At 42.4% G+C, this 144,179-nt stretch overlaps 4 protein-coding genes and 1 long non-coding RNA gene across 14 annotated transcripts; 1 reads left to right on the top strand and 4 right to left on the bottom strand.

The window, feature by feature from the left end:
- Window positions 1-43,316: 43,316 nt before the first annotated feature.
- On the bottom strand, window positions 43,317-65,153 carry LOC136106051 (transmembrane protein 182-like). 2 transcript variants are annotated; one of them, XM_071813461.1, is made up of 6 exons: window positions 65,052-65,153; window positions 64,199-64,898; window positions 61,538-61,655; window positions 60,184-60,282; window positions 57,229-57,366; window positions 43,317-49,693 (listed from the first exon to the last, which is right to left on the bottom strand). In XM_071813461.1, exons 2-6 carry the CDS (start codon window positions 64,349-64,351, stop codon window positions 49,464-49,466), a joined length of 738 nt encoding a protein of 245 aa, XP_071669562.1. In that variant the 5' UTR covers window positions 64,352-64,898; window positions 65,052-65,153; the 3' UTR covers window positions 43,317-49,463. The 2 variants fall into 2 exon arrangements, with proteins under 2 accessions (XP_071669562.1, XP_065702147.1); XM_065846075.2 differs by having other exon boundaries at window positions 64,199-65,152.
- Window positions 65,154-70,675: 5,522 nt separating this feature from the next.
- LOC136106083 (sodium/hydrogen exchanger 2-like) lies at window positions 70,676-97,859 on the bottom strand. Its single transcript, XM_065846130.2, is given in 14 exon segments — window positions 70,676-72,044; window positions 73,474-73,540; window positions 77,896-78,030; window positions 79,357-79,471; window positions 80,121-80,285; window positions 81,416-81,486; window positions 83,356-83,445; window positions 88,334-88,530; window positions 89,851-90,068; window positions 93,654-93,904; window positions 94,482-94,945; window positions 96,405-96,641; window positions 96,644-96,710; window positions 97,599-97,859. Coding segments are annotated over 14 exon segments (2,475 nt in total). The 3' UTR covers window positions 70,676-71,907.
- A 6,192-nt stretch (window positions 97,860-104,051) lies between these two features.
- LOC136106516 (TLR adapter interacting with SLC15A4 on the lysosome-like) lies at window positions 104,052-109,463 on the bottom strand. Of its 8 annotated transcripts, none has more exons than XM_071813457.1 (5): window positions 109,332-109,463; window positions 107,960-108,720; window positions 107,735-107,861; window positions 107,341-107,438; window positions 104,052-105,746 (listed from the first exon to the last, which is right to left on the bottom strand). In XM_071813457.1, exon 5 carries the CDS (start codon window positions 105,697-105,699, stop codon window positions 104,776-104,778), a length of 924 nt encoding a protein of 307 aa, XP_071669558.1. In that variant the 5' UTR covers window positions 105,700-105,746; window positions 107,341-107,438; window positions 107,735-107,861; window positions 107,960-108,720; window positions 109,332-109,463; the 3' UTR covers window positions 104,052-104,775. The 8 variants fall into 8 exon arrangements, with proteins under 8 accessions (XP_071669558.1, XP_071669561.1, XP_071669559.1 ...); XM_071813460.1 differs by having other exon boundaries at window positions 107,960-108,113; window positions 109,332-109,419; XM_071813458.1 differs by having other exon boundaries at window positions 107,960-108,115; window positions 108,539-109,365.
- Window positions 109,464-109,763: 300 nt separating this feature from the next.
- Window positions 109,764-125,722, top strand: LOC139828838 (uncharacterized). Of its 2 annotated transcripts, XR_011740846.1 has the most exons (3): window positions 109,764-109,989; window positions 115,411-124,616; window positions 124,974-125,722. It is a non-coding gene; the product is annotated as an uncharacterized lncRNA (long non-coding RNA). The 2 variants fall into 2 exon arrangements; XR_011740845.1 differs by having other exon boundaries at window positions 115,411-125,722.
- SH3BGRL (SH3 domain binding glutamate rich protein like) lies at window positions 112,277-143,685 on the bottom strand. The gene is made up of 4 exons (XM_065846861.2): window positions 143,494-143,685; window positions 121,265-121,450; window positions 117,887-117,967; window positions 112,277-115,099 (listed from the first exon to the last, which is right to left on the bottom strand). The coding sequence occupies exons 1-4, from the start codon at window positions 143,536-143,538 to the stop codon at window positions 115,067-115,069; spliced, it is 345 nt and encodes a 114-aa protein (XP_065702933.1). The 5' UTR covers window positions 143,539-143,685; the 3' UTR covers window positions 112,277-115,066.
- Window positions 143,686-144,179: the final 494 nt, after the last annotated feature.

Here is a 144,179-nt window from a genome sequence, read left to right as displayed (position 1 = left end):
TCTGTGCATGAGACATTTTTTTTTTAATCAAGCCATTTGAGTTATGACCCCTGCAATATTAGATAAATTTTTCAGAAATAACAAACATGCTGCTTTTTTCTGGGCTACCACTGTAAGGGCATTTGCTTGTTTGTGTGTTTTGGGGGGATTCTTTTGTTTTGTATTGTTTTCATTTTTTGGTTTTTTGTTTTTTAATAATCTGGTGATTTGATATTAAGAATAATGATTTGAAAGCCAAAAACCATTATCTGACTGTTACCAAAGACAAAAACTAGGGTGAGAGCAACAAGCCTTCCTCCATAATCGTGTTTTCTCCATTTCAAACTGATCAGTAGGAAGTGGATTTAGAAGTGCCTTAAATTATTTCACATCATTTACTGGTAATCTAGCCAACATGTACTGCATGTACCCTAAGTGCTGATTTTTTTTAAAAAAAGCACAAGAGGAAGAGCAAAAGAACTTTTATTCTAAGTCATTCTGTAATTTACACATTTTTGTATCAACCCACTTACTAGTGCCATACATAAGTGTTTCCTCTGAACAGATTTAATTTTTAATTTTCCTGAATCAGTGTTAACCAGGAAAAAGGTAATTGTTGTCAAGAGTATTCAAACTGTCAGAATATCATTCAATCTAAAAGCTGTTAGAATCTGTGCAAAAGTAATTACTGAAACTCTATTCAACTGTAATAATAACCTGCCACTGATGACAGCAATTACTGGGGAAAGTGTAATAGAAATCAAAGGCGCATTTTTCTCTGACAAGTACATTTCTAACTAAGGTTTACATTGGTTGAATAGTGTTGACAATGATGATGTGCTGTATCACTCTTAATCACGGTTGGCATGATGTTACAGTTTGAACTGCTCACTGTTAGAGGGGGACTAATTGTGTGTTTCATTTGACACTGTCCATGCTTTCTGTACATAGGAATATATTTTATAGATGAGCAGAGTTTAAGTGTTGTGCCTCATTGCCTGACTCGCATCCTTTTTAAGTGTAGGTTATAAGTACTCTTGCATTTAACATGAAGGCTTCAATTACAATCAGGATGAACCAGTCAGGTCAACTTCTTGTATGTACAAAACAGAGAGATGGGAAGGAGCATGGTGGCAAAAGTCAGCCTACCTTCTGCTTCCTGGCTAATGAAGGTCATGCAGAGCCCTGCTTCTGGATTTACCTCTCTAGGAGGAATAACAGTCTGATCAAATAGACTTGAGAAGATGGTTCTTCAGTGCTTCGAGTTAATAAGAAGTCACTGAAGCAAGGAGTCTGCCGTTATTGTTGTTATTCAGATCTAAGTGTTGGTGCTTCCCTTCAACTTGAATAAAAACAAAGACCTATGTTGGCACACACAAGGTGTCAGTGGGAAAAACTGTCCTGGCTTTGGTGAACTTGTGTTAGGGGAAGATTTGGTTGTTGGTATTATTCAGAGAGGAAGAAAAGACATCCTTCTTAACACCATTTGTTCTTGATGAATTTTGCCCGCTTTTTCATCAACAGCTGAGAAGTTTCTTTAGAATTTTCCCCTTTTGTGAGAAGTCCTTAGATTATTCTGAAACCGAGCTGTTCCTATCTACAAATCTCTCTTTCAGCATCCCTCGTGCGTGCTTTGCACAACAACCCCTGTTTCTGGGAACAAGCTTGAGAGAACTGTCCTTTGGGAGCAATAGTGAGGCAGGTGTCCAAAGTGTGTGCTGGTCCTGTTCACTCATTCTCAAAATAATTCCCAAAACACAGTAAAGCATCACAAAGAAAGCTAATTTTACCTTTTTTTTTTTTGTCTTTTCTGCCTCCAGGTCCATCAGAGTAACTTTAAGGACTGAATATGTGCAGGAGACGATGTGCAGGTTGGGAGCAAAGATAATGAGAGGAGTTTCAGAACATGTCAATAGTCAAGTTTTCGTGTGAGAAATTAGGTCCATTGATTTTTATAGAGTGGAAGAAATGAAGATAACTGGGTGACATTGTGCAGTTAATCGCATTTCTCTTGTGAGGGCTGTTTTGTCCTTCATGTATTTCCACAGACCATAAGCCCACATTCTCTACAAAGGTTGAAAGTCATTATTATTTCATGGCAGAGCAAGCTATCTCCACCAACAAGACTCAGTAGGAAAATGCAGTGTGGAATTCAGGTGGATAGGAGGAAGACACAGAAGTAAACAGCCTTTCTGAGGTGACCAAATACATCTGCTAAAGTTAATGTGGGACTCTTTTACTCTTCCAGGAGACTTTCTGAAATCGTTTTTGGGTGGCACCACATCACGACTAAATCATTGACCATCCCTGCAGTACAATTTCCCCAAGACATTTCTGAGCTTTTACAAATGACTTGCACACACTTTAATGCGTGAATAGTTCGAGTAGATTCCTAGGATGATCTTGTGGCCTTAAACACATGCCTAATCATTCATTAAATCAGGGCCTTGCTTGGCTCCAGATAGGAGGCTGCCAGGAGGAGATCATTGTATCATTCTACTTATTGCACTAATTGTCTGTTTATGTTTTCTGACAGCCAACACTACCCAATAATTTTTATAAACAGAGGCTCTTTCACAAAATCTACTAAATAAAAAGTCACAGCTCTTGAAAACCAAAATGATTTTAAAGGAAACTTGATATTTCCCCTCTGATTTTCCTCTTACTGTTTAACAGTTGCATCAGATTGGGTCCCTGGTGTTCTGTTAACATGTGGCTCTCTTTTATTATAACATAACAATAATGCAATTCAACTGCAAACGTGTTAAAACACTCTCAGATTTTGTGCACACCTTATTAATTATACTAACTGCAAAATGATGGGGTCTTTGACAATCGTTTCTATAAACTCTTTGGGTTTCTAAAATGATGGACTACCTGAATGGAGGTAGTGCTTTTCTGGTTTATTGAGGGGTTGCAGGCAGGCGTTTGTGTAACTACATGATATGTATATTTATGTACACCGCGCCGATGAGCAGTCACACTTCATTCCTTAGTTGAAATAAAAGACATGAGAGTGACTGAAAACCAAAACACACCAGGACCTCCTCCCTGATCAGTTTTCTCTACCCAAGAATAATATGAGCTACACCTGAACTACTTGAGGAAACGGCTTGTGTAAATTCAGCTCAGCATCGCTCTTTGCTAATCACAGATGCTGGACTCTGCTCTGTGCAGTATTTCTACACAGCTCTTTTCATAGGATGAGAACACTTGGGTCAGAGCTCTACATCCGTGACAGTCGCTCCACGGGTGGCAGTGCTGGTGTCACCATCAGTCATCTTTTCTACAAAGTAATAGGAGAAAATACAGAGCCTGAAAACCTTAATCCTTACAGAGTTCATGTAAACTCTGAGTTTGTGTCCTTGTGCAGTGTGCACTTCCATGTCCAGGCGGAGCGATGATCTGTGTGACTTGCAGGTGAAAATGTGTGTACTATATATATAGTGCATTATAGAAAAGGGTTGCAATGTCTCACGCTATACCCGTGTAAATTTTTGGGGGAATTTAGAGACATTATTACTATTGATGGTTTTTGCCTTTTTGCCTTTTTGCAATGCTACGCTTGCTGACATCATGTGAGAAATCCCCTGTCAGATCCATGGAAGCACATGGAGAGAATATGAGGAAATCATAGATTGTAAATGCTGACTGAGCAGCTGTATTACAAATCTTAAAATGCAGGAAACAAAAACATTACCTTAAATATACTTGTGACACCTGCTCAGTAACACTCTGTTTGTTACTGAAAAATAACCCTCTGGCCCCAAACACCTCTTGGGCCATGCACAGGTTCTGCATCCACAGATTGATCTTCAACCTGGTGTAAATGAACTTGCAAGGAAGAGCCAGGAATTCATCCAGGAGGTCGCAACAGGATTTCTCCTCAAGGACTTAACCTGGAATTTTTATTTGAAGATTCATAATTATGTTTCAAGGAGTCTATTCAATTTTGCTGGGGTCACATAAAGAGTCCTAGGCAGTGATGCTGGATCTGAAGGATTCAGTCTCCTGAGCCATATATACTATGTCCCCTGGATCTTGTGCAATTTCTGTCACAATAATTTAATGAGGAAGTACTATTGAAAATCATATATTAAGTGCTTCTGGGCCCATGTTGTAGTGAATACTTACAGTTTAAGTACACAAATGATTGCCTTGTGTGAAATAGGAATGGAACAGGGTGTGTGTGTGTCAGAGGCAATACCCGCTTGGGGCAGTTGGTGCCATCATTCCCACCAGCGTTTGTCTCTGTGCTGGCTGATCCAGGACCATGTGCTCGTGCTCCTCATTCTTCTCTGGTTTAAACTGTTTGAATTAGCAGCTCCAGCTAACCCAGCTGATTTATTTCTTTTTTCCTTTTTTTGCCTGAAGAGAATTAAAGTGTTCATTCGAACTGCTCTGCCAACAAATCCATTCAAAACCTCCAGCAAGCAGCCTTTAATGAGCAGCTGGGGGAGTCAGCTCTTCCCAGCACAGGCTGCTCCTGAAGAGGCTATCTGTGCATACCCTTCAGACATTTTAAGAGAACTGAACATTTTTATATCTTTAAATCATATTAAAAGTGACTTCAGGTGTTGCACTGCTTTAAGTCATTTGATTCCTTAAGACTGCGTGGTGCCCACATCTGCCATTAGCTCAGCCTTTTAATGATCAAGGCTGGACTGTTCAAATGAGCTTAAGCAAGTTAGTACTCAAATCCCTTGGGGAGCCAGCAGGACAGATTTGAGCACATCAGTCCTGCTTCTTAATTAGATCCCAAAATCTCAAAGTAAAAATCAACTGATGTTTTAAACAATTCTTGTATAATTGCTATCTTGCTTATTTTTTTCCTAAGGATTTTCCACCTTGATTTAGAAAATCACATCAGTTGTGCACTTAACATTAAACATGTAAATAACCTCATCTCTCTACAGCAATAATTTAAGCAGCTGCTAAATCATATGAACACCTTTGGAAGTTAGGTGAATTCTTAACTGTTTTCCTCGATAGGTGTCTAACATTTAATGGGTATTTATGTGCTTTGCTCCACCAGGGCCTTAAAGATAGAATTTAAGTAGATGTGTGTCTTCTCCTAATGACTATAATAAAAGATCGGTGAGGGAAGGTGGTGGGAAAGTGTGCCGGATCCAGTGGTGGTTCTGAAGGGTGCAGGAACGGGTTAGAAAATTTTCGGTCTCTCTTACTTCCATTTTCCAAGCATATAAAAAAAAGGAATCTCACTCTTTTCTTCAGGTGAGTGAATACAAGGACTGCTTTCAAAACAGTTGCATGTAAATTTTCAATTTCTTTCCGTGCGTTTGGTCAGTTGAATTAAAAGGATCTATCTGGCAGGCAGATGTGCTCTGGGAGACTTCTCTGTGCTTTCTCAGAGGGAAGAATGTTTTAAAATGAAAATAAACTTGCTAAGGGCCACAAGATGCATGGTGCTTTCTTAGCCATTGTTCTATTATATGACCCATCCTTCTGCCTTAATAAATGCACAGTAACAAGTATCCACGTTTTAGCAATTGCAAACCTGTGCTGTTTGTCTTGTGTTTTCTCCAGCGGACAGCATGCCATTATTGTCACACTCTCTGGTTGTATTTAATGCAAGGAGGATACGAGTCCTTTAAAAAAAAAAAAAGTCACTTCAGTGGTACTCTATGCATTTTTATTCCTGAATATTAAGTTCCAATTTTTATAGCCTTAGCACAATCTGCGGCTTCATAAAACATCATAAATTGGAGCTTAGCTTTACAGGCAAGCAAGATGATTTGATAAGCATGGGATTGCCCCTACTACATCAAATAACGTTCCCTCTCTTAGTATCCAGAAGCACTGAGTTATGGCACCAGTTCAGTAGCCAGCCAAGAGATATAAGAAGCCGTATGCAATTAACTTTTTGCAGCCTGTCTTTTTTTTCCAAGGGGAAAGAAAAAAAAAAAAAGAAGAGAAAAGTTCTTTCAACCAGGTATTTTCTTGCAATTTTACCTCATAGCAGAGCCAGCTAAGTGCAACCTCTTGTCAGCATAATCATTATCTATAATTTACATGCAAGAAGCAACAGAAACTTTTAGGATGAAATGAATGTAAAACCAGAAACCTCTGCCAGTTCCATCCTCCAGCCTCGCAAGTACAGTAGCTATGTCAGTGACTGTATTAAGAGCTATTAAAATGGCTTTGATGTATTGCTGGGGTTTGGTATGATTTTCTAGGTTTTATTATTCCTCTGACTATCATTTGCTATTTTTAAATGGAATCTACTATTATGGGATATGAGCAGCCTGTCCTTCAGAGGAGGCTCTGCACCAATAGCCCTTCTGCTCATCTTCAGCGGCGTGTACGGGGGGACACTACCGATCCCCTGGCAGTTTGGTGTCCTAGCCACCATTTATACTATTTATCATCAAAGTAGATTCTGATATTCAAGGTTGTGTGCCGGCACAGGAGCTGCATACGTAATGGCTCTGCAGCCTGAGAGCTGTGTGTGTTTAACTCAGTGTCGATCTCCATCGGTGCCCACAAACCATCGCTGGTCCCTTCAGCTCAGCCCCTTTTAGTAAAAACAGGCAGCTGAGTTCATCTCCCCAAATCCTTTTTTTTTTCTTTTGCTCTAGTCTTATTTTCTTTAAACGAACCATCTTTCTCCATCCATGGTCAGGTAGCGCTCACTCAGCCACAGCTGCTGTGTGGTGTTTTGACGATGTTTTTCCACAGGGTTTTAAGGTGAATCCAACACTTGTGTGATATGTCATGGTGAGAAACACAATGAAATTATTGAGGAAATAATAGTATTTGAGGAATACTAAAATGTGTTATTCCCTTTTTAACAGAGCTACCTAAAACTATTGGTTTTACTACCCACATATTTTGATAATAAAAAATTCAAAGCTTTACTGTACTTCCCCCAAATCAGGTTTACTTCCAGCATGACTGAACTCATAAACTCACGGTTAGAACTATGGGACTTGGATCCTCCAAATTAACAAATTCCTCTTCAGGTCTAAGAAAATGCTCTGTTCGTCTGCACTCGCATCTTGGGAGTTGGCTTTGCTTGGTGAGAAAAACAAACTCGAACTGATTTGCCTTGTTGGGTGTTTGGCTGCTTTTCTTTTCCCCATCATAACAAACCCCTTCCCATGCGTGCTGATTTTCATATCTTTGTTTACAAATATTCTTGTGTTACAACTCTTTGACCAAAATTAATGATAGCAGGTTGTTCCATCCTTGCCTGTCACTCTAATCAATCACCCATTAAGCTTCCTGGGTCAAATCTGGAATGACAAGGCTCTAGTAGCAATGTTAAGGTACTTCACCTGGCCCCAAGCCGCTCCGTTGCAGCTACATCAGTATTCATTTTATTATTCATTTGGACTTGTTATTCTTCTTTTCACCACTGATAAGATACCACAAAAAGACTTTTGGCCAAGCTGCTGGTTTTCCTTGCAGAGCAGTTATCCAGCGTATTGCTGGTGGTGCCTTTAGGGGGAAATACATAAGTTGGAAATCAAGCTCCCAAAAAAACAAACAGTACTTCTGATTAGTATCTCATATTGTTATCCTTCCTGCTTCATTTGTTTTCCAGATGGGCAGAATAAAGGTCAACAACCCTAGGGCAATGATCTGATTTGAAAGAAATGTCATTTCTGAAAGGGAAATTTGCAAAAATAGCCATAACCAAGAAATGAGAAACATTTTTAAGAAAATGGCAGTTCAGACTAATCTTCCATGTATTTTATCTTCATGAATTGGTGATATTTTATTGTCCACGCAAATATGCTGATAATCAAGTCCTGTTTTTTCATGGGATTTTACAGGCATTTTTCTTTATTCAAATTTTGGTATTGCTATCATCATGAAAAAGAAGATAAAGGGGGCCATCATGCAATTAGTTAAAAGAGAGGCACATTGTGGGCTACTATAGCCATAGTTTCCCTGGAGGGAGAAGTCAGAGCTGCCACATCCTCAGGCTGGCTGGAAACTGCTCGTCCCACCATCCATCCCCTCCTGTTCCCACACCTTCCTCCTCAAGTGCTTGCTCTGGTACATCATGGGATGTGCTACACTGTGGGCTTCTCCTGTATCCTCTATAGCTGCTCGGAGATCAGGCCAGCACTGCCCAGGGCTTCTCTAGGAGGTTATCAGGTACCACACGCACACTGCATCCCACACACTGCATCCCAAAGGCGATGACGAGGGATCACAGCAGAGCAGTGACACGGAGCATCCCTCCACCATGGCTCACCCACTCACAGTGGAGATGACAGAGCCGACGCTGGGCTCCACTGTGTGTCTCTTCCTAAAATCTGGGTCATATCTCCCTCTAGGGGCTTGCAGGGAGGATGAAACCCACATTCCCGGGGCAGAGGAGGCTTTAAACACTCTGCAAGTCTCCTTTGGTAGTGAGCTTGTGTCAGAGAAAAAAGGTGTTTGAGGTTGCAGAGGCTGGATTGTAACGTGGAGTGTGTACCCGTGGAAAAGACAGGTTAAAAGATTTATGTTAATAAAGTTTTCTGGCAGAAATGAGATTTCTGCCTCATATCTGGGCTATGAGGAGGCTGAACTGTAGGATGCTGTATGGATGAAGGTCCAAGTGGTCTCATCCTTGCTCTGCGCTGTGCCACTGGCACAGGCAGCAGTGGCACTGCCCGTGTCCCCTGGGCAGGGCAGGGGTACATGCTGGCTGTGTCCTACACCCCAGACCCATGGTGGGTGTCCTTTACCCTCCTCTGCAGCATCCTTAGATATTTTGGAGGTGGATGCTGCTGTCTGCTGGGGAGAGATGCTCTTCCAGAGGGTGCTGTGGGTGCAGTCACAGGGTAAGGACAGGGGAGGGGATGGGGACAGAGATGTGTTTCCCTCAGAGCAGAGAGTGAAGAAGAAAACCACATGGAACATTAGGCTTTTATTTCAATGTGTGGCTGACATGGAAAACCAGAAGCACCTAATTGTCATGATACAGTATTTAAACAGAATTCATCAAGCTTAATTTTGAATTTGCAGTTTGATTTGACACTTTCATGGACTTTCTGGATAGTTAGTATTCTCTGTTTTTACAGTAACAAGAGCAGTGGGAATTTTCCTCTGTTTAGCGGCCAGGCAGCCACGATAACTGTTCTGTGCTGCCATTGACCTGGTATTGATCTGAACCTCTGGGAAGAAAAGAGGTCTAATAAATAAATATAAATCAATAAATTCAATCAAAATACAAAGGACGGTCTTCCTAGAGGCACGAGTGGGAATTGCAGAAATTGAAAGGCAGCCCATGCAATTTGAATGACTCTGCTGGTCTTGTGTGAGAAACCAAGTCCAACTCTCAAAGACCTTGCTTTAATTAAGGGACACAGAGATTCATTTCACCAACTTTAATCATCTAAAATTTAGACCAAGGCTTCCTCAACAGTCAGCTGAGAGTTGGAATGGGTCATCTTCTGGAGGAGTGTGTTCATTACCTGTGGTACACAATCATCTGGGCACTAGGTGCCTAGTTTTTAGATGGCCAAAGTCTGGTGCAGTTTATCTCACCCTTCTTGACAATTGCCTTATGGGCCTTTACAGCCTCCCTGGGGCATAGCAGAGAACCCTGTTTACCACAGCAGTTATTTACATTGAGATGATTTCCCATTGCCTGAAATTCATCTTTTTTTAGATTATGGTGGTTTGGTCAGCAAAACTAAGTATCTCTATAAAGATGTAGTGGCAGTCTTGCTGATAAATAACCTTTAAAAGTCTTGAAAAAATCAAAAACAATTTTGGAACAATTATTTCTTCATCAACTGCAGCGTAAATCAGGAATAGCTCCTGAACACCCAGTTTGCCTACCAAAGACTGCACACAGCTCATCTAATGTTTATGAGCCTTTGGGTCTTTCAGAATAACTCCAGGGATGCTGTGAAACCAGGATATGTCAGATAGATAAAACCCCTATGTAATAGTTACTACTTGCTTGTTTATATTAACTCTAATTGAAGAATATAGTTACTCTCAAAATGAAGCTGGAGGATTTTGCTGATTTGGGGGCCTGAGGATATTATGTATGTATCTGTGCTGCAAAATGAAGGACTTTGTTGCAATATGAGCTCTTGCAAGCTAATGGCAAAGACAGACACCGGACTGTAAAAGGCTTGTATTTGGGCTAGAATAAGGAAAAAATTACCCCACAATTACCAGGAACTCAATCCTTATTTGATGTTTTTTTCTGAATATACATTATGGCTATAAAAGCAATTTTCATTTGCTGTGAGCCCTGCAAGATGCTCTGGTTTTGCCCTGAAGCACCATGTTTAGGTAATCACTCCCAGGAGAGCAGAGACCTGCAGACAGTGGGGCCGGAGATGTGACACAGGTGCTGGGGCAATCGTCCTCATTCCATCCCAGACGCCACCTTCAGCAGATCCATGCTGGGGAAGCAAAGTGTAGATGCAGGAGATGTTTTCCCTGGCTGCTTGTATCATCTGCCTGTCCCAGGGAGAAGAGCTGAAGGTGAGCTTGACTCTTAATTTTTCCTTTCTTTCATGCTGAATCTCCTGAATGTGGATGTTTAGGCTGAGGTCCCATCTCCAGGGTGGTGACACCAGCCATGGCTGTGAGGTCTCACATTGGGGTCTCCCATGGCTCCTGACTGGACCCTGCCTATTGACAGGGAAGTACTAGGATGAATTTTCTTCTCCTTATATATCAGCTAAAGAACGTGTTCGAAGGAGATGAAGATATCTAATGGCACAGAATGGTGGGCAGGTGGTCTGTACAGAGGGAAAGCTCATCAAGCAGAGCATGGAGAGATAAATGTGTCTCGAGCCCAGCCCTGGGAAGCAGTGAGCAGCAAGCGGGAATAATGCTGAGAAAAGCCTGTGTGTGTCCTCCAGCACCGAGAGGAAGTAGCCAGAGGTTCACGTGATCAGATTTGGGGATGTGTAAGTAAGAGGTAATAAATATAGGCTAGAGAGAATGATGCTGATATTGCGTTAGGAATGGAAACTGATTTAATTTATTTTTTTTTTAATTTTTAGTTACAGAAATTCAGGGCCAGTTCTAACAAAAGGCTTAATATCTAAACTGGGCTGTCCTGCTCAGTGGTGACATTTCCATTCAGACCAGGCAAGGACACCACCAGGGCTCAGCAGGCCGAGGGGACCCTCCTGGTGCCCCAGACCTGCTGGGGCCACAATAAACTTCTGATTTTCAGTGGGAACAGAGTGACTTGAAGTAGGTGGCCTGACTCCACGTGTCTCTGATGGTGTTTTGTGGCTGCTGTGGGTGCTGTCTCAGATTTTTCTGCTGATTATGCTGGAGCAATATAGTAAGGAATTTATGCATAATGGACATAAATCTCACTATACGAGCCACCTGAGAGGTAAGAAAAATGGTCTCTGTCAAGGATCTACATACAGAAATACATTAAACAATAGCTCTCTGCAGAGCAGGAGCTTTGGTTTCAAATGTAAGTTTGGGGGGATAATGAAGAATAAAATTAGTGCTTTGGCAATGCATTAATCCTTTTGGGGGGTTTTCACTGGCAGATTTTTATAGCTTTAAAGGATAAATGGTGATGATAATAAATTTTTCTAAATTTTAAGGCAATTTTCCAAAGCAAGATGTAGAAAGCTTTTCCTGAGCCATTGTGGAGCTGGGAGAGGTGTTCAGCTGGGACTTCAGGCCACCGGTACACTTTCCAATTAGCAAAACATACATTAAAAGTGGCTGCCTACCAGGACAGGAGGGCTTCTGATGGCTGTGATGAATGGCTGTGACCCCGCGCTATCGCTCACGGTTCTGCACAGGGTCTTAACAGGCTGTTTGGGAATTGTCCACAGAAGCTTCATCAAGCCCTGGTTATCCATCTGCAGGGAGATGCCTTTTAGCGTGGGATTGCGTCTGGTAATGACACCAGTCTTGTCTTTGAGCAGGACAGGTGCAATGTATTTATTTTTATTTTAGTGACTGAGAGCTGCTAAATGGTGTTGATAAAGGGAGTTTAAAAACAAAATCACAAAATGAAAGCGCACTCATTCCTTTCAATGTGTTAGTTATTACAAAGAGAAGTGTGATGTTATTAAACTGTGTACGAGTCTCTTCCCATCACATTTCTGTGGCTCTGGCTTTGTTATACATATTCTCATAAATTATTTTGTTGCTATAGCAATACTTTTCTGTGGACCTAATCCTTTCTCATTTACAGTGAAGCTCTTTACTTTGCTCTCAATACAATGGGGCCTTTACTTTGGAAAATTACCTTTCAAATTACATCCTTAGGTTGCTTTCCGCTGCTAATCTGGATTAGGGAATTCTTAATTTGGGTTAAAATGCATTTGGAAATTCTTAGTTAAAATAGGTGCCTAAAGATCAGACCTGTGAAACTATAATATTTATTGTATATATCTATAGATATGTATGTATTTGTGTCTGTATCTTTGCAATCAGCACAGATCTTCTCATCTTACTAGGTCCCCTGTCTAGAGAGGTAAGCGGTGGGGAAAAGAGACACATACGATAAGAAGATCTGTATGCTCCACATTTACAGATTTCTGAATTGCATTCTCACTGTGACCCTTCTCAGCATTTAAGCAATACCTCTCTGTCAAAAACAATGTTCCCCAGCCATGTGGAAGCAGAAGGGAGGATAGTGGGATGGCACGGGGCAGAGGCGGTGAGCGTCATTTTTCTGCTTTTTTCCCCTCTTTTTGGCATCAGGTTTTTTTTCTTGTGTGTGTACATTTTTTACAGTGCTCATAGACAAAGTATCTGCTGTCCCTCACGCTGGGTCTTTCTCAGCAATTGCTGTTTGGTTCATGGAGCAGTGACAGAGGTGAAAATATTTTAATGCCAAAATAGATACTTATGACCATACACATGTATGAAAGGTTCAAGGCAAAAGGATTAACTCATTTGTTTTTTATTAAGTAATACTTATTAAATAATATTCTCCTATATTGTATTTGGGTTATATTATTTTTTTAACGGACAAATTTAGGAATGAGTCCATCTTCTGGATGATCTTTCCTTAATACCCTAAAGGAGTAATTATAACACCAGCTATGTTGCTGTTGTGAAAGGCTGATAAATATAACTCAAGTTGTTGAGCTGCAGAAAGCTGGCAAAAACAAGCTGCATTCTGATACTATTACTTCCAATAAAAGCATTTAGAAGTCCAGCACTGAATTCATTGCAGAGGTCTGAAATTCAGCCAAAGGGTCTCAGGTTAGTGGCAAGGGGTGTCCGTCAATCACAACAGCCTCGTTAGGCTCACACAGGTGGGCACGCAGTTGAATTTAGCCAATTTATTCACAGTTGATCCTATAGGCAAAACTATTCAGATGCATCAACACTTTCAACTATTCCCATTTGGGTAAAAGCTTCCAGCTCCTCCAGCCTTCCTTACTGACGGATGCAGGTGTCTTGGCTTTTGCTGTGCTGCTTTAACACCCTCCTGTACTTCATCCTATATGAATAAGGTCCCTCCTACAGTGAAATGACACACTGATGTCTCCCTCTTTAATGCTCACGGCAACAGTGGGGTAGGATGGAAGAGGTGGGCACAGTACAGATGAGTGAGAGCCATAGGCATAAGGAAGAATAATTAATTTCTTAGTTTACAAAAGAGAAAACACAGGGTGAGTCCATAAGTCACAGGTTTTTTTTCCCCCAAAGTCTGTTGTTTCTAACTCCCTCTGACTTTACAGAAAAATACCAGAATGTACAGGTAGAGGAAAAGGCTCCCATAGTGGCTGCTGAGACCACCTCTGGAGCCACCAGGGCTTTCTCTGAAGACTTTAAATTTCCTTGGCTTCAAAACTCTGTTATTTTAGCTCATACGATGTTCCCACTATGTATACAGATTACAGTTTTAACACACTATCTTAAGTAAGATTGAAGAGAGTTATCATTGATATCTATTGTAATAATTTCCTCTAAGAGCTGCATGACTGATGTACTGTATCAGTTTCTAGATATTTGCCCTTTTCCTTTTACTCCCCACAAATTATGTCTGCTTTTACTTCCTAAAATTCTAAAATGTAGATTTTTTTTTTGTATAATATTTAAGTATTATTTTCACTTGAAAACAATACCAAAGTCAAGGCAGGTATGTTAATATTCCAGATAAATTATTTTATTTGCATCCATTTCTCTCAGTTACCTGGCTTTCTCTTCTCAATGCTATATATACTCGCTGAGTGGGGGAGCTGCAGAGACCGAATTGCTTCTGAGGGTTGGAGAACTGAAGGGAGAAGGAGTCTGTGCCACATGTGCCAGATCTTGCACCTGAAATATCATAATGACCCAAAGCCCTTTGTGAGGTGATGCAAACAGGTTAAGCAAATAAAGAAGTGTCCTGAGTTTGTACCTAAAGTCCTTTTGTTAAATTTCTGCTCAGTGTTTTCTCAGGCTCCCATGATGCCTGACCTCATATCCACCTCTATGGAGTATCTTTAATAATACCTTAGTAAACTTAGTGTTATGAATTGTCTTTCTAGAATAAGATTTTTAAATGTACATTTTTGGTAGATTTTTTTTAGCAGTCCTTTTTTTTTCTTACTGAGTGCTACATATTTTGAATTCTCATTTTTGATGACAAATTTCTTTTTATCATGGCAATATAACCAAACTAAGATAAGAATTGTTTTTTGTTGTTTATTTCCCAATGCAACAAATCAATTTTACATCATGAGTACGGGAAAAAGTAAGTGAAGCTAGAAGAAATATAGATAACTATATATATTTGTTAGGCAAAAAAAAAATAGAGATATTATATCTCATAGCTTTTCAATCATAGATTCTCAAGGTTTGTATTTAATGTCTGGGATTTAGCATAATTAGTTTCATACCAGAGCTTATAATCAAATTTATTATTGTTAGAATGCAAGTGACAAATTGGTCTGGATAAATAATCATCCAGCTATGCCATTGCTGAGAGAACAGCCCCAATTTGGGCTTTGGGACATTGGGAATCTTCCTGCACCCAGACTTGTTAGATGGAGGCGCTGGTACCCAGCAGCCATCCCCACTGCTGCCTTTCACATCTCCAGCTGCACCAGGTGCAGGAAATCTCAGACCATGCCGGACGTCTTGCCAGAAACCAGGGGAAAACCACCCAGCCTAGCTGAAGTCATAGCAGAATGTCTTATCTTGATCTGATCTTCTGTTATCTTTGAGCAACAAATACATATGTATGTTGCACTATTTGCTGTCTACCAACAAAATATGGGCCAGCTTTGAAATGCAAATAAGCTTCCTCATCTACCAAAATGTGCTATTTTGTTGTTCAGAGGGTTTTGTTATCACTGAGATACGGTGCTTTTCTTTGGGACTTCCAATGAAAAACAACCTCTGCTTTTCATTTGTTCTCCGTCTTCTGAAGTTTCAGTTTTCTTCCAGGTACCCTTTACTGGTCTCTGTTTATCATGCAGTCGGTACATCTTTTTGCAGAGCAGTCCCAGTCGTATACTGCATCTGCTCCCTGAAGTCTCAGATGACAAAATGCTCTCAAACGGTAACAATTTTCAGGTGGTGGAGCAATGTGTTCTGCACATGGTCTAAATTGGGGCTTTTCACACAGCCATCACATCTGCTTAGGAAGAAAACTCCTTTCCAGAGCAGAAACACAACATCGTCCTTTCTAGTGCCATCTGGTAAGAATAAACTCTGCAACAGAGTCAATGCATTGTCCCTATACATACAGACAGAAGTTCCCACCTTATTGCACCTGAAAACATGTCTCCTGCAATGCCCATCAAGTAGATTTCCAACATGTGCAGACAAGCTAGTAAGTGTTATTTTGATCCCACAGTAATTTGAGCAAAGAGTAAGGAGATTTGTCAAAGAGGGAAGACGATCTTGCTAACAATATGAGTATTGGAAAAGGGGGAAAATATACCCAGTAGAGCAGATGAAGATGGATTATGAAAATACTAGACTTGAATCTGCATGCACAGCTTTCCAGCCTCATGGCTCAGAGGTATGAGAAAAAACGGGCTCCTCCCACAAATCTCTTTTTACTGCCAAAATAAAATTATTTCTCAGTGTTACCACATCAAAAATAGTAGTGTCATATTCCTACGCCCAAATGCTTAACATTGCCATCCCAAGTTTTTGGCTACGCTCTTTTAAACATAGACAGCCTTCTCAAAAAAACTAGTTTTTATAGCCCTATTTTCTTACCATCCTTCATCCTGGGTGACATTCTTGCCTGAAATTTCTAAGGAATGTCAAAACTTAATTGTATTTATGTTAGACAGTCCTAATCTTCAATCTGGAAGAGTCAGCTATGATGCTGGATGCAGGAGCCCATCCAGACGGATCTGCAGGACAGGACACCTGCAAAATGCCAACAAGAAATGGGTCCTGTCTTGGCTGGGGATGTGCACCCAAAGCGGGGTGTGCAGGAGCAAACGGGGTGATGTCGCACCACAGTACTGCACCGCAGTTTAGACTAGAAATGAAAAGTGCTTGGCAGTTAGAGCTAGACAAGGAATTAAACAATGTAGATTTATGAATCCCAGTTGTTCAAATGGAATTCCAGCTCAGATAATATCTCTTTTCCCATGAGGTAAGATTTTTATGCTAAAACTCCTCTTTTGGAAGTATCTGGAATATTTTTCTATTACTTAGTTGTTCATGCTGAGCTATTGATTTCTTTTTCCTCTAATCAGCAGTTATTGCTCTCTCTTAATGTAGTTTTATAGCTGTTTAATGAATGCTGTTCCTAAATGAAAGAAAAAAAATCCAGAGGATTCAAGGAGCTAGAAAAACCCTTGGAATATGATTTGTGGTGTATTTCAGGTAGGAGGGGGCAAGCACTGCTGTCTCTTTATCTTTGATAAGCCTATGCAGCAACACAGATGAGACCATTTAGTCAATTAGAAATCATTCTGAAGCAAAAACCAACTTCCAGATGTTTCTCTAATTTTGCAGGACACTGAACTGTGAATAGTCGTTAAACTTCATCCATTTTGCTTCCTGAGTTTTCAGAGAGAGAAAGAGATAAAAGAAGCGGGGCGGGGAGGGGGTGGGGGGGAGGCAGGGTTGGTCGTACCACTGGTAAGTGATATTGTGTAAGGGGAAACTCTGGAGTAAATATGTTTATTGTGGGTATGGCCAAAGAGAAAAGAGGCAAAGTGCAAGAGGAAAGTCTCTGAGTACAATCCTTGCACTGAAGAGTGAGATTAATCATGTGTTTTGCAGAAGGTCGGTGTTGGTAAAGTCAGGTGTTGGAAACTTTCCTGCAGAGAGAGATTGTTTAATAGTTATCACTTTCCATGTAGCTGGCTCTGATTGAGACTGGGAGATTGAGATCTGTCAGCAAAAAGGTTTTTGCCTTTAAAATTAATTTTTACTTGCTGAATAACAAGCTCCAGGTCTGCAATACTTCCTAACTCTGAGGATCTAGCACATTTTCTCCATTCTCCTGTTTCTAGGACTATAAATTAAATCCTCCATAAAATGTTTATAAAGAACTTGAAGCTTCAACTTTAGAAAGCATGTACTTACTAAAACTGTTCTTATTAGATGTTTAATGCAATATTGACATGCAGTAATTAGTTTTTCCATGATAGCCGTCACTTCTTTTCTGCCAATTAGTGCTGCAGTATTCACTTCTGTCTGTCATTGAAATAAACAGAGAAGATACCACTAGGTTTTTTTTTTTTATTTTTTTTTACATATTTCTTTTTCATCCATTTAATACTGGAAAACGTATTGAGCTGTGTAAATTTGCCAGTCATCCCAATACATAGCCTGCAACACCCCCTTTTTTGGGGGAAGAACAAAAATTAGCTCTGATCTACCCAGACAGTGCTGCCTGTAAATTAGCACGTGCTCAGTTATCAGCTGTTAGCACTGCTTTAATTTCTCATGACTGTTCAATGGAAAAACAAGCGGATTTTTAACATCTCTAATTTGTATTTAACAATTAAGAACCAATAAGATCTGTTACAACTCTGTTTGGAAAAGACCGAATACAACCTTCTTCTATATTTTCCCCGTAAATGGCGTCATTTTACGTTAATATAGTCTCTGGGTTTTGTTGAAGCAGCTCCTGTGGTTTTTTGTTGGTTCTTTGGATTAGACTGGCTGTTATGAATTTGACAAGTGTTATCAAATCTCCCCTGCAGCGGACTGACTGTCAAGGATATGATGGTCAAATGTTTCACATATTGCAATCAAACCATTTGTGTTTGGTTTGAAGAATTCCAAAAGAAAGCTGTCAGCTGAGAAATGAAGTCGAAGTAGCCTGAAGCTTTTGGAGCATGTTGATCCAATTATGATGATCCACTCATATCCTTCAGCTTTTTTTCAAAATCAATTTTCATTTTAGCTCAGGGGACAGGTTGGTGGTGGGTTTTTTTTGGTAATGCAGAGAAACATCTGTAAGGGTATTTCAGATGTGTTGTTTCAGGAAATTTCTTTTTTGTGCAAGAGAGCATTGAACTCTACATATATTTTACAAGTGTCTTTTGTCTCCAGTACACACACATACATTTACATTATATGTTGTCTGCCTGTAAGTATAAGTATGCACATGCAAGCATTACGTGTTAATCTGAATCTGAATTTTAAATTACATGTGTTCAACCAGGTTGCTTCAACCTGAAGGGAAAAAATACTGCAAAACTCTGAAGAGTTGTATGTCCAGAACGTAGGTATGGATGTAAAGAAATGTAAACCATGAGTGTCGTGGACCAGATTCCCAGCTGGCATTTAACAGCAAAGATCTTTGTCACAAGCAGGGCAAAGTCCTGGAGATACACCAGTGCATGTGACATGTTGACAGAACGAGTCAGTGGTCAGCTATCTCCTTTAGCTGAAAAATAACATTTGAAAACATTTAATATTTGTTTTTCTGCTGCCAAGATGTTGTTGCTGGTGTGTTTTGATCTCTTTGTACCTAGTGCAGACAGAGAGTGATGCCATGATGTGACTGATGTGATGATGGGTATCAAAGCCATGCTCACCCACCTTACCTGCCTGCCACAAGATCCAGCCATGGGTATGCAATATTTATGAGCTCATCCAAGATTGCTGTGCCGTTCTTGTCCTAGATAACATGTAGGCATGCTGTTTTCAGGTTATAAGGCAAGTCTTTAATAAATGTAGTTAAATAAGGAGATAATCCAAGCCTTTGGCCACGGTAATAAGAACTAGGTCTGCGCACTGTCTTTTGGGATGATAGGCACTGTCTTTTGGGATGATAGGCATTGTCTTTGGGATGATAGACTGTCCAGTGTCCAACAGAAAAACACAAAATACCAGCTGCTGGGAGGGAGAGCAAGATGCAAAGCAGGAGCTCCATCCCTTTGCTCAGCTTTCCTGTTAGATCCAGTTCTGCTGATGGTTCCCTACCGCCATATCTAAACCTCTTCACCCGCGACCTGGTTCTCTTCTCAGGCAGGAGCTTTATAAATGCTTCAAACCAGCAATTATTTCGCAAATAATCTATACACCAAACAAGCTGCAAGTCTGATGACCTTTCAGAGATCCATAAATGCTGTTCAGAAACCACCTGTATAAAATCTTGATCATTTAACATAACAGTAAGAAATATATAAGTCCTCCAAATCTCCAAGAAGTGAAATTTAATCTTTCCTTCATGATTCATCTTTGAGCTTTATTTAATGATGATTCTGCTATGAGAATACACTACTGTGAGATAAGGAGAGGGAGCCTATCTATAGTAGCAAGAAATATTTCCAACTTAAACATACATGTTCCTGGAGAGAAAGCCTAGGGCAGTTTCAGTGAAGAATAGACAGGACCTAAGGTTGTTTATCAGGAACAGGTACTCAACCACCATGAATGTTTCTGGTCAGCAAAAGCCATTAAACAATCCCTGATACAACTGCTTCAGAGGAAGATAGTAGATGTTGCAGTTTTTATCTCTTGGTTGATTCCTTGAGCGATCTCACTGCAGTGGCAGAAAGTGTTTCATATAGTTTATCACTGATGCCATGGGGCATCCTTCTCATTCACTCATGAATACACATTGGGCTTGGGATCTGTTATATTGGCTATTCTTGCTTGTGATTTACTGAAGAACACAGAAAGCTATTCAGTATTGTTAGGTTTATTAAGGATTTTAAGATCTTAAATTAGATGTTTATGGAGAAGTTAATCTTCTTGATTTTTATGCCAACATACCCAGAGCTGAAGGGCAAATATAACTGCTCTTTCAGCAGTATATTTAGTTAAATAAAGGTATTAATATCAATTGGATTGCTTGTATTTTCTGTGGTATAATGCAAGCCAAGGCATAGTTGATGGTACCTAAATATCTTTGCACCTTGCAATACTGTGTTAAGAATTATTTTGACAAATGCTGGCTTCCAGCGGAAACCAGATTTATTTTCATTTGGTTCCGAAGTCCTGGCATTTCTCAAGGAAATGAGAAGTTTATTTGATAAACCCCAAATACCCAGAAATGGACTCCAAATGCTGACTTTAACAGAATGATGCTGATTCGCACCAGTTGAAACTTTCAGCCCTTTCTCTCCTATTTCATACATAAAATTTGCAGCAAGGCAGCACCGAATTCCCATATGATTTTACTAGGAACTGGATCAGCCCCATGAAAGCAGCTTTCTGGAAAGGAACAGTCCAACAGATACTGGATACCTTGCCAAGTATTTTTATTAACTGATGATAGAGAACTATGCTAAGATCAGAGCTCACCTTTCAAACCTTTTGGCCTACGTGTACTTTATCTTGGACTGAGAGTAGATCCATCAAACCTTGGAGTTAAAAAAATGAATCAGCTATTTTTTGGAGTCTTTTCACTGTACAGTAGCACTGCTGTTCAAAAGAATTATTCAAAAATCATTTAAGGTTTTATTTAACTGTAAATATTTATTTTTCATCAAAGGAACTAAGTCCCAGAGGTGAACTAGGCATCCAGCTGGTGGGTTTTCAACAATGTATTAATTTTTGTACACTGTTTTCCAAGCTGTGCAGTCAGCAAGAGTTGGTAGCTTTTGAAGATGAGTTCTCCCGCAAAGGCCAGAAATAAGGACAAGTTTCACATAGATAAATACAATGAGCCATATTCTGCCCTGTAAAGGATTTATCCTGATCTTCTTTTGCCCCAAACCAGAGGTTTGATTTCATTCTAAGGCAAAGCAAATCATTCTGTAGGTTCCTGAATATTTCATTACAAAATCTTTCTCTAATTTAGGTAAATTTTCAAAATGCTTTATGTTTACCATATGATAGAAATGGAAGCTAGAGTTTGATGCTCCTCCAGGAAACACTAAACCTCTGTGTTCGCAAGCGTGATAACAGCACTGCCTAGATGTTTCAAACAAGCATGGACCTAAATAAACACAGTGAAAAGAAAAAAACCTGTCCAATCTCTCTAGACACTAAATTGTCCAAGGAGTAAAGCATGCAAAATTAACACAACTCATTATATTGAAATAAGGCAAATGCCAATCAAAGTCTCCAACAGCTGATATGAAGTGTCCCAGAAACACAGGATTTGGACCAAAACCTATGTCAGCAGTTAATGGCTCATTTGCAAAATGGTGTGCTTAGTTATTTTTCAGTATTACAGTGCATGGGTTCTTTAGCTGTGGCCTGGAACAGGTCTGTGTTAGTGCTGCGTGAAAGCAAACTTCAATATGGGTAGAAATGCAGGGGTGCAATTAGCATAGTACAAGAAGATAATGAGGAAAATATTAATTGCTGCACATCATAAATCTCACCTGTGTCATATTTTTTTTCCTGTAGACACTCCAAGAAAGGAAAATATCACAGAATCACAGAATGTTAGGGATTGGAAGGAACCTCAAAAGAATATTTTAAAGAAGAACCCAGTCACTTTTCCAATCTCTGTAGGGTTCTTTGGATGAATGCACAAAATTGTGCTTTTTCAAAACTATTGACTCCCAACATTGAACTGATTGAGGTGGGAAAAATACAGAGTTTGATTGGGCCAGTTCCACAGCAACCTGCTGTGAGCAGAAGACTGGCCTGGGTGGCTTCTGGAGGTCCATAGACTTCCTTCAGGACTGAAAATGCTAATGGTTTGCTGTATGGATGAACAGAGAAGACCACATATTAGCTGTATCATGCAGGAAAAAAAAATAAATAAAATCTGAGACTTAAGCATAGCCTGGAGTCTTACGTACAGAAAAATTTGCAAGTGAATATAAAGTCAGTATTACATAAATACAAGCTGAAGGATCACAAGGCAGATAGCACGGCTGTGTTTTCCACAATGGTTAGGTACCGTATTTCTGATCAGGCTTGGAACAAAAAATTAATAATTCCATTTAAAGAATATTGAACCAGAATAGGTGGCTCAAGATCTCCGCAAGGACTAGAAAGACAAGGAGAGAAGCAAGAGGAGCAGAAGGGTGGTGTGAGGTTCAGGCAAACCCACCCTGATCCACGCTGGATGAAGCTCAGCCCTGAGGCACGTGCTTTGTGCCATGGCAAAGAGTATCTGAGCAAACATTTTGGGGCTATTTCATCCGTGTTATCTTCTTAAAGGGAGGAGGAAAATCCCTAGTGCTGTCAGTATCCTTGACCCTTCATGCATTCTGCTCTGAGCATAAACCCCTTATCAAATTCATGCATAAATATTGTACAACTTTTAGAGTTGTGTTTTAGCTTCTTAAATTTCAAACCTGAGTAAATGGAATAATTTTATTTATTTATTTATTTCACTCTGCGCTGCTGCTGCTCAGGGGCAAATACATAAAGATGATGCATTTCAAAATCGAAGCTTTTGACTCAAAGTTTAGCAGAGTCATTAGTCATGTCACACATGCCAAGTCTGGTGGAATTTGGCATAGCTGTTTAAATTTTAACAAGGGGTAAATTAAATGAACCTTTACCTAAGATATACTGCTGAGGACAGAATGCCTACGGTTACGATACAGATGCTAATTTATCAAGAACTGTAGAGTATTCGGCTTCATATTAAAATACCAGTGTCAGGCAGGATCAATCCCTACAAATCTGCCAAGAAAGATACAATTCGGATCAAACAATAACATTTTTACTCAGGCTGCACAGGCATAGTTTGGTTCTGATGTGTTTTCCTGGGTGAATTATAAAAGCAGGATTTGGAGATTCTTCCGTCTCGAGAATTAAACGCTCAGAACTGTTGGCTGTCAACTTGAAAAATGTTAAATCTGCATCTCACCACAATTGTCTTAAGTTTCTTGGAATTGAGCCTACCTATTAGCAGGGGGTAAATAAGACAAAAATTGACTACAATGTGTATTATAGGGCAAAGCATTGAAGGATGAGTTTTAGACGTGAATGGCTAATGGATTTCTTAAAACTGCAGTATTTGATTTGACGCTTGCCATGTTTTTGAAGCAGGTTGCCCTCAGTTGCTCCCTAAAAAATAAAAAAAAAAAATATTTTATTCCTTTTGAAGTACCGCAAAAATGTGGTCTAGTGTTTATTAAAAATATGTCTGAAATGTGCAGTGTTTAAATTTGAGGTCAGCTGGATTTGGTTTGGCTGTTGGTGTAGATCACCACGGTAAATCAAAAATTGCTCAGTGAAATAAATGTTAAATATCTGTTATTGCCAAGTGCATTCGCATTGTTTCCAAATTCCTCCTTTTGTTTTCATAATATACTGTGCCCCTATGGGCACTGTGTTGTACTGTCAGACTTGCACTTGTTCTGCCTTTTCAGAAAAATGTTCTTTATTTTCTTTATTATTTCTGCTGACTTATGTGTTTAGACAGTAGAAACACTGCTCCACATGATGAACTAGGCTTTCTATCCCACATGATCTTTTCTAAGGTTGAAAAGTCCCAAGAAATAAATTTAATTTTACCACAGAGACAATGAGTGAATAGCACAGTTAAAATAAGGCAAACTTGTTAAAAATCCTAATTCAGCAGGTTCATGTGGTTGTATGTGATGAGCACAGATACAAACACCTTGGCCCAAGCCCCAGGCAGCATGAACAAAGCTAAATACATATTAAAGCTCGACTCAGTGAGGTACTGCAGCCTGGGGTTATTTAAACATGTGTTGTCCTATTAAAGTCAGTAGGTATATTTACACCCATGCACAGTTCTGTGTGTACTAAAGCACTTTGCCAAGCTGAGGGCTGGCAAGCCAAGCAAAGTCTTTATTCCCTCCTCTTTATTACACTGCTGAAGCAAATGAGTGATTTTTCTGCCTCTCTCTGGACTGCCTTTCTTAGGTAAATATTTTCAATTTTTTTAAAGGATTTTTTTAGGTTCTCCCTGAACTTCTCTCCAAAGCCAATGGAGGCTTTGAGTAGAACCTGGCTGCATTTACACCAACTTCAATTCTTTCTCAGTGTCAACACCAAGTTTCACTTTGGAGCTTGAGATAGGTTTCTGTCCAGAACTCAGATAAATCTGCAGATTGTAATAATGAATTTGGGCATAAAAATTCTAAAAAACAATGTGCACATAAAGCCTTTAAAAATTATTATATTCATTCACCCCTTGCCCTGTCCTGCCTTTAGTAAACTGTTGTTATGTCCCCGTAATGACATTTTATACCTGGAAGTTTGCTGGTTTTTTTCTATTTATACAAACAACTCTTAATTTCCTCAAACAGAAAAGAAGAATCTTTTTTTAACATTGTTTTTCCATGATTACAGGTATGCATTATGGAATTTGAAAGGAAACGACTTCCATATATCTTTGGTAAATAGAGACCATTCAGGGGTCATGATGTGCGATAGAGAAGTTTCCAATTTTTCAAGGCATGACTTTAGTAAGAAGCACAAGCCTGAGCCTGAACATAAGCATTTGGGTTGTTCCATTTGGTGAGATCATCCAATCAACAAGAGATGGGCTGAATCAGAGAGACTTGCTGTCTTCTGTTTTTACCAAAATACCACCCACTTGGGACTAAGGTCCTTTAGTAGTATAAACAAATACCTTAGATTCAGTAGTTGCACTATCATTAAGTCACTGGGTTAGAGTAAATGTTAAATGGAAAGTATTCAGAGTACATCAGCAAGTTCCAGCAAAGTACAGGAGAGGCTGGGTATAGTTTCGCCAGGGTTCCCATGAATGGGGAGTTTACAAGTTCCCATTGATCACTCCTCTTTGCAACACATGTATAAAAGAGCAATTTGAAGTTTCATGTGTGTCATGTCTGCATGATGAGTCCATCAATTTTCTTCGGTTGCAGGTTTCCCTTCAGTGGCTGCAACGTAAATTATGAGAAGCTGAAGGAGAAAGCTGTAAATTATTGGGCTCTGTCAACTTCAATATCCTCAGCCTGATGGATCCTTGATTTGACAACAATCTGTTTGTCAGTCACTCTAGCAAAATATTAACACGCTCGATTATCGGATGTGTTAGCCAACTGTTAAATCTAACAGATAGAGCAGTCGAAAGTCCAGGGATGCAACGACTTGGTCAGATTCAGCTTCTGTTTCTGCTGCAAAGCATCTGATGAAGCTCAGGAGCTACTTGTTGTTGGCCTGTGGCAGCAGAGTTTCTTTAGGGTTTATAGTATTTTCTAGGAAATTCTGCTCTTTCTATGAGAAAACTGGAAAAAAGAGCACAAACGTTCTTGCGCAATTTCCCCAGTTGCAGTCTGAGTTTCTGCTTGTGGTCAATGAGAATGGTGTATGCCCAGCGCTCCCAAAAATTAGTCTCTTTGCAGGTGCAGAAAACAGATTATGTACCTAAATTAAGTCTCCAAGCTTGAGAGGAAAAGCCAGGTTACCTTAACGAGACAGTATTTTATAACCTGTAAATCAGGTGTTGTTACCTAATGGCCAGTGCAAAAAGGTCATCTTCATCTGAAAGACCCTTTGGGAAAACCATCCCACTTCACTTTTATCTGTTCTTCTGTATTTTTTTCCACCTGGTCCATGAGTAGCCATGACAGTGATGTCTCTTGCTTCTCATTTCCACAGCACCCGGTCCCATGATTTGGACCTAAACCAGCCTGGGGGATGGCAGAGAGAGCACAGGGAGCCGAGCACCGGGTTTCCCCAAAGATGGTATGAGCAGACCAGAAAACCTGACTCTCTTTGGAAAAGCAGGAGCCAATGGTGCATCTGGGAAAGCTGTGGGAGTGCAGTTTAGCTGGAGCAGGAAGAGATGGGATGACAGGGAAGGGGCCAACAGTCACTATTTGCATTCCTCTGAGACAAGGAACAGACACCTGGGGTTGGAGAGAAATCCACAATGCAGTAAAGGTGGGTTTCCCATTCCCCTTTCCAGACAAAAATATGAATTTTAAGAATATTTTACTGGCAATAACAGAGGGAATGCCCTCTAGCATTCATGCACAAAATGCAAAAAGTGTGTGGGAACAGCCTCCAGAACCTCTGCTTATGGAGCTGCAGTAGCAAGCTGGCTTGGAAATACCTGCTAACAGGAGTGCCCGTTCTTAATAAGCACTGTTAGTTTAATTGCCCCCATCACAGACATTAACAGCAGCGGGAAGAAGAAAGGAATCGCCTGTCAAGTGGAGCAGGAACACCAGGACAGTCGGCAATGCAGGCTGTTGCGCGCTGCTGCATGCATAATGAACTGCCACCCAGCACAAGTAAGGAATTATGCATTCAAGTTATAAAGTCTCTCTTCCAAAATTCTTTCAGCTTTTTTTTTTTTTTTTAGTATATGACTATATGTAAGTCCTTCTAAAACAACTCACCTGCAGAGTTGGTGAGATAAGTTGGTGAGATAAGCACTGACCATCGGTTTGGAAAGCTCTGAGACACCTCCTACCAGTCCACATTGGCAAGCTTTTTATAGATGAGACGCTGATCAATTATTACATTTAATGTCTTGTGTGGAATTTAAAAAGAAAGTCATATCTTTAAGCATACTAGTCTGCCTCAGGAAATGATGATGAGCATTATTCTGTCTCCTCGTGCTGTAAATTATGATGGGCCACTGTAAATACGAATGTTGTGCTAAACATTAAAAACAGTCACCTGGAAAAAAATAAAAGTGTGACTAATAATCAAATGCAAATGTATCCCCCATTTATAATGTGCTAGTAAATGCTGATATTCAGAGAGAGGGAATGTGGTGGAGGAGGAGGATGTTGGGTTTTGCAATTACAGTCCAAATCCATTCTCAAAAGATTAAAGTTTTACACAGTGGTTGTTCTCAGGAAAATTGCTGAATCCTAATATTTAAGATGAAAGCGTAATAAAGGGTGATTTTTTTAATTTTTTTTTTTCCTTAAGAATTGTCTGGTAGGCTTGATTTGCCAGTTCTCACTGGAGCAAAACTTTCCACTGCTTTCAATTATCAGTAAATTATGTTGACCTCAATAAGGTTTTTTGCAGAACTGGACCCGTTGCATGAAGAGGTTGTTCTGCATGGAAAAGTGGATGCATGGAAATGGCATCTTCGTACTCACTGGTTCAGCTTTCCGGGGGCACATGGAGCTGCTGCATTTGACTTTAATGACAAAAATGAGGTTTTGCTGCTCTTTCCTCCTGCAAGACCTACAGAGCTGGTGGAACCAAGCTGAGAGTTTGTGCAACAGCAGAGTTTGGGTAGGACCCACCATGCAGAGTGGTCATGTCTCATGCTGGGGACACCCAAGAGAAGATCATCCCTCATCCCCCCATGCCAAGGCAGACACCCCTGGTCCCATATACACAGAGTCGTGAGCCCCAAGGTTGTCCCCACAGCCCACTCTCCATGTAACAATGAATCAACCATTGTTTTACCAGTGGGTTGGTCCAGTCCAGAAGCTTCAAATGTTCTCAGTTTGATATCCTCCTGATTTATTGCATTTGCAAAGGTGACCTTAAATATTTTAATGGTAATAATTCTTTTAAGGGCTTGAATCAGTAAATGTGCTATGTTCATATTTTGGCATTATATACTGTAGGCAATTTAATCCATATAAGCACTCTCAGTGATATTAACACTGTAGGCAAACTGATACTAAAGTTTAAATGTCAGAGAGAGTTTTCATATTAGATCTAGTGCAAACAAAGCATTTTTCCCCAAGTACTGAGGCATAAAATACCAGGAGATAGTAAAGACAGAGAGTGCCAATGAATCTGAAATAAACAGGAGGTGAAATTTATGGTATTTTCAAATATGTGCCCTATCCAAGGACTGCTGCAGCTGCACAGATCTATAAAATAAGAGATAAGAGAAAAACCTTGCAGTGCTCCACAATAAATGCACCTCCACTAGGGTATCTATCAGGATTTCTGTAACTCCTTGGAGATTTACTGTTTCACCTTGGATTTATTACCCCACTGTGCATACCATGAATAGCATTTTATATTTCCTCCATTGCCCCACTCATTATTTCATGATAGGTCCCAGTTTTAATCACGATGCAGGGATGTGCTGCCAAAACATCACCCACCCCTTGCAGAAGGGTCTGAGCAGGGAAACTCCAGGATGTTCCCACCAGTATCTACCCAGTGATGCTCTGAGAGCTGTGGGACCGGGCAGATTTCTATCTTGTGGCCCCAAAGCTCTGGATGCCTTCTTGCACTTAATGAACAGGCAAGACTCTGCCTAAGCGGGGAAAAAAAGCATGGACTGGATAAAAAGAGGCATCTTTCATAGTTTCCCGTTTGCAGTTAGGTGTTGGGTGCTGCCCATGCTGGGGTAAGTGATGCCCATGGCTCTGCAGAGCCTCTGGCCCTGGTTGGGTGCACCCTGCGGGGACACCTGAGCCAGCCAGCTCATAAAGTCTGTGACAAATGGTTAAAAAGTTTATTGCCTGTGTACTGCTGCTTATGGACCCATAAACCACTGACAGTAAGGTGAGTGGAAACATGGCAGTTTGTTAGGAGATATTTTTGTTAAATAGCCTGACCTGCTTCAAAATCTCCTGCTGACATCCTGGGCAAAAAAGAGGTGACTGTGGGGAGCATCCTCCTAAAAATTAGGAAAGCGGCCCATGCGCGTGCTCTGTAGGATATATAAATAATGCACTTCAAGGTTTCCCCTTCTTTCTCCAGAAGAATTGTGCATATAAGCACAAGGTAAATGGTGATGGACAGGAGAAGAAACCTGTCCCTACAAGAGTGCTGATGCCAGTACAGTCAGCATTTGCTTCACTCAAATGTGAAGGAGATGGGCTCCTCTGAACCAGATTTCCACTCAAGGAGAACATGAACATGGCAACAACCTCTATGTCTCTACGAAGCTTAATCATATTTCAGTAAAACCAGTCGCTGTTTCCCAAACTGTAGTAATAGGAGTCCTTGAACTTGGATGGGTGCGGGCGGTGAGACGGTGGCTGGGTAGTGAAGTTTGGATGCTTGGTGTCAAATGTCGCTTCGTAATCAGCCTGTATTGCATGGCGTGTATTTTTCTCCTTTCTTCAAGACTTTCTCAATCACTGTTATGACACTCAACACAATTGTTCATCAGATTTTTCAGAAGCAGAATGAAGCTGGGAAGCTGTCTCCCTCAGCATGCGAAATGGTGTGGAGTATATGTCGGCTTTATGGGAGAACAATTTGAGGAACTTAGAAGTGATGGTTTTGAACTGTTTATCTGAGCTACACCAACAAATGACGTGTACAAAATCACAGGAGAACGGAGCACAAGTTCTGTCACACGGGAGGTGAGAGAAGGAGGGAAACAGCCACTGAGAATCAAAATACATGTTTCACTTTTCTCTAAAGATTATATCCTTTCTGTCGAACACAGAAGGTTTGGCAGAGCTATGGTGACCATGGCTCCTGGGGATGTTCATCACTGTCACTTAGATACGTGGGGTCATGGCACTGGACTTAGTGGTACTCGTTTACCCCAAGGTATTTCAAAGGTGCTTTGGGCAAATTTAGACATCTGTGCTTAAGGGGGCGGATTCTATCCCAGCTGGGGCCCTGAAAATGTCTCTAACCTCCATCCTGCCCCCGCTCCTGGAGGTCCCAAGCCAAGTCCTGCTAGACCTTGTTGAGATGTCCCAGACCAGAAGGAAAAAGAGCTCAAGACCCGACAGGGGAGAAGGAAAAGCCTCTGCCAGGAGCAGCTTCTTTCACTTTTTCAAAATCTCAGACATAAATTTGATCTTCCTGGCAGTGTAATTGCATCAAGGTGAACTTCTTTTTGCTCTAGGCTGAAGGACTCATCTGGAGTTTCTTCCAGCAGATATGACCGTCACTTTTTCTGGCCATGGCACTTGGCTGAGCAAGTGACCTGTGCACAGCTCCCAAACTGCCAGCCCTCCAAAACCGATAAGAAAATGAGTGTGCTCAAAAGCTAGTTACAAATTTCAGTCTCCTGCTGCAACGGAGCCAAGATCTTTAATCAATATTCAGATGTCTAATCAATATTTCAAGAAAATCAAAGCGTAAAGATTAACTTGTATATCTGTGTTTCTGTCTTCATCCTGATTGCACTTCATTTCATCAGGGTCACACTGAAGAGCGCAGGCTTGTTTAATTTTAAGCTCCAGTGGCAGTCAGAGGAACCCAGTTTTAGCTGGCTGAGAGGAATTTTTTTAGTCTAAAAGCAATTCTTTAGCTTTCTTTAGCTTCCTTATATTGACAAACTGTAAATAAGGTATTATCATGGCTTGTTTCTCCATAGAAGATGTTATCATTGTATTTAAAAAACACAATACAGAATGACTTGTAATAGCTGCTACTACATCAATAGATGATAAACTAATAAATTAAAGTAACAGTGCATAAAATGATGAATTCTGACAGACTTAAGGCAATATAAAATAATTGGAGATTTTATTGCTATTTCCATTTTTAATGGGGTACTGTGGCAGCACACTCTTGCAACTGGGCTGGAAAGGTAAATTAATCTTTATGCATCATCATTAAGCAGTGTAAACATGGCCAAACTTAATTACGATATAATAGATTGTTAAGTGTCTGCCCCACAGAGGTGTGATTGCTCTCAGGCAAGTGACTGCAGCAGAGATGACTATCAGACAAGGTCTTTTAAAAAACACTGCTGGTGGTTTTTGCAGCCTCTGACAATAAATCTGATGCAAAATCCATGCCAGAGAAGCAGCTTTCTGTGGTCAGAATTGTATTCGAGGGACAAACACAAATTTACAGCAGAGCATTAATGAAACATGACCTGAAATTGCAGTACTTTTCTAGTAAAAACTCTTGTTTTGGTGCAAAACCAGTGTTGGAATTTTTCTCTAGCAGCCTGGGAGCAGGATGGAGGTGCTGGACCCCCCGACTCATCTCCCCACACCCCAGCCCTCTGGGCTGGAGTCCTGCAGGGAGGGGAAACCATGGAGTGGGGGACTGGGGTGAAGTACTTGTATTAAAAAAAATAATAATTTTACTTGACCTATTGTATTTTAGAAATTATAGCACATTAATAAGTGAAATACAGTACTATGTGTATTTTCTACTTCTGCCTGTGATATCTTCTATGTTTCTATGATTCTCTATTGTTTTCTATCCTTAGCAGGTCTCTTCCTGACACAGACATGTGATTTTATGAACCAGTTGTGTCTTTCCATGGTAACAGTTTAATTTCTACTTATGTATATAAATATATATTTATACCTACTAGACATATTCTGTACTGAGTGAACTTGCTTCTCTGAGGACTAAGTTCACTAAAAGAACACAAGGTAATTATTTATGTTCTAAATGTAGCTGACAAACATAGCTTAGAAATCTCACATTACATGGGGTTTTTTGTGAGAAATTTTGTGAGAAATAATTCTGTGAAAAGATGATATTTTATTGAATAGTTTCAGTTAGTCTAGATTCAACGTCTGTACAGTGTGGGCAGCAGAAAATTCAGGCCAGAGAATATATTTTACTTTCCAGGAAATTTTACTTATGTGTGCTTTAAAACTCCTGCTGTAGTATATGTTTTATGTTTCAGTGTCATGGTGCTGACAGTGGTACGAACTGGTCATATAAAGAGTGGTAGATCTTTTTCACGCTGTCAAATACCAAAAAGTGTCTTAATAACTGGCAATTAATCAGAAACACGATCTTGAATTCCTTGATTACTCTAAGCCCCTTTTTGGAGATCAACACACTTGTGTTTATTTCCTGATAATTGCGCTGAGAGTTTTCTGCTGCTAAATTGCCTCAGGAATTCAGATATGCTTTTGAGAGCAGTGGAAGGACTCCCCTGATAGCACACCTCTCCAGAGCAGAAAACAGCTCTCATTATGGAAATCATCACAGATAGTGTGTGAAAAGGGTGAAAAAATAATTTTAGAACTTTGGTAATGGTCCACTCCAGACCAACAAAAAGGTCACTTGGACCCACTTTGATAATCAGAATAAAACAGAAGAGAGGACACCAAATGTCGTGATCCCAATTTTATGTTCTCACTAGTGTCCCTTGCAGGGGGATTTCCTGTGCTTTAATTTCTGTTTTAATTCTTTAATTCTTTCTTTAATTCCCTCTTTGCTTGTTTATTGCACCACTTTGATCACTGTTTGTGCCACCTAAAACTAAACTGGTTTAATCCCCATACATCTCAAAGTCAGACAGCATCCCTGCATCATGCTTTTACATTTCCACTCTTTGATAATAGCTTTTACTAGCAGCCCAGTTTAAATTCTTAATTTTATCTAATTCCTCTGAACACACAATGGTTCTTCAACTGGAAAGAAAAGAGAGTAGCTCTGAATGATCCATATGTTGAAGTACTGTATTTTCATCATTTAAATGATAAACTTCCCACCAAATATCCACAAAAGTACATTCATGACTCCCATCCAATGATCTATTGGCCAGAGGCACATACATTGTTTTAATTTATTTTGGAGTAAAGGTGCTTTCCTGCCGAGTTTGAATAAGCCTGCTATGTACCAAACAGATGTTCAATAAAAGAGAGACTTTACTGAATATGACATATAAACACAGGGAAGGAAGATGAAGGAAGGAAAATTAAAGGATGTATGGATGCCTGGTTCATCAAACAACAGGCCACAGTTTTAATCGGGGCCCTTTTATGGATGGAGCAGTAATGAAACAGAAGGACTGGGGATGTCTCAGGAGAAGGTAACATCTCTGTGTTGCTCATGATGGAATTAAGCTCGGTGAACCCCCTGTGACAGCACATTCTCTGCAGCAGCACAATGGCTTCTGTGGTTGTTAAACTGTTCCTTCCAATGTGGGGGAAAAAAAAATCAATTGTGTGATCTGGGAGAATTAAAGGGTCTGGAGGTGGGCGCATGGGGTTTCCTGCCCACCATGTAAAATACCCAGTTTTGTTCTTGCCAGGAAAATGTGTTTTAAAACAGCCAAGTCTTGCATCTAGTCAGGCTTTTCCTATGTGGAGAGAGGTGCTGTTTGAGGTGGTGTTGAGGAGAGCAAAGCCGGCCTGATTCATCGGGAGATCAGAGAGGGAATGCTGCCTTTGAGATAAAGATGTCTTTGCTTTGAAATGTTCCTCCTTTGTGCAGTGGGATGTCCACCCACCCGGGAATGTCTTTCTGGGTGGGACACCTCCTCTTAAGAGAGACACAAGAGGAGAAAAGTACCTACCCTGCCTGCTCCCAGTGAGCTTAATCTTGGGGGCAAAGTTGAATTTTTGGATGTTTCCATCAAAGTGAGACTGTGCCTCACCTTCTCCATACCCATCCCAGCTTTGTGATCAGATGCGAACAGGGCAGCACAACTGTGCCTAGAATGTGCCTGCACCTTCTTGACATATAATTAGACTCAAATCTCCATCATTTAAAACTGGAAAATTTTAAAATCCTGCTGAAAATTTCCTTACCTGCAAGCATTCACAGATGTGAATCCCAATGCTGATTTGCTAAGGAAGATTTATTGCCATTTTAAGCCCAGCAATTAGCCGTGCTTGTCCGGGGGCTACTCACGAACAGTTTTTCCTCCCTCTACCTTCCAGTATTGATGTGTCAAAGTGGTGAAAACTCGAAGTATTTAAATACTTTAGGGGCCATTTTGCTAAAATCAGATGATACAGAAGACAGACTAGTGCCTGCAGAGGTGACCATCAGCGGTCTCCATCCGCATTACCTGGTACTTTAAAAAAATCAACCCTAAAGTGGTGATAATATCCTGACATGAAGTGTGAGACAATCTATAATACATGAGCAGCGTTAAGCTGCTGAGGCTTTATCTCAATATACTGGAGTGGGGAGGAAAGGTAAGATGGGGTTACAGGAAAGAAGTTCTCTATCAATGAATTTTATATTCTAAATGGCACCAGGGTTCTCCACCACTAATGTTTTGGTCACTGTGGTAATATCTGACTCCTTCAAGCTCAGGTGGTTTTCTCCAAAACTCTTGGAGTTAACCAAGAGTTTTACAGCATCCTGTAATCTTGTGGTTATTGCATCTCTAAGCCAAAAGGAAGACAATTATGAAGTTGTGTAGTTCTGGTTGCTTTTTGGTTTTGCGGTGTTTTTTTTTAATCTGGTCTTTGTGATCACATTTGAGCTAAGGAATATATTTGCTGGTATTATATCTTAAGAGCACAGATGAATGTAAGCACTCACTGAGTGGGAGCGGCATGTAAACAGGAGGGACTAATTTGGTGGGATCTGTAAGCGGCAAAGAGAATCAGATTTGGGAGCAGAAGATCTGAACAGAAAATTGTAATGATGAAGCCAATCAAGCTCATTAAAGCTGTTACTTTAATTCCTCTTACATGACTGCGTACATTTAAAACAGCCGAGCCAGAGGGACCCCTAGTCGGTATGTGAATGAAGACTCTTGTGAAAAGCCTTTTAATTCTAAAAGGGAAAAAGTAACTCAGCACTTTCTGAGCTTCTCACTGACACTGTTGAAACTTTGCTGCTGCTTCTTCCCAATGGTCAAGGTCCTATCCTTACTCAGAATGAAAACATTATTATTGATAGTTATTGAAGGTGAATCTCTGTGTGTGTTATTTGGGTGGAAACATGCAGGCACTGGCAATGATAAACTTTCCTTCAGCAAATTCTCAGCTTTGTTTAAATCTCTTACATTGACTTCTTAAGATGGAACTTTCTTTCTGCAACCTACAAAATGGGTCTTTTCATTTTGTCATATGCAGAAGAACGAACAGTGAGTGCTGTAACTAAAACAAAGTGCCACAAAAATGAATAGAAACTGAAAATGAGAGGGTGGACTTTTTTCATCCTTTTTTGAGTGCGTTGGGTAACACTGGTGGAAACCCCAAAACTTTAGAAGTTTTTAAGGGCCAACAAGAGGTCAAGAGGCTAGGTCTAGAGTCACTGTGAGGACCAGAGGTCCAAGGAAGGCATTAATCAGTCAAAATCTCATTAAAGAAATGCCATCTCTTAAAAAAAGTCATGCCATTATGAGCAGTAGGTGAGAATATTCAAATGCTAACAACATGATAAACATGTGGCTGAGAAAAGTGAGTACGATATATGGGAAAGAACATGGCAAAAATTAACTGCGAAAAAAAGAGCTGAAGAAAAGAAAAAGTCTAAGCAATAATCAGCATCAGACCTAACTGTACCTTTTATAAAAGAAGCTGCTGAGATGCTAACCTGGAGATTTATAAGGTTCTTCCTCAGCACAACACGCTAGTTAGCTTCCAGTTGAGATGAGAAAGTAACTCAGCTGTGAAGCTGAGATGAGTTTCTCCAAAATACACAGCAAGATTTGGCAATTTACAACGGGGAAGCAATATTGTCGCTTTAATAATAGATTATTTTATATCCCGGTCCTCAGCATGAGCCACCAGCCATTCAAAGCCAAGCAATGAATAAATAGGAGTCTGTAAATATAGGATCATGTAAATGAAAGCCCATGTAGACTTATTGTATTGTTACTACATGCACGTACCTACAACCAGGAGCACCACAGCTCCTACACCAGCTGATGAATCCAGTTTCAAAACACTGAAGCCTGGGAAATATTTAAAACAAGGTAGATTGGCAATTTTAATAATTCCCAGATCCCAAACACGTATGAAACGAGCCCTTGATGAGAAAGGTCTGATTACAAATAACCTGCAGAGAGATGAAAGTTTGCTTTTAATATCTGGTTTTTTAAGTCTGCTTTAGACTTTCAAGAGGCTTCAAAAGAAGACAAAGACTAGAAAACAGTTTGATTTAATACTGTTAGATGTTTGAAATAAAATGCTGGACAATAAGAGATGTAAAACAAGCAACAAGTGCAAATGACTTAAATCAAATTAAAGAGCTAATTGAAAATAATGGAATTAAAACCTTTTTTGATTGTTTTTATTCATCTGTTTTTCATCACTGTTTGCAACAGCATTTTTTTAATCTTTTTTTTCCTTTGAAGAACAAACTTTATCTGTCATAAAAGACAATGATTTTAATCAGTATGTGAAATGTCATTCTGTGGGGATGTAGATGCTAAATGCCAGTCAGAAAGAGAAGCACCACTGACACAAACCAGCAGGACAGACAGGGAGCTGTAGTGCCATAGAGTATAGAGCTTTTGATACAACATCACGACACCAAGTAACTTTATCTCCCATTATACAGACCTCCACTAACACATCTTTGCTCTCGTTCTCTGTACTCTCCAAAGGAAATAATAGCTTTTTCTCCACTGTAGCATACTCACTCTGATACCTTCATCTGTGCAAACCTCTGTCTCTGGTGAGTAACCACAAGGTAAGGGCAAAATTAAATCCGAATTCCGTTTGGTTTGAGAACATTTTTGCATGGATCACCCAATGAGGAGTTACAGCAATTCGCAGTGTCCTGCACAACCTCTCAGCAAACATGATCTGCCCGAAGGGCCTAAGAAGGCCAAAAATTTCCAGTGTTTAGAAAAATAGACTTGAGCAGCGCATGATTGCAGAGTGCATGGGGACGTTCCCTGCGCCTGTGAAGGAGAGAACACTTTGCAGAGCAAAACTCAGCCCAAGCCCATCAACCTGTTCAATGCATTTGGTACAGAAAACCCCACCGTGTATCCCTGTCATCGGTGATCACAAAGTTTCCTCCTCTGTTTTTTTTAATGCAGGCTCACAGAATTAACAGTCTCATGTTACACCAGAGCTGGGCAGCACGGTGGGTTCAGCTGCCCCGCAGTTTTAGGGATTATTTGTGCTTTATGCCATCAGGCACATGAGCAAACTGTGCTGCCTTTCTCTTCATTTTAAATCTGCAAGAAGAACGAGGGAAAATCCAACTAAGAAAACACAAGGACAATATCCCCGTTTGTGGGAACGGTATTTTTTAAATGAAATTATTTCCCCTGTGTACTGCTATGCTGCCTCTTCATTAGAGGGAGAGGAGAAGCGTCTGTGCTCGCCCAACAGCAAGTGCTCATGGTATGCGGGGATTGCATAAAGAAATCATCTCTGGGACTAAAAACCAAACCGTCACTGCTCCTTAAGTTTGGTGAAATATCCAATCAGTCTCAGTGGGGTTTTGCAGGAAAAGGATTAACAAAAAAAAAAAAAAGGAAAAGAGAAAACCCCCCAACCCCAGTGTGTTCCCATAATGAAGGGTCTGAAAATGCCCCACTCATTGATGCAAAATTACAGTTATTGTTTATCCTCCTTCTACTTCACACAGCTTTATACAATACGCACGACGAAAAATACAAGCAAACAACCGACACATTAGTTAAGAGACCTTCCATTTTACTTTGGCAGTTCACGATAATGGAATTTAATTGTGGAAAAAGCTGAATAATTTTAGCTGAATGTCATTTGGTTCATTCAAACTGGGAATCAGGGACATTTTTAACAAAGGTTTTCAAACTTCTTTTGAAATCAGGAAGCTGCTGTGCACAGATAAGGGGAGAGGTTTGAGGATTCTCTATCAGAAATTTCAAGGTTTTTTCCATCTGCTTTTTCACATTAACTGGTAATTATCCAGAAAGGCACATAATAGTGCAGAAATGACAGAAGCTGACAAAGGTTTTCCTAAGATATGTAAATTGTCAGTGATAGGCAAGGTGCAACAGAAAGGCTTTCTACAGCACAATTATTTATGCCAGTTCCATTTGCTTTTAGGTAGCACTGATGGCAAACGGCACCGCCGTGCTTATCGCAGGCGCTGCACGTTCCCTCCACCACCGGCGCGCGGGAACGACGGCAAAAACTGAGCTGGAAGCCTGGTGGTCTCCTCCAACTCCGCTATTTTATATTAAATACCTGCGCGCCTGTCGGCACGTGCGTGCCTGTGTGTATAGATATTTCTGAGCACTCTCTTGTTTATTATAATGTTTCCCTTTCATTTCTCACACCACACAAATAAATAAATAAATAAATACTCAAGCCCTTCCCATGGAAACAGCTTTCATATATTGGTTATGGTTGGTCTACGAGTCCGTGTTCCTCGCAGCAGTGTTATTTGAGGTAGGATGCGCTGAAAGAGGCACTGAGCTGTTCGCGTCTGACATTCGTTAGCCGCTTTCACTGATTAAATATTTTCAACAAATAGGTGAGCTCATTAAAGATGGTCAGATAAAATCTCTCCCCCAGTTGAAGAGTCCAGTGATCACTGTGTGATGCTCCTATTAATGGAGTTGAACAGGGGGGTGGTGGGACAGGCACTTAAATTAAAAAAAAAAAAAAAACAATAAATGTAGTGCCAGAATGGACAGGTCTGGATACTCCTGGCTTATGCTCCTTAAGGGAGAAAAGACTCAGTTTCCATAAACTGTCCAGTCTCAGGAATAACTACACACAGAAATGGAAGGATGCCACCAGTCCATGACACGTCCCTGTGGGTCACCAGAGTGGGTGCCAGGTCTTGAATGGGGTTTTAAATGGGGTTTTTTTTTTTAGGTCTCTGATGTACAAGTGGGGGGACAGAGGGTGAAGGTGTGATAAATATCTCCTTTCGGAAAGAGAGGTTTGGCTTCTGAGTCCTTCTGGGAGGTTAATTTTTATTTAAGTAAAGTGTCGGGGGCTGCGAACAGGAGAAAATCCTGCCTGACCCTTGGCGCATTCGGCTCATACCGGAATTACGGGCTTTAATTAACCTTTTCTGGGAATAGAACTGCATAAGTAACTACAAAGGTAACGAGAGGTTATAAGATCTTTAATGGATGAAAGGACTTTACCTATGGGTCCCTGGTGTAGTGGTACCAGAGGTATTACGGTGGTATAATTACTTTATGCTACCACGTGAGTGATGTTCAGTTACTCTGATGGGAGGTGTTTCCATGCATGGGGGGGAGGGGTGTGGAATTAATTTCATTTTTAGTAGTATTAACTTAATGTGGACTGTGAGAAAGTAAATAAGGATGCAATACAGTAGATTTATATAAGAAAACAAAAAGCATTTGAAAGTCAATGGGTTTAGCTATTAGCTATAAGGCCCTTGTCTCCTACCTCAAGCTTTGTTTTCCCAAATTATACCCTTGTTTTTTTTAAGTAGAAGCTGATATATTATTAATTGCAAGAGGAGGGAATTCCCAGAGGAGATCTCAGGACAAGATGAGGTGGTAGACCAGAGCCCAAGCCCAGCTGGAAATGGATTTTTGGGAATATGCAGGTTAGTTATATCAGGTGTCTGGCCCAGCAACATCCTTCTGGTATTTTTAGAGTATTTAGGATATTTTAAAACTGCGTGACTGAGAGTCAGTTAGTTTGTTAAGCATTCTAGATTTTCTTTGGGTTTACTTTTTTACTTTTACATCTCCCTGATCTGCTGCCAGCCTGGTGGCCCCATCAGCCAATGTCATACGTACACTTAGAGACTGGAGCGGGGAAAAAAGCATCAGCACAACTCGCATGAGCAGTTGTACTTATCCAGCAGAGCTCAGATTTTGACCATTAAATAATTACAGCAAAATACGCACCATCCATCTACAGCCAGAGAACTATTTACTAAAGCTATTCAGCAAATAACTGGGAATAATGAATCCGTCAAAGAAAATTGTATACTGAAAAAAAAGGTGAAATTCACCGGATTAATTAATCACTTCAACTTATTCACTCTGCCTTGATAGCGAAGAGTTGAAATACAGACTTCAAGGAGACTGCACAGGCATAAGGGACTTTATGCAATGGAAGGAGAGTAGGGTAAGAATAGAAACTGAGGCTGAAAAAAGCACTTTGCTGGTACCTACCCATTGCCGTGGCTCTTGCTGTCCCCTCACAACTCATATTATGGGATTTTGCTCTTGCAGACCTTCAGTTTTATACATCTGATGAGCTTCATGTCAAAAAAAAGGATTAATTTAAAATACACTAAAGGTTTTGATTGAGTAATATACAAGAAAAACAGCTTCTCTTTTTTTAAAAAACATGTCCCTGTGCCCAAGCACTGTCTCCTATAAAATGTCTTGCTCAGTTTTCCTTGTTCTGTTTTAATGGGAGACTCTGAATTTCAGAAGTGCTTCTGATTTACCCAGCATGGCAGTGAAGGTTCAGGATTTCTGGAGGTGATGTGTTCCCCCTAAATAAGTCCCTCACTGCGAAATTTTGGAGATGTTTTGAGCAAGCAGCGTCCCTCCTGAGAAGCATCACCCAGGGATGCTGAAAATCATAACGTAAATGGTCACTGGGGATGGCAGGAGCTCTGCATCTTTCTAGGTCATAAAAAAAAGAGCCATGTAGGGAAAAAATGTTTTGAAATATCATGCTTTCATGGAGCAAAACATTCCAGCTTCTGCAATGACGGAGCTCCCAAAGAGCATTTTGGATGGAAAGGTGTGAGAATCAGAACAGGCAACTGTGGGGGTTGAAATGCACAGAAATGGTCTGAATGCATTTTCCAGATTATCTGGATTTTTTATTTTTTTTTTTCTGCAGCCTCTTGTTAGACTTTGAAAGAAAAAAAAAAAAATTAAACGTATTTCAGAGTCATTGAACTGTGCTCACATTAACTCACACTAAAATTATTTTTAATTAAATGAACTTGCCCTGTTTGTAGCTGGAAGGTACTTATGTGAGATAAAAACTCCATTCTAATAACGCTGAGACTCACCACCACTTAATTAGCACCACAACTCTGGGCAGAGTGAGCAGGAACGTGAGCAGGGAGGTGGGTTGGTGCTGCTGGGTGGGATTTTGGGGGAAAGATGCTCCCTCCTCCAGCAGCTCCCATTCCAGGGCCCACCCAGCATCGCAAGGCACGCTGGGAGTGGAAATCACTCCTAGTATTTGACACAGTTTGTGGCAAAAGCAATTATAATTAACATTATATTAAATATTAAGTCAAGATCATAAAATGTTGATTGGTACTGATTAGCTGTATAATCCATAATTAGAAATCACTGCACCCTTCACCAGGTACTGCAGAGCTTCGCTTTATGATTTCACTGCTAAATTAAGCAAGTGATTCAGCTTTTGCCCTGAGTTTTACTTTTGCATTTAATTTAGGTCAGAACCACATTCAGGCAGAGAAAGGCACCAGTGCTGTTCCTGCTGAGGCTGTTCCCAACTCTCCATCCCAACAGCAGCTCACATCCCTTCCACAGCCATGGGAAAGCGACGGCCAAATTCCCCTTTGCCAGCCCCAAAACTGCTCTGCTTGTGGGTGCAAGACAAGACATAGGAAGGTGAAAGCTCCTTGTGTATTTACTCACTCTCAGAAAATGGTTAATGCTAAAAGTAGAGCTGAGGCCATATGTGCCCTCCTGGCTGTTCTCAAGCCAGGGCAGATAAAACAACATTCAGCAGCTCCGTGATAATGATTTATTAATTACTCATAGAAATTCAGAGTACACTGATACCTCAGCAAGGACACTGAGAGAGTGAGTGAAGACTCTTTAGTCTGATTTGATTTTTAGGAGACTGAACCCACCAGGGTACCACTCACTGATGGGATGGGAACTTCAGCCCTTTGGTAAAACAGTTTGGCAAGGATGATGACTCCAGGCTGATGAGTGTTTAGGAAGGTTTGCTGTCCAAACAAGGCCTTCCCCTGACTTTATGGTTCCATTTATCCTGGATATCCATTTATAACGGTTAATGTCATCACTGCACTCTAGGAAGCACTCCAGTTTCGTTAAAGTAAAAAAACTAAAATTCAGTAACCAGAAGTTTTTATGTCTTTTCTACAAATTTCAGTTACTGTCTTGGCTGGAGACCCATCTGTGATTTTCCACAGTATTTTTAGATAAAAATTATTACAAGTTGGTGGATAAAACCCCAGTCCCGTGGCAGCCTGGCTGTACCTGCTTGAATTCCATTCACCTCCTCACAGCACTGCCAGTGAGACAATCCAGAGGGACCTTCCCAAGCTGAGCTGGCAAAGCCAGGGCTGTAAAATACACTATCAAGATTTTTCTTTTCTAAAGGCACTCTTTGGAATCCTAGCAAAGAAATCTTTTTATTCCTCCCGCAACTAGAGCACGCGCTCTTATCTTTTGCACTGATTAATATTGCCTGGGAGTGGAGATGAGACACTGGGCAGAGCCCAATGCTCTCGATCAATTAAATCAATGCAGTCGTGATGCTCCACTGATTTTTCCCTAACCAAGGCCTTGGCCTAAAAGGCTGTGTACACAGCATTACGGTGGACAGATAGAATGACAGATAATGTGGTTGCTGATCAGGAAAGCCAAGCTGCAGGTCCTCATTTCACTGTGATGGATACTGCAGGATGCAGCCCTGGACCAAGTCACGGAGGCACTGCACTCCATGATGCTCCGTGATGCCCACACACTCATTCTCACACCCTTTAAATTATTCTTATAATTATATTAATGGTTATATTTTTATTTAAATGATGGCTTTAGGCTTGCATAGATTGTCTCTTTTTAAGAGCTGCTTTCAGTCAGTCCAGGGAAACTCCACTGTGGTGTCTACTTTGCAGGGACTGCCCTTGCTGAGCTCCTCAAGCTGCCATGTGTCCTGGGCAGATCTTTAACTTTCCCACTACAAAGCATCCAAAAAAAACGAGGTCACTCACCTCCTCTTTCCCTGAGTGTCCATCAACCTGAAAAAAAAAAGGACCAAAACTTTCTTTGCTAAAATGTTTATAGTGTGGGGGTTACCTCTGATTCGGTAGCTAAATAGGCAGATATTTGAGACGATTCCCATGCCATGACTATCCAAAACAAGGTATTTCTACTCTTTCAGCTGCCTGCCTATCACCCTTATGTGGGCAGCACTGACTGCAGGTGGTTGCTGGGTACAGGGAGATGCATCCTGGTATAAAACTGATTATATCCACCTTACAACCCTCATCTCCTCCCTGTGATGTACAGCAAACCCATCCACCCAACAGACAGCCTGTTGGCTTGTGAAATACTAAAAATGCCTATTTTTCTCTTGCAGAACTAATGCATTAACTCAGAGAAGTGGTACCAGAACAGAAGCCTGGAGCCACTGCCTGCCCTGGAGCTGAAGCATCGCTCAAGAAACAGTGGTGGGATTGCTGTAAAAGAAAAACCTCCTCCCCAAAATGGCTGCAAAAACTAGGTCTCTGCAGTCCCTTCTTAAACACTGAAGATATTTTCATTTTAAAAATCTACTTACAGGCAGGTTTAGTCTCAAAATAGTATTTTCCAGTTTTACGAAAAAGACCCACACCTTCAAAAACATCTCAAGTTATTTCTCCTTCTTTTTTTTTTTTTTTCCCCAATTAAATTAATTTAAAATGAGCAAAAAATGTTTCATGCCCTAAGATTCTGAAACCTCCGGTGTCAGCTGAAACCGGCACTTCTGCTCCCAGCTCCAGCCCTCGCTGCAGGCACCTCTGCTTTGAAGCCTTTGAAGTGTTTGTGGCACAGGCAGAGGCTCTCTGCAGAGAAAGCCAGTCATTTTATATATATTTAATGTGCAAAGTGTGTGTGCGCGTGTGTTTGTGTTAGTATAGCATGAATTTTCATAATGCAGGTGGAAAGATGTAGAAGAGGTCTTGTCTTGAGGAATAAAACTGCAGGGAAAAGCACTGTCTGCCTTGCTGAGAGCACCCATAAGGTGCCTTTCACCCAAGCCTGGGCCCCTTTGGCATCAGATCTAGTTCAAACTATCTATCTGCTGATCTTCAGAGTGACCGAAAAATTTCATTTAGCTGTGCTTATCGGACTCGCTCTCCCCTCTCCCAGCATCAGGATTCTCTCTTCTAAAGCTTAGAGGCAATAACACTGCCAAGAAAGCACAAAAACGAAGTGGTGTGGATGCCCACCCTGGCTGATAGAGCTGCCCTGCCTTTATTTGGGGGATGTGATGCAAGAGCAATGCAATAAATTCAATTAATGGTTGGATTTTGGAGATAATTATTGGTCTTATGAGGTAATGACCTTGATTCTGGTTGGAGAAGCAGCATCTCTGCCTGCGGATGAGATGATCTGATGGGAAGGCTCCACCTCAACGAACAGGACTAATTTGTCTAAATTGTTAAATTTCCCTACTTCGTTTTTGGCAGGGACCGATTCAGAATTGATGTTTCTGTTTCAGAATGAGCTGCATTTATTCACCATGCACTGCAATTATTCCAGCCTGTAACCGACGAGGTTTAATCAGGAATAAAATCTTCAGACTTTAAAGCAGGCAGTTCAACCTGTGTTATTCGAGCAGCATTTCTGAATGGTTTGGTGAACAACTTCTCCCACAGACTGGTTTTTAAATAGAAGTACAAAATATTTCTTACAGCATCTGAAATGGAAAAACAATCACATCCCATGACTCTACAAAAATATTTCTGAGGACATGTAATATATTTTACCAGGGTAATATCCCTGTTCTAGCAGTGGTTCTTTCTTCTCTGCATTTGTTCCTTTTTTAATGGAAGCCTCACAAAGAAATACTGTAAAATAGAGAGGGAAAATATAATTAACCCTGTGTTTTTCACACAATTGCCCTTTGTGCTACTTTATTTTTATTGTTTTGTAGCTTTTATGAAGCCATCATTAATCTAGTCAGCCAAGGTCAGGTGAGACTTCTTTTTGTCTTTGCACATCCTAAAGCTTATAAAGCTTCAATCTACTCTTCCATAACCAAACGTTTAGTACCTACTGGTTGGGTTAATTAGAGTCCATTCTTTGTAGCTCTGATAATAATCGCTACTACAACATCATAGCAGTGGCTGTGGACTATTTTTTCATTTGTTATTTCTTTTTAACAGTAAGCATTGACATCGTTCCACTGCTTAAATCACTGGTTCCTTTGGGTTCAGCCAAGGGTTCATGTGATCCTACCTGGAAATATCAAGTTCCAGAAGGTAAGAACATTACCTGCACTTGCAATGATTCCCAAACTAAACGCAGCACAGCATCTTGGATACACCCCCTTTTTTTGAAGAGAAGAGATTATAAAAAGATGAGAATATAAAGAGACAAGAAGAAAGAGAGGAGATCACTGAATGTCCAGCATTGATTTAGAAACAGGCTTTGCCAAGCAGGGTGAAGAGGAGCTTTCTCTGATTCATTTAGTGTATAGTTATCAGTATTGATAACAGGGCTCTGGCTCCCAAGAAAGTGGTGAATGAATTAGGAAACAAATACATTTCTGTAAATAAAGTTTTTCCAATTCAAGTTTTGTTTTTTTTAGGAAGTGGGAAAAGAAAATGGGCTTCTAAAATGTCAAGTACTTAAAAGACTAAAAATAGATCACCGGAATAAATAAATTAACCCAGAAGACAGGACTGATGCTCTGCAGGCATCAGGGATTAAATAAATTCACTAAATTCAAAGTGGTATTCCAGATAAGAGCTCTTTGTGCTGCAGCATGTACAGCTTATTGATTATAGGATTGAGGTGCTGTGCACTCTTGTAAAATGTTCGCTGGCTGATATTACTTAATCCTGCAGTAATGTACAAAGCATGGAGCTAGCTTATATTTTCTTATTTATTTTAATTTTGTTCGTGTCTTAATTTGCAGCACTGCATCTGTGCCCTCTCCCACCAGCACCTCCCGGGCAGTGTTTGCTCAGGATGAGGGAGGACAGGAGCTTCAGAAGGTGCTGACTCAGCAGGATGAGGGTTGGGCTACCCTATGGAAGCCTGTAGGACAGGGGTCACGGGAATCTTCCACGGTTATCATCTTCCATGGGGATGTAAAACCTGAGCACCTCACTTTTCCATTGATTTTTGTGTGCTGGCTGCAAGGATGAGCTGCCAGGTTGACACAGGTAGCCTTGGGGAGCAGCTCAGATAGAGATACTTGTTCTGCAAGACTTCCATATTTTCATTACATGAGTCCACCAAGGCAGTAGAGGCATATCTAACCAAGCTGAAAACACTGCCTGTCCAGATAAGGTGGATTTTTCTCAACAAAAAGCAGAAGGTTTTGTCAGTCCTGCCAGGTCAAAGCAAGCAATCCCAGAGGGGCTGTTGTACACCTTGCTGGAATTAATTTGGTTAAGTTCCAATTAACCTGTTTTCCATAGTAGAAGGTGTTTTCACCTTCCTGACCAGGTGTTGAACTGCCAACATCATTTCACACTTATATAGGAGATTTCTTTCCTCCTTTGGAAGCTTTCCTGCCTCTGGTGCTCAGCCCGGCTCTCCCTGCAGGATGCTCAGGGCATCCTTGTGTGCTGGTTTTCTGAATCACCAGTAAAAAAGTTAATCTGACCAAGGGGAATAACTTTATAATTATTATTTGTCCCTTTGGTATGAGGGAATAGCTGAACAAAGGAGTTGCATGGGCTTGATTTTTGGGTAACCTCCACAAATCCTCATATCTCCCACAAGTTTGGCAAATGACCTGATATCTCAGTTCACCAAAATCAAGCCTATTAACCTCAGGACATGAGGCTTCCACTATATAACACTGCCTCCCAAGCAGCATCCACATGGCCTGTATTTTAACACCCAAGACTCATTAATATTTCCTGCAGAGTGTTCAGTAAGTAGCAAATAAAGCAGGAAGTGTCCCAGATGTTGGAAAGAAAAAATGGAATTATTCATTGCTTACTAACGTCAAATGCTAATGTGAGAAAAGCATCCTTGAAGAAATCCTTGACTAAAATTCATCAGAGTGATGTGAAATCACTGTTTTAATTATGCATTTTTGAATGTATTTATTAGTCCCGGTTCTGATCTGACTTACAGATGTTTAACAGTGATAAGGGTCTACTGCAGTCTTCAGAATTACTCATGATTTATAATGACAAAACTTGGATCAGAATTAGGTCCTTGTCACTACTCCACAATATCCTTTCATCAAACTTCTTCACATTCAACAGATGAAAGAGACTGTGCTATCTGCAATTTCAAACCCCACCACTGAGTCCATTAGCTTGTTTTTTGAGATTTCGCCTCCAGAAACAACAATTCTCACACAAAATTTTGTCTGCTTGAGTTATATTGGCCATAAGAAACTTGAGAGTAAAAGAACTAGTCTCTTTAGCCACCAAAATTACGTGTTTGATTAACACTTGTGCTGGCTACAAATGTTGCACTTTAATAGTGGAACTAATGAATCTAGTTACACCAGACTATAATCTCATTCTCTGTATCCTTACTGTTGTGGCTATTACAGTATGCTCAGTACCAGAGGTTAAAAAATAAAGGGGAAAAAAAAAAAAAAAAACAACAACAAAACAAACCCGAACAACTCTATTCAAGAATGATTCAAAGTAATGTGTTTTTTCAAAAGAATGATGGATTTTTAAACTATTGCTTGTTCTAGAGCTGATCCAGAATGAGTAAGTCTCCAGGGACAGTTTACTCCCTAAGGCACGAATGCATGATTAAGCTAAATGTATTCCATAAATGCCTTGATGACATTAAACTAAATTTTTTAAAGAACAGATGGAGAAAGTTAATAAATATTTCATTCTATAATATAAAACTCACTTCTATATTCACAACTTCAGGGATCCCCAGCTTCACAGATATCAATAAGCCTGATGGATTTCTGGCTGCATTCTCATTCTTCTGCCCTGGTGTCTCTTATGGGATCATCATTTCTGCATGCTTGGATTGTTTTATGGGATCAGTGAAAGGCAAGTGACTGTAAATCTTGACCTCTTCTGCTCCTGGATTATATACTTTTATTCTTTGTGACCATAAGTGTTCAGCTCTACACTGAATAGATAATTAAATGACAAAAATTATTCAAAGGGAATTTATAGTGAAAAATTATCACTTGAGGAACTGATGGGGAACAGGCATAACCCAAGGAGATATCACAGAAAAAAAATTTAAAAAAAGTTTAGAATGGCCAAATAAAACACTGAAATATCTTTGTATTTATAAATGTCATGAAACACCTATTCACTGGGAAAAAAAAATTACCTGCATATAGCAATTCTATTCAAACAAGATTTCTATTAAGGGAAAACAGTGTGAATTTTGCTTAAGAACTGTAGACCAAGCCTGTTATTCATATGAAAGAACTAATCTTTACATGTGGGAATTACAATTTCTCACTCTCTGTATGCCATGAATCTTGTAAAAGAATAATTAGAACTTGCTCCAAAAGGAAAGAAATGCCAGACTTGAATAATATTTAGGAAGAGCATTAACAAACATTTTTATATTGCCAACAATCTTCACTGCTTTCTAGAAGAGATTTACATTCCATTATTAATTAACTGTACTGAGTCAATAGAATGACATAAAGCTTGGGAGATATATGTTTAGCAGAAACTACGACATTCATGAGAACAGCATGCATTTATAGGGAGTTTGATTTAAAATTTATGCGAATGAGTTCAGCAAGCAAGGGCCCAACAAACTACTTCAAAGCATCAAGATCCAGCCTGAAAAACATAACAACATCAGATCTTTGCCATTTTTCAAGTGTCTTTACAAACCTCCGCATATACAGTATAAATTACTTCACCTTGATACCTCGATAGTTTGATGCAGAATTAGCAGGTGTTACTTTTCATAGGACCACTGCAATCTGCCAGACAACGTACACTTGAGCCATTGCAAGAATTTAGAAGTATCTACATGGTATGTAATTTGTCTTTTTGGAGCTGACTCTTGTGCTACATCTGTAGAATACAACAAGGTCCCATGCTCTACCATTACGAATAAAATAAAAAAGAATAGTACTATTGTTCCCACTCCCTTTCCCGCAACTCTGACTATCTTTCAGTTTTTGGGTTGCAAATCCCCACAACACTGCATCCAGGGAGAATATTAAATGCAGAGTAAGGTGGTGCTGTAAAGAAATACTAATTCATGTTAGGTCTCATGCCACAGAAATTGGTTTCTTTGCTTATTGAAAGTTAGGTTAGGTCCAGCTACATTTGTATGTTCAGAAACAGGGCTTTTAAGGAAAAAAAAAGTTTCTCATGTTTCCCGACATCCCATTAAAGTGGTTGTCCTTTGACGTCAATTAGAGCCAGCTAAAAAAAAAATCGTCCTTAATTGCTTTTCAGAAATAGACATTACAGCGTCCACTGTCACAGCCAAATTCGATTACCTTTTACAAGAAACAAGGATGCTGGGAACACGATACAACTCCAGATCTGCTGAATATGGATGCGGAGCTCTGCTGACAGCTGGGGGAGCTGCTTTTCACAGCGAAAACTCTTTCTTGGGCTGCAGAGAAAAACGGTTCTAAAAACTGATGCAAACCCCATAGACACATCTAAACATCTCCAAAGTATGAAAATGCTGAAGCTGGATGCTCGGCTGGGACCGGTTTTGGACTGGCAGAATTTGGATGCTCAGTGCTGCATCCCTGCCGCCACATAAGAGTGAGCGTGATCATGCACCTACGCTGAAAATTAGAGCTACAAAAACCATCTAGTCCTCAAAACTTGCAGACATTTCAATTACAATTTCATCACCAATTTTTTCAAAGGTCTTCTCCAAATTTGTCTTACTCCAGGGATTTCATAATGTCTCTGCCCACCAGGTAGAAGAGGAGTCCAGAAAGTAAAACCAGGGGCACCCCCGCTGCGGCAAACATGAACGACCAGCCGTAATAGACATGGACAGGTACATCCTCCAGACACTTCTCACTCCTCTCCAGAAGGATGTACTTCTGAAAATCAGCAGCAAACTCCTTCCACATCACGAAGAGAAATATGAGCAGGAGAAATAAGGCTCCTGGAAAAACAAAAATGCGTTATTCTCTGCACATGAAACACAGAAGAAAAAAAAACTGAGATAAGATCGCAACAGATCTCCATCTATTTTTGCAGGTCCTTTGCAGCAAAGCTTAGTGTTGCAGAATTATTATTCATGACGTTGCTCTGCAGGTTTTCATGAAAGCCATAGAGTGACCCACAGCACGGACACCTCCTGCTCTCACCGCCAGTTCTCACCGTTACAGCTGGACGTGGCCCTGGAGAAACCATCGTGAACACATCATGTTCACAGCAGGGATCTGTATGAGGTCAACTCTGCATTCCTGTCTTAAAGTCAGGTTGGTTTGCCTTTTTTTATTTTTTATTTCCCTGAGATGATTAAGAAGGAGAGACTAAGACTTACTTTTGCCTTTTTTCATATCTACCCTTCCGAGTAGTATCAGATCCAATTTCCACAAGAAATGCAAAGATTCTGGGACCAGTCCTGCTGATTCCATTGAACCTGCCACCCTCAGCACTGGGGCAAGCGGAGCCCACGCAGACACCAAAGCAGCAGCTGCAGCTCGTGGCAGCTCCCCTCCACGTCTTGAGTTACCCAGCTTTGCAACCAAGTAGTAAAACACATGGCAAGGAGTACAGACAATTGAATTTGGCAGAGAAATAACACACAGCAGAGCAGAAAATGCACTTAGCCAACAGATATCAATCTCAGATTGGCTACTAAATAACAGAATAATAAAAAGTATAATAAACAGCTGATATCATGAGGCTATAAAGTCTTTTTGTTGGCAAGTGCAAGGTCAGCATCCCACTGGGAGAGGGTCCACTCCCCTCGGAGCCCCCCAAGCCTCGCAGGATGCCTGTGACCCAAAGAGCAGATCCCCCCTGAGACCTCCCCATCTCCTGTTTCCAGATGTGGACCTGTCAAAGGTCAGTGTTTGCATGAAGAGCTCGGTCACATCTGAAAAGCACATGGCAAACAGGCACCTCCTGGACCTGGGGGCTTCGGTGCCTTCATAGGAACCTCCTTTCCCCATAATTCAAAGAGATGGTGGTTGGAGGCTTCCCCCATGTGAAGCAGATGACAAAAACTAGAGTGACCCCATTATTATTTACTGCATTACATTAAAGAATATATATAGTGCATTTTAAAGTTGATATATATTAAAACTAAATAGTGACGGTGTGATGACAGATCTGAAAGCACTTCAGTAATATCTGATCTTGCTACTTCACAGCTCGAAGCTTGCTATTTTTAAATGGGGCCATATAACATACAGATATATGCACACACACACACACATATGAAAGAAATACATCACAGATTATAATATTTTTATAGTAGACATGAACAGCTCAAAATTAATTTAGTTGACAAGTTACCACACAGTCCTGTGGATGTGTTGTAGCTTCTGTTGGTTTTAATTTCTCCCCTTGCAATTTTTAAATCAAAGGTAGCTTGCACTATATTTAATTATTCTTGCTGGCAGCTTATACACTACAAAATCCAACTCCCATGCTAAGCAAAGGAAGCGGGTAAAGCTTGACATTGATGTATCTGCTTAACGGTGGTGGTTACTGAAACCTCAGCCAGAGAAAGCACGTCAGTGTTTAACCGTGTTTCTGCTTATAATGGATATAAGTGCATCTCTGCTATAACCCTCCACTTTTTGTAGCCAAAAATTAGGCTTATGTGAACGTATAGAGGGCTCAAAGTCTGACTACATGTTATATAAAAATTGAAGTTACCCGTCCTAAGCTCTCGCATCTGTTAAACTGCCTCCTACACCCCAAGACTGCAAATTAAATCTCAATAATCAAAAATTGGTGTAACCGTGTAAATGTATTTTACATCACCGTATGCTGTTATTTCAAGCTATTCTCCCTCCCATGGAAAAGTCCTTCTGTTTGCAGGACAGGCAGGCTAGGAGTTAAACAGCAGCTGCTGTAACATTTGCATGTTCATTGAGATTTTGATACCACTTGAAATTAAGTGCACAAATAAATATTTTACACTTAATATGATAGTTGTGTGCTTAAAATACCAATTATTCTACTATAAGAAAACGATTGCATGTTTAAATAGTCACATGTCCTTTACAAAATACAATATATTGATAAGAAGGCAATTAAGTCTTTATTACTGATGTAATTTAAAATTAAATTAATTAGATAGCAACTGAACCTTGAAAAGTCCTCTTTTAAAGATCAATTTATATTTCATTAACTTATAGTACCTACCATAAGAGATGCAAATAAAAACGTAGCCCTGGTGGGACAGAGAACACGAATTCAGTTGCGTACTTTCAAATTCTCCTAGTTTTCTTTATATAAGCAGGTGGCTTGTGTTGAATTGCCCAAGGGTGGTTCAGATGGCCTAAGCTTCATTTATGGAAAAAATCGGACTAAAACATACCATTTCTTACTGAGGAGGGTGCGGGGAAGCCCCGTGAGTGGGTGGCACCTTCCCCGAGCTCACCAGGAGCTGAGGATGAAGAAATGGTCCCTCCCCTTGCCCCAGGAGAAGCACCACGTCTTGGTATGAAAGATTTATTATTAAACAGGTACTGGAGGTGATAGCATGGCCATGGCGTCTAAATTAAGAACATTTTCACACTCTGGGAAAATGACAAGAAAATGTAAAGCAAGCAGCCATCTTCTCTGGAATAATTAGAGGTGAGTGATAAGGAGCCCCTGGGATTTACAGCATCTCCTCAGCAAGAAAAGAAAAGCCAAAGGGCAGGTGGAGCTGAGGAAGGACGGTGGAAGCGCAGGAAGTGCAGTTCACTGAAAACTGCCCAGCAAAACTATGCTTACATGGAACAATCACAAGTATTCGTTAATCTGCCTAAAATCCATCATGCTTCTAGACATTAGTAGACTCTTCATAATGAGGTTATCAGGATGTTTCACTCCCATATTACCAAAGTAAGTGTTTGGCATTTTTGTTTTAAAATGCTCTTTTATTTTGGATTTTTCGTCTTTTGAACAGGTCTCTTTACCACCTCCTTTTTGGGGCTTGTAGTCTTGGCCACAACAGAAAGACACCTTGGTTTCCTGCCACACCCAAATGGCTTTTTAAGCACAAAGACAGATTTCTTCCTGTCTTGGGTAGCAAAATGAAAAACTGAAAAAGAAAAATCTAGTTTTCTGCCCAAGAAACAAACCCGGCATCAGCACACACACCTGAGCTGCACAATGTCTGTTTGGTTTGGGTAAGTGAAGATCTTATCAAACCAGACCACCCTCATACCCCTCTCAGCATCCCTGTGGTCTCTACCACTGGAAATTCAGCCAAGTGACTTCTTCCTTTCTCTCCCTTTGCCTCTGGTCATTAGGATGGTATGGAAAAATATTAACTGAGAAACTTCGTCTCTATGCTGATGAGGTCAAAGGTGTCTTCTGGGGAGGGGCTAATTGCAAGAAAATGGAAGCGGGGTATTAAATCTTTCTCCTTCATACACTTCTAACTGCAGGACAAGGAACCACAGCGTTCCAACTCCCCCTCCCAGGAGAGCTGCACCTTCCTTGTGAGTAAATTGGAGTCAGGGTTTTTCTTTCTCCTTTGCTTTATATCCTTGTGACACCTTTATAGCTGCTAATTGTCAGGACAGGTGAGTGAACTCAATCTTTGACTCTTCTTCTGAGAAAGCTGGTGAACTTTCATGTAATCTGCTAATTACAAGAATACTGAACTTTGACTCATTCGCCTTTCTCACTAGTTGCCTCTTAAGGATGTTAATAACAAGGAAATTGAGGGATGACCTTCAGCTGCCCTTCCATAACTGTCAGCCTTTACTGCACGTGGGGAGCCTGAGATTGCCAAAATGGAGATGTTTGATTCGGGAAGAAGAATCTGAGCACAAAATTCAGCACTTCAACCCACAGGATCAGCAAAGTTGGCCTTTGTTTTAATGAAGTCAGCTCACACTGAAGAAGAGGTTGGTCTGAGCACACATGGTGCTCCTCTCACACCATGATGTGGCTCTAAACGCACTGGAGAGGCTTTGTGATGTCTTTGCCCACTGGAAACAGCGCCTGGCCGCAGCAATGCTGGGGCTGCAGGACAGTGCAAGCACGTCCCGGGTGCCACACAAGTGGGGATGCTGGAGAAACAGCACCAGGACCACAGCAGGTGCAAAAAGTCTACACTGTACATGATCCATCGTGTATTGATGCTTTCCAGTGTAAAGCAAGCTGATAACAACCTCTTCTTTAGTTGCTTAACATCACTTGGATGTGCATCCTTACTGCTTGATATGAAAACTCACCGTACACTCATGCTTTGCCTGTGCAAAGCTCCTGAGCAGCCACCTTGCCCCTCAGCAAGCCACCAGCTTGAGCTCAGGTCATTTTTTTCACTTAATCCTGCAGCTACGCAGCTGGTCTGAATGTTTCAGGGCAGCACAGCAAGCTCAGCGATTGCCCTAGGTCTGGATGAAGCATATGCTCACTCCTGAGCTCGGGCTCTGAAGTGCCCAAAGCAAATGAAAACTGAGGAGCACAAGCACAGAAAACTGAGGAGCAGGAGCAAAGTTGTATCAGCAATTCAGTTTCCAGAAGCTGCCATGCAGCATTCACCCGGCCCTCTTGGTGACATTGTACTGATAATTAATCATATTCTCATCTGACTAGTGAAACAAGAGGACAATTAGTCACCAGTCAGTAGCTGCCTTTCCCTTGCAAGCACTGAAGTCCGAGATTGCAAATGTTCAAAGGAAAGCAGTGCACTGACTATTCACTTGTGTGATTTGGATGCTTTTGGGAGCAGGCTGGCTGGGACAACTGCTCAGTTGGCAAGGAAGATGTGCAAATACAGCAGCAGCGATGTCACACGGGCTCTGGTTGGATTTACCACGTCACCCAGCAGAGGAAATCAGGGGGGATGGCTCCAGTCCTTTGAAAGGGCTCTCAGAAATGCCACCCACTGAGCACGACATTTGTTACGGTAGCTGGCAGCCAGTCAGGTCTGTCCTCTTGAAAGTACAGTAAATAAAAGGCATCTCAAGAGGAAACCCAAAGGGATCTAATTGACCGATAACAATCTCCGCCCTGAGGCGCTGAGCAACGGAGAGGCACATGTCGCTCCTCGAGCTCCTGTCAGGCTGGTTGACCATAAATGCTCTTGGCAGCACATCTACACCAATACCTTTAGAGCCTTTTGGTGGCAAACATTGCAGTGACAAATCAAGGCTGTGATTTCATGACATCGGCGTGGGCTGCAACCAAAACGGGCAGCAGGAGGTTCTGGACAGAATCAAGCTGCATATAAAGGATACCCTGAGAGAGCAGGGCATCTTGCAGCTGTGGTGCCCCATCCCACCATATGACTGCCAGACCACATTCCCGCTCTACAAATTGCCAGCGCTTTCACACTTCCTCAAGGAGAGATCCTTTCTGCGAGGGAGGTTAATTAACACTGACCCACAGGCCATGATTAGAAGACAAGAGACACTTTCTCCTGCATCGTCTCTCCACATCCTGCTATCCAAAGGAAGGAGATGGCTGGGGAGTTCAAGCAGTATTGAATCTATTGTTCCCACTGTTAGTCAAATTGTGCAAAATATTTTTAGAAGGGATAGTGAGAAAATAACCACTGATGGATGCATCCGGAATCCATCAGGAAGCCTGTGCCAAGCTGGATCCAGAGCTCTGAGTTCAGGATCCCCCCCAAAATAAAAGGATCAGCTGAAACTCTAAGCAAACTTTGCTGAAAATTGGATTGAAAATATAGCAGGAAGTCTTTTCTAGCCGAACTTGTTCCTCCTAATGATGGTTAATAACAATGATTGCTGTTCAGATTGAAACTGCATTAATACAAACTTCGATTTAAATGGCAGCATCTTTGTCTAATGTCAAGAGGTTTATGTGATGCATAATCAGCTCTTCTAAAAAGTGTCACATTCTATGCCCCAGCCTTTTAATCAAGAAGTAGTCAAATAAAGTGCAAAAACAGTGAAAAAATGGAGTACAGTGATTCAATAACACTTGACATCCCTTTCTGTGTAATATTTTACTTATCTGGCCAGTGTCAGAAGGTGACTGATCTCAGTTTTTCCATTGAAGTTGAAAGTTGAGAGTTTTGAAGAAGCAGGGCTTTAACTGAGGTAGCTGGTGCCTCATCAGAGAGGATTCAAATATTCAGCCTTAGTCTCACAAGAAGACATCACTTCAACACACGCACATGTCAAGTGGCCAACACTAAGTAGAAGATATTGATACATGGAGATCCAATAGCAAGACGCCTAGCAAATGCAATCCACGTGTAAAACCACAAGAAATTTGCCTTTATAGAAATTAAGTCCATCCAAGCATTTATTAGACTATATAAGAGAGAGAGAAGCAGATTCCCACAAGCTTCCGGCGCTCACTGCAATAACTGAAGACCTGGAGGTAAATGGAATTAGCAGAGGCAGGTAGTGCCACGTGGATTTAGTGCCTTCCAGATTTTTTAGGCAAATAGATAGATGGCATCTAGCTTCATTTTTACAAGCAGCTCAGGTGGCATCACATGGTTAATTATTAGCACATCTGGAGGAGACAGAGATTAGGAGGGGAGCAATAAAATGGATAGGGAGCTAAATAATGGGGGAAAAGATTAAAAGGTAATAATGGTGAGACTGGAAGGAATTCAGGTGGAGTTCCTCCAGAGTCCATGTCAGGACACCTCTTGTTAAATATTTTCATCAATGTTTTTGGCCCCCAAAATCTTGGACACACTCAAAGCCCAAACTGGAAGAAAGGACACTGGTTTGTGTTTAATTCATGCTGTGTGTGAGGAAGCAGGATCCCGTGTGGGATCAGTAATCAAGCAGTGGTTTTGCAGAGAAAGGCCTGACTTCATCATGAAGTTCTTCACCTGACAAGGCTCAGCTGAGCTCCAGCCTTTAGCTGCTTGAGTAGCATAAAAGCTTTTTTCCGAGTTTGAGTCACTGTCATAAATCAAGTATTTCTACTAGTTAAGCCGGTTATTCCTTCACAAATATAGAAGAGGAAAAAGCCCAAGTGATAATTCAGTGGAATCATTTGTAATGGCAGTGGGAATAATGAATAAATGTCTATCTTTAATTCATTTTCCTGCTGTGCCACCGCTTCATCTTTTCAGGTTTTATTAAGCCAGCCCTCCCATTTTGAATCACCGGGTTTGCCTTTCATCACTCAGCGGGTTTCCAGTTCTACCAGATGTTAATAGCAGCGATGGGAGAGTCCCGAATGCAAAGCCTGACTTAGGGGAACAGAGCGCGGCTGACTGCTGCCTGAGGTTAACGCAGCTATAGACTTCACTAAAATAAAAGGCTCTGCTCCTCTGCATTGCATAGAAAAAAAGAAAAAGTATTTTTGCCAAACTCCAGCCTCCTTAGGCCTAAGGACTATCTTGCTAAAGCTTGACCGAGCATAGAGGTTTCTTTTCAGTGGGAGAGAAGGAAATATCAAATCAGTGCAGCTCCCATCAGAGCCCCCGTCTCCCCTCAGCAGTGGCGCGTCCCTGGATATCCCCTCTTCCCGCTGCATCCCCGCCCCAGCTCGATGCCATTCCCCAGCCCAGCAGCTCACCCGAGACCAATAGGAATCCGCCGCCCACTTTGTAGGAGCGGGAGCTGACAAAGGGCACCCCGCACACCAGCAGCAGCCCCCCCACCAGCCCGGCGGCGACGGCCAGCATGATGAACGCCGTCCAGAAACCTCTGTACACTGCAGGGACAAAAAGAGTACAGTTAGGGGAGAGAGTGCGGAAGGGGAAGAGGGGAAAGGGAGAAGGAGGAAAAGAAGGGAAAGGGAGAAGGAGGAAAATCAAAGAATAGAAAGAAAAAAGAAAACAGGATAAAAGAAAAAAGGAAAAAGGATAAAATAAAACAAAGAAAAAGGGAAAAGGGGAAAAGGGGAAAGGAAAAAATAAAAATGAGAAAAGGAAAAAAGGAAGAAAAGGGAGGGATAAAAAGGAAAAAGGGGGAAATTAAGGAAATAAAATAAAAAGGGAAAAAGGAGGAAGGGAAAAAAAAAGAAAAAGAAAGGCGTTTTTCTTCACTCCATGCTTAACTCCTGCTTCAGCAACACTGCAAACAATAACCTGTAAGCTGCTCATGTCAGGCAGAGCTGGAGCTCCTGCTTTGCCAACTCACTGCCCGGTGCAGGGGGCAACGTGCCCGGAGCTGGTGCAGGTTCAGGCTGAATGTTGTGCCCTGCAGAATGGGACAGGAATGAGCCCAAGGGGTTGGGAGGGTTTCCAGGGAAGGACACCACAAAAAGGGGTGAGAATAACGGACAGTGCACTTAGCTGTGCCTGGGGGGATGGAGCTTGGCAAGGAAGGAGAGAAAACAGGAAAATTTGGAGAGATGGAATCAGACAATGTCTTTGCTCCATTTTAATCAACACTTACAGAAGGTGCCAGGTTCCTGGTTAAAGGTGCGGGGTTTGTTAGCAGAACTGCAGGGAAAACAGGAGCTGATGATTTCTCCCATTAATAGCCATGCACAACTCCAAGTCAGAGAACAGGGTGAGAGAACTGCTGCCTCTTCACCCACTGAATTTGGGGGTTTTGCTGTGACTTCAGGCAAGCACATCAGCCAGAGCCGAACAAGCTTGTGTCCATCATCTCACAGGATGGGATGTTGCCATTTCAGTCTCCCAGTAGCCAAGTCTCTTCCAGTCATGGCTATAAATCTCGGTCAATGTGGTCTTCAGTCATAGACCCCCTGATACCCGTTCCCCTGATTTATCTGACCCCTTGGACCACTGCATCTTGCTCTCCCTGTTGTTTTTCAGAAGCACTAGTTAGAGAGATTTAAGTCGAGCATGAGCAAGTGGGTAATACTGAAATGATTCACACTTGAAAGAAAAATGATACAGAGAAGATGCGTTTTGTCATTTGAAACCATTTTGACAGGAGAGCCACTTAGGGAGAGATAAGTATCTCGAACTCTCCAAAACCACAGAATTCATTTTCATGTTTAACCTCCCGTCACCCATTTCTCTCAGGGAGCCTAAGAGGATGCAGATAAGGCAGAATTATCTCTGGAGCAGGTAATAGCTGGAGGACCTCTCTTCTTGGACAGCCTCCTGTTTTGCCATCATTTGCATATGAGGATGGACCGGTTTGCAATAAAATCAGTGTTAATGACAGAAGTGTCATCTCTCTGCAGATGCTTTGGAGTGGGGCTGGTGCAGCAGAGGAGCTCAATGCTCCCACTGCCCTAAAAGTGGGTGCTGAGACATCCTCATCTCCCTGTGGATCACAGCGGGGGGGTGATGGGACCCCCTAGCAGATCCCCCCAGCACCCTGGGGTGCAGCTCCCATCCCCAGTATCTTTCTGGGACCCGACAGACACATCTGAGGTAGCTGATGAGGGCTGACAGGCAGGGACAGATGCCTCCAGCACCCTTTTTTGGTATGGAAAAGTTATCAGTGAGATCATTCAGAAAGTCGACGTCATGCCTGCTTCTCCTAAGCAGAAAAATCCCCAACACTTCACCCGCATGTGTGCTGCACACAGCTTGCAGCGGGCTCCTCCTTCTGCCATCGACAGGTCCCTCTTATCCATTTTATAGCGCGGCATGTTTCCCGAGGCAAGAATCCTGCACAGCACAGCAAAAGAAACTATCTGCTCTTCCTCACATGCTCCTACTGACGATTATTTTTTTTAATTAATTCCTCATAAAAAAATATAAAAATAAAAAAAAGGTACTGCTAAAGGCTAAGGAAAAGGTCAAGATGTTTGTTTGTGCAGTATGCCTGCCCTGGATCCCCGGAGGCAACACCAGAGTGATGCACACTATTTAAAGAAATCAATTCATTTCAAAAAAAGATCATTGAATTAATTCTAGCTGCTGCCACTAATTTAGCAAATTAGAATTCCTAACAGCAGCTGAATCATTAAAGAACACTGAAAATACAGAGAAACATAAATAAAAAGGGAACCAGTTGAAAGGAGAGCTCTCCAACTGCATCGTATTCGGTGTATGAAAAATAAGCCAGTCACTTACGCGGATCTTCTAACAACTTGGTCTTTAACTGATTTTCCAGTGTTTGTTTATTTTGTCTTGCAACAAATCAACACCAGAGCTCTCTCAGGAAGCCAGACTCTGGAAATGACTCAACACCCGACTGCCACAGGCCTGCAGCCCAGCAGAAATTATTTGTGTTTCTTGCTTGCGGGGTCTGGAACTGGCCATGGGGCAGAAGTCCTTTGCCTCCAGCTCCTCCCAGCCAGCCAGGAGGTGGGAGAGGGTAGAGGATGGATTTAGCATCCTCCCTTGCTCAAAAGAGCAGCACCGAGCACTCAGCAGAACGGTACATGGCTAGTGGCCTCTATGGAGGAGAGAAGATGTAGGAGAACATCTCCATGTCCTCATGGCTTGTGATGGTCAACTAAGCAGGGGCATTTTGTAAAGGAGCTTTCCAAAAGCCTTGCTCATGCTCAGCCACATGCATTTGTAGCACTGACACACATCGCAAATCTCTGCCCGGTTGCTTGGGAAAGGAGCTGCTGGGGGAGGAGGACAGAACCCACCTGCAGTTGTGTCATAGGAAGGATGAGGAAAAGGTCCGAGAGCAATGGGCAAGGGAAAGAGGTAGCCATGCATGCAGAACTTGGGGTGAGCTTGGCTGGCTGAAAAAGAACAAGAAGAACAAAAAAAACAGTTTGCTTTCATTTCCTGCAAAATCAGTTACAGCATTCAGATGGCAGATGTCTCATTCTGCAAAACCTACAAAGCCCTCACTGAAGGCAGAATGCTGGGGAGTAAAGGAGGAGAGTAAATCCTGGTTTAGTAAGGAAAAAAAAAAAGAAAAAAATAATTATGAGAAAGGGGAGATATAACAGGATTTGAGCCTGCTACCCATACATCTTCTCATCTTCATAACCTGAATCTAAGGTGGACATACATCATGAAAGACGGAGCAACTGAAATCAGTGTAAATATTCCCATTGCTGGTTTCCTCCAGAAAATGTATCGGACCACGCAGAAGGGGCAAAGGTATTTGGGTACCAGAACAAGCCACCTTACAAGACTTTCAGATCGTGAGAAGAGAAAGCACAATTAACATGGAAGTGCCCCATCAATATTAATACCACTGAGGCTTATCATGATTAACGGTAATAGAATGAATGTTAAATGAATTAATTAATGGTTGGCCACTTATTTAAATATGTTCCCCAGCTCAAAGGAACACTTTATAATAGGTGGACATTAGTTCAGGCTAAATTGACTATGGGATACCTATTGAATTAATTATTACATCCATGAGAGCAGCAAATTAATTTGCCATGATCAATCCTATTATAATAAATACCTGAAAAAGTATTACAAATTTGCCAGTTATCAGAAAGAGTCATTTTACTTCAGGTAATGTTATATTATATCATGTATTTCCATATAATGTAATTATATAGCAAACCCCCTATCTAAAGCCTGTCCTTTTCTATCAAAAAATTTCCATGTAAAAAATCTCACGTTGTTCCAATGAACGGTGGCTGTAACTGCTCCTGCAAGATTTTACAGGAAACACAGGTCAAGGACTGGAGAACAGCAAAGTCATCTGAAATTTTAATCACTTCAGAATAAATTTATTGTGGGAATCTGCATTATTTCCAACCAAATGCCCTACAAGGTGATCACACTGCTCCATTGGCTTGTAAGCATCTTTGAGCAGACTGAAGCCACCATGAGCACAAGGTCAAGGCTTTTTCAGTGTCTAAAACCTTTGCAGAACTTATTTAAAGTCTCTTTTTTAACCCCATAAGATTTTGTAAGTGATATTTTAAAGGGCATCAAGAGGTTCCTACATTTTTGCAGACAACTGCTTGTCTGCAATTCAAACTGCGAGCAAATGCTGCGAATGTGGTGTGGTGGCATCGTACTCACTGTACCAGAAGGTCCAGATGGTCTCTGGGTGGCCCTCGCCGAAGAACCAGCACCGCCAGAAGAAGCCCTCGTGATGGAAGGTGAGGATCTCCTTCCTGACCTCTGTCAGCGTTTCAGCCTGTGGAGGAATGAAAGCTCAAGCTGATACTGGGATGACCATAGTGGAAAACACATACTTTTTGCTTAGACGGTTGTTGCTTTCAATTTTTGTGCAGGTTTTCATTCATTGCTTGAATTGGTCCTGGAGGGGTTGGGGAACGCAGAGACAGAGGTTGTCCTTGACTTTCTTTTCTATCAGAGCTATAAAATGTTCTGACAACAAATCATCCAGCAGACCTTCACAAAACACCTTCTTCTTTCTCCAGTGCTTTTAAACTACTGATCACCAGAGCTGGACACACATGCCGGGCAGCAGAGCGCTCTGGGTGTATTCTGACCCTTAAACACTTTCCTCAAGTAAATATTATTGCTGTTGTAAGCGGCAGGAAACAGGTTGCTTACCAGGTAAGCAACTTTAGGGGTGACCCAAAGCAACAGTTCAGATGTCCTTGCTGCTCTTCAGGATCCATGTAAGGTCTGTCTGAACCCCAGAAGAAAGCCCAACTCTAAAAGCCCCAGTGTGTCTCTGCCAACCACCAGCCCAAAGGTTTCCTTCTTTCTCTCCCTCTGCTGAGTCCAGTAGAAGTTATGCTAAACTTACACGAGAGACAAATTACTCTGCCCACACCAGTTTTCTCATAGACCACAATATGGATATTGAGAAATTTTTTCTTTTTAGGAGAGTCTACTTCAACCTCCAGACCAGTGAGCACAAGGTTTAGGTCTTTCCAGAAGAAAGGATATTGAAAAGTTGAGTGATGGACTGATTAAAACTGCAGCCAAAATAAATTTTGGTTTTATCATATACGGTTTGGTAAAGCAGACGTGACTGCTACAAAATTACGTTTTGTGGAGGACGGAGAAACTCCATGCAGGGATTGGACCCTTGAACTGGAGAAAGGAGATGGGACTCAGTGAGGAGGTCCTAGAAGATACTTTTCCTCTTCTTGAAGTTTTTATGCACCGAGTTATGACCAATTCCAGAGCTCTGACCTGATTCTCCTTTTACTTTCAAGATAAAATACGAGCTGTGGCAAAAGTAACATGCAGCCCTCAAACTTCATCAGCTGATGGCTCTGACTTAGTGCATCCACAGCACATTAAATTGCTGGTTGGTAGATACTCAAGAGCATCCTTATCTGTAAGGGACAGGATTTGCCAGTTCAAGAAAGGGCGGAGACGGTAAAAACACAGCCTGCTGTACAAAACAACTAACTGGAACAGAAATAATAGAAGCAGTGTTTGAAATAGAAATAAAATTGCTGAGAGGAAAGAGTAAGAGCAGTTCCTACTTCTGGCCGGCACTTTTGAAGTGTCTCTGCGTCAGCGACCGGCAGACCAGCGCTCGGCCAAGAGCGTATCTGAAATGCTTGAGATGCTTAATCATGTAGTGCAGTGCCACATCTCTAGTCTCTCCACTTGAAAAGACAAGGGCACAAACAAAATCTCTGCAACAATTAACGTTGTCATTTCCCAAGTGCACAAAACCTGAGCGCTCTCCTCCATCCACAACCCTCTGCCATCTCTGGGGTTTTACCGTGCCACTTTGAACAGTAAAGACAGTGTCTTCTGCCAGGCAGTTTTCTATCATAATTCTTTTTTTTTTCAAGAGAGAAAGTCATTTGGAAACATGACTCAAGCAAACAGTGCCCTACATTTGATTATGGGATTCTGAAATGAAAGAAAATATTTCTTGCTGGCATCACGGTGCTTACCCAGTGTGACTCACCACACCAGAAAAAAAATCAAACCTAATTGGATTGAACTTTGAAGTTCCGAAAATCTGCACACAACAAGGATCTTCCTGTCATTTTGTAATTGAAACCACACATTGATCGGTGCAAAAACATTTTTGAAGAGTGGGTGGCTCAGGGAACTGATCCGGTTGTTATTTCATTGCAGAGTTAGTTAGCAAGTGCAGCTAAAATCAAACTTTCAAAAGGATCTACAAACAAGTGACATCAGCAGTTAGCAGTAAAACACCTAATTGTCCTTCAAAAATTACATTTCTAGCTAACTAAAAACCGACATAAATCTTAATTTTAAAATGTATAGGCCTGTTCTAGTTAGACAGGCTGGAGTTCTTTTCTACTCTGTTCTGCATCTGATGTTTGCTTTTGTTTTCTGTCTGTGCTGTAGTCACATCACTTCAGATGCTAATGATTGCCAAGTCCTACACTTTAAAATATGAACTGCTTTTAAATGAAGAAACTACAGAGAGAGGAATCTTTTAACGGCAGATATCAGGAGATACCTTTTGTCTTCAGAGGCAAATACTGTCAACAAGTAAAGCTCTTACATTTTTGCTTTTCATTCCCTAATGCTTGTATATGCCAGATTACAGAGGCACTGTCTTAGTGTTTCCTACATGCACTTCAGTCAAAATGCTAGATACTGTGGCAATGCTGGTTTGGATTTTTAAGTTCGCTCAGGCTGACATTTTACATTAGCAGGTCACTTTCAATGAGCATAAATATTATCACAGATTTAAAAATTTAAATACATATATATATATTTAAATAAGTTGATTCTTCCAAAGTAAGACAAGATTTCAGAGTTTACCTCCCCAGTCTGCAGAGTGCTGTTCCCATGCTCAAAGACACCGCAGGTCTCTGTGGCGAGAAGCCAGTAATCTGTCCCAAAAGCGACGAGGAAGAACAAGACGCCAGTGCCGCCAAGGAGCCCGGCTGCGAGGGCAGCTACTCCGACCTTCATAGGGCAGCAGGTAGGCAGCAGAATTGGAAATCAGAAAAGAAGAAAAACCCCGAAGTTTCCAAGATCGCTGGAAGAGAGGGATGAGAGAACTGCTATTTTTGGATGGGGATAATAATCTCCTCCTGGCTGGTGTGAGTTTCAGTGGGTGGTGGGGACAGGACTAATAAAAGCCGATGACCTGGTGTAACCAAACAGCTGCGGCATTAAGGAACATGACAAATGGCTATTGAGACAGAGCAGGAAGATTTCCAAATAAACACATGGCTCTTCGTTTCAGGAAAGCGGTGCAGAGAACCTGTAGGTCACGGTGCAGGGTTTTTAAAACCCCGTTTGTGCATGAGATTAGCAAAGAGGCTGAGCTTGGCTTGAGCAGATCTGAACTCAAAGATCTTTACCATGTCACGGAGTTCGCAGTTTCTGCAGCCATTGCTGTGAGATACCTTTAGCCATGTCTTCACAAGCACAGTGTGCCACTTCTGGAATATGCGTCTCCTTCAGCTCTTGTGTCCTCTGAACAAAACGCTAAGGTAGCTTTCCCACAAAGAAACTGCAGAAATCCAAGCAATGACATTAAAACATTGGTGAGATCTTAAATATTTTGGTGCTTTCATAAGTGATGTAATCAAGCCATGCAAACACATTTAAATCAGGCAGATCTACACCTAGCTGGATAAGGAGTATTGAAATCAGGTGTACATACCGATATACCTCGAGTGTCTTTAGAAGGATGTTCTCTCCGCTCTCACAGAAGAGCAGGCTATATAGCATCCATACCCCTCCCACTGTCTGAGCCTGCTGTGGAAGAAGTGTCTCATGGAGATGAGGACATTCCTGCATGGAATTTTGCTGCCATTTGGTTCCTAACATTTTTGTCTTCTGCTGGAGCATCTGCGGTAGTTCAATGCCAGGATGCCAGACTAGAAAAATTATAATTTCTGTAGGGCAATAACTGTATTCCTGTGACATGCCAGGAGGCTGGGGGAGGAAATTTAAATTACTGTGAAAATTCATGTTCTGAGTTTCAAACCTTAGCCTAAGCCATGACCTGTTCTGAAAGGGAGGATAGGTGAGGATGTTGCCTTCCTTATCCTATAGGATTTTGTGTGGCCAAATTAATCTCTGAATGAATTCAATAGTTAAAGTTAACTGTGAACATATGGGTATCTCAGAGAAACTGCACACTGGCTACGGAAACTGGAGAGGGTTGGGTAAAATTTTGACTACACTTCGAGCCAACTGTTGAGGCATATGGACTGCTGAATGCACTCGCTCTTCTATGGGCCCAATAGACTTCAAATTATAATAATTTATTCTATCCTCTGCGTTATTCTTTCTTAAATATTGCAAGGATAGTTTTTAAATAAGACATTAGCCCTCTTTGTCACTGTTGCAGAGGCAGAGCTGCTGTTTGTTTAACTTTTGACCATGAGCGCGCGAGGCATTCCATCAGATCCAGGAAAGAGGTCCGTGCTCAGAGGAGTCCCCACATTGACACGTGTAGAAAGAAAAGGTGGGACAGGTTGCAGACTTACCATGTGAGGTTGAAACTCCACCACAGACCCCAGAGCACTGTTGGTTAGAAGTAGAGCTGGGCTGCAAGGGGCAAGAGCTCAAGGAGAGCAGATGTTGTTGCATCTGGCGTGGTGAGGCAGGTGGTTGGTGAACAAGGCAATGGGGAGCTGCCTAACAGGGCCAGTAGCTGTCTCAAAGGTTAGGTTTACATGTTGGTTGGTGGCTAAAATGGAAGAATCCCTTCTGATGTTTGTATAATGAGATGACAGTCCCCATGGCAGGGCTGAAGACTGGTAGAGACATCACTGCGTGGCCTTCAAGCAAGGAGCAGTGGATATGCATTTGATGGGAGAACTGTGGTACAAAAGCCATTTTCAGGGAAGTGAAAATACACATCATGTCTCTGACCTGCTTAACCATTCTTCTTCCAAGCAAACAATTTAGTCAGCTAAGGGAGAGAAGAAACCATCCTGATATGACACAGCCTCCCACCAGCACCCTTGGTGTACCCGTGGGCGAGCAGCTCCACTCCTCCCGCACTCTCTGGGCAGTACCACCTGGGAAATGAGCCTGTAATTCAGTGTGAATAAACATGGACCACCCCCCCTCAGCCACTTACTTGCCCTCCTGCATTTAGCTGCTGTCTCCACTGGAAGCAATCCCTGCTGCTGTGATGGGTTTGTATGTATGTGCTTGTGGACAACCTTCCCATCACCTTCACTTGTCCCATACCTACACATATTAACCCTCTCCTAGCCCATCCCTGGGCAGTCCAGCATATCCTTTTTCCATAGTTTTGAACTGCAATAACATACTCATCTCACAGTCATCTGGTTACTTCACAGGCAACGATCACTGCAATGAGATGACTTCTTGATATTGAACATAAAATGGTTGATTAAATACAAAGTTCAATATATCTATCATATAAATAACCTTCGATACATGTAATTTCAAACAGTTGCCACTTAACTAACATGTAATGCCAGTTAAACCTGTCTGAAATGATAAGAAAAATCTCTTTCCATCTATTCTTGTGATCTATATCTCAAAGCTGAACACGATTGACGGGGGAGCTTTGGCAATGCTTGGAGAAGCTCAGTGAAGACAAGGGTTAGCACACCAGAAGCAAGGACTTTCTTTTGCAGATTGCACCACAACTGCATCGAATTAAAATGCAAAGTGGGCACTCACGTATTTTTTTTAAAAAAGGGATTAATGCACACTTCCATGTTTATGTGTGTGCTTTTTAGTCAGCTGTATTTGGCATTGCTGTATTTATGCTAATGCATATTTGCAAGTTAGCGCTGTTTGCCATTTGGAAGGTGTCCTCAGTAATTCTTGGTCCCGTTGGCAGAAAAACCCCAGCGTGGCTGAGGGAGAGCAGTGCTGGTGCCCAGCCCTGGCTCCTCGCGGGCTGCTATGTGCCCAGCCAAACATTTTCCAAATTCTTCGGCTCTGGAATAGGAATTTAGTTTGCAAGGTCAAAACATCCCTCCATGCAATGAGCTTTCCCTTCGCCTTGGCACAGCTCCACACACGGGCTCATCACCGTTAGGATCTGAAAAATTCCTGGATGGGATGGACAATGAGACAGTGCCTGGGATGGGGATGGGGCACCTGCTCCAGCAGCACATGGTGGGAGCACCCAGGTTTGCTGGGGACAGCTAACACACATGATGGAGCTACAGCCTCCTTCTATTTCCTTCCATTCAGCTGGATCATTTGTTTTAATTAGATATTAACCCATTGCATCCAGCCAGCCCAGAAGGTGATGGATCTCCACACCAGTAGGTTCTAGGGTCTACCAGAGGATAAAAGTCCTTCAGCCTCACTTGGCCAGGGTTCACCTAACCTCTGCACACTCTTGCTTTTCTATTTGCCTGGTACTTAGGGGAAAAAACAATTGTTATAATAGGAATGTTTTTTTCATAAGACTAATAGAAAAAATCGTTCCTCTACTCTTTGGAAAAAACCCACCATCTTTATTCATTAATTATAAGATTCAGACCCGTTCCAATTTCAAAGTGTAAATTAGTTTTCTGGTTTTCTTTTGTGCAAGCATTTTGTTAATATAGATTTTATACAATGCAATGGACACAGCCTTGTTAATAGACAGGACACACATATACAAGAAGAAAAGAACGGGGGAAAAAAAAGGGCAAGAAAGCCACCAATAAATCATTCCAGCTCTCGTCTCTTCCTCTGCAGTTAGAAAGGGCTGAGGATTTTATGATGAACTAATCGGAAAACGTGAGGTTTAAAAACCATATAATTTTTGAGGATGGACTGGGCTGAGTGAGTACCTCTGGAAAAATTTTAAGAAAGATGGTCTGAGTTATCATTATTTTTTGTTTTTTGATCCATGCTCACAGAAGAACTAATTGTTATGTAGATAGATCAACACATTTTCACAGTCTCATGCTGAAAGAAGAGGATTTCTTGCAATTTTATGAACAAAAGTGATTTCAGGGCTGCCTTCAGAGACATCCCTGAGTCCCTTTGGAGATCTGCATACCTTTCTGCGTTGAAACTTCCCCTGATGATCTGTTGTGCTCCGAAAGACGTTCCACATGATGGTTCCTTGGGCAGATGGGGTGAATAACTCCTGTGGGGCTCTGCCTTGACTCTTGCTTCCACAAACCTCAGGACGAGAAGAAACCAACGAGATCAAAGCCATCCAGCCCACCACAAGTGCTATCCAAGCACTACCAATTTTGCCTTGAAAATGCCACCAACATCCCCAGACAGTTTTGCAAAGAGCAACCCCCCAATATGAACTGCGTGGGGAGAGGAATAGATATCCGTATTGACATTTGCCCCCTTAATTCTGCATTAAAATTATAATCACCTGTTCATCTCCATCACATGCTCCTTTTTCATCTCTCCCGTCTACATGTCTCTTGGAAGAAGCACATAAGCCTGGATGTTGAAAGATCCTCGGTGTTTCTGATGAGGTTGAAAACCCCCAGCACTTGATGTCAGGAGAGAAAAAAGCTCAATTTGTCTCACCCCCTTCTTAAATGTTGCCTGTATTTTCCAGGACTGAGCCATTATAATCTCCTTAAGCAGTCGTGAAACAAAATAAACAGAAGCATGATTTTCTGGTCAAAATAAAAATTAAAAAAAAAAAGCCCACGTGCTGAACACAAATACTTTTTGGAGTTGCAAATGCAAGGGAGATTTATAGCCTGAGTCGTAAATGCAGCTGCTTGATCTATGTGCCCAGACTTTTCTGATGTAGTTTTTGGGTTCTCGCTTTGCCATTGAGCTACTCTCCATCATTTGCAACTTTTGCCTATTTTAACCTGAACTTTTCAAAAGACTCCTGCAAACTTCCAGAGGAAGCACAGAGCAATAACTCTCTGAACTACTAAAGGAATCAAACTGATGCAATTTATTTCCACAGAAGCATGCAATATTCAATGATACACTGAATACGTGTTTTTTAACACTTTTTAAAGGACTAAAACCCTGCAAAGAATTAATTAGGCATGCTCTGAAGCCTGAGCATTTAACAGTTTTCCACTCAGTTGTAGAATTTTAAGACCACCAACACTGGATACTGGCAAAGATTATCAAAAGTATCCTGGGCTGAAATACACACTAGTCAGAGGACTTGGCCACTAAGCAACTGGAAAATATTTCGTAAAAGCTTTAGCTGTGCTATTATATTTTGTAAAGAAACTTTAAGGAAAAATCCATAGTATCTAGAAGGTTAAATTTGGGGCAGAGTGACTCACTGGGAAAGTATGTACTGCACAGAATATTGTCTTCTCTGCAGATCAAGCAAATTGTTAATACATCAGGGAGGTATTTATGGTAGAGTAGAAAGGGATTAATGGGTTGGGATCTGCACAGGGTCAGGCCGGGGTACATGCACAGGGACGTGGGGACGGATGGAGCCACCAGCGTGGCCGGACCTGGTCACAGCCTCCGCGCGGCCACGAGCCGCGCACCTGGAGCCCAGCAGCATCTGGAATTGCTAGAAGCTGGGAGATCCTGGCATCTAAACGTCTCTTGTTGGGCTAAAGTGAGATAAAAAACATACAATTTAAAAAAAAAAAAAAAAAGTGAGTAAAAATTTTTTTTTCTTTTTTTTTCCACATCAGATAAAATTTCAGTTCAATTTTCTGGAAGTGTCTTGATTTTTCCAATCATTCCTGCTGCCTACTACAGCATTACAAAGAAATCAACACGTGCAAAAAAAAAAAAAAAGCCATCATTTGATAAGGTCCTTGGTAGCCAATAAAAATATCACAAAGAACTCGTTTCATGTCACGGGCAACTCAGACACAAAAAGATCGTCACTGAAGTACCCGATGCCCAAAGCATGATGTTGTACAAGGCAAAAACAGTACAGACATTCAGATACTTTTGACAAAAGCAAGAGAGTTCAGAAGCCAGAAGCAAAAGAAAAAACGAAAACAAATATCCACAACAAACACAAGCAAGAATTGGCCATCGGATTCACAAAATGTCTATCCTTGATTAAAATAAACTTGATTAAAACCTCCTTGGCAAGCAACGTGATTTCTTCTCCTTTTTGCTCTCCAGCCACAGAATAAAAAGGACCCATGTTAGTAAATCTTTCTATAGCTATTTACTGTGCAGAACCTCAGGAGAGAAGTTAAACATTGTGGACATTAAACCAGAGAGCTGAGGAGATAGCGTGTCACCCACTACCGCTGACATCATCGGGAGCATGTTGTGGATGCAGAGAGGCAATAATTCTTAGATAACTTCATAACACAGCATATTTAATTGAGATAGAAATGTAGTACATGTATATGACATCATCATCAAAGATGGGCGGTTTTCTAAACAAAGTGTAGATAAATGCACGTGACTCCCACGCAAGATGGATTAAACGAAGACACAAACAAAAATTTTAGTAAAGGTCTTGAAGATGACAGTGGATTTATAAGAAAAATCAATAAATATGTATATACACACATGAAATACCATATAATGCTAAAACGTTCAATTTTCATTTTACAATGAGATGAATTTCCAGTGAAGGGGCAGTCAAGAGTGGCCTTCAAGTCAAAGTTAACTACATCAGCTTATGTCAGGACACCGTAAAGGAGCCTGTTCAAATGAAAATGAGACCTCCACAGCTTTGCCAAGCCAATATACACAATTTTCTGTCTTTAAATTAAAACAAAATCCCCGGTGTACTAAGCAGTGGTCTCCTAATGAAGTATTTCTGCACGTAACAGATTGGCTCTGGAAGTCAAAAAGCATCATGGAGTATGCAAATTCCTACAGTTTATCTTATTTCTCATTCAGAAAAAGCCACTTGTTCAGATTAAATACTCTTGGATCCTTCAATTCAGAGGAAAGGGAAGAGAAAGAAAAATGCCGATGTTTACAATACTAAAATTTACCCTATTGGGTTCAGCTAAGGACAAGAATCCGAAGGTTTGAACACTTACCTGGAGTTTCAAAGGAAATTACGCAAATGTGGAGGGATCTGTCTTCCTCAGGTCCTATCCCTGGGGTTTACCTGCACCTGCTCTGCAAAAGGGGTGACATAACATCTTATTTAACTATATGATTTAACTTTGGACTTCACGTCATTAACGTTCATAGTCAGGACCCTGAGAAGCAGAAGAGATCTTTTGCTCTTTCCTGGTGGAAAACTCTCCTGGAGATGATAAAGTTTTTCCTAACACATAATCTAAACTCTTCTGCTGTTTAGTCTATTCCTGCTGACTAATGAGAGAATCTGATATTAAAACATCCTTTCTTGCAGCTGCAGACAGCTCCACCAGTTTTCCCAGGCTGAACAAACCGATTTTGTAACAGACATTACCTTGCACTGCTAGTGTTCAGCTCCACATCATTTCCCCTGGTTCCCTTTAAAAACCCAGCATCATGCAATGAGAGTTCACGCTTTGATGCAGACTGCTCGGGATATTTTGCCCTGTCCACACAGTCCTTTTCAATACTCGTCTTATTTACATTATCTACACGTATAGTAGCCACCCATGCAACAGAGTCCGACCCCTCATGGGACACCAGTGTCATCACTTGTGCCTTTACATCTTCAAAGTCAGTTCCTTCTCCGTTTCTCTCTTCTCGCCCCTGGTCGTATCGCAGGGCTGGGGTGGTGGGATGACACACACCGACTTCGAGCGGCCCCGTTCCACTTCCCGAACCTTTTCTGCATTCCCCACTGCGGGAATAGAAAAACACAGACTTGTATGAGAAATGTTCTCCTTTGTGGGTCAACAGGAATGAAGAAATACCAAGAGCTACTGAGGTGGCAGTTTGCTCATTGGGGATGAGCTGTTCCACTGCAAGGATCACTTTCCAGTTACAAAACAGAAGACAAAGATAAGTGTTTCAATGGGGAAAAAAAAGGCAATTTAAAACTTATTTTGTACTTTGAAACAGGTTACGTATCTGGATAAATATCGTCATTCTTCAGTCAAACTGCATTAGTAACTTTGCAGAACAAAAATTCATATCAGTGACTATCTTCAAATAGCTTTTCAAGATGCAGGTGTCCTGCTGGAGCACCTATAATTTCACTTTGTTGTGTTAAGTGATTTTTTGGGAGGTACATGCAGTCGTGATGGAAGGGTCGATGTTGGGGGCTGTTGTGCTCACATTGTCCCTGGGGCAAAAAACAACCCACCCAGCAACGCTGCTTTCCATCACTTTGCTCTGCTTACACTCATGTTTTTCCTCAGGAAGAACACAGTTTAAACATTTATGATAAACTATGGATTAAAATAGCTACATTCCCAGCAGATGTCTGTGTTATGCACACACAAATGTCACACAGTTGTGTTCCTTCCATCAACTCATGCAAACCTGCAGTAAGGTACCAGCTACTCTATGGCTCTTTATTTAGCAAGGGTTCAGTTAATTGTTTAAATAAAATTACAAAGGAAGACAATATTAGAAATAGGACACAAAAAGATTGAAAGGAAAATTTCTTACTTCTTAAATATTTTTACAATTCCTATGTAAAAAAGAAATATTCTGTATGTTAATATTAGACCCTGCCCCTTGACCTATCTCAGCCTGTGTTGGGAGACTATTATTTTTCTGTTATTTTCAACAAACACTGAATCTTTTCAATCATCACTTTTACAGCTGTGACTGTACTAAAAGGTGTTGTACCAAGTATCATAAAAATTCAGTGCTCAGTTTCCCACTGAACATCTCACTGCAGTTCAGAGGCTAAAATGATGCTGGCTACAGTTCCAACCAGCTATATGTTGTGTGAGGCTGCACTGATACTAAACTTTTTGTAATTTATTTATTTAATATGACAACTAAGCTTTCAGCTATCTAAAAACTGAGCTTGGGTTTAGAAAAACATGAGGTCTTGAGCCACTGATCTTTCTGTAACAGATACTCAAAACAGACAGTGCTGCTAATGGGACACTCAAAATGCATTTTTATAACACTTAGCAAGCAAAATAAAAATATACTGTAATTTTTGGAAAGTATTTGGGCATGAACTTTATTGAAGTAGCATTCATTTTTATAAGGTTGTAGCTTATGCATTAGCATCACCATAAGTGGAATAATCTGCAATCGTTGCTGAACATCTGAGTCTTTGGTGGAACATGAAGAAACCCCCAGCTTACCGGTGAAGGAGCGGCACAGCTTGGGCTGCGGGCTGGAGTCACCCTGCGCCAAGTAGGAATCATCCTTCTGTGATTAAAGAGGAAAAGGAGTTTAATACACTGATGAAGATCGCGAGCAGGTCTGTTAACGACACTCCTGCTTCATAAACAAGCCATTTGCAATCCCCAAGGACTCCGTCTGCATTTGTTTTGCCAAGAAAAACAACAAGAACTATTGCTAAAAATAGGCCAAAGAGATGGCAGGAAATATTTACAGATGCTGATTTGTTTTGAGTTGGTGGAAGAGGTCTGAGCTCTCCAGGAGCGACTCAGCAGATGGGATGGGATGGAGCAGCCCTGGAGCAGGGAGGACAGGGCAGGTGAAGCCCATCCCCAGAACATGGACATTTCTCACCTTGGCTGCTCCCCACCTTGGCTGCTCGCCACGGAGGCAGGTAACGAGCTTGCACTAACGAGCTCCCTGTCCTTTCACTCCAGTGCTAATCTCCACCCTCCAGGAAAAAAAAAAAAAAAATACATAAATCTGGTAGCACAATGCTGCCTGAATTGTTCAGTGCTTCTGTAAACTGGGAATAAGTCTCTTACGCAGCTGTGAATTGGCACGTCGGTCCAGAAACCCAGAGACTGCCAAAATCACTCTGGACACCTCCCAGCCTGGTTTTCTGTTTTGTTTTGGCTCATTCTCCTCCCTCCCCTAACGAGGACCGCTGCCCTCCATCCCTTGTTCACACTTTTATTGACCATTTTAATAACAATGCCTTCCCAGCTCCAGCAGCATCGCCCGGCTCCCTGGAAAGCCATTCCCAGGGGCATTTAACGATTCTCAGAGTATGTTCCATGAAAGGGCTCCGACATAATTACCAAAGGCAGAATGTCATTTACGCACATGGCTCACAGGCAGCTCCAAATAAGCTCCTTCTGGGGGAGTGTACTTGTGTTTTGGCAGAGGAAAAGAGGACAAAGTTGCCTGGCTACAGGTGCAAGGATTTTCTGGGTGCTCGGTGATAAATAAAAGCTATCCTGGGTCTCAGACACCTCCCTGACAAGGTACTTTGCACTGGATCCTTGCCTAAAATAATGCAAGCCCAAAATCCAAGCAGCGTTCAGAGCCAGCGCGATGCCCAGCTCCGGGAAGGATCAGCCTTAGACAGGAATTTTGTCCTCAGGCGGAGGAAGGTGAACTTTCTGCTGGAAATAGTCTTGGAGTTAATCCTCTGGGCTCTGATTCAGATCTGAAGTCACCTCATAGTCTTGCCAAGGTTTTTCTGCCTGGTGTAAATCATTTAACCTGCGCCGCTGGCTTGGGAGGGATGAGGATTGTTCTTCTTTTCTCTGCCTTCTCTATTCATTCTGCAACACTTCCTTGGCAGGGGCTTCTAAGGCAGCATTTACTGTAAAAGCAAAGGCAGATACCCAAAGTGCAGTAGACCCTCAAGGTACCTAAAGTCATCCAGGTTAGAGAGAAGAGATGGTTCAACCGAGCTAAAGCCAAAGTGCTGACCACAGACCAGTGCCTGTACTGGTGAGGACACTGTTTTCTCCACACTGACTGTGGAAGGAGATGGATTGTCCATCAGGAGAGATGACCTTAACTCTTGGTTCCTCCCCAGCCTGGTGGAGCCATAGGCCTATAGAAAGATGCTCTTCCATACATACCTTATTTTGTGGTGGCTGATACAGGAGAAAAACATTATCCAGCACCTAGTAAGTTCTGAGACGAATCTAACTGAGCCACAAGAGCTTCATATTTTAAAAGCAAAGGACTAAGCAACTTCACTAAAAACAAAACCAAACAAACCAACAACAACAAAAAAAAAAACACCATATATGCAAACAGCCAGCAAGTAGAAAAAGCAGTGTTTCTATCGAACCAAGGAGATTTTAAATTATTCACTCAGCTCACACCACCTAACCGATGGAATGTATCACCAAAGTTTTTTTCAATAGACTGGCAATAGAAACCATGCAGGTGTTTCACCAGCACCGGAGGGTTTTCAGTGCTCTTTTGCTTGGAGTTTGTTCCTCGATTTCCAGTTGGGTTTGCAAAGACAGTTGTAATGCTTCCATCTCGTGGTGAAATGCAGAATAGAAAAATGTGTGGCATGAGAGCGTCTGGGTTTTTTTTGCTGACTCAAAACCTGGAAGGCCAAGCCTTTCCCTTTGGGACTACAAAAGATCTGGCAATTAGAAAATTCACAGACACTAACTAGGCACATTTTTCATTCATCTCTGTTTTAAACATGAAAATGCCATTTGCTTGTCAACTTGGCATAGCACTAAATCTGAGTGGTTTACGTTTTTCCCAGAAATTTAAAATATTGAGCTACTTTTAATGGGATGAAATCTACTTATCAGCTCAGTTTTCCTTCTTTCTGCTGACAAATTCTGCAGTCTGTCCTTCTGCAGTGTGAAGTAACAGTGTTCACCCACCCTCCCACCCTGTGCCAATATTCCAGGGCTCTTGTAGAACATCATCCCATCACTTTTCAGTATTTCCTCATTTCTATTTGCAGTAAAATGAGGCAGCTATTCTGAAACATAAGCAGATAAGCTGCTGCTCACACAAAGCATGCCTGATTTTTCCTTTAGGGTGCAGAGGGATGCTGCTGGGGCTTAGAGTCACCCTCACAGATGTCACTGGAATCAGCCCTCAGTATTGAAATCTGCTTCACTTCAACAGCACAAAGCAAAAGTAGCTGCTGTACAGGGGTAGAATTATCACCAACAAATTATTCCTATGAGCCAGTGGCATTCAGCATCAAACTGGCATCTTGCACAACCCACAGCACCATTCACCATCCCCACAGGGTATTAGCCACCGTCCATGGGTCAGTATAGAGACAGAGCAAATTTACTTTTTGTTCAATTTCTCCCCAAAATATTCTGTCCTCTGAAAGGCCAGCTGTAAGAACTCAAACTAACAGGAGAAAAGGTCTTCCCAAAGGTGTTAAATTTCCTATGAAATGTACTTCAGAACCTAATGGGAGCACAAGGGTTAACAATCAAATGTCCTTAAAAGTCTGGAACATCGCACTTAAAATCAGCACTAGCTTGCTGCTGTTCTTTTGAAGTTTAATTATACCAAATGTTCTACAGGAACATGCCATGTTCTTGCCTATCTATTTTGAATTGTAAGTACCAATCAGCATGTAAATGATCAAATTAAATCTTTTAAGTTGTTTGCAAGAGCCAGAACACCTTTCTGTTAACAGAGGGCTGAGACGCAGCAGAATTTGGTGCATTGGTGCCGTTCTTGGTGGGCTCTTCAGTGACCAGCATTTGAACAAAGAAATCAGAGTGCAGAAAAGCCTGTGGCAGTCCTGAGTTCTTGTGCTGTCATAGAAAATTACTACCTAAATAAAGAAAAATAAATTGTTTCTTTTTAAAGGTCATTCTGTTCTCCTTAGCGATGGAGTCTCTCTGCCCAGATCAGAGACCAAGGTTTGCACTTGGATGGTGCTTTAGCCTGAACAAAAACCCAAGATTCAGAGAAGTGGGTGAAATTCAGGGACCGCCCAGCAGTTACTGCTGCTGACCTGGGGGTCTGCGAGCAAAATACTGGCAGGACTTAATTGCTTTTCCTAAAGACTAAGAGTTTCACAGGATGGGAGGAACTGAGAAGACCAAGTCTGCTCCTTGTGCACCATTCCTGACCCATTTCGTCTTTCCAAGGGGAAACATCTGCCCAGCTTTTCTCATTATTTCCAAAGAAGTCAACAAAAGTCTTCACCAGCCACAGACATTGTATTTACCATGTTTCTCTTTTAATTCAGAAAAAATGAACTGTCATGGAGCTGTGCCAGCAGTAAATTTGGACTTGAAGTGGTTCTCGCAGGAATCAGTATGCAACACTTCCCTCTATTTTACTTTCTTTAAGTCTGTCCAGAACTGCTTTTAAAAACAAAAACCTCACCTCCAGGATAAATAAGAACGCTCATAATAGTGCTTCTGTCCTTTCAAAAGAGTTGGGAGGAAAAAAAAAAATACCAAACAGATTCAAATATTTACAGTCCATCTGGACTGCTGACAATGGGTGCACCAAATTCCCGCCTTTGACAAAATCTCCCAGAAAAGAAAACAGGGGAAAAACAGACCTCCAAATCCACAGACTGAAGCCCAATTAATAACATTTACTCAGTAAATAACTTTCCTAGTATGGCTAGGAGCCTGTGTTCACAAAGCACTGAGCAGCACTGCACCCAAGACAGCTCATTTGTTTGTCAGGAGTTGGGCTTTTTTCCCTCAGTATTTTCTATTCATGGGAATGCAATTTAGGATTGAGAGACACTTTTTTTATTTCCTTAAGGCAACTAAATTTATCTCTAAAAGGAAATATCACCAGCAACAAAGAGCACTCTTGCTAGTGTTCATGATACCTGCACAGGGCCTCTGCAGGTCCAAGCCATCCCCGCTGCCTCTTACCTCCGTCCTGGAGACGGTCATGTCTGCTCCGCTCACTTCCACCCGCAGGCTCTTGTGCCGGAGGATCAGGATCTCCTTGGGATGTTCCCCGGGCTCGGTGTCTCCAGGCAGGGTGTGCCTGCTGTACGCCGGTCCCTGCATGTTGCACCAGAGAGACCAGGGCTGGGATAGGACCATCCCTCATCCCTTCACTAGTGCCTGTGTCTTCCAGGTCTGTCACTCTCCATGACCACCCCATCTAGCCATGAAGACAAACTGATCCACCCAAGTATGAGAGGTACAGATGGAGGGAAGAAGAGCCAAGGAAGGAAGATGGCACTCTAAACTCTGCCTTTTTAAAATACAAAATTGCCCAAGCAATTGCTGAATGACAAGACTGAGATGCATCTCTGCTAGTCCAGGCGACACACCAACTTAGTGCAACAACTCCATTAGAGGTTTCTTCCACCAGAGCCGTCTCAGGGCCTCTGCTCAGCCATCCAATATTTTATATCAGCCCCACCCTCACATATAAATAATGCAAGAGCATCAACAGGAACGATAAATCCTGCTTCAAAAGGCATAAACTAACCAAAGTGAAATCTACTAACATCAGTGGGAATTGAGGTAACTTTGTCAAGGATGAGGCTGGATTTCAGCAGAAATGCAAACAGGAGGTGTTGCCTTCATCTCCACCCCATTCACCATTCCTACAGGTTTCCTCCCAGTCTTATCTATTTGCTTCTCTCAGCTCAGCAAAGGGACAGGAGGGGGTGACTGAGTCCTCTGTGCTGAGCTGCCCCCACCAGCCACATCCCCAAGGACTCGGTATTTCATGCATAATCCATAAAACAAAGGCTTAGGTGGATTTCAAGGATAAGGCTCTATGTACCACTATGTGAGCAGCAATTACAATGCACAGTCCTAGATGCTGTGTAAAACCCCAGATAGATTATTCCTGACTTATTCTGTAAACAGCAAGTGGTTTCAATATCATTTACCAGTTGTACTAGTTTCATGGCAAAACTGCCAACCAGTTTTAAAATCTCTGCAGATTAATTCTCACTTGCAGCTCACTGACTGTGCTCTCTTGAAAAACCATGCAATGCGAGGAGAACTCCATCCCTGCTCTGTCCTGTAGGCAGCCAGGAGCTGTTGCAGCTGCTGGATCTGCTAACCTGATGCCTGAAGATTCACGTGCTCCTCCTTTCTCCTTTCTGGTTCTGGGTACTGATGCCTAAAATATTTTATGAAATTATAGGCTGACTGGGTGAACCTTTCAGAAGCTGTCATGCTGCAAACAGAGACGTGCCACTGACTTGGAAATTGGGTCTGGCTTCACAGGGCCAACTATTCTCTGCTCACAAAGAGGTATCATTAGTAATTATGTAAATAATCATAACATCTGCTCAGGCTGTTAGGATAACTGAGATAACTTTTGTTACTGGACACCTAAAATACAGATTGTGGGAAGAGTTATACCGTTCTCCTTATTCGGTACAGGTTCCTTGCCAATATTTCCTGTATATTTTCCAGGACATCCGGATTCACAGTATCCTCCAACTTTTTGTCTGTTATGACAGTCCTGTCGTTGTTGCTGCAAAGAAAACCAGAACATCTTATTTTATGAGATGCACAGCAGCACAACTGGTGCATCCCCAAAGCCCTTTGGGACCCCACCACCAGCAGACACGACCGAGTGCTGATCCCCACAGCTGGAGCTCACAGCAGAAACGGCATTTGGTGTTTGCATCAGAGTCGTGCCAGCGTGTGCTCCGGGGTTAAGTGGGTAACAGAGCTGTGGCAGAGCGAAACTGTCTGTGAGAGATGAGCCAGCCGTTCTGACTTGCAAATATTTGACCCTGCTCTCTCAGCCCGATATTCATTCTCGCTGTTGGGTCCCTTCAACACGCATAATAGTGTAAAGGTGTCAAAAATGGTGCAGGTGCCTCTTCCTCAGAGCACCATTTCTGTGTACTCTGCGGGGGACAGAGATGAGTCTCCATGCACAATATCAGAAACTGTCCATCAATGCCAGCAGATTGCTCATCCACCTGATCATTTTTAATACCCACCTTCTCATTTTTAAGTAGTGTTTATTTTGCATGTGTCCAAGCTCTGTTGCTCCTCCCATAGGATTGCCCAGCAGGGAAGAGCAGAGGAGGCAGAGAAGTTTGTAAAAGCTTTCCATAACTGTTCCCCGCAGTGGGAGGGTTGGGAGGAGTGACAGAAAGGGGACAACTTACAGCAAGGAGGGATGAGACGGGGCATGGCCCAGCTGCCCGGCTTCTGCCAGCTCGATGGCGTGTTTCCGCTCCAGTTTTTCGTAGAGAAGCACAATACTGGATTTCGGCTGGTCGTATTCTCGAAGCAGGATCTTCTGCAGGTATTTGCTGTTGAAATATTCTAATCTGTTTGAGGAAAGAGCAAAAAAAAAAAAAAGAAAACACAACATACCGAGATGGGCTTCACCTCCTCCCGTGACTGCCCAGCATCAAAACGGACCTGAGCAAGTCCGCAGGTTCACAGTCCATGACTGCCCCATATTCCATTGTATTCCATTATCTTCTTTCCAGAAATCACTGCTCCAAACAGTCAGTGTTTCGTTATTTCTGCACTCCAGTACGTAAGCTATGATATTAAAACTTTGCCAACCACAATAACCCCCCCCAGAAAGTGTCAGATTTATTGCAAACTCTGAGCACTACAAGTAACATGCAATAGCCCCAAGGGATGCAACAGATTTAAACACTTCCAAATTCTCCCTTGAGCCATTTCCTCTCACTTTCTGCTCAAATGCAGCACAACATTAGGGAAAAATCTGACCGGTATCGAATGCCGATGTTCCAGTTGGGCTGTTGTTGGCTGTTCACAAACCTGCTCACAAGGAGCCAGGACACTGCTCAGCAGCAGCGATTCCCAAACCCTCTAGTGGCATTTTGAAGCATTGGCATTTCCAATAAGACCCCTGCCAGCTGCCTTTAGCAGCCACCATGAAGTTAGCTGCATCCGTGTCTACACAGACTAGGAATAAAACCTGGTAGATTGCTATTGGTATACTTTATGTTATTTGCATTTTTTAAAAAAATTCTCCTGTGTGTACAATCTACCAGAACTTAACAAAAACTGCATACTTTGCTACAGAAATCTGTAGAGATCATCTGTAATTTGTCAGTCCACAAGTGGTTGCCTGTCCAAGTACTGCAAGTTCCTATTTTCAATATTAATTGTGCACACACAGGGTTGGGGTCCTCAGCTCCCACATGGACAGGCAGGCAGGAGGGAATGGCCCTCTCATTTCCGGCAGGTTTCTTTGGACAAGAAGGGACAAACAAAACAGGAGAGGAGAAAGGAGACTTTTTAGGCTGAAGCACAATATGAGACCTGCACCTTGGTCAAGGAAAAGCCACCCCTTTGTCACCTTGGCTGTGCCATAAGAATGAACCAGGCTCAAGCACCCACAGGGGAAACTCAGGGAATAGAAACCAGCCTCATTTTGTTCTACACGTGTACACACAGTTGTATTTTGGCAAATCCTTACTTGTCTTTCCAGTAATACTGTCCCCAGTGTCCAGATATATCTTCAATGCCAGCCAGCAAATGATCCAAGAACTAAACAGAAGAGAGGATTTTGCTGTACACCGGTTGCATGTATCGCATACGTGATGAACTCAGTCAGCAAACATCAAAAGCCAGCAGAGAAACTGGGGATGCTTTCAGCTCAGTACCCAGCACCAATAAACAAGAAGGGGGGATGTCAGGCTAATTCCCCATCCAGGCATCCACGTGCATCCCTCGGTTCTGGAGCACTACAAGTGGTTTGGCTGCTTTCAGGTCTGCACAAGCAAAGAATAATCACTGACGGACGTGGATCTGCTCTCTATGATACATACAGGATGGCTGATGGATTCCGTGTCCTGCATATTGGGTCTTGATAAGCGGGAAACACTCATATTGAGGTTTTTGAGGACAACTTGTCTGAGGAGATCTGTATCTTCAGGATACAGGTGTAGATAACACAAACGCTGCTTTAACTTGAGTAATAAATACTGCCTTTCCCCAGGCACTTCCCATTGAATGAAATCATTGGCCATATCTTGCCTAATACAAAAGTATTAGTACTGTTTAAAATTGTATTAAAAATGCCAGTTTGATTTCCCAAACTGTTTTCCCTCCTGCTAGTATCTCTAAACTGGGAGAGGTCTCTGCTCCACCACAGCCAATGACCCACCACACCTTAGTACTGATGTCCCTGGATCTTCCTCAAGCTCTAGTAAGAATAACTTCTTTTTGTGGGATCAGAGGCAGAAAAATTCCACAGCAGCTCACTCGACTTTGCAGCCAGCACAGGATGAGAGTCCTCACATTTGCTTTTAGCAGTTCTGTGGTCTGAGGACTGAAAAATGACAGCCCCCGTCCTGGTAATTCGATCAGAGAAATAAATTTGAGGCAGAAAGCCACTTCTGGCTTCTGCGTGCCTGGTTTCCAACTATCTGCATTGTTACCTTCTCAACTTAATTGGTACTTAGTCATTTTCAGCTCACATTTCCTAATAAACACATTTCCAGAGATGATTTACTATTCATACACTAACAAAAGAAGAAAGTATCCTCTGTTCATGATAGGAAAAGCCTCTTCAGCCTATTGAAGTGTTCCGTTAACCTCAGACAAAGCCCTGTAATACAACCTAATTATGAGGATGCCAAACAGGTTTTACAAATGTCCTCAGACCTAATGTCTTTATTTCTAGCTACCCAAAAATAAGACAAAAATATTCCTGAAGGAACCATACCTACAGAAATATGACTGGGCATATACACTTTTATTCAGAAACATTATTTTACACTAGATTCGGAGTATGACAGCATTAAAAAAATCCCTGGCCAGAGCTGGATGGGCAGAGGACCTTGCATTCTCATGGAGGTGACCCACTCTGTGGAGAAGTCCTCTGTAACTAGAAAGGCCAATGTTTGGATAGCAAGAGCAAGGTGAACTAAACTCCAACTTTGAGTGATTCCTTCCAATATGGTGTTTTCCTTGCCCTCCCTTTCCCAAATTTTTTTGCAAAAATCTCCAAACTGATAGTGGTCAAGTGAGTAGTGAACATACGGAAGATCCTAACCCTGAAAGCAACCAAGTCTCATTTTCTATCACTCTTTACAGAGAAGCAGAAAAGCTGGAGTTAGGTCCCAGTATAAACTTTGGGGTGAATGACTGTCTTTTCCTGTCATGTTTGTGCACCTTCTAATGCAACATCAGCCTAGTTGAGTTGATGGCTGCTGTTCCAATGCAAATAATAACCCATGGTTAGGAAGGTGCATAGAATTTCAAGGCTGGAAAGGGACTGACCTGATGCAGATTCAGGTAAAACTGCAGATCTGTAGAGCCCCTGGAGGCTCTCCACATTTCAGAAGAGCCATATTGCTATCAGCAAAGCATATTGGGGAGCTCTGGATGTGTGCTGATGGACACATCACTTACCCGAATGTGGATCTGCTCTCCCACTGTGGGAGCACTCTCTCGTTTCCTCTTGACAGCCAACAAGTCAACGAGAGGACGGATGGTCATTCCCTGCATCAAAGACAAAAAAATCAGCTTTTCTTCACATCAAATGTTCTTAGTGGTTCCTGCACTGGAACCAAAATCACCAGCATGGGCATGAGCCACAGCTACCTTGTTCTTTGCCAGAACAAGACCTGCTGTTTGAGCCAGCGTCTCTCATCTACTCGGTTTTATTAGCAAGATAAAAATCTGCGAAGCTTTGACAATGCTAGAAACTCTGTTCTTCCAACCGTAAGTCAAACATGTTGTTTGCTCATGGTAGTAGCCTGACAATGGGAGCCCACATACTTCAGGTTTGGGGTAGGGAGACAGGGGAAATGCTCCACTCTCCTCATTTGGCATCTCAAAGACCACAAAAAGTCAACCAATAATAATTTCAAGGTCAAGCCTGTGGCTTGCTGTTGCTGGTAGCCCACCAGATGGACAGGGTCTTGAAACATTCAAAGTTCAAATGCCTGAAACGATGATAGTTCTTGAGAGTTGCCAGCATACAGCCTCTGCCAGCATTTGGCTGCTAACTTTTTGAGTATTATATGTCACAGATCATTACTCCAACGATCTAAATGGCCAGTCGGTGGCTAAGTTTACTAATCAAAGTATCCACCTGGTGGGAAGGGTCAAGGGAAGAGTTTTAACATCCTTTAAGCCTCATGAATGAACTTCTAAAATGCTGTTGTGGTGCATTTCTTAGTTTGGGTTCGGTATGAAATGGCTTTTCTAGGACATGTTTACAGCAAAAATGATGGAGTGGTTGATGTTTATGACTTCTGAATGTCACAGATGCTGGCACGGAGGATAGTTGAACACATTTTTAATTGCAGAAACAATTAATGTGTCATTTTAATAGCTAACAGCGATTTTAAAAAGCATTGCTGTTCGGAGTAAATAACATAAAATTCAAATTCTGAAAAAACAGATACAACAAAAATGTAGCAGAGACTACGCAATTTGGTCTCTTGCCTTCACTGGGTAACCAGCTGCATTTGGTTTCATTTTAAAGTGACATTTCAGAGTTTTGTGATCAGAATTCCAAAATTTAGAAACATTTTAATTCCTTTGGCCCTTTCCTGACTTTGGGAGCATGATGGGAATCCCACAGGTTGTTTTCAGGTCAGCAGACTGCGACACACTGGTAGGTCCCTTGGGATGCTCCTCCACCCACCAGGGACAACGCATCTGAAGTGCATCACCCAATCCTGACAACTCCATCACGGCTCATACAAAGCTTTTCTACCACCAGGGATCCCGTAGCAAACAACAAAAACTCTTCACAATTATTATATTTGCTAACAATTTGATGGAAGAGGTCCGAGGCAAATAGGCTGAGAGAGTGAACTTCAGATGGAGAACATGGTATTTAATTTTTAAACCTCATTGAAAGGCAGAACAATAAGAGCGTTTTGTGACATTCCAGACAAGCCCACAGCTCCCTGGAGAACTTTCTGGTCTATGTGGCACATATCCAGGCCTGCCTGGAAGTGTTGAGGACTCGACAATTGCTTAGTCAGCCTTCTTAAACTCATTAACCGCGCTTCTTGTGGCAAGAGCCTTATGCAACCCAGTTAGAAAGGCAAAAACAGCCAAGTTACCTGGGTTATACAATGCACTCATAGGCCCATGTATGGACAAGCCCAGCTGCTCACACATTGGTCACCAGTCTGTGTAGCATGAGGATTTTAGGGCAGAATGGTCAGGATTTCCAAAAAAATTAAGTGGGTTTGTGTTCCGACAAGACTCCTCAGTCCTGCATCCATCAATGTGGCTGGCAGCAGGACCCCAGAAGCTGTAGGATGCATTTGCAAACCCAGATTTCTGAGCATCCATCCTCAATACCTGCTTCTGTTATTCTTACGTCTGTTTTCTGTGCTGACCTACAGCAATATCTTTTTGGTTCAGCTTTTAAGTTTACTCCACCCTGTTTCCATTCTTGTGGTGGCCTCAGTTACGCAATACTGCAGGTATCTGGAGCCTGAGCTAAGTCCAGCTTTAGAGGTCTTATGTTCCTGTTGAATGGCTGAAGGTCAAGGGGTTGCCCTGTACACGTACCCTGTTTAACTCTCACCCTTTAGCATGGAGATGACATCACCAGTTGAGCTTTGAGGTTACACAAAAGCCCTTTTCCCAGTCCTGGGAAGGATTTTCCGAAGCCTCAGCAGAATAGAACTGCTGCCTTAGAACAGCCTTTGTCTGAGACTCAAGAGCATCTCCGCATGAGTGGACATGCCCAGTGACCGTGTCTTCAATTTCTGACCCACATTTGCATCTTAAAACTGTCAACCTCCACCTAACAATGCTCCCCCCATCCCTGGCCCCCGCTCTCTCCTTTCAGTCCAAAATCTATGCCTGGTCCAGCTGCCCTGCAGGTCTCAGCCCATGGGCACATCAAACTTGTTGACCATTTTTTCAGCTCATGGTATGGACTAGGTGGACATGTGAAAGCAGAGACTCAGCCCCGACCCTCTGCATTGGCCAAGCACCCAACACCCACACCTGAGGGCTTGAGAGAGGCCAAATGGAAGGAATTCACTCTTGCAGGATGATACTCAGCCATGGGGCCACTCAGCAGCTGTCACTGTGACCTGCTATCTCGCAAAGCCCCAGGGGGTGCTCTGCTGCCTCCATCCAAGGGGACGAGGAGGAGCCCAGCCCTGGGTCAGCAGCTCTCCATGGACCTTCTCGCTCTCTACAACTACCTGAAAGGAGTTTGTAGCATGGAGGATGTTGGTCTCTTCTCCCAAGTAGCAGGTGATAGGATGAAAGGAAATAGCTGCAAGTTGCACCAGGGGAGGTTTGGATTGGATATTTGGCAAAATTTCTTCATGGAAAGGGTGTTCGAGCAGTGAAACCAGCTGCCCAGGGAAGTGGTGGGGTCACTATCCCTGCAGGTGTTTAAAAGATGTATAGATGACACTCTTAGGGACATTGTTTAGTGCCAGATTTCGGTTATGGTTGGACTCAATGACCTTAAGGGTCTCTTCCAACCAAAACGATTCTGTGACCTCATGCACTTGAGCAGTGGCGCTCCTGGGCAGCTTTTCTGCACAGCATCATTCCCAGACCCAAATCCTACTCTCTTCAGCCCTATGGAGACCCACTCATAACTTTTCGGGACAGTGCACACCAGGTAGACATCAGCCTTGCTCGCTTCAGGACCAGACAATCCCAGTTTTTCCACCATATCCCTTCCTCAAGTGTCACAACCTTTGCCAGGTGAACTAAAAGGTGTATTTTGGAGAAATAAATCCCAAAAGGAGTGTTGCTTTTACAGACTTGCTGCTGGGCAGAGAAGAACAAGAAAACACATCCAAAATCTTTACCCCACAGACAGCTGCAAGAACGCGGTTGCCACTAGATGTCACAGCAACGCCAAGAGCTGCTGCTCCACAAAAACTCTTCACACCCTCAGCCTGCGCCTAAGGGAGAGAAAACCTCTCTCCATCGTACACCTGCAGGCGTGCTGGTTAAGAATCCATGAGAAATAAAAGCATATTAGTAAGGAGAGCAACGCAAGCACTGAGTTCTGCCCCCTGGCTCCTTGTCCGCTGTGCAGCTGTAGGCAGGGGACAGATGTGGCACCTCTCCTATGTTCCCCCCAGCAGCAGCTCAAGTTGCAGATGCTCCTACAGATATTCTGTGGAACTGGGCAGCAGAAATCAGTCTTTAGAAAGATAGAATTTAAAAAAAAAAAAAAAAAAAAAAAGTAAAAAATACAGTAAAATAAATAAATCAATTAAGAAATAATCATTAAAAAAAATAGTACATTTCTGCTTTAAACAATAAACCAAATATCTCCAAACAACCAGTGCTGCCCTGGCAGCAGGGAGTTCAGGTGTCCACAGCCACCCCATAATGTGGGCAGGTTGCACCCACTTGCAGCAGCTTTCCCACTGGGTAGGAAATCACCCAAGAACCACCAGGGCAGAAGGAGAAGCAGGAAGAAAGAGGGCTTAGGGATCAGTTCTAAAAGAAAAATTAGAAGCAAATAAATCAACAGTGTTACAACTTTTTTATTTGCTTCTTATTTTTCTTCCTTTTATAACAAGTAACACACTCGATTTTTTTTCCGCTGGAAGAGTTAAAACAATCCCCTTTCTGTTGTATCATCATAAAATAACTGCAGCTGCTTTGCTGCATGAATGTGAAAACATCTCAGACATATACAAAATATTTAGATAAACAACTAATGACTGTTGTTGCTTCAGCTGTTGGATGCCCCAAAACAATAGAATTAATTCTCAGAAAATGTTAAGAACTCACTCCTTTAAAATTAGGTCCCTTTAAACTGCCCACTTGTGAGCTACCAAAACTGAGATGACCAAACCATAAATCTTTTTCAAAATTCCTGCTGCCCATGTTCAGGGGCTTTGGAGCATCTCCAGTATCTGCTATCTTCTCACCTTTGGGATCAGGGAACTGACCCACAGCTCAGTGTTGGCTGACAACAACAAGTGGTTCTTCCCTTGCTCAAACAGCAAACTACCTGTAGAGTTTGATCCATGTTGGCTTTGCTCTCACATAAAACACGTGGAAGCACTGCTCCAGAGGGGAAACCTGTGCCAGCATAATTCTTCTCAATTTTCACCACTGCTACCCCAGTAAGGAAGGACCAGATCAACAACAGGACAAATTATCACAGAAAATGCTATGGCACATACTTTAAGTCAAAAAATGATAGTCAACCTCATGAATGAGTGACACATTCTCACACCTTCTGCCTCTTTCAGTAATAATTTAAAATTATTATATGCCTAATAACTTAATGGAGGGAAAGTTTTAATGACCAGTAAATTCTTGTATCCATCTAACGGTTTAGTACTAGTTATTTGTATGGAAAAAAAAATGTAAATATATCACGCTCATTCTTTACATCTCCTCATGACACCAATAGTGTTTTTACCTGTATGAACACGGTGAAGAGGATGACAACAGTTGTTGCTGCAATGAAGAGCTTCTTTCTGCGAAAGTCAGGAAGCAAGAAAACCAAAGAGAAACAAATGGCTCCTCGGAGACCCCCGTAGGCTATAATGAACTGGTCTTTGCTGGTGATGGTGTTCACGTGAAACCTGTTCACAAAGAAAGTCAGCACAAGAACCCCTGAAAAGCAGGAAAAAAAGAAGCACATCAAAGAGATGAAAATTAATTCCCAACACATTTCGGGAGATAACAGATGTCATTGACTGGCTGCACTTTGGGGCGCTTGGTACAACTACAAAATTTTAGGTAGCTCATTTTACAGCAAATTCTCTTGTTTTTTAACTCAGCCTTGTGCTTATCACAGTCCAGATGGGAAACCAGAATTTCCTTCAGAAACTTCATTCACTTGATTACGCAGAGCCAGATTCCGAGAACTGAATTGAAATATTAATTGATTTACTTTAATTGGTGATAACAAATGCTTAAATTGCTTGGATTACAAGTGTTCTCAAGGCAAGCCATCAGCAACAATTTAGCCCTCTAATTTCCAAAAGTTTCCAAGCAGTAACTTTGATAAGCAGCTATATTCTGCCTGTGTTAATTGTTGTTTCTTCACAAATCTTTCACTCAAAGATTTCTACTTTATGAATTTAAGATGTAAGGTCACACAGCAATTGGTGTAATTTATAGTCATTTGCAATAGTCATCTACATACACAGGAAGGTACAAAACGTCAAGCCTTAAATCAGTAAGATGTGATCTTAAACCCAACAGATAAACGTTTTATTTTCTGCAGATTAATGGCTACTTTGAGAACTGATGACACAGACCGACATTGACTTTTACTGGGAATTAGCTGGATCCACATCACTGTTGGTTTTCTGAAGGGTGTTTGTAAAAGAAATAAACTTCAAAAATACTAGTGCTATGAGAAGAGCTGTGTTTGGAGAGCCAGAGTTGTGCTTTTGTAACGTTACTATGTTCCTTATGTCTGGCAATGAAGAATTTTTGAGCTAAAAAATGTCAAATTCACTCAGAACTTCTTTTCATCTGAGTAAATAATTTAACAGAAAACCACTTAATCATAATGAAATATTCGAACATCCACACAACTAACAAGCAAGTTTCCAAGTGCATTTATGGTGCACAGTTATTAAAACAAACCTTGGCGGGTATTAACAGCTAATAAACCCCTTTCTGCTGCATCTTGCTAATCATGGCCTACCTTATTTAAGCAATTTCTTGAAGTGTCTATCAAATTTGAGTTCACTCTGACTCCATGGTTTGTAAACACAAATCCTGTTGAATGTTTTTTAGCTCTCAAATTCTTTGCCAAAATGTGTGCTCGGCTATTTCAGTCCTTGTGTTCACATCTGTGGTAACCACACATACAGGGGGAGCAGCAGAGGGTGATGGGGGAGGCAGGAACATTCTCTCATTTAATGGAATCACATTTTTTCACTCCCATGAACAACAAGTAAATCTGTAATATCAACATACCTAGCGCTCTCCAAACGAGACAGAAGATGACAGTGAAGCAAATGTACGGCCAGTTCCACTCATGATTTTCGCCAATGGTGGAAACTCCAAGAAAGATGAAGATGAGGGTATCACTAACACTGCTCCACATCTTCATGAAATACTTGACTGTGGTGTGAGACTTCAGAGAGATGTTGGCCTCCACATAACGTTTCATGCCCATGGAACAAGCAATGATGCTGAGAAAAAGAAAACAAAACAATCTTTTCTATCTAAGCACACAAAATCAACACATTGTCATTTATAAAAAAATGGGCTTCACCAAACCTTAGATGTTTGCACACATCTCACTGGGCAGTGAATCACTTCCTACATTAGTCCAATAGCATCAGGAAGGCCACCAGGACAATGCGATAATATATAGATAGTATATCTGGTTTTTAACAAATAAACAACTCACAATGTATTACATTAACCATAGCCTCACATTAACACCTAAAATTAGCTACATTCAACTCTTCCCATCACAATATACTGTTTTCAGCTCTTTAACTTTGCCAAACCCTGTTTGGGTTGAAGAGATTTATGCTTAGGAGCCCACATTACCTATTTTGTTCAGACGAAATATATTTGAGGGAAGGAGAGACTCTTGTAGTCGAACATTTGATTTCCTCAGATATTCCATATCCAACGTCACTTCAGAAACATGCAGCACCAATTAAAACCTCCACCTTGCAATTTTTTGTGAATAATTGTTTTTTCAAGTTACAGGGTACACGTGGTTAGCCTAATCCATCAGCTTTTTAAAATCAATACATTTTCAGGCCAGCAATCTTAGAAGGTCAAAAAAGCTGAGTGCTTGAGGAGTCAAAGCTACATTTTAACCTGGAAAGAAACATTTTGTTCTAAATATTGTACCAGCAATAGCAAAATGGCTTCACATTTCTGAGATTTGATTTCCATTTTTTCAAATGAACATGCACTTCTGCCCACTGTGAGTTACTGGTTACTGGGCTTTGCATTCAAACAAACACAAACCCAAAGACACTTCTATTTATTTCTTTAAAAAAAAAACCAAACCTGTTATGTGGTTTTCTTCATTGCCATAAAAACCCCACACACTCTTAGAAGAAAGAAACATTTGGGTTTGTCTGAAATTAAAACTTCAGGGAGAGGACTCGTAGAAAAGGCACAGGATGCCAAAGGTCAGACTCAGAAAAGCCATGATACTCTTACTGGGGAAAAAGATCCCATTTTACCCAGCAGCATGAGACCAAGATTCAAATCTCTTTTACATCTAATGTTCTTCGAGTTCGCATCTTTCATCTCCTAAGAAAATGTACCAATATTTTAAAACATTCTGAAATTGGTCTTTTTTTATTTATCCTCTTTAGATTGACCCACTTTGCATAAAGCACAGAGCCAGAAAGAGTAACAGAGATTGAACCACAGGCTACAATGAAAATAATAAATTCTTCTCTTTCTGTATCTGCCTCTGGATACAGAGTCAATAAAACAGCTGCAAGCAGGAACTAAGAAGTCTAACAAGTATTTATGGACAAGTGACTTTCAGAGCTGTGGTTTGGGAACACTTCTTGGGAAAAGGATATGGCTTCACAGCAGATTCACAGACAAGGAATAAACTTGTCCTGTTCTGTCACAACTTCAAAGTTATTTTCCCAACTGGGGAAAAAAAAAAAAAAGTCAAATGAAAAAAACATAAAAACATTTGCAGAATTGTTTAGCAGATTGGGTTGCATTCACAGATTTTTTTTGTGGACTATGTGGAATTGATTTTTTTTGGCAATCAAATTATTTTTCAAAGAAACGAACTGCCAAGATCTGTTTCTTATAATACAGTATTCCCTGGTCACAAATGAATTGTTTGAAATCAAGATACATAAAAGAGGCATTTATAATTTGGCAATTATAAGACCAGCAGTGCAGGAATCGGCTGCCTTTGCAATTGTTTTGCTTTAGAAACAATGCATTATTCAAAAGAATAGAAAATGGGTTCCATAATGGGTACAGTAGATTGTGATTGATAGAAAGAGACACTATTAGGACTGAATGTTTTCTGCTCCATGATGATTATGCAGCATATTTATTTCACTGTTCTGTTTCATGCTCCTATAAATAGGCTTTCTCTTACCTATTCCCAGAGCTAGATTTGTTTTCAGTAATGCTAGAATATTGCTCCTATTAACCATTGGAGGAAACTAAATCTGTAAGATACAGAAATGGTTTCTACCCAAAGCAGTGTCATTAGTTTTAAAATAGATTTCCCAGATATTCTTGTGTCTAGCTGGTACCTGACTTAATTTTTTAATTTACTTTTAATCTTCACTATTATCAGATTTACAGTTGTTTACACTGTAGCTATCAATGTAGTCTAAGTGCACTTTGTAGTCTTTAGAGAAATATTAAATAGTTGGCTGTGATTCCCCAGCACCAGCTGTCTTAGTTTAGGAAGGAGAACCAAGTGCAACAGATGACAGCCCCCAGAAACCAGGACTGAATCACACAGTTTTTCATCTGTTTCTGCTTTCCAAGGTGAGCTTTCTTTGACCTTTAGGATTATTATATCTATTTTTTCTTGTCCCCTGCTCTGCAAGTGAAAAGCACAAGGTCAGCAGAGAGCTCAGTTCCCTCTCTTAAAAAATGAAGGTTCTGGCCCATGATTATTGATTTTATTGGAAGACCTACCCAGTAAAAAGAAAAATAAATTAGCTGTATTGTCTAGAAATTACCATTTGTGAAAGGCTGAATTTACAGAAACAAACAGTTTTGCTTTGCTGATCCACAGGGACACATGAGATGGTATCTGACAGAGCACAGGACCCGGCTGCAGGACACAGGTTGTCCCCATCTGCCCCGTGTTGCTATACCCTTGTTGCACAAAAGCTTCATGAAGAAAAACTGTCAGTGCTCTAAAGTGTTTCCTAAAACGAAGAGTGTATAGTGCTATAGCAAATGGTTAATGTTTAGTGCCTTTGGATCCTGGATCTCTGACAGATTTGGCTGGAATTTCCCAGCAGATTTCCAGCGTTGATGGGGAGAGATGATGGGTGCACACACACACGGGGCATGAAAACACAACAGCCTCATTCAGGAGACCAGACAATCTCGTGAGCTGTGTATGAACTTCTTCTGGTGCTAAATCTGCATCTCCAAGTTACATCTCCAAAGCACTCCCCAACAGCAGGACTGTGCCCAGCAAGGCATACACAATTCCGACCCCGTCACTCATTTACTCTGTCACCATAAGGTCTTTGGGGACATCACCCAAAGCTAACAGGCGGGGAGGGCATGCATATCAGGAGAAGGGGTTTAGAACAGACATCCTGTAAACTCAGACCAAACCTTTCTGAGGAGTTGATTAAATACTCCTTGCAGCTCTTCAAACATTAGTTCTGACGGGCCACACAAGGAAAATAACAAAATATGCCAAGAAAGCTTCTTCTGGCTGTGCCAAAGCCATCAGACATCTCACTGCTTGAACATTCAGGGTTTCCAAACAAAAAACATGGAGTTAAATAAACATTCCTCAATAACCCACAGAAATACGCAGCCATCTGAAACTCGCCCAGAAGTCATCTGGATTGCTCATGACTTGCAGCAATTACCATTGATGTGCAATTGTGCAATGGGTGAAACATGGTTACAACTCCCAGCTCTTCCACAGTTTTCTACACTTGCTATTCACTGCTGTGCACAGATTTCCAGCTAAGCAAACCTACTTTAACTTTTTTTTTTTTCTTATAGTTTTCAGTAAAACAGTCAAAAAGCTTTCCTGGACAGTTGAGATTTTAGGACATACTTACGCCATGATCCCCGAAAGGTGAAACATTTCAGCGGTGAGGTAGGAAAGGTAGCTGTACAGGAAGACAAAGAGTGGTTCGATGACACGGATATCTTTGGTGAATCGTGTGGTAAAGGCGGCAGTCATCCCAAAAATAAGACCTACTAAAACTCCTCCTAGCCCAACCACAAAGAATTGTCCAACTCCAGCAAAAACATCCACACTTTTGATAGTTGGCATTTCACAGAAAGATCGAAATAGCTTGTAGAGCACCTGGATGAAAATCAAAGAGGAAAATCAGCTGTTAACAAGACATTATCATAGAATCACAGAATAGTTTGGGTTGGAAGGAACCTTCAAAACTCATCTAGTCCAACCTCTGCCATGAGCAGGGACATCTTCACCAGCTCAGGTTGCTCAGAGCCCCATCCAGCCTGACCTGGGATGTCCCCAGGGATGGGGCATCTACCACCTGTCTAAGCAACCTGGGCCAGGCTCTCACCACCCTCAGTCTATAAAATTTCTTCCTCGTATTCAACAGACATGGCCATATGTAGCAATGACAAAATACACTGCGGGGATTTCTGCCAGTGAAGGGTCAGTGTCCTTCTCTGGAGGTCAGGCTCCTACCAGGAGAATGCTGTGGCACTCCCATGCATTTCTGTCCCCAGACACACAGTCAAAGAGCTGTTCACCTGAAAGCTTCTCAGGACCTCAGGCCAGAGGAGTGGTCCAGGAGTCCTTTGCTAGAAGAAGCTGTTGATAATTTTCCCTCTGCAGATCCCACCTCTCTGCACCAACCCATCCTTCTCCTGAACATCAAACACTCCAAACAAAGGCTGGTCCTTACCACCGTCACTGCATCATTCAGGAGTGATTCTCCAAAGACCAAAATGTGTAGTTTTTCATTGACGTGTATCTCTTCAAACACCGCCAACACTGCCACGGGATCCACAGCGGCGATCAGGCTGCCGAAGAGGAGGTTGTGGAGCAACGACACGTCCTGGAGGTGAAAGGCTTTCACCTGGCAGATCCCGTACAGCGAAAAGCCAATCCCAAATACATTCCATATTGTCCCCACAACTGCGTAGAGCAGGATAGTGCCGATGTTCTCAAAAAAGGGACGGCTGGGCATGAAGTACCCCGCGTCGAGGACGATGGGCGGCAGCAGGTAGAGGAAAAAGATGTCGCTGTCCATGACAGGCGGTGACTTGTCGTTTAAGCCGTAGATGATTCCCCCCATGATGAGTCCTATAAAGATCAATAAGCAGCTTTCGGGAACGACAGAAGGCAGCTTGTTGTATAGATGAAAACCTGGAAGGGGATGAATGAAAAAAAATACACATCTATATTTAAAATATATATACATCTATATTTTATCAGCCCAAACTGGCTGAATAGCATCAACCAGCTCCTTGTTGGGGTGAGGAAGGTCCTTGTGCTCCCACCTTCAGCAAGCTGCGCTTTGGAGTAGTAATATACACACACAATTAAGGTGAAGCCACTCAATCAGAAATTGGCTAGAAAATCTGAAATTTTATGGAAAAATACAAAACTTTGTAAAAATTACCATTGGTTCAGACCACATTTCATCATAGCATAAGGTTAAAGATCTATTTTTAGGTAACGCACAAATAGAAAAACTAATCTGCATAAATAAAAAATTCTTTGGAGTTATTTATGATGTAATCTAGTTAGCATGTCATCTTCAGCACTAATGTAAATGGCAACTGCTAATTTTAAACACAATGCAGATTCTATTCATCAAAAAAATATACAAAAGCATTCTCATTAATTATAAATGATGCCACTTTTAATATTGTTTAATCATTGACACTTAAAGCTCAAGGCAACATTGAAAAAAGTCCAATGAGGTAGCCTTGTGCAACATCCAATGTTAAACACTGACAATCACCACAAGTATTCAAGGTGAGCTATTAAAAGAAAGTAATTGATACAAACCAACCTGGAATAGGGGTAATAGGAAAAAACAATTGTGATCGTTATTATTTCTTCATGCATGTTAATAAATTTGAGATCTCATCATATAATATGCAGAACAGCGAAATGAAAAGACCATCTGAAAGAAGTTCTGATGTAAATGAATCTCAGAAACTCCTGTCTGAGGAAAAAAAAAAAAAAGAGGGGAAAAAAAATGCTACAAAATAAATTTTATAGCAGTAATTTAATAGAAGTGACCACAATTCCCAAAGAAAAAAATATACATATAATTTCCACTTTCCTATGCTCAGTTTTGTAGAATAAGAAGGGGAAAAAAAGAAAATCCGAGTTATACAAAATATAATTTCTTAGTTGTTGTTACACAGATAACCTCCCTGATGCACAGAGATTTGATTTGCAGCTCTATAACACCCCGCACACAGATTGAATTATTCCTCACCGCTGGCCAGACAGAGGACCCTTTTTTAAGCCCAAGAAGTCTTCGTTTTAAGATGAAGATGCTCACAGAGATGAACTCGCACCTTGGTGTGCACTGCAGTTAAACTAAATTCCTGGAACCCCTGATGTTTTTCCTACTAACAGCAGTGCCATGCACAGGTGTGAAGTTTGAGATGGAAAACCATAATTTCCAATCTAAAATGCAACCAGGTAGCTATTTTCCATGTGTGCCATACGTCTGGCACACACTATGTCCATCCTTAGGATGTGGCATGTTATCTCGGGCTCCAAGGTTGCAGAAAGGGCGAAGCAAAGGCCACCCCTGCCCACACCATCCCCATGGAGACCCTCTCACCCTCTCAAGATGTCTCACCTATTTTGGCCAAGGATGCCAGCATGATCCAGAGAGTGATTTCAAAGGGGACTTGAACATGTTGATAATCCAGAGAGAAAAACGCGTGCTCCAAGGACTCGTTGCCCTGGGCTTCCTCACCAACCCAGCTGATGTTCTCCAGGACCACGTCCTCCAGCAGTGGCATCGCTGGGGAGCCCTGTGGGGCCCTGGCCCTGCTGGCTTGGACGACAGAAGACAGCAAGGACCAAGCTAGGATGCAGCTGCAGCTTTGGACCCTGGTTTCTGCCCCTCCATCTGCCCCAGAGGTTTGGCCACTGGCTGCTCCTTATGAGGACGAGTGGTCGGGAGCGCCGGTGGAGACAGCGGAGCTCAGCTCGCTCTCGTTGCATGGGTTGCTGCAAAGAGAGGAGCAGCTGCTCCGCCTCATGCTGTCTCTCCTCCCTGGTCCTTTAGTTTCCAGCTGGGAGAATCGCACCCTGGAGCACCACGTGCCCAAACGGACAGAGGTTCCTCCTGCAGATGCTCCCTAGGATAAACACCTCCTGCACCCTTCGACCAACTGCACCTCTCTGCATGCTTGAGAAAGGGACAAGAGTTGTGTTTTAGTCCTAATGCTTGAATATATTTGGGCTTACAGTCTCTCAGAAACCTTTCTTGGGGGGGGAGAAATTTAAAAAAATAAAAAATATATAAAAAAACCCTTCGCTGCTAGAGCAGCCAGGCTTCAATTAAACCGATCCGACATAACCAGCCCCATCCAGAAATGGACCCGTCTTATGGTGGGCTTCACTGCATTAGCAATAATCAGAACATCTATTTGGTAAACCAAACAAAGCACTCAGCTTTTTTCTGTGAAATCCAGAGCTGCCGGGCTGTGCTGGAGGGAGGTCACCTGTCCTGGACGAATAAGCTACAACAATTGCTTAAAGCTTCTTCCTGTCACAAGGGCTAACAGGAAAAGTTATCTTTATCTCTCTTCCCTACGTGTAAACAGCACTGAAAACGGAGGGAGCTTGATTAGAAAAGTTGGACAGACAGAAAAAGTTATTAATGTATCTAACACTGTTGCAAATAACATAGAGGGGAAAAAAGCAAACAAACAAACAAACCCCCCACACATTGGGCCAAATTCCTCCCTTTGAAGTTTCGTTTAAGTTGATGATGTTTCAACAGGGCTGAATTTGGTGCCAAGAACACATGTAATTAAAGCACGGAGGCCCCGGGCTGTTGCTGGACTGATCGATGGTCTATTTGTTTCTCTTCAGCTGCCCAAATCACACTGAAATCGAGCTGCCCGTAACGAGCTGCTGACCCACTTTCCTGCTGTAGAGTCAGAATCCAGCACCACGCAGACACAGATCCTGGTTTCTCAGCACCACCCGAGCTCCCTGTTTCTGATCCGATTTGTAAAGCAGGAGGAGGATAAACTTTGGGAGATGGGAGAGCTGCAGTGACACACTCCAGGAGTGACATCTTTCTATTTTACCATGGTTAATTTGAATTTCAGTGTGCTTTTACCACACCGGCTGACTTTAAAGCAAGGCAACACACCTCTCGTTGAAGCAGCCTTCTAGCAAACGAAGCTTTTTTAACTTGGTGCCACTTCTCATTTTGTATATTTAAAAAAATAAATGAAACTGCAGGATAGATACTTGGAGGGCAGAAATCCCACAAGCTTTTCCTCTGGCTTCCATCATTCAATTCCACAGGGTCTGGGACAAGGAAGAGGAGACAGGATCCTTGTTACTCTGCAGCAGGGGGAATACGGTGCTCCTAACAGCAATTAAGAAATTATTTAGCCAGAGCTAAGAGCAGTGGAAGCAGTTCTGAGCCTGGGCTCACATGTCAAGCCATCATATTTCCTCTTTCTGCTGAAATATTTGATGCTGAGTTTGGGAGTTTGAAGACTTGTTCCATTTGGTGGTCTGGAAAAGGAGTTTTGCCAACCTCCTGTTCCCTTCCGCACATAAACCATCCACGTGGATTTTTGCTATTCTCAGGAAAAAGGCAAGAAAGTTATTATTTGCTTACATTTACATCAACCCAAAAATGAAATGTTTGTGTCTTGGAGGGAAAAAGACCCACAGCGCGGAGCTCAATAGCACTATCCAGAAAATGGTTTTGTGCGTTCAATCAATATCTATTTGATAATGCAACCAGAAAAAAAACAACTGAGTTGGGACAGCATCTCAGGAAGGTCAACAGAGAGGATAATGTTAAAATATGTGCCTCTTTCGAATGAAGTTATAGGTGAAGAGATACACATCATACTTATGTACCTGAACTGCTCAGCAAACCTTTCTGAACAGGGCAAAACTCACCATGGTTCTTAAGGAAAATGTATAAACTGTTAATGGAGGGGGAAGGAGTCTGAACCAGGTCCGTGTGCAGAGTTTTAAATGAAATTGTTTCACTGGTTTCCTGCTCCTTTCTGTGAGGACAGTTGCAGTGAGAATCTTCAACTTTGATTTTAGGATTTTGAAACTCCTCGTTTTTCTGTTTTGAATTGTTTTACCTTGCAGTTCTATATAACTAAGCTTCCTTCTTCCCTTAAATTCTCACATGTATCCCCGTTCATCATGTATTATAAATAAACCAAAAGCCAAAGACAAAATGTTTTTCCAAAGTTCTATGATAACATAATACATGTTGGTCCTCTCGTAATGGCATTGATAGTATTGAACCACTTTTTAATGTGAGTCCATCTCATCATATGTTTATTGACATGCTTTCAGGTTTCTTTTTTCTAATGTAATGTGCTTTCCCATATTTTCATGTTTCCAGGCTAGACTCTGATCCCCATAATTGTATCGACAGGTACCTTGCTCCTGCTGGAATGAAGACGACTATCAGAAGAACAGAGTATTGTGTGATACAGCAGGAGTGACCAGAATTCAGGCTCCTGCAATGAAAATCTTATGTTAAAATATTTAACTCCTTAATCAATGGCAACAGATTATTTTTCTTTACTTACTTCGAGAGCAAAAGGAAAGATGTTAAACCTTTTATCTTACTTTCCTGATGTGTAATTACTTCTGCATATACTATAACTCCTCTTTTTCACTACGAATGCATCTATCGTTTAACAAAAAAACAAAAACAAACCCACACACCACATTTACAGCTCTCCAACAAAAGCTGTGGGACACACATAAAGATGCTCCTAAAGAGTTACCTTCACACCCCGTTTAATCAGCTCACTGTGAAAAGATAAAACTGTTAATGATCTCTACATTTGGTATGTAAAGATGATTTTTTTCCCACTAACATCAGAACGGCCATTTGTTTAAATGCATTGCCTAAAACTTGGAGGAGAAAGCTGTTCTCATTTATGAATGCACAAAATCTCTTTTTTCCCCCCATCAGAATGGAAACTGCTCATATTTTCATACATAATCACCTTCATTTTCAGTTTCTCCTCCTCATTGCCTGTGCTTTCCATTACAATTTAATAAGTACAGTGACAACTGCACATAAGATACTGATCCTTTTCCTGCAGAAGCTGGGACAGAAGAGTACAGCTTTCCATCTGTATGCAAGCCTGCAAGCAAACACAGAAAGCACATGAAGCAGACAGGCAGTGTAGCAAGAAGCTTTAATCAGAACTGAAATTAAGACCAACCCACATCATACTTCCCTTGCTGGGAAGGATTGCGCTCAGCTATTCCGTACAGCAGGCGTGGAAAACCCCTTGAAATTCAAAGCCATAGAGGGGGGTTTTCTCAGTATATCACAGGCCATGAATATATCGAGAAAGTCACTTTGTTGGTGGCAGGGAGCTGGATGAGCTGATGCGCTGCTCAACTCCTGTGCCCCCCGCAGAGCCCAGGCAACGATGCACTTTTAACTTAACATCAGGGACTCCATTCAAAACCTGTGTTTAACAAGAATTTGAACAAAATTACAGTGAGGAAATTCAATATTAATAAGAAATGAGTAAAGAAGAATAAATTTTAAAAAGACATTCTCTTTACCTACAGTCTTTCTCATCATCAGGAAGCCGCAGAGAACATGTACAGTGCTAAATGCAAATTCTGCAGTTCATTGCTTAACATTTCACTAACATGAAAAATCACAGATTTATCACTAAACCTTGCCTAAATGGAGAGATTTCAACCAACAGACCCTCCCATACCAACATTGTGAAGAACCAAGAGATCCATATTCTCCTTGCCTTGCACATACTCTTTTCCCATATGGTTTCCACACTGCTCTGCCTGTTTGGAAGCCCACAGCAGACTTGCAAACTGCCCGCACTGCAGCTTTACATTTAACAGCTGCCTAATTAACACAGTTTTAAAGAATAGGGCATAGGCTGAGTCCCACTTTAATCATTTTGGTACCAACTTCTGTTTGGATTCTGCTTTTGGCAATAAGAGCTTGAGCACTCTGAGAAATCGCTTAAGTGACTTGGAAACTAAACGGCCTTCAATATTTTTCTTCATCACTATAACTGGAGAAGCCTGTTACTGCAGTCTCAATAAAACTAATACTTGTTCTTTTTGGTAATCTAAAAACTATTTTTCTGATTTGAACTCCAAACTTTTAATTCCCAGAGATGCACACAAAACTCACACAATTGCAAATCAGATTCATATTCAAGTGGTGGGATGAGGTTTCTTCCAGCAAATGATACTTTTAATACTCTTGACTTTTTACATCATCAAACTAAGGTTCTTAAATCTATGCAACAACAAAAAATCTCTGGGTCACGGAGGTGTAGTATGGGTCAGCCTAACAGACTCAGAGGCTGTTTTTAAATAAGGAGTCAACCATGACATGGAAGTTGTTTCTCATTAATTAGGACCCCAGAACAATAGGACTTCCAAGAAGCCTTCAAGCCGTCCTCACAAAGCACAGCCCAAGATTTTTCCTGCCCTTGGTGCTTGTCCTCACAGCCTCAGCTGCAGGGGAGGATGGAAGAAATTCTTCTCATTCATCATTTTCTACCAGTTTACTCAACATTTCCTGTCCCCAGACCAAACCACCCACAGGGAAACTCCACAAGCCTGGACAAACCAACACTGAAAATTGCTGTTGTCATGGTGTGCGGTCATGACAGTTCTGTAATTCCAAATTAAAGCAAGAGCCAAAGAGGAAAACTGCAATGCCACCAGCATTAAAGTTATGACTGTAAATGTCCTGTCATAAAGCTGTAGTAGATCCAACATACATGAGCACAATATTTTCTCACCCCAGACAGGTGTGAGCGTGTTCTGCCTCCTTGAGATTGTGTGTTTATTACTGAGATGGATATTTTAGTTCAGTGTAATCAATCCCCATTCACCAGCTTGCTGAGCACCACGCTCAGTCCCACGTGCCAAACATTGGTTCTGAATGCACACCTTGGTTTCTTTTTGTGCAGTCAGCATAAGCAGGTGGCTCCCTTCCTAAGCTGTATTTATTATATATAAATATTCAATAAATCTGACCAAAATTCAACCAACACCAGTACAAATATCCAGACATATAACTTTACAGTCCAATTTAACATTAAAGTTTTTATTTTCTGTTCCAGCAGAGGTTTTTGTAATTCAATTCACAGGAAAGAGGAATAAGAACAAACAGAATCTGTTAAATTAAAACTTCAAGCCAAGATTTTTTGGAAATAGTTTGCAGTTATGTTCCCTGTTCCATTAAGCTCACAAATGTTATTCATGTGAAACAATGAGTGAGAGCAGGTGTGAGTCTGGGTTTTCTCTCCCTCTTCTTCGTTAACTTTTGTTAATGTCAGAGTAGTAATTACTGGAACACCAGCTCTATTATGGTTGAGCAATGGACAGAGCGAGTAAATAACTGGTCAGTGCATCTTACAAACTTGTCACTGGAAAGCAGAAGTGTGGAGTGGCTACAGATAGGGAATGAGAACAAAAAAATAGCAACACAGCTTATTAAGAAATTATATTATTGCACAAAAAAAGAATTTTTTTGAGGAGCATCAGAGACCCCTAATTAGTAAGTCAGAGCTTACACATGAGCAATATTCTGTGGGTGCATTTCTATATTATATGTATGCTGAGAGTTACCTGGGATATTATAATATTTAGATATATACATATTATAATATCCCAGGGAACTCAGCATCTGCTGTGCCTTAGAGCTTGGGAAGCCTAAATGGAGCTGGGTACAGCTGGGTACGGGAAGACCTCAGAGTCTGCAGAAAAGCCTAAAACAAAGGCACAAGAAGCGAATTAGAACCATACCACACGTCTCAATATAAAGCAAAGAGCTTCAGCTTTGACGAGTAAAACTCCACACTCAGAGCAAAGCTCAGTTTTCCACTCCCATGTAAACAGCAGGGAGAAATTAACACTAGAAGCTCTCTTTGGGGCTAATTCAGCTGCAGTGATGCTACCAAAATAAGACATAAGGCAGCGTTAGCTAACTGCATGTTGCAATTCTACACAACTGACGCTATATTTAGGAAAGACGCTGTTTCCACTTTACCCTCAAGGAGAAGCAGCATTAGACACGGAAATCCCCCACGAGCCCCAGTGCTGCTTCTTTCTAGATTTTAACCTGCAGAATGTAAGAACAGCAATTGGTGGAAAATTACTCCACACACCTGGCCATCCTTTTTGTGGCAAATAATCCCTGCTCCAGATAGAGGTGAATTTTGAGATTCATCTGCCAAATGGTTGTAAACCTCTGGAAATCCTGAATTAAAGTACCAAAGGAAACCACCACTAGATCTGACATTTGGTAGATACCAGAAAAACTGAGTCACCTTCTATGGGGGCTTAACTCCCACCACTGACCACAGAGAGCAGGCTGCAGAATGACAACCTAATTATAAATCTCAGTTAATTGGACTCACTAACTTCCAAGCCCAGTTTACTCAGGGTCCTGGTCCCAGAACTTGATGAACGTTTCTCTGTGGGAAAACAGAAAGAACTGGAAATAAAAGCAAAAATTCCCTGTCAGTATTTCTCCTATTTCAGATGTTTTGGCACATGGTTAAACACAACTGACAGCCAGAATTCAACCACGTGTGTCTGACCTGTAAAATACAGCACTGCTTTTGTTTGTAACAAAATACAGCTGCTGTCTGTCAGCAGTATGGAAAAGCACTCCTGATACGTGATTTTTCCCCAATGTAACGGGAGTTCACCGAGCCATTTTCTCCTGCTAGTGAAAACAGGCACCGCTCCCTTCCCATGACACACGCAACATTTTGCGGACTATTTGACACCACATACAATGACACACACAGCAGCAGCCACATCCTCCTCCTCCTCCAAAACAAGCCCCATGAAGGAGCAATCTTCACATAAGTACAGCTTATTAAGGGTCCAGTAGTACAAGTAAAGAGGTTTCCTTCGATAATACTATAGAAGGAAACTTCCACATCCCAGGTCAGAGTCTCATTCATCCATCATTTTACAACAGTGACACAGTGATTACTTTCCAGGTGAAACACTCGTTGTGAAAAAGAAATAGAAAAAGAAAATGGGTTTGAAAGGTAAGTAACAAAATCTCCCTATCAAAATCCACATTTAAATTTGCAAAGGAAGATGAAGAAAGTTAGCAATACCTTCTCAGGAACGTTGCTGTCGTCTTTGTTTGCTGAGGCTGCAGGCGCTTCATTCCCAAGGAAATAACAGCAGAATCCGTTACTAAAAACTCAGATGGAACATAAAATAACATACTGACAGAAAGCTGAGCTGATTTCAAAGAAGAGGTGAGGGTTTATTTAAAAGAAAGAACATTTTTACAGAAAATTAACTACTTTCACAATCTTGATCAACTAATCACGTGGATTTTCATTTTAACATGCTCCAGCCATGCAGTGCAAATGTACATGTGCACCAATATCAGCGCGTTGATTGACGTTTCATGTCAATACACATGATAATATACACAAAATAATCCGGAGTTCTGAACATCTCCATCTGCTGACAAGATTTTCAAAGCAAAGAAATATTTTTCATTCACCGTGATCAATGTTTGTAGGAGCAAAGTTTGAATGTGAATGTCCAAAACCTGAGTTTCAGCTAATCCAAAATCCAGCAAATTTGATTATTTCTATTTACCGGCTGGATCAGTCTCTTACAGCAAAGTTTTATCAGTACACATCTTTATTTTTTTTTATGGCAAAAGAAAATTCAATGGTACAGGACTATAATTACAGCCAGAGTCTTAGATGGAGGACACACACATTATAAAAATACGATTGACTAGTATTTTAGAGACAAATTCATTTCAAATTCTGTATTAGAAAAAAAGAAAACAGGAAACAGTGACCTCTGCTAACAAAGTACAGTTTAAGCCTTAAAATGTTTATTTGAAAAAGTCAGTAGTGTGCAAATATTTTCAATTCCCAACCTAATCCTTGGAGAGAAATATTCTTATCTGACTGGTACTCATCTCCTCAGCTAAGCAGATGCAATCACAACGTCAAGTCCACCCTTGCGCTCTTTTTGGTGCATGCTGGGTTTGAGATTTGTAAGTTTGGAGTACTAAATTCCAAACTACTTCTGTTTGTAGTGTTGCACAAGCTAAACAAAGCTAAAGAGTGCAGGAACACTTCTCTGGCTTTTGCCACTTCTGTGTTCTGCTCCTGCGATATCTGAAAGCTCATCTGGTTCAGGTTATTCCTTATCAAACTACAAGCAAGGAGGTTTGTTACAGAACCACACCTGGTCAAGTTTTCTTCAAAAAACTGTTTATAGAACTCTGCCACTTTGGTTTCCACGTACTTGTTGAGCACAGAGTTGGAAAGAGGCTCCTCACGGAGCACAATGCTCTTTTCTCCAGCGTCGTCTGCGGGCAGGGACTTTATCCAGGGCTTTTCAGAACGCTCACATGGAGGTGACGGCCCGAGGGGAATGTCTACGGACATTAAAACGGGGCCATCAGGAAGTTCCTCATACATATGGTCCAAAACACAACCTGAATCACATGTGTGGTCTCCAACACGGTCTCCCCTGATGTGTAAGTCAGGATAGTTCAGATAAATGCTGTTGCATGACCAGGATCTGTACAAATCCATCTCTTCAGCGCTCTGCTCTCTTTTGGGGATGTGTAAAGCTGGTGACACGGTTCCTTTGACAAGCGTTTTCTCATCTTTCACAGGTACCTCTCTTATGGGTCTCCGCTGAGGACTGCTCCTGTGTTCCATCTGGCTACTTCTAACAGAAATCTCATCCTGCTTCTCGGGTCCATCAGCAAAGCCTTTAATTCTGGGGTTGTCTACAAGTTTCTCTCTCCAGATTCCCTCTTTATCCTTTTTGGAGGCACAAGATGCGCGAGGCTTCTCTTGATGACAGTTTTCTTTATAGATGAGGCTACACAAGATGCCTTCGGCCAACATGATGACACATGTGAGTAACAGTCTAATCACCAGAGCTCCATGCAGACCTGCGAGTGAGAGGCAAACCAGCAGAGCACCTCAAACCCATGTGGACAAAGAGGAAGAGAAATAAAAATTGAACCATGAACTTTTCATAAAGACTGATTTTTCTTTTTCTCTAGAATACTTCTTTTTAGTAAAGTGTATGCTTTTCTACAATTTCAACCTCTATACCATCTCAACAAAAAAATAATTCTGAAGATATATGAAGGACATTAACTGGGTTCTTCATCTGTAGTATCACTTCTGTTCTTTTAAAAGATAAGATACCAATTTGTCTTCCCCAACAGCAAGGACCAGTAATCTTGTGTATCTACAGGCTCCACACTTTTACTAAATACATGTGAATAATTAGCAGCTAGTCAACACACCTCAAAATAATCTACCATGTCTACTGACTCCTTATTGTTCCTTTTCAATTCTCCTACTGTTAAAGTCAATGGGATTATTTCCATTTACAGCCAAGTCTGACCTGAAGTCACTAAGCAAGAGATGATCACCCATGTAAAAGATGAACAGAAGAAAATTCCTCTGTTCTTCAAATGTCTCTTTAATCTCTGCATATTTCAAGTACCTTCACACACCTCTAGTGTGCTCATGGTTTGAAATAGAGGGGACAGGCAAGGGGGAGGCAGTTTTACTGAACAGTACACAGTAATCCTGCCAAAAAACATGACATACTGGCAATGCTGTTTGAAAGACACCAAAAACTCTACCTACAGCAAGGAAAATTAAAGCTTTTCACACTGCTGGCAACTTATATCAGTAGTAATTCCACGCAAGTTACTAGATAGCTCTCCACACAAATTAAACCTCTGCAAGTTTAATATGATATTTGATATATAACCAGAAAGATCCTCCTCACTCTACTCCTTTGCTTCTAACTGTCAGCAACCAAACCATATAATCTGGTTCATTTGTTCTACAATGAAACTTGATGCACTGGGTCACTTTAATCCTAGGACTCCTTCCTGAAAGCTATTCTAATGCTCTAATTACTTGAGAGATGGAAATTTTCAACTTCCCTCCTAAATTTACACACTGCCACATTACAACCATTTCCTTTTTTCCCTTTCAGCATTGTTTTTTTAGCTTTAATCGCACTGTTCCCTCCCCAAAGCCGAAGGTAACACTGGAATTGTGATATGTGCACAAGTGAGACCAAAGAAGAGGAGAATTTCAGTATGCCATGTCTTCTCCTGCTTGTATTAGCGTAACTGTTCATCTGTGGAACCGTTTACATATGCAAAAAGCAGGACAATATTCTCTTAAGCACTTCAGGGTCTCAGGAAACCAAGTGCCATTTTGGAAAGAGACAGTACTCATCTGGCAGTCTAAATCTTGCTGAACATCAATGGTATTTGGAACACTGCGTGTCTCATTTGCTTCTGAAAATCAGAACACAGGTAGCCAGAACCTTATGTGCTAAAAAATTTGGCTGTATTGCTTTGAAAAGGCTCACAGTGTCAATGTAGAGCTAAAATATGGTAATCTGAGCAAAACTGCTTTCTTTCAAATAAAGTGAATGGTGCCTACATTGTGGAACAAAGCATAAGGGGAGAAAAAAGGGGGAGGGGGACGATAGAAAAAGCCCAGACTTACCAATCCTAGTCGGGTAAGAGAGGCGGATAACTGCATTGCCCAGAGCTCTCCTGCTACAAGAGAACAGATTCTTACATACTCTGTCTTCACTGTTGTGTCTGTGGAAAGAAAAAACAAACCAACATACACATGATTTAGTTCCTCACTTTTTCCTTTTAAAAGAGAAGTGATCCCACTGGAAAAGCGCGCGGGTTTGAATACAAAGTGACAGTAAATCTAAAAGAGGATGTTAAAAAAAATGAATTGAGATGTTTGTGGCGCAACGCTGCTGAGCTCCCAACAGCCACAACACATCACTTAAAAACAGCAAAGGTGGCTGAGGGATCAAGGCGCCAGAATGTTCAAAACAACCTCAATTCCACCAGCAGAACTTCAGTTCTGTTCTGTCACCCACCTGACTTACAGAGGTGACGTTATTTACACCGTTTCCCCTTTTGAAACAAATGGTCTTGTGACCTTCCTCTGATGGGGAAGAAGTTGCCAGCTTCATTTAATGAAGATTTTGATGAAATATCATTTGTCTGTAAAGCACAAATATGAGAGTCTCAAACCAGTAGCCAGAGAGCTGTGAACCGTCTTGCTCATCACCGATCAGAGACACTTTGCCCTTAAAAATCACCTGTTTCAATGGCATGTTGGAGATGTCCCCACGGTGGTTTTGGTGCGTCCTTCGCACAGAGACTGAAGGAGAGCTCAGGTGCTGAGCCACACCAGCACCAAGCGCTACATCCTCCCCACAGACAGTCTGCTGATGCCTTTTCCAAATCTCCTTTCTCTCAAAAGATTCAAATAAATAAGTAAATAAATCAGAAGCTGAATCTCATCCAAGCGTTAGACAGAAGCTCTGAAATCAGACTGTTTAGTGTAATGATAGGAGTGAGACACAAATGTAAAATAAAACCAGAAAGTAAAGATAACATTACAGCAGCATATTGATTGCAACCCATCATTCAACATGCTTTGGCAGTAACGATGCACATTAGAAATGAATTAATAAAAAGTCTGGAGTAACTATGGCCACACAGGTCCAATGGAGTCTCTAAAGTTATTCCTCTTCACTGCTTTCCACCTCCATTTCACAAAATACTCCATTTTAATGGAGGCAAAATGAAAGTTATTTTTATTCTGAGTAAGTGTATATAAAACTTATTTAATATTTAAAGGCTGTTTAAAATGACTTTATTTTTAATCATCTTACATGACTAACTCTTGCACCGGTAGATGCGGTTGTGGCTTCAGCAGAGGACTCATGGCCCTGTCCTGAAGGGGATCAAACCCCACAGGAAACAGGGTGGTTCAAATTCCATCTGGTTTTAAACCTTATCTCCTTCCCTGAGCTGGTAATTAGTGCGAGCTGCAGCTCTGGCGTTGGTGCAGCAGCTTCAACAAAAGTAACAGAGAGAGAAAGAAATCAAGTTAAGTAATTAGTCCTGAGTGATTAAAAACAAGTCACTTTTCATTTCAATTGTACTCGGGCATCAAATGCATCAATATTCAAGGAAATTAATAACTTCCAATCACAAAGATTTTACAAAAAAACCCCTCTCATTTACAACAATAAAATCAGAAAAAGACAAAAGTTATTTCAGAAGCTGAAAGCAGATTGGAGTTAAAAAAAAAATCGCCACCACAACATGTCTGAATCCTGAGGCTGAACATATACAGGAAAATTAAAATAATTACTATATAATTCTTATAGTGAAAAAATAACACAGCATTGTGCTATTACCGTGCACAATTACCATATTACACTTACTATCGCACCATGTAAACAAAGTCCCATATTTTGGACCAGATTACGCATTTTATGTGCACATACACGTGAAACATAAGTTACCACATTAAATATTTTGTTCACAGTTTTGCCGTTGTGTTTTTCACACAGAGCTGCTCCCCCTCGCCTCCCATTCAAACCAGCAGTTGTTCCACTTCAGCGAGCTCAACTTCCCGGAGTTTTCAAGCACATCCCTGCACAGCAGCTCCTCCCTCACCGAAAAACACGTTCCAGCCCTTCGGTGCCGCCTCTTCCAACAGATTTAACCACAAGCCCCCAAACCCGCGTCTCCGCTGCCACCTCCCGGCCCCGCACGGCTCTTTCTGCAGCCGAAAGGCACCACATGGGGAGCGAAAATGCTTTTTTTTTTTTAAATAAAACGGCAGCCCAGTTCGGACACCCAGGGCCGGCGCATCGCAGCGGCCCCGGGCCGGGGACGAGCCCCAGCGCTGCGGGAAGAGCGGCAGCACAGGCTCGGAGGAGGCTGTGGAGAGAACGCGGAGGGCTCCGGCCGCCGCTGCAGGCGGTGGGGCCGTTTCCCGGCGCGCTGCACTCTACTAGCAGGGGCGCCGGGCTGGCAGCTCGCCGAACGCAGGGCAGAACCGCCCGGGACCCGCCGCACAGACAACGCAGCCACCATCGCTTCGCTCCACGCCAAGCTCTCGAGGGGGCGGGCCTTCGTACTGACTGACAAGAGGAACAGCCAATGAGAAAGGTGGAGCAGCTCGCCTCCGTCGTTGCATGGCGGTTGGGTGCCGCAGCAACGGCCCGAAGCGGTGGTCGCGGAAGCCGTTAGGGCCTGTCAGAGCGGCGGGAGTGAGGCCGGGGGAGCCCCGGTTGGTAGCGGCGGCTCCTCGGCTGCTTCCACACGGCAGGTGAGGCGGAGCCGGGCCCAGGTGCTCGGGGTTGGGCGTTAATGGACTGCGGGACGAGTGACTCAGCGAGTCGGTGAGCGAAGGCCCCGCGGCCGGGCCCGTCCCGGTCCTGCCCTCGGCCCGGGCTGCGGCTAAGGGGAGCGGGGCTGAGCCCGCTCGGAGCCGCCGGGCCCGTGGGCCCATTAAATTTGTATTTAATGCCACGGTCACGGTTAGGAAATACATATCTGATCGCATGGTGTTTGCATATACAAAAAATAACTCCTCCGGTGTGCAAGGAAAGGCCTCAAAAAGGCATTGAAGCCATGTGGCAATTAGACTGCAGTTGATGGTCTGTTAAGGATGTTGCTTGTTTTGGTGTTTTGTGGGGTTTTTTTAAGGATTTTGAGGCGTTACAGCAAGCGACTGAAAACAAGTCTCCAGGTTCCTGAAGATGTCTTCACTAGCCAAACCTCTGAGAGAAGGAATTAATATATAGGGCCCAATTCTGATACTTTATGGTTGCAATATCCTAAATATATGTATTTTGCGTACTCAGAAAACTCAGGGTACTTACCATGCCACACTCCTTACCTCCTGTAGTAAGACAGCGGTATCTACTTCAGCACCTTAACTTGACTTTTAGAATCTCTTTGCATTTCCCAAATTATTCCCAAAAGTTTACCAATACAGTTCAAAATCGTTAATGATAAGCTTAAAAAAATTGTTCATAATGAACTTTTCAATCTAAAGCATTCTACCAAGATCACATAATAAGGATAAATCACAGAAAATAGTAATAGATTAGTCCTTTGAAAAAGACTTATGTTCATAAGTCTTATTTCTTGCATTTCTCAAATTATGGGCCTGAGAGCACAGGACTAGGAAATACCTTTTTCTCATGTTAAAAAACCACGATAATCTTTATATACAGTATATATATACATACGTACATACATACAGTCTCTTACCAGTACTGCAGCTGCTCAGGAGCCACTCATTTCCTCAGCTGCTTTTGCTGACCCTCAAATTAACTCAATCTGGGTCTCAAGAAGGGAGTAGCAGATGCCTGTCCACCATGCACACCTCACACTAGCATTGCAAGACATTTCTGGTATTTGAAATACGTGCAACATGAGCTGAACGATGTAATCAGACTTCACAGAATTTTCCATGTTAGATTATTAAATGAGAAACTAATAAAATCTCACATTAATTGGTAGAAAAGTTTTTTTATTACAGTGCAGACCATTGTAACTTGAAACAGCAAGTAAACATTATATGCGCACATGCAGTTTGCTTTTCTAACAGGTTTTTGAAAACAATTTGTATTGAGTTTAACATCAATGAATAACAATTTAGTATTTTAAGACTTTTTATAAACAAGAAAACCAGAGATTTTTCTGGGTTATACAAGTGAAGTGTATATACACAGAAAGTAAATGGGATTCATTCTAGTCAGAAATGGCGTTAGAAGCCCTTTTACCTTATCTTACATTATGGACCATTTCTTAAGACACTCAAGAAGGGCAAGTGTGAGAGACAAGTGATACACACCATTCAGACATCAATGGAATGATGGCCTCAGTTGCACAGAAAAATGATGCTACAAATAAAAACTTGCTTGCAAACCACTCTGCAAATAATTGAGTTCCTGGTGACTTCAAGTCTGGGATTAGGTCAAATCCTTGTGTGGTTTAGGACTGAAAACGCATCCGTTGCAGCTGTACAGATCTTGAAGGTGGCACAAAACCTTAGCCTGAAAAGCTGAAAAGATTTTACCTGCTGGATCTACCAGGCAAATGGAGAAGGTAAAAAGTGAACAGTTCTAGTTTAAAAATTTATCCTACACCGCCCTCTGGCAACACAAATATTAAATAACATTGGTCCACTGCTGTGAGCAGCATAAAGCTAATTAATTACATGTTGCAAAAAAAGCAACTGAGATTGTTCAGCAAGCTCTATGGCAGGGGGTGAAGCAGAAGCATCCTGTCCGCTCTCACTTTGTAACTGCCTGGAGGAAAAGTGGAGAAGCAGGTTAATTATGAAGGTGTTTGGTGCTCTCTTAAACCCCCCAAAACTCCCAGAGACTATTTTGGGTAGGAGTATCCTAAGTAGTTATTAATAAAACCCATTAGTTGCAAGAGGTGAGAGATCCAACTCAACAGATTCAACGTGCAGCAGCAGTGGATGTGTTGCGTTCGCTTTGTTGTATAGATCCTGTGGATCTAAAATAAAGCAGTATTTTCATTTGAAAACTCCTACAGGACCGCTTCAAACCATGAACAAATCATGCAAACAAGTCAAATCATGTGAGAAAGCATTCTAAAACAACTTTATTGGAATGATACAGGAATGGTTAATGTACAGGTTAAATCCTCAATGCCTGCCTTCTACATAGGAAAAAAAAACCCCTAAAGTGAACCAATTCAGTTCTTGCACCCATCATTAACCCAACACAGGTCTGGGAAACAGAAAAATAGCATCTAAGCAACACGCTCCTAAATTCATGCAAGAGCTGCATGGAAATGAACGCAAGTTTTATACGCGGTCCCGCAACAAAGAGCTATTTTCGGTACTTTTTTCAGTTTGTGTTGGTGCCTTGTTCCCTGGACAAAGAAAGAATTCAGTCTGGCCCACCAGAGCCCGCTCAGGAATGCTGATACAGTTTGAATGCTACCACATGGTAGGGGCGGGGGACCAGACGGGGGAAGTGACTTTGCTTTCTTAAACTTGGCAATTTTCTTAACCGTCAGAATCAAAGATTGACCTCATTTCAGAATGTTTTGGGTCACTGAACTGACAGAATTTGGCAGCGACTTTCAATTACAGCTTCTCCAAAATAATGACGGTAATTCACAAAACTTAGACCAGATTTTCCTTACACAGGAAACGCAGCAAATTGGCGTGAGGAGAGTGACTTGTGTGTCACATTCCACTTTTTTCACCAGACTTCACGATTCCTACATACTTTCTCAAAAACTTGACCATGAGTTTAGACACAGAGAACGATTATGCCAATATTAAGAAAGAAAAATCACCTCGGCTCAAAAAGATGAAATCATAGTGAATAACAAAAATTGGACACTGAATTTAAAACACGACCTAACTTCCATCCCCAGAAAAACCAAATTTCACAGAATTTCAGTAATTACTGGTAAAGCTTGTTAATGAAAAAGCACAAACACGTGTATTAATCGTGAAGGAACGGCAACATTAACCTGCCCTTAACGCCTTTGGATATGGTGCTGGCTTTTGTAAGCATGAGCTTCAAACTGACTCCCAGGCTCCCAAATCAGGAAAGATTAAAGATGAATTAAATGTAATTTTAATGAGGAATTTGGCTCCAAGCTGGACCGTGCTCACCCGGACGCCCATGGAAGTTCCACCACAAGCTCTCCTGCAGCAGAGCTGCTCTCCAGCCACAGCTGCATTTCTCTTTTAACAGATGTTGATAAAATCGGTTGTAATGAACAGACCAAAAGCCCCAGAGAAACGTTGGTGAGGAAAGTATTTAATTACTGCACTTTAGAACATCTTTGTAAATGTATGTTTTTACTTTTATCCTGTTGCTAATTTCAGACTTCAAAACGATGAACTGCAATCTGTTTCAGAAAGTATTTCAGAAGCATTGCACACGTTTTACGGCGTCGGTGTAAAATCACCGCGTGGCGCTGATAAGGCTTTTGCTGATCTGCACCACCTGTTCCTCTGTCTTCATAAAGCAAAGAAAATCAAAATGTGTCTGCGCAGAGCTCTTAAAATGATCCTCTAACTACAGCAAGGACTAATTACCTTTCTTACTGTCTTTTGATGCTTTTGGGGAATAAGTATATTATGCGGTGCAAAATGCATTTCCAATTACCCACACACTTTTAAAACCTGTTTCTTATCCTTCGGGGCACTTGTAATTATTCGTATTTTTGCAGAATATGGCCAAGAAATACAGACTATCTCAAGCACTAGGAGGACAGGTTAATATTGCACATGGTAAATTCACCAATACCAGACACTTTAATCAATTCACAATTCCTGTAATAGCTTTATGATATGGCAATACCAATGCAAAAAAGAAAAAAAGGTTTTAAACCTTACAAAAAAAAAAGTCTTGCTTAACTGCAGTATTTCTTGCTAATCAGACATTTATTTCCTCATTTGAAAAAATACTATATTCATCTAATCCCTACTTGAACATGCGGTAAGATGCCTAATGCTATAAGCAGTGTGAAGTGGTATTTTTGTAGAGAAATACATTAAAGGCTTTCACCCTTACACAGGTAAGGAAGTGCCATTTCTGGCCGTTTTGGCTTATTTGCAACGTTTCCTGGGAATTAGCGCATACTTCACTGAGGTGCAGGGAATCTCGCACACAGACGTGTCCTCAAGTCACGCGTAGGCAGCTCTCCGATGAACTTGCCAATAAAAGGCTGCCCATTGCCCCAAATCCCTTTTTCTTTGTCAAACGAGCCCACACAGATCACTTAAATGAGAAATACATGGCATTTTTTTTAACCATCTGTACAGTGTGTAACAATACGAATCTTAAATACCCAACAAAAGAACAAACACAACTTTCAGAAGTGACTACAATGGCTATACTACATGATACCACCTACAATTTCATCTGAAACTAGAAAAGACACTGGAAAATTGCTGTGTAATGCAGTAACATTTTTGAGGCAACTCAGGCACTAAAGTTTGTATCTGACAACGTTTTAGATGCTGTTCCTTGTTTTCCATATTTTAAATAGCTGGATCTCTAGGTATAACCCCATCTGTATTATTAGTACTAAAATAGTTTCTTGAAATTTACACAAACTGGACAAATTGCCAAGAAAGTATAAACCACGTGAAAATTATGCACCTCTCATTGTTTCAGTTTCCTATGCTTCCAACTTTGTAATAATCCACTCCGTGCTCCCTACCTGTATGTTCACATTTTCATCTTGTGGTCAGATTTGCATTATGCACGGTGAATGCTGCAAGCACCAATCAAACCTTAGAAATCACATCTACATTTCTTGAAGCAGAGACAATTGTACTATTTTATAAAAAGCTGTGGAAATTCCCTTTACAGAACATTTAAGGCAGTTGAAATTCACGCTTGCTGCTTTGCCAGTGCTTCGGCTTCCTGAAACAGAATGGAATTACAAATATTAGTGCTGTATGAAAGGCAACAACTCACACATACCTATGTTAGGCACCAAAATATAACAAAAAATGCAGCAATATGTGATTAAGAATTGAGCAGCACTGAACCCAACTCAAGCAAAGTCCCCACTGCGTATGGTGATGTTATAAAACAAGTCCCACACGGTGCTGCCTTTAACTCAGGTAGGACCTGCAGGAATGTTCTAACCTGTGCCCACAGCCAGTTTTGACCATAATAGTTCAAAATCAAAGAAGATCAGATATAACAAGTTATCTTTCATTTCGTGTTAGGACACAAGAACTCTTCAGGGACCTGAACAGCCCTGGTGCCCTTTGGCTACACAAAAACATTCCTCTGGAGCCCCTGAGGTGAGGAACAGCTGAAGCAGTTTACCAGACAAGCCTCAACCAATTCTCAGAGGCTTGGAAGGAACATTAAAAAACAATCGCCTGCACTTTTCAGTCTCCTTTCAACCTTCCTCATGTAGTCACAAATGGGAACAGAATGACAATGGAACAAATGCAAGAGGAATTTTTTTCTGAAGATGGTTTCTGCAAGTGTACTTTTGACTGAAGATTAATTTAATTACTTGCTAGCAGCAACACGACCTACAAAAAGATGGACAGTCACAGTTTGCAGTACTTCAGGGCAGACGGCGGGGTTTATTTTAAAGGAAAAAGTTCAACATCTGCTAATCTTGACTTTCATGTAATGGAGCTGTTTGCTTTGATGAGTGTGTAGAAATACTGAAGAGATTCAAGAATATCATTGTGAACACAAGCCAGCATGCTAAACAAAGGAAAAAACAAGAGGAGAAAGGACTAAGAAGGGAATTTCTGAGGCATGTAAGGGACGGCAGGAAGCACCACGCGTGTCTGCGTTATCTCGGACGCAACGGATCGTTTGGGTTTCCCTGGCTCTGTGCCCGAGCACCTCGCATCCTCCTGCCTTTTAACTGGGGGCCGTGGGAACAGGCTGGCTCGGGTCTGCGCTCTGCTCCTCTGGCTGCTTGTGCTAGGGCATCCTATCACTTCATGGCGGAAAAGGCAGGTGAAAGATAAAGCAAGGAGTAAAAAGCACTACACAACAAAACAGGATGTTTGATATTCTCTAAAAGGCAAGTGGTTCTTTGAGTGGTGACAAAGAGGAGATGGTTCCCTTGGCTTTGTAACAACTCCATTAACCAGTCGTGCAAACCACAGAAGTTACATATAGCTTTTTTTCCTCCCCCTAGAAAATGCAGGACAAAGTACTTATCTTCAAAACAAGCAGTGGTAAACTGGAGAGGGACTTCCCTTATCTCCAGGAAAAAGGGTACAAATAACTCAGAGAATCTGGTAACCTATTGGTCTTGAAGGTCAAACTCCATCTCCTTGGGTGTGGTGCTGCAAGTGACCTGGCTCCGCTTTTCAGATTTGCCACTATGCCGCTTTCATACTTATTTCTCCCTCAAGGCCCCTCACTGAGTGTGCTCGCAGTCCTTAAAAAATTAATCACAGCCTTTAACTCACAAAATCTTCTCTCTTTAAAACCCTTATCACCTGAAGTCGGGATATTTAAACTGAATGCCAGCGTTCCCCAGGATTTGTAGGTCCATTTGTGCCCCAAACACAAACCAAAGCACCAGGACTCAGTAAATTGATATTGGCCCTTTATGTTCAAACAATTTTCCAAATCTCTCACTATGACATTTGATGGAGGTTCGCTGTCCAGGTCCTCTCTTGCAATCGCACACAGGTTGATCCCAGATTCTTTCCATTTTATGCAGCAGACGCAAAGTCATTAATTACAATCTCATATCCAAGCTGCACGCAGCTATGTAAATGCCAATAATTCCAGTATTTACAAATCGGTGTCTCCTCCTCAGCAGCAGGCATCAGTTTGATTTGATATCTTGTCATTGTGGGATGGATCTACCAAAAGTCAGACGAACAGCAGAATGTGCTGGGTACAAGGTCACTTATGCAAAGGTTACAAAGTTGAAAGGAAATGGCAAGTTTGTCCCTTGGAAGAAGAAACCTGGAAGTGACCTGGAAGATCCTGCTGCTGTCATGTGAAATGTATAAAGCAGGCTTGTCCTATCCTATCAAAATCAAAAGGCGACTTCCAGCCCATTGCATCCGCAAAGCGGCAACCCAGTTGATAATTGGCAAAGGAAAAAGGCTTCAGATAACAAGCTGGAGGAAAAAATTACTCTGAAGCAAGAGCACATTATTTCAAAAAGTGACTCTGGTTTCAAGGTTATTTTCTAGTACAAAAATATCAAAATTTCACATTAAGTTTATTGACTGAATTGAAGTAATTCTTTGGTTTTGTGACAGCTTTTTTCATCTAGATTTCTTGTGCATTCTTCAGTGTACTCTTTCACTTGTTCCCAAAGGGTACAATTAAAAAAATCCAATGGTAAGAAAGATTTATTACTAGTGAAGAACTTGACCCAGCTCTTCCTCCCAAAGCAACAAAGGCTTTTCCATTAACTTAAAAAGGAGCCGGGTGGCTCCGCAATGAGGATACCAAAAGAGCATCTCTGCTGAACACCCGAGTTTCTCTGGTAGAAGGAGGTTCCCTTTGGGCAACAGAGCATCCTCCAAATAAACCAGCACGTAACAACTGCATGTTGAAGCCTGAAAGTTGAGTTTCTGGAGACTGAGTATCAGACCAGCAGGTAGATTGACTGGGGCAACCACAGACCATGTAAAATATCCTACTATGAGCAAACAAGGTATAAAATTTAGGTTGTTTACTGTGAGCAATGTACACACGTACCTTTGAACCTGGTGGTGCAGTCAAGCCTAGAAACGCATACACGGCGTTGTTCTCTCGAGCTTCAAAGAAAGCTTCGTAGTCCTTCAGGAAGGGAGTCAGGAGATGGGGGCGAGGGGAAACAAAAGACAGAAGTATGAATTGTCAGAAATAATCACAGCTCAATTTGGGGTGTTACCCAACCCACCCGAGCAAACTGCTTCCTGTGGCCGAACACAAAATTCAGAGCGTCACCTCAGATATTTATGATTAAAACTGATACCGTAAGAAATTGTGCTGTCTGAGAAGTGCCAAGCTGGGAATGTCAGCATCTGTAGCAACACGATGCTGCTATGAGGTGCTTCTGCCTTTCCCAGAGGGACAGTGTCCATGGCGAGGTGGTTGTTGTCACTGCTCTGGCACGGATATCGCTCCTGCAGGACAAGGCTGAGCCTGTACCTGGTCACCAGAAACATGGATAACCCCAGCTGTCATCACTAATCACTAATTAGTAACAGCAACTGCACAACCATGGACATTAACTCTTAAACCTGTTAAAATGCGTAAAACGTAACAACTCCTATATGTATATAGCCCTAAAATTACATTCGGCCCTTTGAAGGCAGCCACGAGGCTGATGTGGCCCCTGGTGAAAATGAGCTTGACACACCCCTGTGTTAAAAGTTAAATTTAAACCTGTAAATTGAGAGTACATCCTTACCCATATAATGATTAGTCTGTGTAAATGACAGAAATCAGGTGGGATTGTTCACTGTACTCAGTGCACTGCAGTTGCTCTAAATACATACACACCCATCTCCCAAGAAAACTGAGGTAATAACAATGAAACAATAAAAGAAATACCCACACTTCCTTCTCTGCCCTTTTTTATATTTGAGGCAGAACGCAGAGCTGTACACAAACATCACACCTGAGTTAGGACAGAGCAAGCAAAAAGTCCCCAGCGTGGCTCAGCACCGGCCGTGCCAAGCACCATCCAGATGAACCCAAGTCTGTGCAAGTCCCCCCTTGTCCAAGTTACCACATCCTTCCCTCGCTCCCATTTCCAAACTCAGCACATATCTGTCCTGTGACTTTCCTTCTCTCTCCCTTTTTAACTGAAGTGACAGCATGAGCTTCCCTGGGCTCTGCTGGGGAGTGTTTCGATGCAGGAGCGCTGGCTGAGGAACCCCCGGGCAAGGCAGCAGCTCCAAGCAGGCTTGGGCTTGGGTTTAGTCGGGGAGGGAGCTGCTGTTATGGGCACACTGCCTGGCACACAAAAACCTAAGAAACTGCCAACGCTGTCTGCAAACAGCAGCGTGTTCAGAGCAGGGGCAGCTCTTGGAAGAGGCTGGTGCAGCTGGAATAGAAGAAAGTCCAGGGAGCAGAGGATTCAGGCTGCCCAGAGATCAGGGATGTCAGATTATTGTTCGATTTATACAGGTAGCATTCGGACGCTAGTTTGATAAAAATGTGGATGATCGTGTTAAATCCTCCCTGAAGCCCGTTTGTTGACAGCACTGGGGCTGCTTGATAACAAAGGGGTTATTTATCTTCCTAGAGCAAAGTTTGCTTTGCAGCATCTACTGGGAAAGGAATGTCTGTGACCGAGGAGCAGGGTTCACGCCGGCTTGCGCAGCACCTATGGTTACAGCCGTCCTGCTGTGCTCGGGCCAAGAAAAGTCACTTTGCTCATTCCTCTGCCAGTTACGCTGCATCAGATGAAACGAACAGGGAAGTTCATGCTTGAGATGGATCAGATAAAGACATAAAGAGGTTAAAGTGTCTGGGCACAGAATTAACTTTTACCTTCCTGAAAGCTCAACTGTAATTTGAATCCAGCTACACAAACTGACATCAACCAAAATTTGGGGGATGAACTAAACCCTAGAAGGAACTGGCCTGAAGCATCTATACCCCTCTCCCCAAAATTACTGTATGCAGAACTGCCATGGACTGCAGTTGGGGACACATTAGAAGCAGCTCTGATCAGCAAGCATCCTGATCTAGGTGCATCCAGCTTTTTCTCTGCCTGTCCCACACTGCTGCACAACAAAGCCCCATTTTGCTGCACGGCTGCAGCGATGCAGCAGAAATGCGGCAACATTTCATGGATAGAGGACAACTGCACAGCGATCTGCTTGCACCCCGAAGCTCTGGTACCCTGAGGCAGAAAGGTGATCTTGTTGCAGCTGGACTTCCCACTGGTACAGAAATATTTGCCTCTCTTTTTTGTTTGGATTTAAAGAGAGGTAACTGAACAGAGATTTTCAGCTCTTTGTGACTAGTCCCTTCTCAGCTTTCAGCTGCAGAAAACTATTGATCAGTACAATTGTTGCTCCAAACCAACCTTTTTCCATGTGACAACCACAGTCAGTAAAATTGTGAGAGCATAGCAGTACACAAGCTCACTGCGGATATTGTTTCAAGTTCTGCTTTTATTACAAGCAAGAAAAAAAATCCTGGCACGCTGAGAATAATTTCTTTCAATGGCCACAGAACCACCTCACAAAGGTCCAGAACTGGCAGGTTCTGACTTACAGACTTTGTGGGTCGGGACCAGACTGAAAAATGAGTTAGAAACCAACACATGGCACCAGAGGAATGTGTACTGTGAGCTCTTTTCAGAAGATATTCAGTTTTAAAAATAAAATTAACAGTTAATCTAATAAGCATTTGAGCATGGCCTGCTGAGTAGAAGTGCTGCAGGGCAACTTACTTTTTGATCAAGCATTAAAATAATTACAAGTAGGAATTGTATTTGCAACGTGAGTTTTAATCGGCTCAAGGCAACAGAGTAAGTGGACCGCAACAGCCTTCGTTTTGCAAGCAGTACACAAAAGCTGATCCCAAGAAGGATCAGAAAACCGATTTATGGTCATGGCAGACATCGCTTCATGTGAGCACTTATTTTGGCAGATGAACAGACTGCAGAGTGATCTGGGATCCACATGTATTGGCAAACCCTGTGTAGACAGATCTCTGAACTCACTACAGAACATAAAGCCGACACAACGGTGCCAGATTTCTGTGAAGTGCTGGTTCACAGTCATGGTGAACTGAGAATGAAAAATTCCTGTGAACTTTCAGAGCCATAAGAGGGGAAAAAAAAAAGGTATACACTGCAAGGTGGTGGTAGGCTCACTCCAGCAAGTAGTGCAATGATCTGGGAATCAGGAGGTCCAAATTTAAATCTCTCCTCTATGGCAGAACTGGAATATTCAAGATCAATGATTACTAAAAGGCCAAGAGGAGGGTAAATGTCTGACACCTTTCACACCCTTCCCAGTCTGCACACGTGAACGTACAGCTGGCCAGGTCCTTCCTCGCTGACCCCAGCAGTCAAGCACAGCCTGTGGCAGCGAGGAAGAGGAGGGGAGGAGAGCTGGAGCCGTCCCTTACCCCGAGGTAGCGGCTGTCGTTGAAGAGCCGGGGCGGCAGCGGGTTCCCGCTCGCTGGCCGGCTGTCTTCGGGGACGTTCTCGCGCATCCACTTCCGATTCTCCTCGTTGGCAGCGATATCCTTCTCCTCAAACTCAATTTTGTTGGCTTCCAAGAAGCCTAAGACATCTTGTTGCTGCTTCTTAATCTGTCACACAAGAGGGAGAGGGGGAGAGAAAGCAAAATCAGTCAAACCGTTTTTTCTGCTGCCAATCACGCAACTCCAGGGTTCAGTGCGGAAACAAGGGGGTGCGAAACAGGCTGAAAATGGAAGCGTTATGAAAATTCTTAGAATAAAAAAATACCTTCTAAAGATTCACACCTGAGCCTTGACTTAGCTATGCACCTCGCTGGGGCGACTTCCCAACAGAGATCTCACAGAGTCATCATTAAGAGCTCAAACCAATTTTGGCTCATGTTTCTTTGGACAAAACAAAACAAAAAAGCCTCCTCTGCTCTGGGTTTCAGCAGCGGCAGGTACAGACTCTGGAGACCCCGCATCGCCCACCCCTGCTCGTCTCAAGAAGCCTCCAGCACAGGCTGGGTGAGATCCCTCACCCCACACAGCCTGGTCTCTGCAGACTCACACAGCACCCAAGTGAAAAGCAGGATCCATGCAGCAAAGACTGTGCTGGCTTTTTACAGGAAAGGTGGTTTTTATTACCGTCATATGTGAGTTATTGAGCTCCTGATACGGAGATGTTCTGCTTATGCTCTGTTCTTCCTCTGCATGACTTTACCACCATAAAGGAAATTAAAACCATGCGCATCTTGGCAAACAATAAAAAAATGGGATTTAATGGGAAATTTGTTCTCTTCGAATTATTCCCTTCACTACAAAACCAGTCCAAGGCCCGGCTTTAACCTAATTAAGCTCAGTGCAACAAAAGCAGCGCTCCGTCCAGATGTTGCAGTGCTTCTAAGCCAGGTCTAATTCAGCTTCCCCAAGCAGCCTCTCCATATACGGCCAAGGGAAAAGCGGCAGCTCCGAGCAAGCAGCCGCGCCGAGGTCAGGGCACGGCAGCCCAGAGCCAAATACAGAGCCTGAGCCTCCCCGGAGCTGGAAGGAGGGAGCGAGGCTTTCCTGCAGGGGGATTTTGGGGGAGCAGAGCCCCATGTCTCTGCAGAGGAGGCAGCCATGCCTTGGCAGTCTGAGCATTCATAGACTCGGTTTTAGCAGCTCCTTTGGAGCCATCGTTGCTGGCTGCACGAGAATCTGGGTTAAACTAGATCTTGGTGGGGTGGTTTGTTTTTAAAGAACCTGGGTGGGTAGATCCCCCCTGCATCTAGTTCAGTGAGGTGCAAAGGGATCGGTCCTGCTGCCCTGAGACCCAGCAGGAAAAGGTGTCTGCCCAGGGCTACAAAAAAACAACGTAATTCCCCCTAAAATGTCAGCAGAGGAGCTGCTAAACTTGATTAGCAAATACCTTTGTACCCTTAAACAAAAGAATATTGTTGGGCATCAGCTCATTGTCATCATGGCTAAAAATAAATAAAAATGGACAAGTTAATACCAGCCTGAGGAAATAGTTCATGTCACAGGCTGTATAGAAAAACATTGATCAGCAGACTGGGATCTACTGGTAAGAGATTTCTTTGCTTGCTTTTAATAACAGGGGTCACAGCAGGAAGGAGCAGTCAGGGGAATTTTTTCTCCCTGATGTCGTACAGCTCAGAGGTTAAAAAAAAAGGGAGGAAAAAAAAAGGAGAAAAAAATAAAGGAGCAAGCACTTCCTTCATGAACTGTTCTCTAAGACTGAAATAAGGGAAAGGTCTTTGTAATTGTAAACTCCTCTGCCAGTGATCAGTATCTAAGGCAACATACTGACATGGGAATAAATGGAATTTTTTTTCCACAAACTAGTTAATTTTAATTAACTATTTTCCACCACTTGTAAATTACAGATCCGGCTAGTTTTCATTAGTCTTGACTCCTTACCTTGTCTAAAAACAGCTGCTTAGAGAAAATGCACTTTGAGCTGTGCCAGAATTTTTAGGGGAAAAAAAAAAAAAGAAAACTAAGCCTTTTTCCCAATATCCTATTAAAAATAAGAGCTCTGAGTTTGACAGCAATTAGCATTTTGATCTCCTGAGAAGTCTCTTTATTTTTTAAATCATTTTTATTATTAGATTACAACCCCTTCCCAGGCAGACTCCCCATTCCTCCATCTTCGCACGCAGCATCCAGTTGGACAAGGCTGGACTATCTCAGCCATTAAGATGCTTCTTCAACATGAAAAAAATGCCTCTGGCTACACTATGTTGCCATTATTTCACATGATAAATAGAGCTTTCCTCTCAGACATCTGTATGCAAAACACCTCTCTGTGCACTGCCACATTGCCTGTTTTGCTGTATTTTTGCTCTCGTAGCTTCTCGGAATATGGACAGTCTTTTTGGTTGTTTTTTCAGCTACAGGTAGCACAACCAGATGCCAAGTTCATGACCGCAGCTCTGAAGGGCTATCACAGAGGGTAACGCTCTCTGCTTGTTTATGAAGAGCTAGCAAAGCTGGAAATTTATTTATTCTGCCAGAAAAGGCGCCATGTGGAAGGCAAGCGCGGCAGTTTGCTCTCTGTGGTCAAAGGAGGTAATTCTCTAAAGAACGGTAAAGAGAAACAAGGAGCTGGTGGTGACGCAGGAGTAACATTAGTTTGGAACCCTAGTTTTCTTGCCAAAGGAAAAAAAAAAATATGAGTTGGATGATTAAGAGACAACAACTTCCTGCCAGCTCCTCAGACAAGTCCTCGGACCATGGTAACAAGTCCATACACAAGAGCATTAAATGATCCAGAGAAACGTGGCACCATTGGCCGGGCAGAGCAGACACGGAGCTGCCAGACCTCGTTATTTTATGGGATTTTATTTAGAAAACTTCTATTAATCTCAGGCACTAGAATACCACGGGAAGCGCCTAAAATAGAGCAAGAGACGTCGGCTGCCGCCTCAGGGTATTTTGTCTCGCTCGAAAAGGCACCCACTCTCTGCGGGCCCGGAGCCTGGAAGATGGTTCCTGCTGCCCATGTTTGGGAAGGAGTGAGGAGCTTTTCTTCAGGATGTGCCTGTCAACACGCAGCACTCACTTCCAAAAAGAAAACCTCTCCCAGCTGCCTAACCGGGCATGGCCACCGGCCAGCAGCGCTCCAGATACCGCACCTCGTCCTGTGCAATCACCCCTCCCGTCTGAAGCTCTTTTGGCCTGTCAGCTGCAGCTAAGCGCAGTTTGCAAACACAAAAATCCTCGTTTATACCAAGAGCTCCTGACACGTTTTGCAGGGCGGAGAGCACAGTGGAGAGCCGGGAACGTGCAGACGGTGAGTGCGGGAGCCAGGGAGGTGACAGCAACGCCGCTGAGACAGGTCCTGAGGGTCCCGAGGCTGGTGAGGCAGAAGGACTTGGGGAAGGACACAGAAGAACGACAGAAAAATCCTGGACAGGGATGCACAAACAACTGCAAGGGAGGGAAGAGGAGCAGATGGGAATGAGCAAAATGGATGGAAAGGGGGAAAAATCCCTGGAGCCAGAGGGATGGCAGGGGCATGGGTGGGTGGGAGCAGCAGTAAGCAGTGCCAGGCAAGGGCCGCGTCATGCTGGAGCTGCCCACTGCCCACCTTTAACAAACGAACCTATTTTAACTTGGTTTTGGCTTTCGCTGTCTGTTCCAAACACAGAAATAGCTTTACGGCAAGCGCTTGGAGGTTGAGCAACGTCTCACCACCTACCTATAATCTTCTGCATACAAAATCTGCACAAGCAACATTAGAAGCTGATGCTTCCAGCAGTTTGATAAGACATCCTTGTACATCGAGATTCTTTTCCTTTCCAGTTACAAGCCAACCATGAAACATTAAGCTTCCAACAGAGCATGTGCATACAGTAACATTATGGAAATTACCAGTTTAGGATTATTGTCCCTCACTTGAATACACGTCAGAAGTTAAATTTACTTTTCTAAGATATAAGATCGGCATCGGTGGATGACGTCAGTAACGCAAGAGAAACGACATCAAAGCTGCCAAGAGTAGAGATGGGTGACATTCTCCAGCAAATCACAGACCATCAAAAATGGAGCTGAAAACTTCCCAGAAAACGCTGCAACATTTCAGGCTCAATAATTTTTTTCTCCTCCAAATCTTTACTCATTAAAAAAAAAAGTCAACTAAAGGATAATGAAGAGAAAGGAGACGGGGTGATGCTGCAGGACCCTGGTCCTGCGAGCCGGCGATGTGCCCACTATCCAACAGCCTCCCACTGCAAGGAAACAGCTGCTTTAAATGCTTTATTGACATCAACTTCAAAGCTTATGTGGTATATACACACAAAACAGTCTAGTTCGCACTGCTGGCCAAGAGGGGTTTGGGGGCTTTGTTTAACTCTCGTTATTTTTTCAGTTTATAAATAAAGTCCTTGTTGGACAATAGACATGTTTTGGAAATCTATTTATGGGGCACTGGAAGCAAAAGTCAGTTTACAGTTTGAGTGCTGCTGTTCTGATCACACAACAAAGTTCCCCGGGCCAATAAGGCAGCAGCAGCACTGCTGTTGGGCACCCGGCACGGAGCGTTCGCCAGCATTGCTGTGGGTCCCGCGGGGAAAAAACACTGATTTTGTTAAGTTTTTTTCTCCCAGAGATGAAATGAAAGGGCTCATTCATTGCTGTGAGGATTTAAAAGAACTTTAAAATGATTTCCTATAAGGTTCCCAGCCATGGTTATATCATCACTTATAGCATCGTGCAGTGGCCTGAGCTGCCTCCCACAGCTGAGAGCACATATGCAGAGCTTCCACACTTCTCCACGCAGTTTAAAGACAAAACCAGCTTTAAATTCCTTTTTTACCATTTCCAGTTCCAGCCTCCTGGGTTCTACATAAGGAAAAGCAACTACATCTTTAAAGCAATTGTATTTTAAGCCACTGATGATTTTAAACAAGGTGTTTTGTCATTAGGGAGGTAATTCTTTAAATGATAGGGGATACCTGCATTGTGCAGAAAGGTGAACAAGTTCAAATGCCCAAATGAGGCTGCCATTTGTAGCCAGATTCGTTCTTCAAAAGATTCAGTACCTATTGAAGATTGATAAGCTCAAATTTAAACAGCAAACGGGAAAAGTGCAGTATAAGAAACCTTCAGCAAACTCGGGTGGCAGCCAGCAGCGCCAAGGCAAAAATCCGCAAAAAGCTGTTTATTTGGAGGAGGAATGCCAGGCTGCTGCTGGACAAAGTCACTGGTTGCAGGGCTGAGCTGCACACCATGGCTATTCACAGCCACTTCTGCAGAAAAATAAAGAAAATAAGTGTGTTTTTGTTGGTTTGTTTGGGTTTGGTTATTTTTTTTGGTTGGTTGTTGCTTTTTTGTTTGTTTTGCTTCATTTTGTTTTAACATTTCTCATCTAATTTCCCAAGTGATAATGCCATCCTCATGTGAATTCCTAACACTTGCAAATTAGCTGCAAAACACTTATAATTTTGCCTCCCAGTACAACAAAATTTGTAGGAGTTCATTCCGACAGCTCAGCTACATATTTAAATGTCACGGATTCCTGACAGGCCTCCTAAGCTTGCTCTCCCTGGCTTGCTCCTGGCCTCCACCAGTTTTCTCTGGTTTTACTGGTCAAGGAGCCAGTTTTGTGTGTAAAATGTTTTTGTTGGCTTTATTCATATGAATACGCCAGAAATCCCCCCTCCCCCCTCATATTTGCTTAAAATTCAGAGGCGCCAGTTCTGGTGGTGCTGGTGGTCAAAGGGTGGGAAACCTGTAGGCACCTCCAGCAGTGACCTGCTGGATCAGAGCTTTGCAGGTGTCTCCCAGCCATTTGTGTCCCACTCTTCCTTCTTCTGCCTGGTGGAACATCTACCTATTTTTAGGTCTGGGCAATTATCATTATAGAACTCAAACCACTTATTTGTTCTGGCTATTTTAAGCCGAGTGCTGCACGTTGTAATGTCATCGTTCTCTCTCCCATTTTGGTTTCTGGTGGGTAAGTAATGAGATCGAGGACAAATACAGCAAAACCACCATGAACTTACGTGACCTAAAATCAAACACAGAGGGTTGGGAAAGCTCACGCTGTACTTGTGCTGCTTTTTTTTTTGCATAATTAGACAGTGTCCAGATGGGCTCCATACGTACTTACTCTCTCCCTCTGGGGCCCTTTGGGAAAGCCCATCAATATGTAACCTGCACACAGCAGCCCTGTCTTGATGTGGTTTGCCCCAAAAAGCTTAAAAATTGTTTATGTGGACATGGTTCTCACCACCAGGCACCCACTGACCCCGGGCTGCATCAGCACCACGTGCCATGAGACTCATTTCTAACGTGTGGTTCTGAAAGACACTTTTTAAAAGCAGAGAAAAGTGCTGGGGTGAAAGGACACAAACCCACCAGAGTAGGGTTGGGTGAAAAAACCCAGGCTAGTGAAAGGTTTTTACAGCTGAACCTGGAGGCTACATCCCATCTGGCAGCTCGTGGTCTGCCAGCAACGGGGCCTTATCCAGCCGTAAGGTACCACACCAGAGCGGGTTTTGCGGCACAGCCAAGAATATCACTAGAACAAAGGACAAAGTCTGTACTTCCCAAAACAAAACCACAGCTTGCTCCAGAAACCATAGAAAATTACATAAATGGAAAAGCTGATTCACGAAAACAAAAATAAAAGCTGCTTTTATGGATTAGAATGCCATTGTAAGTGCACTCATCCAATAACCCAGGGCCTAAACATTTCTTAAATCCCACACCAAGCAAACCCAAGACAAAAGACCCCAGTGCATTCAACAGACCTTTTCCTACCAGAAGAACCAAACACAAAAGTTAATGTCACCTCCATGTAATAAAGTCCTGGGGATCAGGACTCTCAGTGGAGCCCAAGGCACTTACAGACCCAACTCACACTTATTTTTATTTACTCCTCGACATGGGCTGCAAAGAGAAGAAAATCCCCAGCAGGAGTTCGGCTTTTAGTCCCCTCAGCCTGCTTTGCAAAGCTCAGCCTGTACCACAGGCCTGGCTCCTCTGCTGGGCACAGCCCAGGACAGCAGGTTCCCAGTTGCCACGTCACTGACTTGCTATGGAAGTTCAAGGAACGAATAAGTAATTAGTACAAGTGCAATCACCATGGAAAGCAACTGCTCAGAAATGGGCTCTTTGCAGTTGCACCACACGGTGATTTGGGGTATTTGCCACTTGGTACCTACAGAAGTAGATACCTGCTAGCAAAGCTGGAGTACATTAAGCAACCCCTTGATCCTGTTGTGGGCAAAACCACATGAGCAGCTGACAGAAGCAAATGTACAGGTAGTTCACCTTTGTTCATGTTGCATGGTATCAACAGTCAAAAATATTCGGACTCAAATGGTATCGATTCTTTTATTTAAAAGTACACAGGATTAGAGTTTAATGTTGCAGTGGGATTTTTGAATGCCGTTGGGTTTGTGTCAGACATCCAACACAGCCCATTCTACCAAAGCTCTACTACAGTCAAATTCCAGTAAGAAAGATACTAAAAGGCCATAAATAGGTCAGAAGTGACTTGATGCATCACATCAAATGTCTGTTTAGCTACTTTCCTCCAGCAGTGGCCAAAAGCAGATTCCTTTACCCATTAGTCAAGTGTGAGGACAGCAACATTTCCTTATTTATATCTTCCCAGCTTCTGGCAAACAGCAGTAGCAGCACTGCCTAATGAAGGCTTGATTACTTTTTAATGTGTTTTAAACCTACTCTCTATCAGGGTACCCCAAGGATTAGCGTATTATCACAGCTTAAGTCAAATTCTGCTCTTAACAGATAATATCCAAGCACTGGAGGAGGTGGGGGGATGATTCCATTCATCCTTTTATTCCTGCTTGTCAAGGACCGTTGCAGTGCTACCCGGTTTCTAGCACAGAACATCTTATCACTGGCAACACCTGAGGACAATGATTAAAAGAACTATTTAATAAACTTCAGATTTTGTTCCAGTACATGCAAATGGTCCTCTGTCAGCAGAAAACCCCCTTCTTTTCCTACTGATGCCACCAAATTCAGAAGCAATCTTTCTCTCTTTTGGCTGCAAGGAAAAGGAGGGTGACATTGTGCATTCCCCTTTAACTCTCCTCCTCACTGGCTGCTCCCCAATAGTTTTTTTCAGCCGCTCATTAACATTTCCTGGCCTGCCAAGGCTCACGTACTGCACCGGCAGCGTCCTGCTTGGTTTGCCACAGAGCCCGGCTCAGCCACAAGCCTCCTGGCCCGATGCACTAAACTCACAAACGTTCTGGATGACTGTGCAGAGCAGATGCAACATGCCTTTAGTCAGGATATCAGCACCCTCACCAAAAAAGTAAATTAAACAACCCTCTGCTGTCTACTTTAGATGGTTTTATTAATTCTGTAAAGTGCTTAAGAAGAGTCACTGTTGCCAAAATCAAAGTTATGCAGAAGTCAGGATGCCAAGGCTCTTCTCCAGCCACTGCCTGTTACAAAAACAGAAGTATAGAAGGAATATGGAACATTATTTCATGGTTTTATCACAAATATGGATTAACTCATCGTGCTAAAAGAAACATGCATGTGTCTCACATGTTCACTTTCCTTAAGGAAAGGTTTTCCCTAATTACCTGTGTCTCCTCAGCTGTAAACACATTCACAGAATCACAGAAACATTTTGATTGGATGAGACTCTCCCAGTGGAAGGAGCTACATGGTTAAAACGGAGAACTTCAATACAAAGGAGTTTGGGATATACAAAATGGACAGTTAACATATATTATTTGGATTTTTAAACTGTAATGCTTGTGGCTTGCCAACACCCCTAAGCATGTCACCATGCTAGCTGATGTTCCGTGCCTGTGGGGACCATCGGTCAAACCCCAAACGCAGATCCCTTATGTACATCAAGAGATTAGATTTTTGTTTGTCTGGGGCCAACAACATCAGAAGGACATGGAGCTGTTGGAGAGAGTCCAGAGGAGGGTGACAGAAATGATCCGAGAGATGGAGCACCTCTGCTGTGAGGACAGGCTGAGAGAGTTGGGGTTGTTCAACCTGGAGAAGGCTCAAGGGAGACCTTATAGCAGCCTTGCAGCACCTAAAGGGGACCTACAAGAAAGCTGGAGAGAGACTTTTTGCAAGGGTATGTAGTGGCAGGACAAGTGGTGATGGCTTTAAACTGACAGAGAGTAGATTTAGATGATACATAAAGAAGAAATCCTTCACCGTGAGGGTGGTGAGAGCCTGGCCCAGGTTCCCAGAGAGGTGGTGGATGCCCCATCCCTGGAGACATCCCAGGCCAGGCTGGACGGGGCTCTGAGCAACCTGAGCTGCTGAAGATGTCCCTGCTCATGGCAGGGGTGGTATGAGGACCTTTGAAGGTCCATACCAACCCAAACTATTCCATGATTCCATGTGCACTCACACCATCCAGAAACCATCACAGCACCCAGAATTGTCATAATCAAAAGGAAAACAGCACTATGACAATACAAAATAAATTGACCCTCGGCAATTTTCGAAGCAGTTTTTGTGGCATTTGACTTTTATTAAGCCTGAAAACTGCTCGTCTGGTCCAAAACCAACAGAGAGACAGCTTCCTACTGCAGGAATACAGGCTCCATTATCTCGGTTATCCATTCACAAAGCATAAGCAGCGGCAGAATATGAAGTCCTCATTTATTACGCACAGTGGTTTTCTGCAGCAGCCTTGGAGCTTGGCAGCCTGTATGTCCCTGGACTCCAATGTGCATCTAGTCACAGCATCCAAACTCTGCACAGGGTCAAATAAAAACAAACAAACCTGCTCCTCCCAAAAGCCACTATAAAACTAAGATAATTCCTGAACATCGTAAACATAAGAGCAGCAGGAAAAGCAGATGAAGGAATCAAACACACATCGCATTATCCTGAAGCAACCACCAGGCTTCCAATCCTACCCGGGAGAAGGAAGCGCAAACCCCACTGCCTGCTTAACAAAAACTGCCCCAGGGTCTGGAATGAACTCATTGTGTATCAGCCAGAGCATCTCCAGCAATTCCACTTATCTGAGCAAGGTTTGCGGTCAGCAGGAAAGCAGAAATCTGCCAACAAACCTGTTGTCACAGCTTCTGAATTCTCCCTCATTTATCATTACTGATGCTCGCAGGGTTAGTTGTCTGGTACAGCTCAGGCAGAACAGGAGCAAACTGCAAGCTTCAAGAAACCTTGTGTAACGTTTCTACTTGTACATCAACAAAGTCTTACAGGTTAGTATCAGTACTAAGTGCTGCACCTGGTCCACCCCACAGGGAGGAGATGCTATCCCACCAGCACCAGACCTGGGAGCAGTTCTTAAGTCTAAGCTGCCTCCATCAGACTCCCTGAACAATTCTCAATGCACCCTTCGCCTCTCAGAGCTTCTTTTCCCAAACAGTTGGCAGGAATAATTATTTTTTTCAAATCACAGCTTATCTACTTGGTTATTTGGGTTAGGGATCATTTCTGGCTGTTTGCACAAATGGTATCAAACACACCCCAGTCCAGCCACATAGATAGGCTTTATGCACTGACTATAGTGCAATTTAACACACACCATTTATCAGCCTCAGTATCACATGACCCACGGAAAACTTTCCGGAACACAACAAATTGCTACGTATCAAAAGTTCTCAATGTGGCTGAGAAAAAAACGGGGGAAAAGGCAACGAGGACGCCACTGAAAACCTGACTGCTTGCTCTCAAAACTTTTAGAAGGGCTTTGGTCCTGAAAGCCTGGCCCTCACCACCGTTGTCATGTTTTCAGTCAATTTTTTTTCAGGCAGTCTCCCTCTGAAAGCCAGAATTATTCCTCCTCTATCTTCATTTTTGTAAGAAGGCCCCAGGACAGGTCTCAGAAGCCCACGCAGCGTTGGCAGCAACTACATCCAATGAAAACTGGTGGCTGTCACTTTATGTCAATTAAAACAGGACAGGTCCCACCTCGTTCCACCCGAAGCTCCAGTCTCCACGCTCTGCACAGCACTTGGCTCCTATTTCCAGCCTGAGAAAACAGCCCTGGACCAACACGCACCGTAGCACAGGGCTGCAGTTTGGGGGGTTTATTGAAACAGCTGCTCATGTAGTTATCTTTCAGAATCTGTGGGTTTATGCCGGCGATGAGGAGCCCGGCATGGCAAAGAGAGCAGAGAGGAAAAACAATTTTTGTTTTGTTTGTCTGACGAGATGAACCCAGGTTAGGAAAGGAGTTAAAAGCACAGACAAGTATTGCACAAGGCTCCCGTGGTTTCCTATAAAAAGAAGGTTTATTTCCTGTATGGTTTAGCACACAGAGAGACTAAATTAACTGACAAGACTAAAAGTTTGCAGTATTAATTGCTGTTACACTGCCAGGCATTTATTATCTTTAAATAAAAAACTACTTTAAGAAGAAATAGAATATGATGTCAGGGATCCTACGCTAAATCCAGGTGCTTCTGATCTTACTTCCTACGTTCGAAGAACTGATATACCACAGACATTATTTAGCAAAAGAGTCTTTTTTGACAACTGCTATTCTAAAACTAAATCAAATAAGTTTTTCATGAGAAGAAAGCTTTTTTCCCCTGAACTAAAATACCTAAATATCATAATAGAAAGGAAGAGGGGATTAAGAGAAAAACTGTGGATTAAATACAAGTTTTCCTTCTCTTTCCAAAAAGTGTCAGGCAGAACAGCAGGTCAGCACAGCCACACCAAAGCATCCTGGAGACGAAAGATTTAGCAGAGAACAATCTGTATTGGCACTAGCTTTGTGACCACTTAATTTGCCCGAGTACATTACAAGCACAGATCACCCCGGGGGCCCCAGATACCCTCTGTATTTTAGTGCGGACTTGGATAAAATATTGTAACTTCAGAGGCTGTGTCTTTAAGGGGGGTAGGGAGGGAGATAAATAGAAAGTTCACAGAACTGGCCACTTGGCAGTTTATCATTCTTGCGGTAGCTGAAGCAATCCAGGAGTTGGCCAACTTGTGCTTGCAACAGCTGGGAGGGCCAACGCCTGGGGGTTTGCTCTCAAGGGGACATCCTGAAGTCACTCTTTAGAAGAATTCAATAAAAAATGGAGCATTTTCCAACACAGTAAGGTCCTTCCCATCAACAAGCTGTTCTCATCCACTGCACCCCGAAGTGAAGTGCCACCTTCCACCCTGGACCACGGGCACTGATCCAGATGCTGCCCGTGCCTTGGTGGCAGGGACGGACACTGACACGGCCACTGACACGGCCACCAACACGGCCACTACCTGGAGGCCACTTCCCAACTCCCCACTGTCTTTTCTAAGTTTTTTACATCACTCCTGTCACCATGGGATCTTATTTTGTTTTCTTTTATTTTTTTTAAACCACAAGCTTCCTTCTGCCTCCGTGCGAGCTAGCACCCGCGTACCACGATCAGAAACTAAGACACATACACACTGCATTTTCTTTTGTAAAAGATTAGATCCCCCAGCTGTTTATTTGCTGCAGGATGGAGTTCTCCAGGCCTGGGCGAGCAGCCAAAATAGCTTCATTCCCCTGATGTTCTTCAGCCTCAGCCTAACACTCGGCAACGGGCAGTGTAAGATGACGGCTATTCCTAACGCCTTGCAAGCTGCTAATTTTGGTCCCAAATCATTATGTGGGAGACACAGCGGTCTGTCCAGCTGCTCCTCAGTTTATCCAGGTGTGCATTCCTGGAAGGAACATTCCCCAACACAACCTTATGGACCTGTTTTGATCTTTTCACAGAACGCACAATGCAAACCTCAGCAGTCAGCGGGTAAAACAGAGGTTTTCACAGCTACCTCCCAGTACATTTTACTGCGATGAAAGGAAACAGAAATTTAGAGAAAGATTTTTCAAGTACAAAAGTTTCGTGGACTTTGCCACCAGAACCATGAGACTTGCTTATCTGCATTACAGGGTGGAAAGGAATTTCTAGTTCTTAATCAGGATGATCAGGTCACTAACAAGTAAGTCTGCAAACCTGGCCCTTTTTATCTTTTTATATCTCCTCACATATATGGTATTTCCTGCCCAGGGGGAAACAAAAGAAAATAAAAATTCTACATCCATTATCCATAAATCAGCTTCACTTGAACTTCATTTCTGTGTATATCCACTGAGAAGGTTTTGGGATGTATTTTTAATTCATTTGTGGAGCTATTCTGCTCCTCTCCTGTTCTGACAGTTGCTCTGCAGCTGCTGCTCAGGCCAAGTACATTTGAATGTTGTACATGTGCACAGGAATGATGCTGGATAAGCAGCATTAAATATTTCCTAAGGAGTAAAACTCTGTCCATGGCAAAACTCCCAGGGACATTTGCACAGCCCAAGGTTCAGCCCATGAGGTGAATACAGATGTGCTGTTTAAACCTGCCTGGAAACTACTACTCTCATAAAAATGTGGTTTTATGTGAAAACTATTATTTTCCCCAGAGGCTGCCTGTTTTCTGTTTACATTGGGCTTTGCCAATTTATTTTGACCTATGCCTAAGGCAGCAGGGGTTTCTGACACACCTACCTTATTGCCTAGGTCTAAACCTGACGTATGTCAGCATCTGCTCTTCATGCTGCAAAACCATGTTGTTTTTGGATTCACCTGCTGTCATTTTGCATGTAAGAAATGCTGAGTTTGTGCCTGGCGATGAGCCGCATGAAGAACAGCCACGTTCACTCCTATAAGCTCTCAATCACATCTCCCTGTCTGCCCAAGAGCCCAGGAAAAGAGTGAAGTTTCAGCTTGGATTAGTGGAAACCTTTCCCCAGTCACAGCCGAGCTGAAGGATTTGTGTCACCTGGGAGAACTTGCTTCATGGTGACCCCGGTTCCTAACACCCCAGTTCCCATGTGGATCCCACTGTGCATTTCATTCTATGTAAAATAGGAGATGTAAAGGCAAGTCTGCCCTGTGCAAAGCCTTACTCAATGGCCAAACCTTGAGATTTCAGTGTTTATCTTGCAACTACTGCAGAACAAAGAGCTTCACACAACATTTCTTACAGCCCCGTCCTCAACTCCTGAACTGACCGGCAGTTGTTGAGATGGAAACGAAGAGGAGAATTATTATTAACTTCTCTCTTTCCCCCCCATCTGGTTTCTAAGATACAGGGGACAAATATAGTTAAAAGTTCCTTTCATTTCTATGGTCTCTCACAGCATCTCAGAGTTTGCAAAGCAGCGAGACGTACAATTTCAGTCGCACTGGTATATCTGAATATAAACCAGATACAGAATCTGTTTACATTTCAGGGGAAATTTTCAGTTACACCTAAATGTCCAGAGCCTTCTAATACTTTTACAACTGCAGGCATTTGTAGTAACCACCAAATTAAAACCAAACCAACGCATCCCAAACACACACATATATATTCTTTATTCTTTTCCATCAAACGTTTTTCCTGGACAACATGTTCTTAAATGGAACTGGGACCAGAGCCAACTTCATCCAAGACCAGAAGAGCAGCTTTACTGGGTTGGATGCAACCCTTGCCTACCCCGAGATCTTATACTTTCCCAGAGTCCAATAATCCGCAGTTCTGAGTCAGAGGTGTAATAATTATGTTTAATAGCCTTTAATAGACTTTCCCCCTTAATTGGTCTCACTGCTTCCTGAACCCACGCAAATTTTGCCATACACAACTTTCTCTGGCAAATGAGTTTCTCCATTAAACTATATGTTGTTAAACAAAGCATTTCATTTATTCCAAACCTGCCACAGGCTAATCTCACGTGCTCTGCCCTGGTTGCTGCATTAGGAAAAGTTACGATTAATCACTTCTTACTTGTTCTCCCATACCTGACATGATTTGACCACTTTTTGTACTTTTGCAGCTTTTTATTTCGCAACTGCAAAATTTGACCTTATTTGGTCATCCTCTCTACAGTGAACACCTCACCCTGCTTCATATCTTTTCTCACTTTTTAATATCATTTAAAGACAACAATTCCAGTTGATTAAAGACACAGACTCAGCACAGATTTATACAGTGGCATTGTTTCTTTTTCCCCCTTTGCCCCCTCCCAACCTAAAAATTCCTGACATTTTGTTTGCTTTTTCTGACCACTAGCAGGATATTTTTGGTAGAATTACCTAGTACAGCTCCAAGACCTCTCTGCTAACCAGTATTGGTTATCTTAAACCAGGATGACGACTGTTTCTTCTCACTTTTCCACCTGGGCACCATCACTTCACCAACAGCCCGTCACATCGTACCTTTCCCAGATCACTCAGGGTACAGCACCAATCTCTGTGGGATCTTCTCGTAACTTTTGCATATTGCAAAAGCTGCCTGTATATTGCAAAGTCTTGATTGTTATCTGGTTTATATAACTGGTATGGAATCAATTATATAAGCCAAAAAGACAGGGGAAAAAAAAAATCCTTTCCTCTTAACCCCCAGCTGCTTTGTTTCTTTACGAAAAAATAAGATTTTTAATCTGGTCAAAGGTTGCACAAAACTTTCTGGAAGTCTAGAGATTCAGGATTAGGGGATCACCCTTATTTGTAGGCTCAGTGGCTGCTCCAGGTAGCTCAGCCATGAGGCACGGGTTTCTTCTTCAACAGTGTATTGATGGATTCTTCCCTGCACTCTGTCTCTGGCCATGTGGCTGCTGGGAAGGAGTCTCACAAAGAATAACATCAACTTGTCCAGCACAAGAAGACAGCCTGTAGCTTCCCAATTTCCCCAAGATTCTTTTTTTAAGCCACTGCTGCCTTTGGCTCCTTTCTTCACTCCGACACCATAGCAATTCAAACAATAGGTCCCTCAACAGGTAATAGTTAAAATTTCACACTTGAGTGCCTTCAGAATTTAAAGCAAGGCAGCATTCACATATGGAAAAAGAGCCTCAAATAAAACTAAGCTTCAGATAGCTGATTAAAGAAACCATATCGCCACATCCACTTCTCACAGGGGAAACTAAGCCCAACAGGCAGAAGTTGTAAGTCGGAATACAAAGAAAACTTTGGCTGGATCCAGACAGCATTCGCCTTGTCAGTCTGCAGTTCAGGGTTAACCCTTCACATTTGCTTCTGGTGGCTTAAACACTTTACTACCTTCTGAATTTCAGAAAATAGGCCTTTAGAGTCAGGAGGAGGTGCTGTCCTGGAAAGGACGTGCTCCTGGATGGAGGCTTTTTTCTGCGACTAATCATAGAAGATAAGCATTACAATTAAAGCTCTTTCAGGGTTGATTAAATATCTGACCAACAAAAGTACTTTAAATTTAATCATAAACTGAAGGTCGCCCCTGAATATGACTAGGGTTAATCAAATGTCGTTAACACTGTGTTTTCATGTTTGAGTAAAAACATTCATGAATAGCATAATATTGATAGAAGTTGTGGGTTGGGGTCCCAGATCCCTGGTTAGTGCCAGGAACGGTTCTCAGCAGCTCAGGGGTCGTGGAGCACAAAGCACAGCTACAGGAGGCAGAGTTTCTCCAGCTACGACCATGACACACCCTTGGCTCTTCTTTTTTTAATATAGGGGAATATTTTAGTTCTGTTTTAAACTTGAGCAGATGAAATCTATCAATGTTTGTTTACTTCCATTCGTCTCCTCCCTCCTCAGTTCCTCCTCCTCTGGGAGGAATAAGAATAACCTTGCAGAGACTCTTGTTTTTGGCATCCTCTGCTCGTTACACACATGCCAATTCCCTGACTTCCACAGGAATTTTCTGTGTGTAACTTTAATGCCTCAGGACAAGAAAACTGACTTGTTCAACTCTGCAAATATTTATTAAAAAAGCACGAGTGCTTAGCACTGACATGACACGGTGTGGATCGTATCTCACTAAGGGCTGCGGTTCAGGGTCCCAGCAAAGCCCATGCAAACTGAGGACGTTCAGCTTTTCCCAAGAAAGACATTATCCTGGTGCACCATCTCAAAATAAACACTGTCACACCTGCAGATACAATCTACAGACGCAGCAAAAAGGCTTTCCCACCCTCAACTGGGGACTATAATTTCCCATCTTCTTCATGCTGCCAGAAAAGTGTTATTTAAGCACAGTAGAATGTTTTTTTTATTTTGATATATTAAAACTATTGCAACAACTGCAGCTGATATAAACTCTGGCTCTATTAAAAACTTGAATATAATATTTTAAGAAAAACATTTGAGTTATCTAGAGTTTGGAACAATGACTTTAAAAAAACAAGCCAGGAAGCAGATGGAACGTATCCTAGTTAAATGCCTCACTGGATTTGCGCTGCATATTTTGTCTTCCACCCCGAGAGCTCTAATTCAGAACAATTCATACCATTTTATTGAGAGAGATTAAGTTGGGTTAACACTGGGTATCCAGAAAAGTACTTCATGCATATTATGTTTATACAAGAGACGGGTTTAAAAATCAATACCAAGCCTACCAACAAGTCAGTTCTCACCCACAGAATATAAACTGCATGAGCTATGTACCACAAGGATACATATACACTCATAAGATTGTTTTTAAAACTACAGATGCAGCTTATTTTCCCCATAATCCATGGTTTTGCCTCAACTTGCACCATATGACAAGACTATTTATAAAAGATTCATATCATTATTTTCTTCTCACATTAAGTGCACTGATATGCAGAGCCACCCAGACCGATGGAAGTTCAGCAGCAGCTCCAGAACGTCCGAAATGACAAACGTGACCATGCACATCCGGGCTCCGACAACGCATTCGCAACCTTGAACATGACTGCGGAACAAACACACTTATAACACACACTGATAAAAACGCCGGATGCAAAGAGCTCCCCAGTAGCCGCATTGCTGGAGGTTGCTTTGGAAAGACAAAGCGGCTTCACCAGCCCTTGCAAAGCCCCAAGTTGTTGAGAGGGACAAGAGCTGGTGGGTACACACAACTCTGCTCCTTTCCAGCTGCTCTTCTCCAAAGCTGTTGTCCCTCAGCTGCAACCTGTAATGCTCCAGAAGGCCCTTGCCACTACATATCCCCAGCAGCACCAGAAGGTGCTCCTGTGCCTTACTGGATTATGTGGGGGAAAATAAAAGAGTCAGTGCAATTGCAAGCATTTGTTCTTCAGACCACAGGCCACTCTCCTCTTCATTTCCTGGTGGGTGGGGAGGAGAAGACCTAGATCCTTTCCCAAGCAAGAAAACAATACAAGAAACCCCCACATCCCTAACGTTGCAAACAGAAAACATAAACTAAAATTTCCTTTCTTCTCTAAAACCATCCCTAAACAGCAGTGAGTCTGATGTGTAACACAGGACTCTGACACCGATTCCGGAGATCATCTTATTTTTGCCGTGTCTGCTGTCGCCGCAGGAGGCGAGGAAGGAAAACCACCCACGCAGCCATCAAAACAAGCGAGGGGGGAGAGCTCAGAGAGATGGGAGCACGGGCTGTAAACCACAAACACGAAGTGTCTGGCTCCAAGGAGACACCGGGGATTCGATGCAGCCGTTTCCGTGGCCCACAGGGCTGGTGGCACTTGGGAGGGCTCAGCCCAGCATTGCCAGCGCTGGCACTTCCACAGCCGTGGCCTCCAGGTTCCATCCACACTCCTGGAGCTTGCGGGGAGACGGCGGATGAATAAACATAATTCTCTCGGACAAAGTCCGTAGTCAAAGACCAGTGCAGTTGTTGGCAACAAATGGACACTCATAACACCGAAAAGAATTTAAACAGCTGGCTCCTTTCAACACGAGATCAATAAAACCAGTAATCCAACTGCACAGCCGTGCTTCTGGTGCTGCAGGAAAGATGGGGTAATCTCTTACCCAAAAAAACCCACAGAATACCTAAATGCTAATGGAGACAATCACAGACTGGACTTGTGCAATTTAGTTTCTTCCCTCCCTGTATCCTTTTTCTTCCAGGAGCAAGAGTCTAATTACTCTTTGGCCTCTCCTCCTCTCATCTCTTGAGGATTTGAATACAAGTCTACAGTCAAATCACTCTCACAGCCTGCACAGTCCTGGCTCGAGTCAGCGCCTGGGTGCTCCTGAATTTGCCTCCATCATTTTACGTTTGTAGCTTCCAACGCTGTCTCACAGTAAGTAACACTGTTCACTTCAGTTGTAACTCAGGCAGACTCCTGGACAGAAGCCACACGTGCATGTCCCCACGTTTGGTGCATACAGCTCATCTTCATAATTACAACCCCCTGTGCATCCTTGCCCAGCACACAACTCACCAGGACAACATTCACACTGAGAAAGATGACAGAGAAAGGGCGTCTTTCCCTACAACACTTCCAAATACAGCAGAAAACTGGTGCCGTAACCACTACATTATGATTTCTGGGGTGAAATTCAAATAGGAGGCCAGACCAAGACTGCAATAATCATACTTTGGCCAAGTCTTTAAGTATACACTTCCAGTATATTCAGTTATCTCTGCTTATGTGAACCACAGCAATGAACCACCCTAAGCCAGTCACCTTTACCAGAGTACAAACGCAGGACTTTGCAACCCATGACACACACCAAAGATAACGCTGAGCACTAACTCACGCTGAAGAACCCATCGAGGGCAGCTTGGCAGCCACGCTTCCCGCTGTAACGCACACACCCAGACTCTGGATGACACATGCACATGGGAATTAAGTGAACTTCACCCAAAATCCCTTGAAACATACTTGTCAAACGCTTTTGCTTAGACATGAGCTTCGTATGATATTTCTTCCTCACAGATACATACTGCTGAATAGGAACTTCACAGAGAACAGTGTCTTGGGGAAACATTTTATGCGCTGTGATGTGGAAAATTATACTGCACAACAAAGTATGACTTTGCCAATAAAAGACCACAAAATTTGGGCAGCCTCCAAGACTTACAGCCCCAGGCTGGGAGGTGTGAAGAAATCTAAACCCTTTCCCATTCAGTGGGAGATGCTTTCCTGATCTCACGAAAGCTTCGCCAGCTTACAGAAATGGGGCAGACGTCTTGTAGGAAAGAGGAGATTTTATACTTATTTCTGGTTTGCTTCTACTCAAGCAAATTAACCTTAAAAAAAAAAAAAACACAAAACCAAAATAACACAGTGCTGGGTGTCACCGACTGTACAAAGCAGGAGTGAGAGCCCTTCCAGGGCTGATGTTAGCCAGTTCGGTCGCTTTGCTGGGAACAGCTTTGACTTAGTTCCATCCCTCTGTAGCAACATCCTCTGATGTGGATTTTCCATTCCCTGAGTGGGTTATTTCACATTCAGCACCGAGAAAGGCTCCTCTGGTCCTCCGAGCAAAGTCTGTCTCACAAAAGGGCTTAAGACCCACAAAAATTACTCGTTCCCAGCAAGCACATTTCCCTCCAGACAGGTGCCCCTTTGGCTTTAGTCTGAAACATCGATTAAAATTCTTAAACCAGAAAGAAAACAGCCACCCGGTGAGGTACTTGGCTGATCCCTGCCAACAGAAACACCCTCGGTGTACTCAGTAAACCAAGAATGTGCAAGTCCTGCTCATTACCACGAGATTACTTGAGCTGCACTAGCTTTAGACACATGCATGGGTATATGTGTATATATATATATATATATGTCATAAAACTGGCAATTATGTGCATGTTATGCTCAAATTCCACAAAACCAGACTACGCCAACACTATATTCAAATTCCACAGCCGAGGATGCACAAAAGAGCCCAAAAGGCAGCAGCAAGTCAGAATCGAGCCTTGTAATGTGCACAATCCACACACAGACGAGACAGCATCGCAGAAACCACTAAGTAATAACTAAAAACCTAATTTAAAAACAGGAAAACATAGTCTGGATCAAGATCAGTGGTCACATCCCTGGAGCTTAGTATCACCACACAGGCAGAAATCAATAACTGCCTTCAAGAGGTCACTGATAAAAATCTATAGCAACTGAATCAGTCAACTCAAAACCTATTAACAGCTGTATTAGAAAGAAATAATTATTTTTTCAGTTTGCTAATGACCGCTTCTTTCCTTCTAGATGATCATTTTGTATAAACCCGGCAGAAACCCCACTGGACCCCCCTTATGAATGAAATACTCAGGATTTCAAGACACTCTCCAGATCAGCACCAGATAATCATTTGTTTTTCACAATCAGCACCAGCACATCCATGTCAGCATTGACATCAAGATTAACAAAAATGACACGGGAAGAGAGCGACGGCAGGGGCACGCGAGGTCCACACTCCTGCACTGTCCGCACTTCACCGCGACAGGGCTCAGCCTCTGTTATTAGAGCTAAACGAGGGGTTCCAGCATCACAGCCATCAATGGCAGAGCTTACCAACGTGGTATTTTATTGAAGATCACAGATCAGTGACTGCACTGAACTGGAGAAGGAGAATCCAGTGTTTTGTTTGGGTTTGGTTGTGAGTTTTTTTACCCTCTTGTATATCACTGTCCCGTGAAAATTTGGGAACCTGCACATGAAGCACACAGCCCAGCAGTCGCATGAAAGGTCATCACATAGCCACGGCCCAGTCCCTTTATCTACTTGCAGTAAAAGTCACTGACCATTAACTGCAATAGCTGGCATTTCCCAAGACTGGCATTTCGTAGTTCTCCAGCACATTCATACCAAATGCGACCAAATCCCCAGGGTTTCAGACTCAAGAGCATCTTTCACACACACCAAACAGAAATCAAACGATCCTGGAGACACTAACCACTCTGAGCTACATCTGAACCTCGGCACAAAAATTTTTGTTTACTTGCTTATTTTCCTTTTGAAAAACACTGACTTCTGACCAAGCGCTGCCTACATGGCACTCGGACCGTAAGATGCAAAACCCGGGTGTTCCCACAAGGCAAGAAACTGCGGCTCCTCGGACAGCAGCCACTCGCGCCGGCCACTATTAATCGCTCCATGTAAGAGGAATAAATTCATCAAAACCTAAGACTGATACGATGGATGACACGATTTAGAAATAAATTGCAAGAATAATTTAAAAAAAATTTGGCTTTGGCTTCCCATGGCAGGACGAGGGGTGCCAAAGCGTGTCACCCTCTCAGACCTGGCACCGCCAGCCCGGGTGCGGGGGACGCAGAACTCATAGAACAAGCTGCGAAACCACGAAGAAAATGACATTTTATTCTTCACGGTCAGCGGCAGCACAGCACACACACACCTCCCTACAAGCTGCCCCACCGGCTGCCCCAGCCTCCCCTCCCGCTGCCCGCCCGCCGCCCCCGGGCCAGGGGAGCCGTGGGAGCCCGCACCCTGCCCGGCCCCCGCGCCCCCAACCTCCCGCCCGGTGCAACTTTCCCGGGGCACCCCTTACCGCCGTGGAGCCGGAGGAGGAGGCGATGTAGACCTTGATGACCATGCTGGAAGCCGAGGCGGCGGCAGGATGCGGAGCCGGGCGGGTGCGTGGGTGTGTGCGGACGGCGCGGCGCGGGCTGGGGCTGAGGCGGCGGGAGGGCGGGCGGGAGGCGGCGGGCGGCCCGGCCTCGCCCCGCCTCGCCGCGCTCACTGGGCTGCCGGCCCAGCAGTCAGCGCCGCCCGGCCCGGAAGAGAGAAAAATGGTTAAAAAAAAAGAAGAAAGAAAGGGGCGAGGCGAGTTCTCGACGAACCACGCGAGACGTGCGGCGGAGGGGGTGGCTGCGTCATGGCGGCGCGAAGCCCCGCGCTCCCCTCGCCTCAGGGACGGCGTGAGGAGTGGCGGGCGGGGGCCGCAGGGGCTGCCATGGCAGCGGCCGCCTCCCCTCAGGGCTGGGCCCGACCGAGCCGTCCCCGGGCAGCCCTGAAGCCCGCCATCGCCTGCACTCGTTCCCCGGCTCGGTGTGAGGGCACCCGGCGGCCCCTCGCCAGCCCGGGGAGGCTGGAGCCTTGGCCTGTCACTTGGAGGGGTGGCAGAAGAAGTCTGGGGTGGGCAGATGTTACTGTGTAATGATATATAGAATTAAGGAGTTCCTTTTAAAATTCCAGCTTGAAAGCTACCAGCCAAGTGACGCATCGGCGCATGCC

Source organism: Patagioenas fasciata, chromosome 11, assembly GCF_037038585.1.
Source record: "Patagioenas fasciata isolate bPatFas1 chromosome 11, bPatFas1.hap1, whole genome shotgun sequence".
Lineage (NCBI taxonomy): Eukaryota > Metazoa > Chordata > Aves > Columbiformes > Columbidae > Patagioenas > Patagioenas fasciata.
Note: the sequence above shows the minus strand (reverse complement) of the source record. Positions and strands in the feature narration are given on the sequence as shown.

Excerpts from the sequence above, each read along its gene's own strand:
- SH3BGRL (XM_065846861.2), bottom strand. The coding sequence starts at position 143,538 with ATGGTCATCAAGGTCTACATCGCCTCCTCCTCCGGCTCCACGGCG. Across the intron at positions 121,451-143,493 it reads CCTCCTCCGGCTCCACGGCG|ATTAAGAAGCAGCAACAAGA; the intron begins GTAAGGGGTGCC and ends CTTGTGTGACAG. Across the intron at positions 115,100-117,886 it reads CTGCACCACCAGGTTCAAAG|GAAGCCGAAGCACTGGCAAA; the intron begins GTACGTGTGTAC and ends ATTCTGTTTCAG.
- LOC136106516 (XM_071813457.1), bottom strand. The coding sequence starts at position 105,699 with ATGTTGGCCGAAGGCATCTTGTGTAGCCTCATCTATAAAGAAAACTGT.
- LOC136106051 (XM_071813461.1), bottom strand. The coding sequence starts at position 64,351 with ATGAAGGTCGGAGTAGCTGCCCTCGCAGCCGGGCTCCTTGGCGGCACT. Across the intron at positions 57,367-60,183 it reads TTCCTATGACACAACTGCAG|TGTACAGAGGTTTCTGGACG; the intron begins GTGGGTTCTGTC and ends TTGTCCCTGCAG. Across the intron at positions 49,694-57,228 it reads CGGATTCCTATTGGTCTCGG|GAGCCTTATTTCTCCTGCTC; the intron begins GTGAGCTGCTGG and ends TTGTTTTTCCAG.